The sequence below is a fragment of the Xenopus tropicalis genome, chromosome 3 (assembly GCF_000004195.4).
Source record: "Xenopus tropicalis strain Nigerian chromosome 3, UCB_Xtro_10.0, whole genome shotgun sequence".
Lineage (NCBI taxonomy): Eukaryota > Metazoa > Chordata > Amphibia > Anura > Pipidae > Xenopus > Xenopus tropicalis.
Window position 1 is genome coordinate 136,543,557 of NC_030679.2, and position 144,179 is coordinate 136,687,735.

At 43.5% G+C, this 144,179-nt stretch overlaps 1 protein-coding gene across 1 annotated transcript; it reads right to left on the minus strand.

Moving 5' to 3' along the window:
* Positions 1 to 38,355: 38,355 nt before the first annotated feature.
* On the minus strand, positions 38,356 to 95,626 carry LOC101733452 (cytokine receptor common subunit beta). Its single transcript, XM_012953012.3, has 15 exons — positions 94,585 to 95,626; positions 61,020 to 61,044; positions 58,268 to 58,393; positions 56,270 to 56,405; positions 55,242 to 55,384; positions 54,065 to 54,219; positions 49,889 to 50,036; positions 48,575 to 48,710; positions 46,781 to 46,935; positions 45,772 to 45,923; positions 43,785 to 43,986; positions 41,539 to 41,629; positions 40,368 to 40,443; positions 39,581 to 39,654; positions 38,356 to 38,898 (listed from the first exon to the last, which is right to left on the minus strand). Exons 3-15 carry the CDS (start codon positions 58,344 to 58,346, stop codon positions 38,559 to 38,561), a joined length of 1,887 nt encoding a protein of 628 aa, XP_012808466.1. The 5' UTR covers positions 58,347 to 58,393; positions 61,020 to 61,044; positions 94,585 to 95,626; the 3' UTR covers positions 38,356 to 38,558.
* Between the last annotated feature and the right edge of the window lie 48,553 nt (positions 95,627 to 144,179).

Below are 144,179 nucleotides of genomic sequence, written 5' to 3' on the forward strand. Positions count from 1 at the left end.
GCAGCTGTTGGATACAAGGTTCATGTCTGGCTGTCAGCGGCAAGGTTATTTTTATATAACCAAAGGCCCGTTACCGTCTGTGAAACTTGAATAATTCACCGGCTCTCTTAGCCGACGGAACAGATGTTCCTAATGTCATTTATTTTAGCCTAACAATGTGGAAATACAGTTCACTAATAATGACTGTACCCTTCTTGTTGTGTTCGGAACGGGGTTTCGGAGCAGGTAGCCACGAGGCCACAGAACAGATGTTTCTAATGGAATGTATTTACCTTAAAGGGAATGTTCACCTTTAGACAATAGTAGAATAGAATGTAGAATTCTTTATTATTTAATTTGTTTTGTTTTGAAGCTACAGACCAGGATTAGCACTGCTAAAACTCTCTCTTCTCTGCTCTCTCCTCTGTCTTTGGAAGGGATCGCCAACACCAACTTCCATTCTGCCCAAACAGGAAGCTGTCGCTGAACTGGTTACTGGGCATCTTGCCAGCCAATGGTATCAATGATATGTAAATGAAGCAGGTATGGGGAGGAATCCCCATAGAACCAGTTTTTTTATTTGGCAGTCAAGTCCTGGGAAATGCGTAAAGAGAGAGCAGAGAGCAGATCGGTGAGAGTTTTAGTTAGGAATGCACCTAATCCCGGTTTCGGTTCGGGATTACGTAGTAAGTTAGGTTGAAAAAAGACATACATCCATCACGTTCAACCTTAATGCCTATATATAACCTGCCTAACTGCTAGTTGATCCAGAGGAAGGCGAAAACCCCATCTGAAGCCTCAGAATCCCAGCGTTTTTCTGTAGTTGGGAATCTGATCAGCTATTATCCTGGCTTCTGCTTTAAAACCCAGTGGGTGAGCTTTAGCCTATAGGATAAACCCATGCAAATGGGATTTTTCTAAGAGCCTTAAAGGAACAGTAACACTAAAAAATAAAAATGTTTTAAAATAATTAAAATATAATGTACTGTTGCCCTGCACTGGTAAAAGTTGCGTGTTTGCTTCAGAAAGACTACTATAGTTAATAGAAATAGCTGCTGTGTAGCCATGGGGGCAGCCATTTAAATTGAAAAAAGGAGAAAAGGCACAGGTTACATAAGAAGATAACAGATAACTGTGTAGAATACAACGGGAATCTGCTACTTATCTGTTATCTGCTTAGTAACCTGTGCCTTTTCTCCTTTTTTCAATTTAAATGGCTGCCCCCATGGCTACACAGCAGGGTATTTATATAAACTGTAGTAGTGTTTATGAAGCAAACACACAACTTTTACCAGTGCAGAGCAATAGTATATAATATATTAATTATTTTTATACACTTTCATTTTTTGGTGTTACTGTTCCTTTAAGGAATTTGTTCCCAGAATCCCTCTTGACTTATTTGCATACGTATGAGGCGGTCTCCTCAACCCTTTTGACCTATTTGTGTATCCCCACTCCTGGCTCTCCCTAAGCTGATCAGAAAACCCTGTGCTACACTGATGAGCCCCAAGAAGGGCAAAACCGGTTTGTAGTTGGGAATCTGATCAGCTATTATCCTGGCTTCTGCTTTAAACCCAGTGGGTGAGCTTAAGCCTATAGGATAAACCCATGTAAATAGGATTTTTCTAAGAGCCTTGAGGAATTTGTTCCCAGAATCCCTCTTGACTTATTTGCATACGTATGAGGCGGTCTCCTCAACCCATTTGACCTATTGGCGTTTTTTTAAGGATTCGGTTTTGGCCGGATCTGCTTTTAACCCCTTCCGAATCCTGCTGGGTGGGTTCGGAGGTTCGGCCGAACCCAAAAAAGTGGGTTGGGTGCATCCCTAGTTTCAGTAGTGCTGATCCTGCTCTGTAGTTTCAAAACTCAACATTTTAAATAATAAAGATGACTTACAAAAATGTTTTTCTGACGGGGGCTGTTAAAATTCCGACTATTGTCTGGAGATGAATGAACATCCCCTTTAACTGTATGAAATTGCAAAGTAATAATAGAATTACATCTTTATTGCTATGGTATGTTGCTTATTTGATGAATAAATCTTTCTCATTCATTCTGCCTATTTTTTTGACCTGTCACTTGACAAAACTCTTCCTTCTACATGTAACTGATCTTTTCCCAGTTCTCCCTAGGGCTCAGCAGCTTGATGGCTTGTAAGGCCTAGAGAGAACAGGTGAGCCCTAGAGAGAACAACTGGGAAACATTCTAACTGCACTAGACTTGTACTAGGCCAATTAAAGAGAACCTGACAGCTCCCCAGCCTTTCAGTGCCTGGAGGGATGCTTCTGGCCTTCATGCCACCTGAGATAGAGTAGACCCAATGAGTTGGCAAAGGCTTTAATGATATTGTGAAGGTCTTCTTCAACCAAATAGTGAATAGTGATGGCACTGAACTTGCTGTTGTCCTTGAACCAGTTGAGTTGAAGACAATGCTTTCCTTTTGATATATAGGGATGTAGCGAACTTCAAAAAAAAAGTTCGCGAACGCGTTCGCGAACTTACGCCAAAAAGCGCGAATATTCACGAACTTTGCGAACCCCATAGACTTCAATGGGAAGGCGAACTTTAAAACCTAGAAAAGCCATTTCTGGCCAGAAAACTGATTTTAAAGTTGTTTAAAGGGTGCCACAACCTGGACAGTGGCATGCAGGAGGGGGATCAAGGGCAAAAATTTCTCTGAAAAATACTTTGTTGACACAGCGTTGCGTAAAATCACAAAGGCAGCTGGCAGACCTAGCGGAAATACGCGGCGTTTTTTGCTATTTCGCGCTATTACCACCATGGAAACTCGATTTGCTGAAAAACGCCATGTGTGGCTTGCGCGGCGTTTTTAGGCCGAGAAAAAACGCAGCGGAAAAACGCCACGCAAATCCAAATTGCGAACATACGCAAAAAGTTCGCGAACACCCGATGTTCGCGCGAATTAGTTCACCGGCGAACAGTTCGCTACATCTCTGTTGATATACAGCTGGGATACACTGTGCCATATCTTGGGCAATGAAGTATAGGGTGGTATCAATAAAAAAGCAAATATGATGGGGGCAAATTCTTTGATGCCGTGACTATTTATTTTGACACCACAACTATTCTTTGATACCGTGACTATTTATTTTGACGCCGCGACTATTCTTTGACGCTGTGACTATTTATTTTGACACCGCAACTATTCTTTGATGACGTGACTATTTATTTTGACACCGCAACTATTCTTTGATGCCGTGACTATTTATTTTGACGCTGCGACTATTCTTTGACGCTGTGACTATTTATTTTGACACCGCAACTATTCTTTGATGACGTGACTATTTATTTTGACACCGCAACTATTCTTTGATGCCGTGACTATTTATTTTGACGCTGCGACTATTCTTTGACGCTGTGACTATTTATTTTGACACCGCAACTATTCTTTGATGCCGTGACTATTTATTTTGACGCCGCGACTATTCTTTGATGCCGTGACTATTTATTTTGACACCGCAACTATTCTTTGATGCCGTGACTATTTATTTTGACACCGCAACTATTCTTTGATGCCGTGACTATTTATTTTGACGCTGCGACTATTCTTTGACGCTGTGACTATTTATTTTGACACCGCAACTATTCTTTGATGCCGTGACTATTTATTTTGACGCCGCGACTATTCTTTGATGCCGTGACTATTTATTTTGACACCGCAACTATTCTTTGATGCCGTGACTATTTATTTTGACACCGCAACTATTCTTTGATGCCGTGACTATTTATTTTGACGCCGCGACTATTCTTTGACTCTGTGACTATTTATTTTGACGCCGCGACTATTCTTTGATGCCGTGACTATTTATTTTGACACCGCAACTATTCTTTGATGGTGTGACTATTTATTTTGACGCCGCGACTATTCTTTGATGCTGTGACTATTTATTTTGATGCCGCGACTATTCTTTGACGCCGCGACTATTCTTTTGAATATTCTTTTTCCACGGCAAATTCTTTCATCCATTTTACGAAACAATCCGCCAATGGCGAAACAAGGAAATTCGCCACGAATCTATGCTATATATCACTAGTTACCCATAGCAACCATTCAAACCTTTGCCATATTTTTCTAATGTATAGTAGCCTAACCATAAAGTAGTACTGCTTGGTTGCTATTAGCATTAGCAGGTAGTAAACCAGGGCCACTGAATAATATGTCGAATATTTTGTTGTGTGGTTGTGGGTTTTTTTTCACGATTTATATATTTTTGCACAAAAATGTGATTTTTTTTTTTTTGGAAAAAGGGTTAAATTGATAAAAGTCTTCAACATCACCAAATAAATAAGGATTGTGTGATAGCTGAAAGTATCAGTGTTCTCACTTCAAATGACTATGAATTATATATTATTATATGAAATTTACCTAAAAAATGTCGATTCTTAAATTTAATAATTCAGTTGCTATGTAGGAATTCTAGATCTATGTTTAATAGTTTTTTTTAATATTTATATCAGTATTTTTCTGTTCCAGTATGAAGATTTTTTTTCTTGCACTGTCCTTGTTGAACATATATTCCTCCCGTTAGAAGCTCTCCGGGTTTTAGTTGCTCATTTTTCTTAATTCGAATTTTCAAGATTTTTATTTGAAAGATAAATCTCAAAAATTTATTTCAGAAAAAATTAGATTGCTATGATTTCCTGGAATAGAAAAGAACACTATTTTTAATTTTAATACAAATGTTCCTTAGATGTCCAAGCTTTTCCCACATACATCCATTGCTTTTGGGGGGCCACTATGTGCCTCTAGTGATGGGCGAAATGTTTCACCAGGCATGGATTCGCGATGAATTTTCACGTTTCGCCATTGGCGGATTGTTTCGTGAAACGGATGAAAAAATTTGCGCGTCAAAATAAATAGTCATGCGTCAAAAGAATAGTCGCGGCGTCAAAATAAATAGTCGTGCATGAAAAGAATAGTCGCGCCGTCAAAATAAATGGTCATGGGCGTCAAAGAATAGTCACGGTGTCAAAATTAATAGTCGCGCGTCAAAAGAATAGTAGCGGCGTCAAAATAAATGGTCATGGGCGTCAAAGAATAGTCACGGTGTCAAAATTAAAAGTCGCGCATCAAAAGAATAGTAGCTGCGTCAAAATAAATAGTCACGGCATCAAAATAAATAGTCACGGGCATCAAAGAATAGTCGCAGCGTCAAAATTAATAGTCATGGGCGTCAAAGAATAGTCACGGTGTCAAAATTAATAGTCGCGCGTCAAAAGAATAGTAGCGGCGTCAAAATAAATAGTCACGGCGTCAAAATAAATAGTCATGGGCGTCAAAATAAATAGTCACAGGCGTCAAAGAATAGTCGCGGCGTCAAAACAATAGTCGCTGCTTTAAAATAAATAGTCGCATATCAAAAGAATAGTTGCGGGTGGCAAAATGTATTTTACGTGCAACATTTTTGCCGCTTCGCAAATTTTGTGCCGTTTCACGAATCGCAAATTTTTCGGCGAAGCGAAACGGGACAGATTCTCTCATCACTATGTGCCTCCTTTTTGGACGACATAAAATTGGCTTTAGTTTATTTTACCCAAATTCCTGTTGCTTTATGTAACGTCTAATATATTTTTTTCTGAGCAAATTGTTGTAATGCCAGTGTGCTAATCGCTATACAAAAGCATTTCCTTAGGAGGTTATGGTGGCAAATTCACTTGATATTTTCAAGGAAGGGTTAGGTGAATTAAGAGGTTAAGGCCGACTCAAAAGAATATTGTAGTAACACAGAGAAAAGATTTACTTTCCTGTTACTACATTATTCTTTTGAGTTAGCCTTAACCTCCTAATGCATCTAACCTTTTGTTGAAAATATCAACTGAATCGGCCATTATAACCTCCTTTAGGAAGTGCAATGTACTACAAGTCAACTATCAGTGAATAAAATAGGCCAGAGCATTTAATGAGATATTTGCTTTTGGCATTTACACTTCATTGGAGCATTAAATATTCACAGCTTCTGATGGCTATGGGTAATACAATGGAAAGAGAAAAGGAAGCTTAATCACCCCTCCAAAAGACTCCAAGAGATGTATGTGAGTGCTTACTTTCGTTACTTTTCGAGAATTTTAATATTTAAATAGGGATCACAATCTCAGACAAGCAATTATAGGTCGGTAAGTCTGACATCTGTTGTGGAGTCAATTAATGGTTTTTGTTAGAATATTGCATTCAATATAATGTTTTTTTTATGAGGTGTATAGGACCACGGACAGAGGGGTTGCAGTAGTTGTGTTTTACTTACATTTTTACAAAGCATTTTATACAGTGCCAGGTGGAGTATTACTTTTAATAATAAAGCCTGTTGCCCTTGGTAATGTTATTTGCACATGGATAGAAAACACAGAGGGGTGGTAGTTGATAGCACTCCCTTTACTTGGAGTAGTGGGGTCCTGCAGGGTTCTGTATTGGCTCTATAAGCTTAATCACCCCTCCAAAAGGCTCCAAGAGACATATGTGAGTGCTTACTTTTGTTGAAGGAATATGCCTTTGTGGCTAATTGTTAAATAAGGGGGAGAAAACACACCCAAAACTTTGGCAGTGCTGGATTATGTACAACTGCTTTCACAGAGAATTTTAATATTTAAAATAGGGATCACAATCTCAGACAAGCAATTATAGGCCTGTAAGTCTGACATCTGTTGTGGAGTCAATTAAAGGTTTTTGTTAAAAGATTGCATTCGATATAATGTTTTTTATTTGTTTTTTATGATGAGGTATATAGGACCACGAACAGAGGGGTTGCAGTAGTTGTGCTCTACTTGCATTTTTACAAAGCATTTTATACAGTGCCAGATGGAGTATTACTTTTTATAATAAAGCCTGTTGCCCTTGGTAATGTTATTTGCACATGGATAGAAAACACAGAGGGGTGGTAGTTGATAGCACTTCCTTTACTTTGAATAGTGGAGTCCTGCAGGGTTCTGTATTGGGTCCGCTTTTAATTAACTAGTTCATTCATGACTTTGGGGGGGGATAGTAAGTAATTAGTGTTTGCAGATGACTAGTGATGAGCGAATCTGTCCTATTTCACTTTGCCAAAAAATTTGGGAATCTTGCAAAAAATTTGGGAAACGGGCAAAATCGCAAAATGGCAAAAATGGTGCATGTCAAAAGAATGATGCGCACACAAAAAAAAAAACGCTGTGCGTTATTTTATTTACGCGCTCAACAATTTTTTTTACACAGAAGTAAATTGTCTGCAATGTTTACCGTGGCATATTTTGTTGCCCATTTCGCAAAACAATCCGCCAATCACAAATGCGGTCAAATTAATTCCATCCAAGATGTGGAATTCTTGATCCTGCTGCAGGATCTGCACAAACTGGTAAACTGCAAAACACTGCAAAAATATTCTGCACTCCATGCATTATGGCATCTGTGGCTACCAGGGTCTTTTTTTTTTTGCCCTCCCAAGCATATTCATTACAGCATTTAATATTATTCCTTAGTAATCTGTTAAAAACTGGAAGACTTGGCAGGAGCTTGTGGATAATAATTTGGCAGTAGAAAGCAAGGCCAGTCAGTAGCTGGACAACAAGGTACTGAGCTGTATTAAAAGGGGTGTAGATTGGCAGGAGGAGGGGGTCATTCTTCCCCTTTAGGAAGCACTGGAAAGTCCCCATCTAGAAAATACCATGCAGTTTTGGTTTCCAAGAAGGTATAATCATGAAACAAACTTCAAATAAGGGCAACCTACTGAAAAAGGGAATGGAAGGTCTTAGTTATGAGGAAAGATTGGTATAGGTTACAATAGAGAAGGGGAGATATAATAACTATGTATAAATATATAAGGGGATCATATAATAACCTTTCTAATGTTTTATTTACCAGTAGGGCCTTCCAAATGACTCAAGGGCACCCACTCCATTTTGAAGAAGGGAGGTTCCATCTTAATATTGGGAAAGGGTTTGTTACAGTGAGAGCTGGGAAGTTGTGGGTTTCCCTCCCATTACTGTAGATAGCTTCAAGAAAGGGTTAATAATTATTGAAATTAAATGATCGTACAAATTGATCCAGGGGTGATCTAATTGCTCTCAGGGTCAGGGAGGGAATTTATTCTCTGTGAAGCAAATTGGAGAGGCTTCAGGTGGAGTTTTTGCCTTCCTCTGGGTCAACTGGAAGTTTCATGGATTTTTACAAACAGGCTGAACTTGATGGATATGTATCTTTTTTCAGCCCCACTTACTCTTACTTTGTAACAGGAGATAGTATCTTGGCCACTAAGAATGAAGCTTGATGCTAATGTTATTAATAAGGAAGAAACATAAAAACCAAGGAGTCTAATGGTGAACTACAGGTAACTAATGCAAGCATGTTCCTGTTATTATACCAAGCCAAATGTTTAAGAATGACTGCTGCCCATCTGATTTTGCATCACGTAGAAAAAAAACTCACAAAACTGGAGCCAGATAAGCTTGAGTGTGAGGGATGAGTGTAACACGTGATCTTCCTGGATTAAGCCATCATTTGGAAACTAAAATACTGTTACAGAATGACCCATAAAGGAGAAGGAAAGCTACTGATGCAGTTCCTTCCCAATAGCCAGAACAGGGTGAGCTAGAATACTATATTTATTCTGTAGAATGCTTTACCATACCTGAGTAAGCCGACCTAGATGCTCCCTATGTTTAAGAAAGCAGCTGCCATTTTAGCTTGATCTGACTTCACTTCCTGCCTGCATCATTGTGCTCTGGGCTCAGATTACAGCAGAGAGGGAGGGGGAAGAGGGAGAAGGAAGGGGGAGAGAGGAGCAAACTGAGCATGCTCAAGCCCAAGCCCTGGAGGTCTGAGCTGAGAGAAAGAAGTCTGATACCAGAGAGCATGTAAACAGACTAGAAAAAAAGAAAACTCAAAGCAATGTTTCTGTGAGTGCTTATGGCTGTATTTTCACAGACCTTTCTCATAAAACTTACTTATTTTTAACCTTTCCTTCTCCTTTTCAAAAAACCTTAATTTGCTCCTGATCAGAGTCAGTTGGGGTTAATAGACATAACAATGAGAAGCCCCCTGATTTTGACCATGTCCAATGATAGGCTTTCGGGCCACTGTTGCAGTTGAAGGTTCCAGCATCCTAGTTACGTCTGTCAAGTGAATACTACATTTCCCAAGCGCGGCATCCAGGAGAGTCTATTGCCTGCTAATTGGAGAACGCTTGTACCTTCACATTGTTCCACGGCAAGCAATTGCCAAACACCCAGGGCAGTGAACCAAAGCAGACATCAGAGTAATTAAAGTTATATATAAAAAGGCTGTGCCAGGTTCCCACTGTGCTCAGGCTGCTGAGCTTGTAGAACTGAAAGCTCTGGAAATCCTGTCACAATTAAAAGCTCTCTTATGGCCCCGGCTAATGCGGAGGGAGGGATTGCCTATCCGCTACTATAGGCAGCAGAAAACAAACACACTACAAAGCGGCTGAAAAGCTTCATTAAGAGGAAAAAATGTTCCACAAACAGTACATGGCTTTCTCTGATTTCTCTGAAATCACATGATCTATGAATCACCAATCACCTGCCAGTCAGTTGTGTCTATAGACCTCCTGTGCCTGTAGTCCTATAAAGTCCTTCTGAACTGAGAGAACCTCTGAACCTGGATGCTATAACATCCTAGTATGGGCTCACTAAAGGGGGGCAATTCATTCAGTATTAACGTTTAGGGTGAAGACACACTGAGCTACTGGTAGCAGCTACTTGTAGTGGCTACTAAAATAGACAATGCTGATCATTTACTGATAACTGTCTCTATGGGGCTGATTTACTAAGACACAAATTCGAATCCGAATTGGACAAATTCCGATTGGAAAACGAACATTTTGCGACTTTTTCGTATTTTTTGCGATTTTTTCGTAGCCGTTACGACTTTTCGTAAATTGTCACGACTTTTTCGTAACCATTACGATTTGCGCGAAAAGTTGCAACTTTTTCGTAACCGTTACGATTTGCTTGTATCTTGTCGCGACTTTTTCGTACTGAGCGCTCGTAAGCGGCGGGCGAAACTTTCAGACTTAGCATGATTTTGGAAGCCTCCCATAGGACTCAATGGCACTCTGCAGCTCCAACCTGGCCCAAGGAAAGTCTCCCATAGGGCTCAATGGCATTCTGCAGCTCCAACCCGGCCCAAGGAAAGTCTCCCATAGGGCTCAATGGCACTCTGCAGCTCCAACCGGCCCAAGGAAAGTCTCCCATAGGGCTCAATGGCACTCTGCAGCTCCAACCCGGCCCAAGGAAAGTCTCCCTTAGGGCTCAATGGCATTCTGCAGCTTCAACCTGGCCCAAGGAAAGTCTCCCATAGGGCTCAATGGCACTCTGCAGCTCCAACCCGGCCCAAGGAAAGCCTCCCATAGGGCTCAATGGCACTCTGCAGCTCCAACCCGGCCCAAGGAAAGTCTCCCATAGGGCTCAATGGCACTCTGCAGCTCCAACCCGGCCCAAGGAAAGTCTCCCATAGGGCTCAATGGCACTCTGCAGCTCCAACCTGGCCCAAGGAAAGTCTCCCATAGGGCTCAATGGCACTCTGCAGCTCCAACCCGGCCCAAGGAAAGTCTCCCATAGGGCTCAATGGCACTCTGCAGCTCCAACCCGGCCCAAGGAAAGTCTCCCATAATGCTCAATGGCACTCTGCAGCTCCAACCCGGCCCAAGGAAAGTCTCCCATAGGGCTCAATGGCACTCTGCAGCTCCAACCTGGCCCAAGGAAAGTCTCCCATAGGGCTCAATGGCACTCTGCAGCTCCAACCTGGCCCAAGGAAAGCCTCCCATAGGGCTCAATGGCACTCTGCAGCTCCATCCTGGCCCAAGGAAAGTCTCCCATAGGGCTCAATGGCACTCGGCAGCTCCAACCCGGCCCAAGGAAAGTCTCCCATAGGGCTCAATGGCACTCTGCAGCTCCAACCCGGCCCAAGGAAAGCCTCCCATAGGGCTCAATGGCACTCGGCAGCTCCAACCCGGCCCAAGGAAAGTCTCCCATAGGGCTCAATGGCACTCGGCAGCTCCAACCCGGCCCAAGGAAAGTCTCCCATAGGGCTCAATGGCACTCTGCAGCTCCAACCCGGCCCAAGGAAAGTCTCCCATAGGGCTCAATGGCACTCGGCAGCTCCAACCCGGCCCAAGGAAAGTCTCCCATAGGGCTCAATGGCACTCGGCAGCTCCAACCCGGCCCAAGGAAAGTCTCCCATAGGGCTCAATGGCACTCTGCAGCTCCAACCCGGCCCAAGGAAAGTCTCCCATAGGGCTCAATGGCACTCGGCAGCTCCAACCCGGCCCAAGGAAAGTCTCCCATAGGGCTCAATGGCACTCGGCAGCTCCAACCCGGCCCAAGGAAAGTCTCCCATAGGGCTCAATGGCACTCTGCAGCTCCAACCCGGCCCAAGGAAAGTCTCCCATAGGGCTCAATGGCACTCTGCAGCTCCAACCCGGCCCAAGGAAAGTCTCCCATAGGGCTCAATGGCACTCTGCAGCTCAAACCCGGCCCAAGGAAAGTCTCCCATAGGGCTCAATGGCACTCTGCAGCTCCAACCCGGCCCAAGGAAAGCCTCCCATAGGGCTCAATGGCACTCGGCAGCTCCAACCCGGCCCAAGGAAAGTCTCCCATAGGGCTCAATGGCACTCTGCAGCTCCAACCCGGCCCAAGGAAAGTCTCCCATAGGGCTCAATGGCACTCTGCAGCTCCAACCCGGCCCAAGGAAAGTCTCCCATAGGGCTCAATGGCACTCTGCAGCTCAAACCCGGCCCAAGGAAAGTCTCCCATAGGGCTCAATGGCACTCTGCAGCTCAAACCCGGCCCAAGGAAAGTCTCCCAGAGGGCTCAATGGCACTCTGCAGCTCCAACCCGGCCCAAGGAAAGTCTCCCATAGGGCTCAATGGCACTCGGCAGCTCCAACCCGGCCCAAGGAAAGTCTCCCATAGGGCTCAATGGCACTCTGCAGCTCCAACCCGGCCCAAGGAAAGTCTCCCATAGGGCTCAATGGCACTCTGCGGCTCCAACCTGGCCCAAGAAAAGTCACGATACTGAATCTTGAATGAATCCGAAACTTTCTTACTCGGCGCAAAAGCTGCGAAAAGGTCGTGACAATTCGCGCAAGTCGTAACGCTACGAAAAAGTCGCAACATTTTGCGAAACATTCTGAATGGCTACGAAAAAGTTGCGACAATTTTCCGAAAAATCGCAAAATACCGATCATTACGAAAAAACCGCAATCGGACGCATTCGGCCCATTCGTGGGTTAGTAAATGTGCCCCTATGTGTGTTTTAGTAGAGGCAATTCTCAGTATTGGCAGGGGATTTTCTCACATTTAGTAGCCGTGACAAGTAGCTGCTACTAAGTGGCTCCGTGTGTCTTCACCCACAAAGGGTGATCTGATCATCATTCTCTGAAACGCTATGGAAGGGGCCAGATATTGGAATCTGAGGTGCAGAATCTAAGAGGGGAACTGGCAGCACTGAGGGCAGCTGCAAACATGGGGGAGAACAGGAGGCTCACTGAGCAACCACTGGCAGGGGCCGGTGTAGTGGGGGGTGGAGAAGGGACAGTGGGGGTTAATGAGGGAGACAAATTTGTAACAGTTAAGAGGGGAAGTAGGGGACACAAGGGTAGGGGGGCTGGTTCACAGCTTGTACAATCCAACAGATTTGCCGCTTTAGGTGAAGATGCTGGGGAAGACAGCTCTGAGCTGGCATGTATGGAGCGGGCTGACTCTCAGAGCACCCTGGGAGCCGGCACCTCTAATACAGGTGGGGGGAATAGTGCTAGGAAGGGAAGGCAGGCTATAGTTGTAGGGGATTCAATTATTAGAAAGGTGGATAGGGTAATTTGTCGCAAAGACCCTACATGCCGAACTGTGTGTTGCTTGCCTGGTGCTAGGGTTCGGCATGTGGTGGAACGAGTGGACAGATTGTTGGGAGGGGCTGGGGAAGACCCGGCGGTCTTGGTACACATAGGTACCAATGACAAAGTTAGAGGAGGGGGGGAAGTCCTCAAGAACGATTTTAAAAAGCTAGGTGCGAAGTTGAGGGCGAGGACTTCCAAGGTAATTTTCTCAGAGATATTACCTGTGCCACGAGCAACATTAAGAAGGCAGCGGGAGCTTAGGGAGATTAATGCGTGGCTGAGAGATTGGTGTAGGGAGGAGGGCTTTGGGTTTCTCCAGAACTGGGCTGATTTCTCAGTCGGCTACAGGCTCTTTGCCAGGGATGGGCTGCACCTCAATGATGATGGGGCAGCTGCTTTGGGGGAAAAGATGGCTAGAGGGTTGGAGGAGATTTTAAACTAGGAGTGGGGGGGGAGGGTGCAGAGGGAAATTCTGTGGTAGACAGGATAGATGAGGTAGTGGGCATAGTAAGGGAAAATGGGGGAGGAGACTTGCTTCGGGATACTGATAATGGCAGGGAGGCCCATAAGTTGTTTACACGTCATTCTCACGCCGGAACCAGTATTAAATGTATGTTTACCAATGCAAGGAGTCTGACTGGTAAAATGGGAGAGCTGGAGGTACTGGCGTTGGAGCGGAAATATGATGTGATTGGAGTTGCTGAAACTTGGTTGAATGAGTCTCATGACTGGGCAGTTAATATTGGGGGGTATACATTGTTTCGGAGGGACAGGGGCAATAGAAAAGGAGGAGGAGTGTGTCTGTTCATTAAGCAGGAATTAAAAGCAAATATTAGAGAGGAAGTGATGGGGTTAACAGAGGGAGCTGAATCCTTATGGGTTGAGCTTCTCACAGATAGTAAGGAATCTACCAAACTAATTGTAGGGGTATGCTATAGACCCCCTAATGTAAGCGAAGAGGAGGAGGCCCAGCTCCTGTTGCAAATAGAAAAGGCTGCTAGTTTGGGGCAAGTGATAATAATGGGGGATTTTAATTACCCTGATATTGACTGGGGCAATAGTACTGCCAGGACAGTAAATGGGAACAAGTTTATAAACTTGCTGCATGACAACTTTATGTCACAAGTTGTTGAGGAGCCAACCAGGAACCATGCTATACTAGATCTAGTGATCTCTAATGACCCAGAACGTATAGCAAATGTGCAAGTGGTTGAACCCCTGGGTAATAGTGACCATAATGTTATTTCATTTAATGTTTGGTGCAGGAAACAAATTTACACGGGGGCAACAAAGACACTGAATTTTAGGAAGGCAAATTTTAGCTCCTTAAGGGCAGCGCTTCAGGGCATAGATTGGGGCATTATGTTTTCTGATAAAAATACAGAGCAGAAATGGTTGTCATTTAAAATGATATTAAATCATTACTGTTCTCAATTCATTCCATTAATAAGAAAAAGTAGAAGTGTTAAGAATCACCCTATGTGGCTTAACTCTGAGGTAAAGAAGTTAATAGGGAGAAAAAGGAAAGCTTTTAAGAAATATAAGTCAGAGGGGACAGTAGCTGCGTTTAATGATTATAAACACTATAACAAGTGTGTAAAACAGCAATCCGGAAGGCAAAGATAGAAAATGAGGAGCGCATCGCGGCCGAGGCCAAGACTAACCCCAAAAAGTTTTTTAAGTATATTAATAGTAAAAAGATGCAGGTTGAGGGTGTGGCCCCATTGAGTTATAATAACAATATGGTTACAGCGGATACAGAAAAGGCAGATGTGCTTAACCAGTTCTTTTCTTCTGTGTATACAGTAGAGGAGCCAGTGGGCCAAGTCCCACCCAATAGCTGCACTGTTGCCTCAGCTCCAACTACACAGTGGTTGGCACAGGATATGGTGCTTAAAGGGTTACACACGATAAATGTAAACAAGGCACCGGGGCCAGATGGAATACACCCTCGGGTACTGAGAGAGCTAGGGGCAGAATTGCAGTGGCCCTTGTTTCTGATATTCTCAGACTCGCTTTCATCAGGTATGGTACCTAGGGATTGGAAGAAGGCGAATGTCATTCCCATATTTAAAAAGGGAGTAAGATCTCAGCCTGGCAATTATAGGCCTGTAAGTTTGACATCCGTGGTGGGCAAGTTATTTGAAGGCTTGTTAAGGGATCACATTCAAAATTATGTAGTGGAGAATGCCATTATGAGCAGTAATCAGCATGGCTTTATGAAGGACAGGTCAGGTCAGACCAATTTAATTGCTTTTTATGATGAGGTAAGTAAGAAGCTGGACAGTGGGGGGGCAGTAGATATCATCTATTTGGATTTTGCCAAAGCATTTGATACCGTTCCCCACAAACGACTGCTTTCTAAGCTAAGGTCTATTGGTCTTAGTGAAGTCGTTTGCACATGGATAGAAAACTGGCTACAGGATCGGGTACAGAGGGTGGTTGTTAATGGCACATTCTCTACTTGGAGTAAGGTTCTCAGTGGGGTCCCTCAGGGTTCTGTACTGGGTCCACTTTTGTTTAATTTGTTCATAAATGACTTAGGGGAGGGTATTATGAGTAATGTATCAGTGTTTGCAGATGACACAAAACTCTGCAGACCAGTCAATTCTATCCAGGATGTGACATCCCTGCAGCAGGATCTTGACCAACTGGCAATCTGGGCAGCTAAGTGGCAGATGAGATTTAATGTGGATAAATGTAAGGTCATGCACCTGGGATGTAAAAACATGCAAGCCCCGTATACCCTTAATGGGACTGCACTAGGCAAATCCCTAATGGAGAAGGACCTTGGAGTCCTTGTAGATAATAAACTTGGCTGTAGCAAGCAATGCCAGGCAGCAGCTGCAAGGGCAAACAAGGTTTTGAGCTGTATTAAAAGGGGTATAGATTCACGGGAGGAGGGGGTTATTCTTCCCCTTTACAGAGCGCAGGTAAGGCCCCATCTAGAATATGCTGTTCAGTTTTGGTCTCCAGTGCTCAAACGGGACATTACTGAGTTAGAGAGGGTCCAGAGAAGGGCAACTAAGCTGGTAAAGGGTATGGAAAGTCTCAGTTATGAAGAAAGACTGGCCAAGTTGGGTCTGTTTACACTGGAGAAGAGGCGCTTAAGAGGTGACATGATAACTATGTATAAATATATAAAGGGATCATATAATAACCTTTCTAATGTTTTATTTACCAGTAGGTCCTTCCAACGGACACGAGGGCACCCACTCCGTTTAGAAGAAGGGAGGTTCCATTTAAACATTCGGAAAGGATTTTTTACAGTGAGAGCTGTGAGGTTCTGGAATTCCCTCCCCGAATCAGTCGTGCTGGCTGATACATTATATAACTTTAAGAAGGGGCTGGATGGATTCTTAGCAAGTGAGGGAATACAGGGTTATGGGAGATAGCTCTTAGTACTAGTTGATCCAGGGACTGGTCCGATTGCCATCTTGGAGTCAGGAAGGAATTTTTTCCCCTCTGTGGCAAATTAGAGAGGCTTCAGATGGGGTTTTTTTGCCTTCCTCTGGATCAACTAGTAGTTAGGCAGGTTATATATAGGCATTATGGTTGAACTTGATGGACGTATGTCTTTTTTCAACCCAACTTACTATGTTACTATGTTACTATGATATCTTTTACAACCTGGAGACCTGGACTTAGAATAGACTTGCTTTTGTTTTTTTAGGGTGTCTTATCCATCCCAATATGGGGGCTTAAATCCTGGGTAGAGCGGAAGATCTTTTGGTCTCCGCCTCTGTACTTTGTGGCCAAGGAACAATATACTGTACTTGGGGAACCAATGGTATTGACAGGTTTGTTGTAGGGATGCACCGACCCCCGCTTTTTGGGTTCGGATGAACCCCTGATCCCACCCCAAAGGATTCTGCCGAATCCATAATTGAATCCGAATTTTTCCCCCCTACCATTTAACCCTTCAGAATGCTCGCTTGGGACCGTGGATTTGGCCGAAACTGGATCCTTCAAAAAAAGGCTGGATTTGGCCCGAATCCCGAACCGAATCCGGGATTCGGCGGCACATCCCTAGTTTGTTGCCAACAGAAAATAAACAAGGGTCTATACGGGCCCTTTATAAATGTATTTTCTGTTTTTATTCATAAGTGTTAAATATTTTGCATAGTTTTATAACTAGGCCGCGGCGCGCTTCTCTTTCCCATGTAGATAAAAGGAGCTCAGTTTGGTGCCTCTGCTGGAAAGAAAAAAGTTGCCTTCAATGCGCTTAAATTGATTTTTAAAGGGCCCTTGAGAGTTTTTGTAGTGGATGCTTTGCCGACGTCAAAAGAAAATGTCTTTCACTAGTGAGGAATTGAAGATGAAATCCTCCATTATCACAAAGTGTTATGGGTACCGTTCCTGCAATAAGAGCGTGTCGTTTATTCCAATATTACATTTATCAGCCTTGGTGGTTTTTTTGTGCCGGTTCCCAAATTCACAGACTGAAAAGTTTCACATCAACAGAGAAAGAGGTGTAAATGAACCTACAGATAGATACACGCCCCCTTCTTCAGTCTGACAGTCAGACGTGGCAGATATTGATGCAGTTTGGCAGAAGTCAATCTGTCCTTTATATATATATATGTATGGTGTAGCATATATAAGTTTTGTATTGAATAGCACTGAGACCAAAAATGACCAATGAAATCTAGGCATAAGGCCGAAAGAAAGGTAAAAACTCAGTAAGCTTTATCAGAAAGGTCTGTGTACTGTAAATACAACCATAAGCACTCACAGAAACGCTGCACTGAGTTCTCTGTCAAAAGATTTCTTGTGTCTGTAATTCACGTGCCAGAGACATGCAGCTCTCTCCTCTCTCCCCTCTCCTGCTCCCCCCTCCCTCAAGAATGCTAAGAACTCACCCCCCCCCCTTAGGAATGTGGATCTGAGCCAATCATCAGGAAGCTTCCGCATAGTCTTACTAACTGAGCATGTACACCGATCTTGTTTTGGTGCAGGAGAGAGGCATTATGGGAACTTTCTTTACACAGCTCAGCATTTTTTCTTCCTGTTTGGCTTCTGATCATCTGAACGGGAGAAATATGGGGAGACTTAAGGGCACTATTGAGAGAACTGAAGGTATGCCTGCAGCTTGGGATTAACTCTTTATTAGCCTTTCCTTCTCCTTTAATGAAAGACTAGAGCCTTGGCCGGACATCGTACATTTTGACCATATTCAGAACTTTCTGGAAGGCTGGTTTACAGATAAGGGATCCCATACTTGTCGCTTGATTCTTAATTACAATGATCCTGTTTTTCAGCCTTGAAGGGAGCGCAAACTAAATTACAAGTGAAGGATGAGAAAGGGACCATGCCTTTTGCATTCAAGTTGGTTGATGGCTCTACAAAACCCAAACCAGTTCAGATTGTCTGGGTAGAAGGATGGTCTGTCTAAGCTGCCAAGGGGCCCTACATGGAACAACCCTTCACTTGTTTTGAAAAGAAACACCCCTATATCTGGCTATAATGCTACATGTACGGTCGGTTCAAAACTCTGTGGGGCTCAACTGAGCTCAAACCTTCAGAGCAGGGTACAACAAACCTACAAGCACACAAAAAGAGAGGGGATTGATTAATGCACATTCCCTGGTCCCCTGTTTCATAAGTAAATTGTCTATGCTAGTGCATGTATTTACAAAAAACAGGGGTTTTTAGTTACAAAATTATGATCATAAGATTGGTAAGCCCCCATACCACGTCAAGGTAAACCCCGTATGGCGGTCCTATCCTTTTTCAAAGGCTGGCACTCCCGTGCACTGTTAAACCCCACAAAAACCCCGCACACCAGAAAAAACTTCCCCAGGGAAGTATTTATAATTAAAAAAAAACATTTTATTCATTTGAACATGATACAGAAAAAAGTATCAAACTTTAAACATTGTATATCCATCAAAAAGCAAATAAATACATACCCCCAGTGTAATAACTGAAAAACAAGATATGAAGGCAGATACTCTGGATGAGAGAATACCCCAACCCTAGCACCTGGATACTTTATACTTTATTGTTTTTTTGTATATATAATTTTTTTTGGCAAGGATATTCTAGCCAGGAGTGCCCTCCATTTCTCTAAATTATATACTCCCACGCACTGTTGCCATTCTGGACCTGGGGGCTGGTTTGAGTCAGAGGGCTTAGTCACTCCCAAGCCTTCAGCTTTTATAGAGAGAGATCGCCAAGACCACTGCATTGGTTCTACAGTCCCCGGAGAAGACTGCCCATTAACCAACACCCATTTTTTTAAAGGCATGACCACCATTAAAGGGACGGGTGTGGGGGTGCTGCACCCAAATGGAAGTTTGGCCATTCTTCCTGCAGAATAACTCTGCTAAAATACCCCTCTTTTTTGTAAATACATGCACTAGTATAGATAATTTACTTATGAAACAGAGGACCAGGGAATGTGCATTGATTAATCCCCCTCTCTTTTTGTAAGCTTGTAGTTAATTTGGCCAGATCATGTATTTGTATACTCTATTTAGCCTTGGAGTGCTCCCACAACCCCCTTCTGTACAACATACCTAGCATTTCTAATTGTTGGAGTCCCCTGTGTGACACATGACCTATCCAGAAGGCCACACTGTGTTGTGTATTGGTGCTAGGTGGCACAGGGGGCATAACAAAGTACAGTTTACGCCATACGTGCCATGCCTGGGAGCAGCCAAGTAACATTTGTATTATTCTGTACTGTGTTTTAGGGGCCAAACAGCGCAGAGGAAGTCCTTCCATGGGTGAACCACCTGTCCCCTCTGGCTTTGTGTATTGTAGGTAAGCTAGAAGCAGAGCTTCCATTGGTGATTTGTGTTCCTCGCAGTCTTGTTACCAAGCTGACTGTAGGTTGTTCCCAGTAATACTCCTTATCCCCCCAGATTGTAATTATACCATTAGGGTGAAATTAGCAGTCATTTAATTACATTTCATTATTATATTCCCCTTCTTAGGTAGTATTGATGTTTATCTGCTTTTTCCACTATAATAATGCTGTTTCCCAATGTGTAGCATCTCTTTATAGACCATCAGTCCTATTGATCCGGGTGTAGGGACGGGCAGGCTTCATTGAAGCCCATTAGGGATGGAGAGCCGAGGAGACCAAACAGGTGCTCTTTAAGAGACCATTAAACTTGGTTCTTCTTGTCTCGTGAATCTATATCGGATGCTTCGCTTTGGGACTTCCGTGTTCTTTTCTATTCTTCCAGTTAATCTTCGGCTGAAGAAGAAGCGTTTATCTGAGCTGCATTTATTTATCATCGAGAGTGTGGAATACATTGATGCATCTTTAATTTTTCATTATCTATTGATCATCTGGTATCCAGTTTTTTCATTATTCATCATACATAAATCATGTGATCTGCTATATTGATTCGCCCGCCAAAGATTTATGGGCAGTGATTATTGCGCTCCTTTTATTTACAGATGTAATACGTTTAATGCCTATTTTTGATTATATTCCCATTCACATTTGATTAAATTCCATCAACCTTATATCATTACTCGTTTCCTGATTAGGACTAACACAAACATTATATTTTACATTATTTATGCGTTCTGCTTGTGGCCCTTTTTTCCAATATTTGAATTCTTGCTTTATATTAATGAGATTGCCCTCCACGTTTTATGACTTAGATATAGGAATGAAATATTTCACTCTTAAATTACGATTGTTATCATTTATTTATAACAAGGTGCGCGTGCCCCACGGTTATGGAGAACTGGTAGAAAGGAGAACACGTGGTGGCGTAGATAAAACGTGATGGTTTTGGTGGCCTATAAATGATGATGTTCTACATACTCTTAAGGGAAATTGTTCTTTAGATTTATTCATAGTTACATAGTTACATAGTTACATAGTTACATAGTTACATAGGGTTGAAAAAAGACCAGTGTCCATCAAGTTCAACCCATCCAACTAAACCCAGCACACCTAACCCACACCTACCAATCTATACACTCACATACATAAACTATAAATACAACCACTAGTACTAACTGTAGATATTAGTATCACAATAGCCTTGGATATTCTGATTGTTCAAGAACCCATCCAGGCCCCTCTTATAGGCATTAACAGAATCTGCCATTACCCCATCTCTAGGAAGGGCATTCCCCAACCTCACTGCCCTCAGTTCAGTTGGCCATTTGTCTTCTGAGAGACATTACAGTCCAATATCATTGGCCCTTGTGGTGCTACAGTTCCTTGGTGGTACCTCTTCCAGCTCGTTAACTTTGGTGGCAGTGGCTCTTTTGCTTTTGTTTCCATGTTTGCATTTTGATTTACAAAACAAGAACATTAAACATATGAAAGGAAAGAAGAGAGTTGGCTTACATCAATTTTTCACGTGCACAATTAAAGAAAGGCAGTAAATGTGCACTACGGGGGGTATTATAGGTCGGGGATGCAAGTAGGAGGCATAATGGTCAGTTGTCTTCAACCATGGGGAGGAAGGCCGGCCTACTCTGGGTCAGTTGCTGTTTTGGATGGGGCTAGGCATGGGCCACATATGGCTAGGAATTTGTCTGGGCACCCTCTGGCTAGATATACCCAGTGTCAGACTGGGACCCCAGGGAAAACCTTAGACTATAGGCCCACTCTGCAAACTATTTTGCCTCCTTTCCTTGCCCAACCTCTTTATTCTCTTAATCTCTTTTATTTACGTTCTAGCATCTATTCTTCCATCTATTTCTCCTCTTTCTTTCCATTCAAAAATAGCCACACCACACTGACCACACTGCATTGATTTCAGAAACTTGGCATGACTGTCACAATCTCCCTGAGGAGACGCCATGGAGTACCAGGAAGGTGGGAGCCTGAACACTGGGTAACCCGGAGTGTGACCATCACAGAACTGGTGTCAGAGGCCATGATGATAATGAAAAACTTTAATACTAGTGACGTAACAGTGCACACAATGGAAATTCACACTGCATATATAACACGGCAGGCAGAGGCGGAATCCAAAACAGGCAAAAGGTCAGGGCAAGAGGCAGTCAAGTGAAGTCAAGGACAGGCCAAGGTCAAAACCGGGAAATCAAGGCAGAACTAGGAAGGGCTCAGGAACAAGGCAGAAGGCAGGATCAGGACACGGAACTGGAGCTTGGAACCAGCGAGAACAAGAATAGACACACGAGAAACAATTAATGACCAAGCAAGGGGCAATGGTCAGGGAAAGGCTTATAAAGGGTGAAGATTAGGAGATGGGAAACACATGAGGTTAATGAGGTGGGCGGAGGAAACAGAGCAGACAGAAAGTAGCAGACAGATAAGAGGAGAATCAGACAACCCAAAATGCCTCCAGTGGCTACAGAGGAAAATGCATGCCGCCAGGAACACCCCAAGTGGTGTTCAAATCCTGGCTGATCCTGACAATGGCACAACAGTGCCCCTTCCTCCAAGGGGGGCCTCAGGACCCTTACTGCCAGGCTTTCAATGAAATTTTTTGTGAAACTCCTGCACCAAGCAGTGAGCATGACGATCACAATTGTTGACCCAAGTTCTTCAGGTTCTCCAGGATCAAAATCTTTCCAGTGGACAAGGTATTGTAGGGATCCTCTGATGCATCTGAAATCAAGAATCTTCTTAATTTCATATTCTTGTTGTTCATTCTTGTTGGATGAGTTATCGAGCAGAGAAGAACTGATTAGAGACTGCAGGCTTGACAATGGACACATGAAAAACTTTTGGTCTCAATTATGGCGAAGGCGAAAGGCCCCAACTTAGAAATCTGACTTAGATGTTTTTAGTAGACAACCAGACCAGATCACCAACAGAGTATTGTTGGGATGAGCTGCTTTTCCTATCAGCAAAAGTTTATTTGAGACAAAGGGGTGTCGCAGAGATTGATGTGGTTCGACAGTCCAAAAAACTCACCTATGTAATTACATGTATTTCTATGTAAAATTTTGTATTTCAAACCAAATGGACCCCCAAAAGTTGTTGAGCTCTAGAGTGCTTCCACCAATAGTTATTAGTTTCTCAGATCACTTCTGACCTTTACAAAACAAGCAGTTTTCATGGGTTTTTTTGCACTTTTTTCCAACCACAATCGCCCCAAAGTTGTATTAGTTCTTGATGAAACTGACCCTAGTTTTCAGTAATAAATCATTTTTATGATGAGCCAAACTGTACCACTTTGCTTAGTTGAAAAATTTTCAAAATGCAGCTACCACATGACTTTTTTGACGCATTCAATTTTTTTCTATGTACCTTTTTGCACCACAACTTTTTCCTCACTCGAACGCCAAATTTTTGCAGCAGTTTCGCCAAGAAAAAATCTCTGAAGCAAAATGCAGAATTTCACAGTGAATCTATGCCTGGCAAAAAAATTTGCTCCTATCTGTCCCATTTCGCCTCACCAGAAAATTCACAAAACTGTAAAAAAAATTCACAAAATGGCAAAAACTTGTTTGATGTGCATGGCAATTTTTTTTTTTGACAATTTTTTTCCGCATAAAATTTTAGTGAGAAAATCTATCAATGACAAAACACAGAAATTTGCCGCAAATCTGCCAAAAAATTTTGCTCATCACTAATCACTATCGTCTAAGTGTGCGGGTGTTTAAGCTGCTGTATTGTAATGAGTGTAACCTAAGCTGTACCACTTATACTCAATTTTATGGCATCCATTGTTGTACAGGTATAGGAATCCGAATCACATAAAGGCCATTTTCCATAGGAGCAAATAATTCTAATTTTTAATAATGATTCCCTTTTCTCTGTAATAATAAAACAGTACCTGTACTTGATCCCAACTAAGATATAATTACCCCTTATTGGGGCAGAACAGCCCTATTGGGTTTATTTCATGGTTAAATGATTCCCTTTTCTCTGTAATAATAAAACAGTACCTGTACTTGATCCCAACTAAGATATAATTACCCCTTATTGGGGGCAGAACAGCCCTATTGGGTTTATTTAATGGTTAAATGATTCCCTTTTCTCTGTAATAATAAAACAGTACCTGTACTTGATCCCAACTAAGATATAATTACCCCTTATTGGGGGCAGAACAGCCCTATTGGGTTTATTTAATGGTTAAATGATTCCCTTTTCTCTGTAATAATAAAACAGTACCTGTACTTGATCCCAACTAAGATATAATTACCCCTTATTGGGGGCAGAACAGCCCTATTGGGTTTATTTAATGGTTAAATGATTCCCTTTTCTCTGTAATAATAAAACAGTACCTGTACTTGATCCCAACTAAGATATAATTACCCCTTATTGGGGGCAGAACAGCCCTATTGGGTTTATTTCATGGTTAAATGATTCCCTTTTCTCTGTAATAATAAAACAGTACCTGTACTTGATCCCAACTAAGATATAATTACCCCTTATTGGGGCAGAACAGCCCTATTGGGTTTATTTAATGGTTAAATGATTCCCTTTTCTCTGTAATAATAAAACAGTACCTGTACTTGATCCCAACTAAGATATAATTACCCCTTATTGGGGGGCAGAACAGCCCTATTGGGTTTATTTAACATTCATATGATTTTTTAGTTGACTTAAGGTATGGAGATCTAAATTACGGATTATCTGGAAAACCCCAGGTCCCGAGCATTCTGGATAACAGGTTCCATACCTGTACTAAGGAAATACCTTTGAACTGTTTAATATATCTTTATATTTTTTAGATCACTGAAGTATTGAGAGTTACAGTTCTGCCTCCTAAAGCCTTTCCTTTGCCACCTTGCAAGGTTCCAACGGAGAAAGGGAGTTGTAAATGTAACTGTGTTCTGCCCTGAGAGCAGCTGGAATAGGGTATTACTGCAAGAACCGCTTGCACCTGTTTACTGTATCCCTATAAGCAGCAGCAGCAACTATCATTTCCATTTTTTATCCTTTGCCAATTCCAGCACATTGAGCCTATTATTTGAGAGCTTCATGATTTACCCTTGCGAGGCTGGGTTGTAGCTGTAGAATAGAGACGGACAAGGCAGGACCGGTGGGGGGGGGGGGGGGGGGCAGCAGTAAATAGCGGAATAAAGCAATAACAAAACATAAGTAGGATACAGAATCTGCAGATGCCAAAGAAAATGTCATCTATCTTACTCTGAATAAAGCAGCTGTTGAGGGAAATCTCATTTAGTTTTGTTATAAAATATATTTCTTTTTTTTTTTTCTTTGTCATATTGAATCAGGAATAGTATTAAAATGGAAGTATCATAGAGAATACAAGAATTGTTTGCACAGTATGCCATGTTCATGTCTAAGGTGGGCAAACTAGATGTGGGAGATCCCCAACCTTTCTTACTCGTGAGCCACAGTCAAATATAAAAAGACTTGGGGAGCAACACAAGCACCAAAAAAGTTCAAATAAGGGCCAAATAAGGGCTGTGATTGGCTATTAGGGGCCTCTATGCACCCTATCAGCTTACAGGAGGCTTTATTTGGTAGGAAATCATGTTTTTATTCACCCAAAACTTGCCCCCAAGTCAGGAATTCAAAAATAACTGCTTTGGGGTTGGGGATCACTGGTCTATGGCACCTTACAGCAGCCCCTCTGGCATTTGCCTGAACCCACAGATTGCTAGTCCGGGCCTGATTTTCAGTACCCAGAGGCCCAAACAGCCCCCCATAGGCCCAATAAATAGTGAGTGTCTATGGCACCTTACAGCAGCCCCTCTGGCATTTGCCTGAACCCACAGATTTCCAGTCTGGGCCTGATTTTCAGTACACAGAGGCCCAAACAGCCCCCCCATAGGCCCAATAAATAGTGAGTGTCTATGGCACCTTACAGCAGCCCCTCTGGCATTTGCCTGAACCCACAGATTGCCAGTCTGGGCCTGATTTTCAGTACACAGAGGCCCAAACAGCCCCCCATAGGCCCAATAAATAGTGAGTGACTATGGCACCTTACAGCAGCCCCTCTGGCATTTGCCTGAACCCACAGATTTCCAGTCTGGGCCTGATTTTCAGTACACAGAGGCCCAAACAGCCCCCCCATAGGCCCAATAAATAGTGAGTGTCTATGGCACCTTACAGCAGCCCCTCTGGCATTTGCCTGAACCCACAGATTGCCAGTCCGGGCCTGATTTTCAGTACACAGAGGCCCAAACAGCCCCCCATAGGCCCAATAAATAGTGAGTGTCTATGGCACCTTACAGCAGCCCCTCTGGCATTTGCCTAAACCCACAGATTGCCAGTCCGGGCCTGGTCAGGAGGAAAGGGAGAGAAAAGATGGGGTCTGGGTCAGTGCTACATACTGAGCTCCTTTTTTATTAGACTTCTCACCTATGTAATAAAAGACACTACGTTTGCCTAGGAGCAGTAACCCATAGCAACCATCAATCAGCAATCAGCAGGAAGCATTTACTGGTCACCAGTTCAAAAGCGAACATCTTATTGTTTGCTATGGGTTACTGCTCCTGGGCAGATTTAGTGCATTTGATTACATGGGGGTATGGCTCCGGCACAGATGCACAGGAAAAAAATAGGGAATGACTCCTTAGGATGCTGCTTAGTGATGAGTGAATTTTTTCGCCAGGCATAGATTTGCAGTGAATTTCCGCATTTCACCATTGGCGAATTGTTTCGCAAAACTTCAAAAAAAGTCACGGTTGCGTAAAAAAAAGTTGCTGTTGCGCAAGAAAAAGAGCGCGGTCATGTCGCAATGGGCGTGATCGCGTCAAAAAGGACACGGTCACGTCAAAATAGGCGTGAGCGGCAAAAAAAGGCGCAGGCTACAAAAAAATTGCGCAACAAACACGTTTCACAAATTTTTCGCCAGTTCGCAAATTTTGCTGTCATTTTGCTAATTTTTAGGCAAAGGGAAATGGGACAGATTCGCTCATCACTACTGCTGTTATTAACTAGTGTGGGACATGAGGGCTCATTTACTATTGGACAGAGGAAGTGGCATCATGCACCGCCCCTGTGATGTCACAGCCCACCCACTGACATTGTGTCTCTGCCCCCCCACCTGGATCATCAGCCACAGAAAGCTGGCAACTCTAAATGAAGCCACATTACAAATTGAAGAGTAACATCATTGCTGCCAAAAGGGACATCATTTCCAATGGAAGTGACATCATTTCCGCCAAAAGGGACATCATTTCCAATGGAAGTGACATCATTTCCAATGGAAGTGACATCATTTCCACCAAAAGGGACATCATTTCCAATGGAAGTGACATCATTTCCAATGGAAGTGACATCATTTCCAATGGAAGTGACATCATTTCCAATGGAAGTGACATCATTTCCGCCAAAAGGGACATCATTTCCAATGGAAGTGACATCATTTCCACCAAAAGGGACATCATTTCCAATGGAAGTGACATCATTTCCAATGGAAGTGACATCATTTCCAATGGAAGTGACATCATTTCCAATGGAAGTGACATCATTTCCGCCAAAAGGGATGTCATTTCCAATGGAAGCGACATAATTTCGACCAAAAGGGACATCATTTCCAATGGAAGTGACATAATTTCTGCCAAAAGGGACATCATTTCCAATGGAAGTGACATCATTTCCAATGGAAGTGACATCATTTCCAATGGAAGTGACATCATTTCCAATGGAAGTGACATCATTTCCAATGGAAGTGACATCATTTCCGCCAAAAGGGACATCATTTCCAATAGAAGTGACATCATTTCCGCCAAAAGGGACATCATTTCCAATGGAAGTGACATCATTTCCGCCAAAAGGGACGTCATTTCCAATGGAAGCGACATAATTTCCACCAAAAGGGACATCATTTCTAATGGAAGTGACATCATTTCTGCCAAAAGGGACATCATTTCCAATGGAAGTGACATAATTTCCAATGGAAGTGACATAATTTCCAATGGAAGTGACATCATTTCCAATGGAAGTGACATCATTTCCAATGGAAGTGACATCATTTCCGCCAAAAGGGACGTCATTTCCAATGGAAGCGACATCATTTCCAACAAAAGGGACATCATTTCTAATGGAAGTGACATCATTTCTGCCAAAAGGGACATAATTTCCAATGGAAGTGACATCATTTCCAATGGAAGTGACATAATTTCCAATGGAAGTGACATAATTTCCAATGGAAGTGACATCATTTCCAATGGAAGTGACATCATTTCCAATGGAAGTGACATCATTTCCAATGGAAGTGACATCATTTCCGCCAAAAGGGACATCATTTCCAATAGAAGTGACATCATTTCCGCCAAAAGGGACATCATTTCCAATGGAAGTGACATCATTTCCACCAAAAGGGACGTCATTTCCAATGGAAGCGTCATAATTTCCACCAAAAGGGACAACATCATTTCTAATGGAAGTGACATCATTTCTGCCAAAAGGGACATCATTTCCAATGGAAGTGACATAATTTCCAATGGAAGTGACATCATTTCCAATGGAAGTGACATCATTTCCAATGGAAGTGACATCATTTCCGCCAAAAGGGACGTCATTTCCAATGGAAGTGACATCATTTCCACCAAAAGTGACATCATTTCCGCCAAAAGGGACATCATTTCCAGTGGAAATTACATCGTTTCCGTCAAAAGGGACATCATTTCCAATGGAAGTGACATCATTTCCGCCAAAAGGGACATCATTTCCAGTGAAAGCGACATCATTTACGCCAAAAGAGACATCATTTCCAGTGAGAGCGACATCATTTCCGCCAAAAGGGACATCATTTCCAGTGGAAGTGACATCATTTCCGCCAAAAGGGACATCATTTCCAATGGGTGACATCATTTCCGCCAAAAGGGACATCATTTTCAGTGGAAGCGACATCATTTCCTCCAAAAGGGACATCATTTCCAATGGAAGCGACATCATTTCCGCCAAAAGGGACATCATTTCCAGTGGAAGCGACATCATTTCCGCCAAAAAGGGACATCATTTCCAGTGGAAGTGACATCATTTCCGACAAAAGGGACATAATTTCCAGTGGAAGTTACATCATTTCTGCCAAAAGGGACATCATTTCCGCCAAAAGGGACATCATTTCCAGTGGAAGCGACATCATTTCCGCCAAAAGGGACATCATTTCCAGTGGAAGCGACATCATTTCCGCCAAAAGGGACATCATTTCCAGTGGAAGCGACATCATTTCCGCCAAAAGGGACATCATTTCCAATGGAAGTGACATCATTTCCGGCGGAAGTGTGGGCGTGTTTAGGGTGGTGCCGGACCTAAATACATCCCTGGCGGCTGCCAATGTGCCATTCACAGTCAGGCGCAAACCCAAAGGTGGACATAGCGTGACCCCGATTTAGTAGTGATTTTGTTGTGACTGATCAGTATATAAAGAATATAGAATATAGCCAAGGACAAGAGGGATTCTGGGAGTTGTAGTTCCATACCCGGAGGGTTGCAGCTTGTTTGTTCCTTTGAAAATTCCATGATGCTCGTTACAGAATACATTGCATTTTGTTACCCATCGCCGGGATTAAACTTGGGAAGCACAGAATCCGATATTCTGAAACGTTCCCACAGTCCGGTCCTTCATCTCTTGCCGAGCCAGACTCCCCTCATTGTTATTCACAGCCTGTAGCCTGGTATTTGAGAGCTGAATTTTCCCATCACTCAATTTTACTAGGATTGTCTGCTTCTGAAATGCCAGCTATCCACTTTCCCCCCCCCCCCCCATAAGTAATCTGTAGAAAAATCCGATTTTGACAACATTCATGCCCATTCGTTACCTGGAGATTAAAAAAAAAAGGGGGAGAGTTTGTACCAATAAGTTATTGTAGCTACAAATACACAGCGCGTCCCAGCGCAATTAAATCTGACGGGTCCGGGGGCAGAACGTGTTCAGGTACGCCGTGTAATCTGAATGGCGGGTAAAGCAATGCAATAGCAATGCTCTGTTTAACGCTAAAGGTGCCTTTTCTCTGTTTATTTAATAAAAGCCGATGTAAAAACAATGTATTATTGAACAAAAATGTTAAGTCCAACATCAGATGTCTCTAAATAGGCAGGAAGTGCTAAGAAATGCATTTTGAAAAGGGGTGGGGCTCACTGAAAAGTGGTTTCTGCCCACTTTCCAACTAGCTCCACCCCTTCTAATCAGCATTTCATGCCTAAACAGAGATAAATGGTTTTGCATATTTGGTTTAGGTGCCCGGCTATGTGCACAGTGGGTGTGTATAGAGGGGGTGCTCTAGAACTCCAACAGGGTTTATTTATAAAAACACCCACATGTTTGGGTGCTCTCAAATGGAGGCAACTGAGCGCACAGCTTGACACCCTTCTGCGCTTCCAAATGGTTCTTAATGTATCAGCTGCCCCTTCTGATGATTGGTGTAAAACTGCACATGATGATACTGGAAAGAACCTGGAGCTACTGCCACCTTGGACCTGGCAGCAGGAGAACCAGGGTTCCCACGGTGGGTTGCGTAAATAGACACGCCAGACTGGTAACCAGCGAATCAAATGTAAACTCAGATGCAGTTATGGTAGGATTATAAAGAAAATGTAAACCATGGAATTAACACCTGCCTTGAGGAGATGTTAGTTCCAAGATACTCGAATGATACCAAGTTTGCCCAGGAGCAGTAACTGGTAGCAACCAATTAGCAGGAAGCATTTACTGGTCACTTATTGTTTGCTAGGGGTTACAGCTCCTGGGCAAATCATATTGCACCCCCTCGCAACTGGCTAGCACCTAGTGAATTGCAACAGACTAAAGGTCCCCATACACTGGCAGATCTGCTCGCTTGGCGATGTCGCCAAACGAGCGGATCTTCTCCCGATATCCCCCACCTACGGGTGGGCGATATCGGGAGAATCCAGGGTAATTCGATCGTTTGGTCAATGATGGGCACATGTAAAATTGGTCCAGGGACCGCATCAATGAGCCAATGCGGTCCCTGACGAGATTTTCTAACCTGCCCGATCGAGGTCTGGCCGATTTCAGGCCAGATATCGGTCGGGCAGGCCTGTCGGGAGTGCCCATACACAAATTTAGGGGCGGCATGCCGTCCAGCCACAATGAAATTTTGCTCCCATATGGAGCAATGGGGGTCAGCCAAACAGAAACGCGTCCTCCCCTTACTGCTTCATATGTGAGTTGTGGGGAGGGAGGAGGAGGTGGGCTGGTGCCGAAAGGGGACGGCCTCGGGGCGGCCTAACTTCAAATCCATCCCTGTGCTCCACACCATGCCCACCGGTACGGCAAAAGGCATGAACACATTGACCAAGAAAAAAATCAGCTGAGGCACTGGCCAAGGTCACCGGCAATCAGACCTCTCTCTGGATGGTTTCTGGTGTTAAAACATTAATTGTTTGAATACAGATCGCTATAATAAGCAATATCTGAGGTAGACGCAATCAAATAGATGTATTTAATGTGCAGTGTGTCCCTGTATATCTTTTGTCTCCTTTTCAATTTACCTTTCAAGTGTATTGTTGAATTTCTATGCTCTATAAATGGCAGTTGACATGATAAGTCTGTGCTTCTGTGGTCTTGGACTCCATCTCTCTCCAGTGCAATAAACAATTACAGAGCTGTTAAGCCTCATAGTTATAGCACTTCAGTGTCTCGGCTACAGGAGGGTTCAAGGTGTGCATAGCACTCTCCACTTCCAAGTGTTTATAATAAATATAACATAATAAATCACACAAAGTGCCGAGGGCTGGATGTGCTTAGAGCTTCCCTTGTAGAACACTATTCATGTCAGGGAGAACAGGGGACAATGAAGCAATGTATTACCAGGAGAAGAGTTAAGAGTTATACATGGTGGGATCAAGGTCACCCAATGAGTGAATCTCTGCCTGATTTGGCCACCCAATGGTCATACAGTACCGAGGGAGTATAGTTTTCCTTTAAAGGGATTCTGTCACAGGACATAAAAGATGAGTGTGTTAAGTTCCCACAAGAATCTATGGAAGGTTCAGTCTCGTAACCAGGTCTTTGTTTTATTTCCTCAACAGTCTGCATACAACTAATAGGCCCCACTCTGGGTCAGCGTACAAAGAAGTCCAGACTCCAGGCTTAATCTCACCCTATAGCAGAACACTGCCGAAATGGCCGCCCACCATCCACTTCCTTTTCCATTTATCCCCTTTTGGTTTCAACCAACTGTATTGCCATATATTCCTGTGGGAAATCCTTTTCCACAGGTCACCCGTAGGGGTTTTTGCCACCTACTGACCAAACTAATTATAACTTAACTATCAGCATTGAAATAAATTATATTTCACCTCCTTAGGGCTCGTACAGATGAGCCCCATAATAAAGAATGGGATGTGTTTCTTCTGCTCATCTGCAGGGTTGGGGTGTGCGAGGCCCACGGGGCTGCTACGCAAGGGGCCACCGCTACCCACTCCCTCTGGGGCCCCCGCCACCCACTCACACACAGCCAGCCCCTTTCCTCGGGGGAGGGCAATGGGGGAGAGATGGGGAGGGCAGGCAGGGATCGGGTCTGGGTCGGCATGGCCCACGAAGATTGGGGCCCACCAGGTTTTTTTCCGGTGTCCTGCCAGACCGCTGTAACTCTGCTCTCTAACCCTAGTCTTTTCAATCCAAGTTCCCAATTCATACAATACTTTGCTTGATTCATTAAAGGCATGTTAATCAGCTTTCCTATATATATATATTTACAAGCAGTGTGTGTCAGTTCCAAATGCAGCGCATAATAACAAGGGCAGAGTATTACAGGCATCAAGAGACCAAATAAAAATTCCTTCGTAGGCATTCGGGATAATGAGTGTGGGAAAGATGCATGCAAAGAGCCGAACGTGATATACGAATATGAATCTCCAAGTGGATATACCATGGGGGACGTCTAGAACAACAGAATAAAAATAACCCGGCTCTAAAGAGACATTTTACTTGGATAAAGAGAATAATAAATGCTTTGCTTTGATTTTTTGATGTGTATATAGTAAAATATGGTTCAGATTTTCATGCTACTTTGTCCACTGGAGAGTATGGCATATACGGTTCAATATTCAGAATATACAGACACAACCCAGGCAAATTGCTTATTCTGGGCTTATACAGGGTTTGGTTCCCTACTGATAATTATAACTGTGTATATAGACACATATAAAGTGTTAGTTTTCCCACTGCCTGGGAAGTCCCGTTTCTGTTACCTATGACCTTTTATAGGGCATACTCATAGATAGGCCGATGTTCCACCGAGGAGTAGTAGTGGGGTGTTAGTTCTGCAAGGAGACCACAGCCTGGAAAGGTATTTAGATCAGTGTTACCCCTGTGAGGCTTTCACTGGAGAAGATGCATTACATAAATTCTTCATGTTGAACTGAAGAAGTTGCTCAGATGAGTAGTGAAATGTCTTCAATGATTACTTAACAAGTCCAGTTGCTTTAGATTTACTTATACTAGATATTACATAAAGGTGCACCTGAATGGTGAGACTAACCTGTTATAGCGTATGGGTGTTTAAGCTCAGGTTAATCTCACTCTAAAATTGAGATGACGTTTGCCCTCTCCTTTCTGCTATAACAGTCTTTACTGTCTACTCCTTTTAGAAGGTTTCCACTCAGATTCGGAATTGTGGGCAGGCTACAAAGGCCCAGGCATAGGCTGGTGAAAATTGGGGGGCGACATGCCGCATCTCCACTGGAGACTGGGTGGAAGATTTTGACAGCTGTTTGAATCTCCCTTCCACCTAGTCCCCAGTGGAAGCGATCATTAGCGACATAGAGGGGTTATGAGTGGCCGGGAGGGGGTGTGGGAGAAGATTGAATGCAAGTGACTGGCCTAGGGGAAGTGATCGACTGACCAGCACTGGGTGAGAGGGACTAAATGGGAAGGAGGGGCGCGAACAAAGGGCCTAGGAGCGCAAAATCCAACCCTGTGTCTGCTCAATGTTGGAACATTGTTGTTGGGATTTGTTTACATTCAGGCCCAAGATAATTAATGAGGTTGGGCAGTGATGTTAGGGATCAGGCCTGAAGTGCAGCCAGTGTCCAATGTATCCCACAATTATTGTGTTAAGTTTGGGGCTCTGTGCAGGCTGGATATCCAATCCCACTCTCAGCTCAGCAAAGCCATTGTGTATGAGTCGTAGTTTGTACACAAGGTTATTATCCTGTTAAGGAGGAACCTTCCCCAGGCAGTGGCCACAGAGAATAAAGGACAGAAGTGTCAAGAATGTCAATGGATAATGTAGCAGGACCTGTGTAGGCAAATGTGGCTATGGTTTGAATAGACCAGTGATCCCCAACCAGTGGCTCCTGAGCAACATGTTGCTCCCCAACCCCTTGGATGTTGCTCTCAGTGCCCCCAAAGCAGGTAGTTATTTTTAAGTTCCTGACTTGGGGGCAAGTTTTGGTTGAATAAAAACAAGATTTACTACCAAATAAAGCCTCCTGTAAGATGATAGTGTGCATAGAGGCCCCTAATAGCCAATCTTAGCCCTTATTTGGCACCTCCATGAACTTTTATGATGCTTATGGAAGAGCACTGGTGGCCTTAGTGCTCTTCCGTAGATGCTTGTGTTGCTCTCCAAGTCTTTTTACATTTGACTGTGGCTCTCGAGTAAGAAAGGTTGGGGACCCCTGGAATAGACTATTCCAGTCATTAGGAAGGGGTCGTTACATACTCTGTATACTAATAAAGCAAGGCTGGTGTCATGGACTTTACTGGATCTTACAGTGAAGCAGGGATATACAGTAAATCTGCAAATATGCCATTCAGAACCCTTAAACACTAAGCTTATGGATTTCTTAAAAACGGACTATTATTAATGAGGAAGTGTTACATCTCTCGCCTAAAAGGTGCAACCAATTAGAGGCTATATCCATTTCTCCAGAACCCGCTCGACAATCAATATTTTGCTCTGTATAAGATCAAGCAATAATAATCTAAAAATCCTCCTTTATTAAATTCTCACAGTTGAAAGATCAATAAGAGGGAAGATATCATATTCACTCAGACAGCTAGAAAGCAAGACATCATTGTAGCATTCGGCCAGTGGTTAGTCCAAATATAGCCTGAGAGCGAAGATGCCAATAGTCCTGTAAGAGATATATTTGGCCTTTTCACAACACATTCCCCAGTGCTGAGAGGACACTAGTACATTGGATGTGTCCAAGTCTGTTGTTTAGAAAATTTTATATAACAAATGCCATTTATCACCCTGTACATTGAAACAAATTCATCTAGAACAGCACTTTTCCACCTTATGAGGGTCATACTTTGATGATTATAGAAGTATTGACTGAACTGGGGGACATTACAATCCCTTGGAACTCTACATTTGGTTTGAAGGACTTCAGGTGGATAGCCCTGAAATAGAAGGATTAGGAGAAAGAGAGTCTGATGAGGGTTCTTGGCCATTAGGCTGGTAGAACTTCAGTTGGATAGCCCTGATATAGAAGGATTAGGAGAAAGAGAGTCTGATGAGGGTTCTTGGCCATTAGGCTGGTAGAATTTCAGTTGGATAGCCCTGATATAGAAGGATTAGGAGAAAGAGAGTCTGATGAGGGTTCTTGGCCATTAGGCTTGTAGAACTTCAGTTGAATAGCCCTGATATAGAAGGATTAGGAGAAAGAGAGTCTGATGGGGATTCTTGGCCATCAGGCTTGTAGAACTTCAGTTGAATAGCCCTGATATAGAAGGATTAAGAGAAAGAGAGTCTGATGAGGGTTCTTGGCCATTAGGCTGGTAGAACTTCAGTTGGATAGCCCTGATATAGAAGGATTAGGAGAAAGAGAGTCTGATGAGGGTTCTTGGCCATTAGGCTTGTAGAACTTCAGTTGAATAGCCCTGATATAGAAGGATTAGGAGAAAGAGAGTCTGATGGGGATTCTTGGCCATCAGGCTTGTAGAACTTCAGTTGGATAGCCCTGATATAGAAGGATTAGGAGAAAGAGAGTCTGATGAGGGTTCTTGGCCATTAGGCTGGTAGAACTTCAGTTGGATAGCCCTGATATAGAAGGATTAGGAGAAAGAGAGTCTGATGAGGGTTCTTGGCCATTAGGCTTGTAGAACTTCAGTTGAATAGCCCTGATATAGAAGGATTAGGAGAAAGAGAGTCTGATGGGGATTCTTGGCCATCAGGCTTGTAGAACTTCAGTTGGATAGCCCTGATATAGAAAGAATAGGAAAAAGAGAGTCTGATGAGGTTCTTGGCCATTAGGCTGGTAGAACTTCAGTTGGATAGCCCTGATATAGAAGGATTAGGAGAAACAGAGTCTGATGAGGGTTCTTGGCCATTAGGCTGGTAGAATTTCAGTTGGATAGCCCTGATATAGAAGGATTAGGAGAAAGAGAGTCTGATGAGGGTTCTTGGCCATTAGGCTGGTAGAACTTCAGTTGGATAGCCCTGATATAGAAGGATTAGGAGAAAGAGAGTCTGATGAGGGTTCTTGGCCATTAGGCTTGTAGAACTTCAGTTGAATAGCCCTGATATAGAAGGATTAGGAGAAAGAGAGTCTGATGGGGATTCTTGGCCATCAGGCTTGTAGAACTTCAGTTGGATAGCCCTGATATAGAAAGAATAGGAAAAAGAGAGTCTGATGAGGTTCTTGGCCATTAGAACTTCAGTTGGATAGCCCTGATATAGAAGGATTAGGAGAAAGAGATGAGGGTTTTTGGACATTAGGCTTGCAAAACAACTTTTTATGTGAGAGCAAGCTTTCAATGAGCAATGCTCCAAACAGGCATGTAAGTAGTGCAAAAGGTTACATTATGTGCTATAGGCTTAATTTAGCATGAAACACGTAAGGCTAAATATGTTGTGCACAAATAAAAGTCTGCTTTGGATTTTTGCACACCTGTTTGGAGGACTGCTCATTGATTGCTTGCTTGCTCTTACACAAACAGATGTTCCATGGTATCTCTCTCTGCACAGGTTTCTCCTATAAAATTGTGCTTAGTATAGGACACTGATTCCCAACCAGTGGCTCGGGGGCAACATGTTGCTCCCCAACCCCTTGGGTGTTGCTCTCAGTGCCCCCAAACCAGGGAGTTATTTTTAAATTCCTGACTTGGGGGCAAGTTTTGGTTGAATAAAAACAAGATTTCCTACCAAATAAAGCCCATGTAAGCTGATAGGGTGCATAGAGGCCCCTAATAGCCAATCACAGCCCTTATTTGGCTCCTCCATGAATTTTTATGGTGCTTGTGCTGCTTTCCAAGTATTTTTACATTTGACTGTGGCTCAAGAGTAAGAAAGGTTGGGGACCCCTGGTATAGGGGAATACAATTGTTAATATACTGGAGATTAAGGGTATCTGTACAGGTGCAGAATACTGAATACCTAGAGTTTCCTGTTACAAGTAGTGATGGGCGAAAAGTTTCACCAGGCATGGATTCGCGGCGAATTTCCGCGTTTCGCCATTGGCGGATTGTTTCGCGAAACGGATGAAAAATTTCGCCGCGGAAAAATTCGCCGCACGTCCAAAAATTGTCGGCGGCGTCAAAAAAGAATAGTCGCGGGCGACAAAATAATAGCCACGGGCGACGAAACAATAGCGTGCGACAAAATAATAGCCGCGGGCGGCGAAACAAAAGCCGCGCGACAAAACAAGAGCCGCGCGACGAAACAAGAGCCGCGGGCGACGAAACAAGAGCCGCGGGCGACGAAACAATAGCCGTGCGACAAAATAATAGCTGCGGGCGACGAAATAATAGCCGCGCGACAAAACAATAGCCGCGGGCGACGAAACAAGAGCCGCGCGACGAAACAAGAGCCGCGGGCGACAAAACAATAGCCGCGGGCGATGAAACAAGAGCCGCGCGACGAAACAAGAGCCGCGCGACAAAACAAGAGCCGCGGGAGACGAAACAATAGCCGCGCGACAAAACAATAGCCGCGGGAGACGAAACAATAGCCGCGCGACAAAATAATAGCCGCGGGCGACAATTTTTTTTGTCGCACGACATTTTCGCGGATCTTTTCAAAGATTCGCGAATTTTTCGGCGAAGCGAAACGGAACAGATTCGCTCATCACTAGTTACAAGGCAATTTCGATTTTCTATACCCCGCAGAAATCTAATCGTTCCCCCTCTTCTAGCAGGACAAACCCCAGTTGACATCTTAAAAGGGGATTATTTATTATAATGCTGTAGGCCTATAGGAGGTACAAGGAAAGCTGTATCCTGCCATTCTAGGAACAATGGAGACAGGTCTAAGTTAACAGCTTCACAGAAGCAATTGCAAACAAAGCAAAAAGGGAATAATGCTACATAAATATTAATTATCTTGCTAGAGCAGTGGTGCCCAACCAGTGGCTCTCAGTGCCCCCAAAGGAGGTAGTTATTGTTGAATTCCTGACTTGGGGGCAAGTTTGGTTGAATAAAAACAAGATTTCCTACCAAATAAAGCCCCCTGTAAGCTGATAGGGTGCATAGAGGCCCCTAATAGCCAATCTTAGCCCTTATTTGGCTCCTCCATGAACTTTTATGGTGCTTGTGTTGCTCCCCAAGTCTTTTTACATTTGACTGTGGCTCACAAGTAAGAAAGGTCGGGAACCCTGACCTAGAGCAACATTTCACATCTTAGAGTACATCTCACATTGTACAATGTTTATGGCTCAGTTCAAGTCCTTAACATGCCAAGGAGAACCAAGGTGTAAATAGGAGGAATATCTTTCCAATTGTGAAGGTGTAAAAATATTACCAAAATTACTTTTTAATAATACATCGAAGCAAAAGTCAGCTGATACCCCAGTGTAAGTTCCCTGCTGCAATGTGATATGTAGACCATTTTGGTTAGTATCACAATCCAAACAGGAGACCAGGCATGGCAGGAATGGATTGTTCTTGCAAAGCGTTTGTCCATCACATGCTTCAATTCACTGGGTCAAACTCCTTCGAAATCAAGAACAGAAAAGATACGGACCATCAAATGCAATGGGTGCAAACTGACTTTGTTGGCTCGTATCATTACATTCAGATGGTGCAAAGTCTTCTTCTGAATAGGCTTCAGATGGTGCAAAGTCTTCTTTTGAATAGGCTTCACTTTGTGATTCACAAACCAGCTCTTCAAATGGCTGATATCCCGATTCTATAATGAGAGTTGTCTCGTTAACATCATATGCTTCATCTTCATCTGGAACCTCAGGAGGAGTCCAGTAGATGAGATTGTGGTGACTTTGTTCACTTGAGGTTGAGAGGCGCTTCTCTTCCTTGGGAATCATATCGATGGTGTTAGGGTCACTGATCATGAAGAGTCACATGAAAAGCAGAAAAAAATGTCAACTGATGGTCGAGGCAGCAACAGTGTCCAAATGAACAGTAAAACAGACTACATTTTATTCTTGCCTTCAACAGGACCTCTCTATTCACCTGATCCAAATACCTTAAACTACCTCTGTTCAACATATAGTGGGCTGATTATTTTTTATACATTTTCTTAGACGACCAGATTATATTAAAATTATGTCATAGAAGGAAGTCTATAGAAGGTTGAACAACCAGTGTCGGACTGGCCCACCAGGATACCAGGAGAACTCCCGGTGGGCCCAGGTGTCAGTGGATCAGGTGTCTCTTGCTTCTGACTATTTGCCCAATTGTAAAGTCATTCTCTATTTTTGTATGGGAAAAAGAGATGGAAGGATGGAGAAAAGAGACTTGGATAATGAAGAAGTTGAAGGAGGAGAAGTTGAGTGAGGAGAGGATGTATAATAGTTTAGAAAGTCGGACTATGGTCCAAAGTTTTCTGGTGGGCCACTGGCATCTCAGTCCGACACTGTGCACAACCCTGGCTATCCCACCAACATCCTCCACCACCATCAGTACAGATGCTATTCTCTCCATATATACTGCTGCTACTAGGTTCACTCATACTAAAGGTTTATCGGTTTTACAAAGTTTTTTTACATGGGAACGGTATGCTCACTTAATTCTGCAGCTGTCTGCCAGCTCCTCGTAGGCGTGGTACTCGGTACAGTTTAAATATGATTGGGACTTCTTCTGTAAAGTAAACAGGTCAACAATTAATGATGTCCTTGATATAAACTTATTCTCAGGTCAGGAATATTATTATTTTAATTAGCCCTCCTAATGCCCCACCCCCACCCGGCCCCTGAACAAGGTGTCTTGGACCCAGCATTATTTATTGCTTCCAGTTTAGTAAGCTTTTATATAAGTAGATGGTGGTTTTTGTTTGCAAACAACTAGGCAGGTTATTTGATAGTCCTTGTTCACGGGGTCCCTGTCCCCAACTTCTCTAGAGTATAGGATGGGTACTCTAGGGTAATAAGGCTTTACTGGGGCCTAGTTCTGATCCCAGGCTCAGTGGACCTTCACCTGAGACAGAGAGGCAGCCAAAGAGGAAGCCACACCCTCCTGCTAAACATTAAATGAGTTAGCAAGAGGTGTGGTCAACCCAAATAACCAATAAGGCATAGGATAAGGGTGAACTATATACATGGGACTTTTCCCAGTAACAGTAGAAATAAGGATTCAAAGCCATTGGGGCAGATTAACCCTATGGATCCCTACATGTCAATGCTGTTTACATAAAGAATAATACACCACAATACCAAAGTGACCACATAGTAGCATTAGTTCACATAAAGAGGGACTAATGATCCAACTCACTGGACATTTTGCATGTATGTAACTCTTTATCCTAAATGATGACTGTAAGGTCCTTTTATCCCGGTGTTCATTTATAGACTTACACTTTTCTGCTGAAATTGAAGAATAAGGTTGCTCTTGCTGGGGTCTGGAAGCATCTCTTCCCATTTCTTCTTATACCTGTAAATATAACTGGGTTGTATCATAATGTACCAGGCTACTTAAAGTCACAGACCAACACTACAGGTTCTGTAATGTCCTATAATGGCCATAGCCACCAGTAGTTTCACCAAAGGAATGAACAGGCGTTGATCCACCAATCAGTACACTTGGAACTGGTCACTAGAAATGGCTGTTTTATCTGCTGTCTCTCACTTAGCTCTATTTATAGTTGGCTCGTAGGTGGAGAGATGCACAATCAAACGGGCAAAGTGAAAATTATAAAAATTAGAGGGTTCTTCTTCAATACAAGAGTGAGAGGTCTGGAATATATTGAAATGAGAAGGTCTAGCTATTTGAAAGGACCAATTAATGTCAACCAATGAAAATGGTGACCTCCAAAAGCCTGATTCTTGGGACTTTTCTTCTTATTAAGCATTTTTATGAAGTTATTCACCAAATTCCTATATTTTTAAGGGAGCTCATGGTGGAGAATGGTGGCCTAGATCTGTCTTTACAGACACAGACGCCCCTATGATGGTAAGACTGCCTCTGGAAACACACGTTTTTCAATCATGTGGTTAGTTGAATAATTTACTAATGTTATGTGAACTCCAGGGACCCAGGGCCTGAAGACTTCTGCCTCCGAATGCCAAAATGAAGAACCATTTTATCAGCCCTATACACAGTATATTACCTTAGTAAGTGACAGTGGGTGACAGATAGAAGTAGGTTATCTAGGTGTGCAGCAGAGGCTCCACTGAGAATAAAGAATAGGGCCCCTACTCTGGCAGTCGGGGCCACAGTAGCAGGGTCCTTGTAAGCCCTTGTTGGATGGACCCCTTTGTATGCCTTATCTTAGGCCAGAGAGCTGCCAAGCCCACAGGACTCCTACTAGAAAAGGAAGCTCGGGTAGCTGTAGGGAGGCATTGTGTGCTCTGAATTCCTGTACTATTTAATAATAAATAGATATTGTGAACAACTGTAATAAAGCTTCAAGGTGAATAATATCTGTAGCTGAGACTGCGTGGGCCTTCGGCTTATTCCATAATGAGTGTTTCAATACAAACCTCCCCTTGCCTGTAATGGCGGGTAGGGTCCATGCCGTACACTCACCTTCTCATGTATTTATATCCACAAAGGCTACAGACGATGAGGATGATGATGCATATAGGGATCATTACGTACAGAAGCATGTGGTTCGGAACTAGAAACAAGAACCAGCGTGACATAAATTAGTGAGGCATATTGAGTAAAGAAATACAGATATCACATATAACATTATTGCTATTAGCTGAACTGATGTAACAATGCCAGGAGGCCCTTCCTTGGTTTTCTTCATATATTCATGTCTCTTATATGTGATGGTAGAATTTTCTAAACATCTTGGTTATGTGCCTTCTCAAATCAAACCGAGAAGGTTTATCAGGGTTCTAGAACAAGACCCTTTGCCATGAGGTATCGGGTTAATTTAGCAAATTGTTGTAGGATCACTGTATGGGACCAACTACCCGCTGTAGGACACCTTGGTAATGTTCTTCATCATGTTTGGTGATGTGTTTCTTACCAGTAATGGGACCTAACTGGCTGTTAGATGATTGTGTTTAATGAATCATCTCCATCTAGACCACACATCATGAATCTTTCAAATGTAAAGGGGAAATCTGGCTTCCGAACCAAAATTAGTTAAAAAGCCCCTCACAACAGAAACCCCTAATATCCCTATCACTGTAACCTGTTCCTTCAAAAAGTCTGAATAAAAAACATTTTTATATGCTGAAATCCAGCTGCAAAACAGTTCTTCTCTTTCTGCATCATTTGAAATCCTGGCAGGGGAGGAGGGACTAAAACACTGATGTTATAAATTGTAACAACTTCTCCACAGCTTACATTCAGCATGCAGGAACTGCTTAACCCACAATGCATTGCACTGGGATGTTCCTTGACATCACTGTGCAGGGAATTGTGGGATTGGGAGGATGCAGGCTGAAGGCATGCTGAGGACATTCGACTACTGTTACTTTTTATTTGAGTCCCAAAGTAGTCAGATCAGCAGGGGAACAGGGGGCGGGGCTTAGGGAACTGTTCCAAAACCATATTATTACATTAAAAACAATGAAAAGGTTGAATATTTTTTAACTGATGTCTTTTGCACAGTTGCCTAAAAATGATGTTTACTTTTAAAAAAGCTTAAGATGTGTTTGGGTGGAGTTCCCCTTTACGAGAACCTGGTATTTGCATCATATCCACAAACATGTACCATTTTAATATCACCCACACTCTGTCTAATGTGGCGGATGATTTGGCAGTTAGAGAGACAGTTGAAATAGGGCACAGGTCTACTCAACAGGTAAGCTCTGTAGAAAACAATGGTTTTAGTTTTTACACAATAGACATGCCCGTTTATAGCCCTCTACAGAGCGTTGCCAAAACATAGTTTATTTTAGGTGCAGGACGTAGAACTACAAACATAAAATGTACAAAAATAAGTGGTTTTTTTTCCATTTGATGGTGTTATGGCTCCTTTAATGAGCTGTTTTTCCTAACTAGCTCTTGGAATATAATAGACTGTTATGTGCTTGGTGGATATTACTGATCTGTTCATCTGTCATGCACACTGAGAACTATGCAAATGGAATAGCACTTTCCCTGGCAGGATAGAGGGATTAGAGTTTAAGTGGAATTAAAAGAAATAATTTGTTTTTATCTTCAGTGTTTAGTGCAATTTATTCTCCGTCGCTCGCGCTTGACCCTTTTCTAACAGAGTTTTGCTGGTAAGAGCAATGCCATATTTTCCCTGCATCTTGCTCATTAGTGCTGGGATCAGAGCGGCGCCGACGCACCGGGGATAGTACGGCACAATCTCATTTTACAGATTTAGAAGGGCAATAAAATCTTCCCCTTGGAAACCATGCTGTATAAGTGGTGGTTGCCAAACTGTGGGGCTCAGCCTGAAGGCCAGTTGGGTTGAGAATTGGGGGCCATGCCTATTTGTTTTTCTAGACTCATCTGAAAGCCCAGTGTTAAGGTCAGTTAGGGTAAGATTTGGGTAATCTGATGACTGATACACCCTCACAGGGTCGGACTGGGGCTTCTGGGCCCCGACCCTTGCTGGCGCTCCCTCTGCCTGACCGTTCCTCCCCTTACGAGTTAAATTTACATGCTCAGAGGAGAATGTCGGGTAGGGGAACCTTTGGGGGATTAGGGGGGCAGTTTAGGGGACCCGGCCGGCGGGGGCACCTGCAGGGCCCCTGGAGCGGGAGCCCCGGTGGGCCCTGCACCCCTCAGTCCGACCCTGCACCCTCATTTTCCTACTAGTGATGTGGAGGTCAACCTGAAACCCAGTAGACAGTCAGCAATACCTGCTTTGGTTTTCCATGTTTGGCTTTTGCTCCACTCACTCCAAGGTCCACACGGGCAATCCTTTTCCGACTCCTTGATGATCATACGGACCTTTATGTTGTATGTGCTTAAGGGTTCGAGTTCCTTACCAAGGCGAAGCCCCAGAACCCTGTCTTCATTGTTGGATTTGTTTTGTAGCTCATACTGGCAGTCAGGAAATGTCTGGTGGCAGAAATATGAACAGGACGGGGTCAAGTAATTCACTAAAGGAGCAGCAATGTTACCTTGAGTTTATTTTGTCAATGTGAGGTAAGTGTCTATAGCACAGCAAAGTGCCCTGTTACTTTTTAGTCCTTCTGGCCATCAGGCCTCAAAATAGTCCCTGGCAGAACACAGAGGCCCAAACAGCCCCCCATAGGCCCAATAAATAGTGAGTGTCTATGGCACCTTACAGCAGCCCCTCTGGCATTTGCCTGAACCCACAGATTGCCAGTCCGGGCCTGATTTTCAGTACACAGAGGCCCAAACAGCCCCCAATAGGCCCAATAAATAGTGAGTGTCTATGGCACCTTACAGCAGCCCCTCTGGCATTTGCCTGAACCCACAGATTGCCAGTCCAGGCCTGATTTTCAGTACACAGAGGCCCAAACAGCTCCCCCATAGGCCCAATAAATAGTGAGTGTCTATGGCACCTTACAGCAGCCCCTCTGGCATTTGCCTGAACCCACAGATTGCCAGTCCAGGCCTGATTTTCAGTACACAGAGGCCCAAACAGCCCCCCCATAGGCCCAATAAATAGTGAGTGTCTATGGCACCTTACAGCAGCCCCTCTGGCATTTGCCTGAACCCACAGATTGCCAGTCCAGGCCTGATTTTCAGTACACAGAGGCCCAAACAGCCCCCCCATAGGCCCAATAAATAGTGAGTGTCTATGGCACCTTACAGCAGCCCCTCTGGCATTTGCCTGAACCCACAGATTGCCAGTCCGGGCCTGATTTTCAGTACACAGAGGCCCAAACAGCCCCCCCAGCAGCCCAATAAATAGTGAGTGTCTATGGCACCTTACAGCAGCCCCTCTGGCATTTGCCTGAACCCACAGATTGCCAGTCCAGAGCTGTTGGCCATTTAAGGTGCCACAAAGCTTGTTTTTGTTGCAATGCCCAGTAATAACCAGTAGATGGAACCATAGCTAACAGCTAGAAGCTGCCTCTGCCTCTATAGAATAACTAACTTTGCTCATAAAAACCAGGAAGTAGAACTGGTAGTTCCAAACAAAACACAGGTGCAGCCAGATTTACTGTATATAATTTATCCCATCTGAGGCCTACTTCAGATGGGATTATTAAAAAAAACTGGCCCTTTCATTTTAACCCCCACACTGATTTTACTGTGGTACATGTATGGGATCCATTATCCAGAAAGTTCCAAATTACAGAAAGGCCATCTCCCATAGACTACATTATAAGCATATAATTCTAATTTTTAAAAAGGATTCCCTTTTCTCTGTAATAATAAAACAATACCTTGTACTTGATCCCAACTAAGATATAATTACCCCTTATTGAAGGCAGAACAGCCCTATTGGGTTTATTTCATGGTTAAATGATTCCCTTTTCTCTGTAATAATAAAACAGTACCTGTAGTTGATCCCAACTAAGATATAATTACCCCTTATTGGGGGCAGAACAGCCCTATTGGGTTTATTTAATGGTTAAATGATTCCCTTTTCTCTGTAATAATAAAACAGTACCTGTACTTGATCCCAACTAAGATATAATTACCCCTTATTGGGGCAGAACAGCCCTATTGGGTTTATTCAAGCAAGACCTGCCCTCAGCCACATTTGCACAATTACCCCCATTTGTAATAAAAGGCACTAAGTTTGCCCAGAAGCAGAAACCCATAGCAACCAGTAAGATGTTTGCTTTGAAACAGGTGAGTATGTAAGGGACCCAATCTGGTGAGTTGGAAAGTTGGGCAGAGAGATAATTGCACAGAAGCACTGACCACATTTTTGGGATGTTGACCTTCTCTCCAGTAGCAGATCTGAAAGTGGGATTTTAAGGTATGCTCTATTGTCTCTGTGCTCCATCTGACTTGGTACAGCTGCCCTTGGTCTTTTTCCTGAACGTTTATGTTAATGGGGGGTCCATAAAGAACTGAAACAGGAAAACCGGTTTAGTTACCTTATCCACAGTGCTGAGACAGCAGCCCCTTGGCAGAGCTAAATTAAAGGACATGTAAACCTCCCACACAAAATGCAATCAGTGAACAGCCTCTTTGAAATCTTGCCACTCCAGGTGTTCAGAGGTTAATAGTAGGGTTCCTTCTCCCCCTCTAATCAGGGTCGGACTGGGCCGGAAAATATCCGGTGGGCCCCAGCGGCCCAGACCCGACCCTATTGCCGCTTCATCTGCCCTCCGATGTCCTCCCCTGACGCGTTTCACATACACGTGTTCAGGGGAGGACGTCGGACAGGGGCCCCTGCGGGGGGAAGGGGGGGTTAGGGGTGCGCTGCGGGGGATGCAACCGGAGGAGGCACCTTGGGGGGTACGGGGGGGGCCCCGGCGGGCCCTGCACCCCCCAGTCCGACCCTGCCTCTAATCCTTTTGGCCTCCTCCCTTAGGAATTGACCTTTGGCTCTTGGCTCTCTGAGCATGCTCATTTCTTCTCAACTCAAATTACTAAACACGCCCTCCAGTCTAGCAGCCAATAAATAGATGGCACTGCTGGTTTCCATAGAAACTCTGCTCTAGCTGTGCACTCTGCTGGAGAAACATGTTTTTTCTCCTAACCTTCTCTCCTGAGCTCAGCTTAACCATTACAGGGCACAATCCAAACAGGACTTTCTATCAAAGTAATTATGCCTGTGTAAGCCTGGTTTGGTTTGGGTGGGGGAGATATATATATACATATATATACATGGTAGGAAAGTGTAGGGTTTACATGTCCTTTAAGGCAATCACAGGTTCAAAATAAACCAGATTTTGGCAAAGATGAAATCATAGATACCAACCGTTATCACGCGCTAATATAGGTTTTTTTTCTTCTCCTGGTTTTACACTTATTTGCCAACTGGTTGCATTTAAATTGCCCATCTTAAAGCTGCAGCGACATGAAATGTACGGAACATTGGGGACCTCTGCCTGGCACGTGGGCTGACATTCTTCCCTGTCAAACACAGAAGTTAGTCACCATTTTCAAAGGATAATTTACTGTGCATAAAGGGGATAGGGGATGTCAACACTCTTTCCCCCCCACATGTAATAAAAGGCCCAGGAGCAGTAACCCATAGCGACCAATAAGATGTTTGCTTTTAAACAGGTGACCAGTAAATGCTACCTGCTGACTGGTTGCTATGGGTTACTGCTCCAGGGCAAAGTTGGTGCACTTTATTACATAATCCCCATAATGCTCAATCTCACATTACTCAGTTATTGCTGAACTACAAATTATCAAAGATTAAAGCTTGCGGGGGTTTGTAAAGCTTTTCCCCATCTCTACAGGGCCGACGGCCTCATTAAAATGCAAATGAATCTTCCAATGAGAATGGCACCTGATCTGCCTCCATGTTCTTTATTCCTGCAACTCAAGCTGGATGCTTTAAACACAGTTTCCCAATATGATAAAAAATAAAAGCAGCATGTCCTTCCTCCTGATGTCTGATTACAGTGCAATCATCTCCATATGTTAGATAATAGCAAGATGGCTGCAATCATCTCCATATGTTAGATAATAGCAAGATGGCTGACACAGTGATAGCAAACAGTATTCTTCTTGGGCAAATCTCCTGCATCTGTAATTGAGTTTTTGGGCATCATAAATCCTATTGGTGAATTCTATTGCATCTGTAACTAGGTTTTTTGGACATTTTCTTTAGAAAACTAGAAAGCCCAGTGGAAGACATTTATGGAGGGTTTAGTTTCCCTTTGATATCTACATAAAGATGCCTTTTTGAATGGATTATACATTTTGGCGTTGTCCCTGGTTTGCTTTTTCACCCACCCGTAGGTCAGTGTTTTCCCCAAACTGAGTAGTCTGACCCCCCTGAGTTCTTTGTACCCAACCCTACTTTGTACTTTGGTGAATCATTCTTCTACATGCCCCTTCATTATTCACAACATATCTCATTAGTAGTGATGAGCGAATCTGTTCCGTTTCGCTTCGCCGAAAAATTCGCGAATCTTTAAAAATATCCGCGAAACGGCGAAAAATTCACGAAACGGCGAAAATGTTGTGCGACAAAAAAAATTTGTCGCCTGCGGCTATTATTTTGTCACGCGGCTATTGTTTCGTCGCCCGCAGCTATTATTTTGTCGCGTGGCTATTATTTCGTCACCCGCGGCTATTGTTTCGTCGCCCGCGGCTATTATTTCGTCACGCGGCTATTGTTTCGTCGCACGACAATTGTTTCGTCGCGCGTGGCTATTATTTTGTCGCGCGCCTATTCTTTTGACGCCCTCGACAATTTTTTTTTACGCCAGCGACAATTTTTGGACGTGCAGCGAATTTTTCCGCGGCGAATTTTTTCATCCGTTTCGCGCAACAATCCACCAATGGCGAAACGCGGAAATTCGCGTGAATCCATGCCTGCCGAAACATTTCGCCCATCACTACTCATTAGAAATAAAAATAGTCTGTTATCTAAAGAAGATAAGTCTGCTATTTCTAATGAGATATGTTGTGACTAATGAAGGGGCATGTAGAAGAATGAATTACATCCTAATACAAGCCTGCCCTTTCGTGATGTTTATCCGAGTACAATGAGTTGCCAGAAACTATTGTACATCCCCTGTAGACCACAACATACTCATCAGACTTGTTGAGCTGCTTGTAGAATAGTTTGAAGGCCACCAAATCGGCTACTTCCACTCTCAACTCCCAGACACATAGTACTTGCCCAACTAAGTGCATGCAGCGCAGGTTTTGGGGTTTGGCTTCGTCTTCTGGGGAGAAAATAAAGAAGTTAAATGAATGTGTGTATTATTGATCCAAGCAGGCTTCATTTCCATACTTTGGCACTACTCCTTATTCACTATAAGGAAAGGGTCACACAGTTATTAGGCCATTAGCACTTATGGAAACTAACACATATTGTAGTGTCACCCACTGTGACCTACAGCCCTTACTGTATATTTGCCTATTTGTGTCTGTTAGTTACCCTCCCATATAGATTGTAAGCTCTACGGGGCAGGGACCTCCATCCTCTTGTGTCTTTGACGCTTATCTTATTGCAACTATATCTTTTGTTTATTTGTATTTATTGTTATACTTTGTATTTATCTATTATTATCTTAATAACACCCTGTTTGTATTAATATATTCTACTGTAAAGCGCTGCGTACATAAGTAGCGCTTTATAAATAAAGATATACATACATACATACATATACATACATACATTAGACATGGCCTATATGAAGAAACCTGCTCTGATAAGGAGCAAAGCTCAGCTTGGCAAATGTCTGTCCTGACTTAAAGTGGGCATGCATCCACCCATATAATAGTGTAAAACTGCTCTTTTCCAATTCTATATCAGTTTTAGTTTTCATGATGTTAGCAGTTGTTCACTGCTAATATAATGAATGTTTAACAAGTGCACCCCCTGATATTCTGTACATGAACAACAAAAGCTTAATTTACTTATGCAGGAAGGGTCTCCTGATGTTTCTCTGCTTATTACTATTACTTAGAATACAGCAATATACTCTTTTGAAGGATGTATAATTTCCAACATATATATATATATATATTTTTCCTTTAATATAAGTATATATTAACTCATTTTCTTACTCGTGAGCCACAGTCAAATGTAAAAAGACTTGGAGAGCAACACAAGCATCATAAAAGTTCATGGAGGAGCCAAATAAGGGCTGTGATTGGCTATTAGGGGCCTCTATGCACAATATCAGCTTACAGGGGCTTTATTTGGTAGGAAATCTTGTTTTTATTCAACCAAAACTTGCCCCCAAGTCAGGAATTCAAAAATAACTCCCTGGTTTGGGGGCACTGAGAGCAACATCCAAGGGGTTGGGGAGCAACATGTTGCCCTGAGCCACTGGTTGGGGATCACTGTTCTAAAGCATCACTGGAATTCCTGCCACCTCCTTGCATAGTTACTTACCCGCCTGTTTAGGTTCAAGCACAACCTCCGAGCTCCAGTTACTCCAATGGCCATTAATATATTTTACTCTCATTTTGGCAACATGTAATACTCCTGGCTCTGGTTTAAAAACACCCCATGAATCGATGCACTCGCCAACCGATGATTTCTATAATAACAAAAGAAATATATAAGAAGAGCATTATTTCTATCCATCGTCACAATCGACAAGTTCACATTGGCTTTTGCAGCTGCCAAGTGGCATTGAGCTCACTGTCGTTTAGAGAATGGCCTACTAATGTTCCAACGGCTTCAAAATAAACAATTTTACCATAATTAAAGATGAAAGAAAGATAAAGTCACTGTGGGCCAAGTTTTTAGGCTTTCCCCAGTGAATCTATTCATCTCCAACACTGGGGGGGAGCTCCTCTCCTCTTCGGATAGTTGCACCAATATTTATGTCCCAGAATTCACGCTGAGCTTTGATATCGCAAACTGGTGCATTTGTTAAAGAAGACGAACCATGCTCCGAGGTGGGAGGTAAGTGACCACAATCAGTAGGGTGCCCAATAATTTGTTACCCCCAATGATTTTTTTTTCTTCTTCTTTAATACAATTGATGTGGGGTCTGTCCAGAATTGCTGGGCGTGGCTAACCAGGGTAATAAGGGGTGTGGCTAATCAGGTGTGTCGGGTTTGGGTGGATTGCAGTAGCTCTTGGCATGCTTGAGTGGATTGGTGGTGGGGCAGGGCTAACCAAGGTAATAAGGGGTGTGGCTAATCAGGTGTGTCGGATTTATGATGGATTGCGGTAGCTCTTGGCATGCTTGAGTGGATTGATGGCGGGGATAACCAGGGTAATAAGGGGTGTGGCTAATCAGGTGTGTTGGGTTTGGGTGGATTGCAGTAGCTCTTGGCATGCTTGACTGGATTGGTGGCCTTGCCTAAATTGTATATATATATTTAATTTTAGATATTTTATTATTATTTATATTATATATTTACTTTTTAAATATATATATTTTTCTATGTATTGTATTTAATTGTACTTACTGTTACTGATCATTTTTTTTATATTTATTTTTAAATATTTTTTTGAAAGTTATAAACTGAAATGGTTATTTTACCCCATAAACAATGGTTTGTTACTACTTTATTTTTCCCTAATCAAATAGTAACACACTGGATTCAATTATATCATTCTTCATATTTTATATTCTCTGAATATCTGCATTTGTATTGTGTGTGGGTGTTGCCATATCAGTTATGCTGCAAATGGAAAATAAATAAATGATATATATATATATATATGAAACAGTGGGCCAAATGATTATATCAGTGTTTACCAAGCAATAACCTTTGAAAGGATAATCAGGCATCCGTTGCCTTTGTTTTCCGCTCAGTAAGGCAAGATATATAAAAGCATCACATCCCATAATGTTCCTCTTATTATTCTTGCTGTATGGGCGAAACAACTATACAGTATGTGATATCATTTGGGAGGGTGGTTTATCTAATGTAGCTTTTAGTTTTTAGATTTCCCAACATAATTACCCACAGAGTGAAGGCTGCTCCCTCTGCTCCCATTCCAAGTTATCTAACCTGTTCCTTGTAGCTTCACTCTATCTATTTATTTAGCAACAACGAATATATTCATTTATTTTCTACTTGTCACAGTGCTGTTTGTGCCCTTTGTGGTTTGGCAGAGAAGCCCTGATCTTTAACACTTCAGCCCAGCCAACCAGAATGTAGAGTGCAGCCGCAACTATGCCCCTCTATGGCTCCTTCCCCAACTGACTTGATTTTACAGTGCAACAGCATTGCCATGACATAGGCAGTATCATCTCCTTTATATCTACTCCTTAATAAACACTCTGCCATAGAACTCTTTTTGGTTGAAAATGGTGCAGCCAATTTAGTAACCATAGATTAACCATAATTTATTTAGCACACATAATAAACATTAGATTAGGACTTGTCCAACTGGACCCCCACAAATAGCTGCTGAAGACTTCTCTCCGCCCTATAGAGGCAACTCCTGTGCCCCTTAACTGTGCTCCCCTCCATCAGTACCCATAATAAAGGGAGGAGGGTGGGTGGTTGGGGACAGAAAAAGGTAAAATGGTGGTCTTTCCCCTCTATTTTAAACACTAAACTACATGAAGTATACCTGACTGTTCTGCCAACCTGACTGTCCCTTCTCAATCTGTCAGTTCTAATGCTAATGGACTACTGGAGCACAAATATGGCAGCCCCCTCATGGAGGAACATGGGGGATCAAAGAGGTAAAAATGGACAAATGCGTGTATGGCAAAATTATAAATAGGTTGCAAAGACTACTGAATTTGCTTCATTTACAAGAATTTATCTCTTTAGGTGTAAAGCACAACTGCCTCACCAACTTCACCCCAGTTCATTTGGGGGGATTGTACATTTTACCACTATAAAGAAAATGTATTTAACTGCATTTCCCAGGAGACTGACAGGAATAACTTGCTTCTTAGTGAACTTTCCAGCCACGGTGACCCCAGAATCTATGGCCGGCATGGTTGGAGGGGTGTTGGTGCAAAATGCCAATAACCTGGACAAGGTGCAGAAAGTGTCAGCTCCAAGCTAACCCGCGCCGTGGGATTGTAGGTTTAACCCTTTCTTCTCAAGTGCTGGAGGCTGAAAGCTGACGATCCCATGCACAATATTACTACAAATTATATTTTTTATTAAGATCTCAATTCCTGTCTGTTTAAATGTTTGCGTTCCCTATAATTAGATCCAGCGAAACCTTGTACCAACTTGCTTCCTCTGTTGGAAACGAGGAATGACATTTTAGTGTATTTAAAACCTAATTCCTCTTCCCTATCGACGAGTCCCCAAAGCCCAAATGATGTCTGGGTAATTAAAATGTTCGACAATTATATCTTTGCCAAGTTCTTTTTTTTTTTAAGCTGAGATGTATGCAGCCCCTTTCATCATTCATTTTTATTTCCTTTAGTACAAGAACATTGTATTCGCACAAGCACATAATAGCGCGAGTATGCAAACACCCATTTGTTTATTCCAATATCATTACCCGGGAAGGAACGCAAATGGGCATGTAGCAGACTGGCGGCAATGCTGCCACAAGGTACAATGTAATTGCTGTTCAATTTAGACATATTCTGTTATGCCCCCAGTCCATGGACAATGGAATACAACAAGTTTTTGATCTAAACTGATGTTTTTTTGTTCTCAAATTTTAATATGCATATAGTTTGCATTTAGCTTTGGATTATGCAACATCTTTTGTGGAGGATTCTGGTTTTTGCTAAATTGAAGCTTATGGATTGGGTGGTTACCTAGTATAGGGGATATAAAGGATCAACTTTCCCTGGAACTAGGGGTAGATAGAAAAGGAATGTGTTGTGGGTGCAACAATGGGGGGGGGGGTGCAAGGCTTCTGTTGCCTATCTCTAGTTCCTGGTCAGTGGCCTGTGGGTGGGGGTATTTCCTATTGGTCCATGTGTAGTTAACCAGTTTCTATGTAAAGGGGAGGGAACATGGGCTTGGCTTCTTTTTCGACTCCTCCATAGCAGGAGGTGGATCTACCAGAGGAACATTAGTGACTAGTTACATAGGGTTGAAAAAAGACCAGAGTCCATCAAGTTCAACCCATCCAAGTAAACCCAGCACACACAACCCACACCTACCAATCTATACACTCACATACATAAACTATATATACAACCCTAAGATAAACCCTCACTGAAGCTGTTGTACCATTATCCTGTTAATAAGAACCAGATTGAAAGACTAGTGTCCTGTCATAGTTCACCCCAGTGGGAGGTTTTCACTGAAAGGGAACTATATTACTATGGTGTTGATCCAGTTGGTGGGATTGGGTTATCTGGTACAGAAGAGCAAAGCTAAGTAGGGGAGTCATTTTAGTGTTATTTGGAGGGGGCAGGTGGCCATGTACAGGGGCCCAAATGGTTAAAACATCAGCCAGGGGCATTTAGTTCCTTCATTTGTATCCATTGTGGGCTACATGGAGGTGAGAATTGAAGACTTTGGTTATTGTAATTGGCTTCTCATCAACGTTCTATACAGTATATGGCAAACTCAATCTGGGAGTTCCTTGCCCATTAGGGGGTGATAGTATTTGTCAAACGTCAGGCCAATGGTCGGTTGTTTCATTACTTTCATTATGTTGTACAGATCTTACCTCCCAGGCTTCTGAGATCTTCTTGTGTCGGCTTTCGCACTGTGAAATGTTCTGTGTTTGATTTTCTAGAGCAGAATTTGCTTCTGACCAGAGAAGGAAATACCTGTCCTCACTGCTGTATATTATGGGTGCGGGATGCTCTAGGAGACCAGTGTCTGTGAACAGAAAGGATATCTTTAATGGAACCTCACAGATATTCCATTTTACGACTGTATATTTGCATTTTAATGGAATAGTCTGGTATATTGGTACAATCCTGCTATTGTTACATGGTGAGGGGACATCTCTAGCATGCTAAAGTGATATGCACTATATGAACATCTGGTGGACATCACTATAATGTGGTGCAATAGATACACAACCAGAGTTTTTACTAAGGCCACGGACCCACAAAGTGGTTCAGTCGCTCGCGATACATTTCTGCTATGGTGGGCGACTAACCGCCCCAAAAGGCCTTTCCACCGGCAACAATAGGAGCCGCCAGTAGAAAGGCCATCGCCTCGCTTTGTTATTCCGAAGTTGCGTGAAGTTTCCTTCAGCAGACTACTTCGGGTGACTTGGAAAAACCAAGGCGTTTTGAAGGGCTTTCCACCAACGACTCCTATTGTTGCTGTTGGAAAGGCATTTCTGAGCATTAGTCGGCCATGATATAGCAGAGATTTATCGCGGGAACCTAAAGGTACCCATACACGGGCCAATTCTAGCTGCCGATATAGGTCCCTTAGACCGATTCGGCAGCTAATCGGCCCGTTTATGGGCACTACCGACGGGCCTGCCCTGAAATCATGCAGATATTGATCGCCCCAGGTTAACAAAATCAACGAGCCGATGTGGTCTCCGAACCAACTTTGCCCATACCCGTCGTTATAATTCAATCAAATTAGCCTGGATTCTCCCGATATCGCCCACCCGTAGGTGGGGGATATCGGGAGAAGAGCCGCCCGCTTGGTGATGTCGCCAAGTGTGCGGATCTGAAGGTGTATGGGCACCTTAAGGCTCTCAACAGTTTTTTATGCAATTTCCCCCCAACTGTTTTTATATGTCCTATGAACATAGTTACAAAGAGTCCATCAAGGTCAACCCTTCCAAGTAACCCACAACTTGCTTGTGTGTTTAACAGTTAATATGATAGCGAAACGGGACAGGTTTGCTCATCACTAAGAGTGAATAATCTTACCTTTGTCTGTCAAATTAAGTTGTATTTCCAGACTGCGATCAGGTAATAACGCATACTCTTCGCATAACAGGTAATAAAAATAGCTCCTGGAAAAGTAGCATGTCCATGTGAGGTTGGTCTGTGTGGGGGACTGGCAGGGAGTGCTGCAGGTAAAAGGGACATTGTGTAAGTGCCAAGAATAGTTAGTGATCTTCTAGATATATAAAAAATGAGATTAACAAAGTTGTGCTTGTTTTTTTCACCAGTCTGGCAGTAAAAATTATACTCGATAACAATGTTATTAAGAGGAAGTTAACATAAAAATATAGGAGGGGCGGTATTTCCCCGAACGCAGGGCTGTGATTGGCTAGCTGCCTCCTATTCTGATTGTTAAAAGTATCATTGAGACACACACACATTGAAACACAGACAGGGACCAAGATGAACGGGAGACCAAAGGTTTTTGACTTACTGTATATACTCGAGTATAAGCCTAGTTTTTCAGCACCCAAAATGTGCTGAAAAAGTCTCCCTCGGCTTATACTCGAGTATGGGTCCCTCCATACTAACACCCTCTGTCCTTTATGTGCGAATTAGGCCACCCACAACCAGACCCTCCAGTGCCCTGTCCTGCTCCCAAATTCTTTTCATCTACCATCCTCACCTGTCCCATTCTGCAATAGACATTGCACTTTATAATCTTTATAAACTACATATAGTTTTGAAGGATTTTAACTCTTTGTATTTTAGCTTGGTTACTGATTGAGCTAAGGGGGGTAGTACTCTTAAGGTATCATTGTTGATACCATATTGTTTTTGTTGACCCTCTTCTCCACTTTCAGGACTAGTTTACTGTTTTTCTTTGAAATAAATATTTAAAAACACATATATATATATATATATATACCCCACTGATGCCTCATTTAATGTTATTTTATTGGTATTTATTTTGATTATTGAAACTTAGCAGTAGCGGCTGCATTTCCCACCCTATAGGCTTATACACGAGTCATTAAGTTTTTCCAGTTTACTTAGGTAAAATTAGGTACCTCGGCTTATATTCAGCTATACTCGAGTATAAAGTCACATTGAAAAGATGCGCGTAGGGTCGGTCGGCAGTCCAAGTACAGTTGACCAATGAGAAATAATTATTAAAACAATTTAAACTGTCCAGCACTTTGGAACCTGGGGGAAAGAAATTGCACAGTTACATTTATTAATGGACTCTAATGTGTCAGCATTGACCTGCTGTCATAAAGGGATGGACAAAAGATCAAATGCTTCACATGGGAAAATTAAAAGGGCAGGTCATTCTCTTGTTGAATAGGGATTTTACCTAACATGTTTTTTTTGGCCATTGTTTTAATTGCAAAAATAATTTTTTCATTATGTTGTTAGCTAAAATGGGCAAACATTGAGGTTGGAGCAACTCCATGTTTAGTCCTTGCGAGGCAGATAATTAAAATACCTGTATAAATCCCCCTCCCTCTTTGTTATGATGATTTTGTTAGTAGGAGACTAGTGATGAGCGAATTTTTTCGCCAGGCATGGATTCGCAGCGAATTTCCGCATTTAGTCATTGGCGAATTGTTTCGTGAATCGTCCATGAAAATTCGCAGCAGAAATATTTGCAACGCAGACATTTTTTTTTGCCGCGCGTCAAATTGGGTGTGCCCGCGTCAAAAATGAACGTGGTCACGTCAAAAAGCGTGGGCAACAAAAAAAATTATACTCAGGCGACAAAAAATAGACGCAAGCGACAAAAGAGACGTGGGCGACTAAAAAAATCGTGTAACTAATGTGTTTCTCGAATTTTTCGCCATTTCGTGAATTTTCTTGCTGCAAATTTTATGGCGAAGCAAACCGGGACAGATTCACTCATCACTACAGAAGACATTACGCAGTGGGATAATCTGGGCACTGGTAACCTAATTATCGACCTCGCAAGGACCAACCATGGAGTAGATTCAATGCCTGCTCCTGTTTCACTCAGGAATAATAATAATAATCATTTATTGTTAACTAAAATAGGCAAACATTGAGGTTGGAGCTACTCCATGTTTGGTCCTTGCGAGGCAGATAATTACCTGCATAAATCGCCCTCCCTCTTTGTTATGATGATTTTGTTAGCAGGAGACATTATGCAGTGGGATAATCTGTGCACTGGTAACCTAATTATCAACCTCGCAAGGACCAAACATGGAGTAGATTCAATGTCTGCTCCTGTTTCACTCAGGAATAATAATAATAATAATTTTTTGTTAGCTAAAATGGGCAAACATTGAGGTTGGAGCTACTCCATGTTTAGTGCTTGCGAGGCAGATAATTAGAAAACCTGTATAAACCCCCCTCCCTCTTTGTTATGATGATTTTGTTAGCAGGATTCATTACGCAGTGGGATAATCTGTGCACTGGTAAACTAATTATCAACCTCGCAAGGACCAAACATGGAGTAGATTCAATGTCTGCTCCTGTTTCACTCAGGAATAATAATAATAATTTTTGTTAGCTAAAATGGGCAAACATTGAGGTTGGAGCTACTCCATGTTTAGTCCTTGCGAGGCAGATAATTACAATACCTGTATAAATCCCCCTCCCTCTTTGTTATGATGATTTTGTTAGCAGGATTCATTACGCAGTGGGATAATCTGTGCACTGGTAACCTAATTATCGACCTCGCAAGGACAAACATGGAATAGATTCAATGTCTACTCACTCAGAAATAATAATAATAAAATAAAAATACAGTTATTACCCTGTAAGGATAGATTCTCAGTCTTCCCTAATGATACTAATACAATCTATCTTCCAATGGCCAAAACAAGGGATGGCATAGCAAATTGGTTTTCATACATAAGATGTTTCGGTACAGTTGGGTGCAAAGGAGGCTGCCCTTGGCCCAATGCATAGAGAATGTTACAAACTCAATAATGCACCACTGATGAGATGCAAGGAACATGTATTGACACAAGTAACTGTTACACACATTCTGAGTTTGTAAATGAGACCTACGTGAGAGACACACATTACTAAGAGAGCACCCACACCTTGAACCGGTATAACTGCAGAGAGGAGGAACGCGGCGGCACAACAGAGCATCACAAACATACGTTCCATGGTTTCCATCACTGTAGAACAGCAGCTCGTACATTACAGCCCCATCGGCACCGAAGCTTAAATGCATTAAGGAGAGAAGAAACATTAGAAATTGTTTGTAGTCAGTCACACAAAACCAGTAGATTTTGGCCAGAAAATTGTACAAAGTGGCCTTTAGACTTTATATATGTAGTGTAGGTGGCACCTGGGGACTAAATCTTTGGTAGGAGGGGAGGAGAGCACTGTTTATTCTCCACCTTCTTTTAAGATTTCAAGCCCCTTCTCCTTAGATGAGGCAACAGTTACATTAGTGTCCTTCATATACATTATAATGTCAACACTGTATAGTGGTCACTTCTCTCACCCAGGCATGTTTAAAGGAATACAGTCATGGGAAAACATGATTGTGCCTCAATCAAGTGACCTGTGCTCTGATAAACTTCAGTCACACTTTACTGCTGCGCTGCAAGTTGGAGTGATATCCCCCCCCCCTCCCAGGAGCTGATCAGCAGAACAATGGGAAGGGAGCAAGATAGCAGCTCCCAGTAGGTATCAGAATAGCACTCAATAGTAAGAAATCCAAGTCTGGCTTGGGACTCCTCCAGTTACATGGGAGTAGGAGAAACAATAGGTTAGCTGAAAGCAGTTCTAATGTGTAGCGCTGGCTTCTTCTGAAAGCTCAGACTCAGGCACACTTTACTGCTGCGCTGCAAGTTGGAGTGATATCCCCCCCCTCCCAGCAGCCGATCAGCAGAACAATGGGAAGGGAGCAAGATAGCAGCTCCCAGTAGGTATCAGAATAGCACTCAATAGTAAGAAATCCAAGTCCAGCTTGGGACTCCTCCAGTTACATGGGAGTAGGAGAAACAATAGGTTAGCTGAAAGCAGTTCTAATGTGTAGCGCTGGCTGAAAGCTCAGACTCAGGCACAAGGCACTGAGATGGCACCTACACACCAATATTACAGCTACAAATACATTTGGTGGTTCAAGAATAAAATGTTAAATGGCAGAGTGAATTATTTGCTATGCAAACAGTGTCATTTAAAAATAAAAAGTACCCCATGAAAATATCAGACATGGTGGCACCAGAATATAACAATGTAACAGAAAATGCACACACTTAATTAGTTGGGCCACACTTAATTGCCCATTGTCCTGAAGACAAGTGAGTAAATATGTTGTCTCCCAGGGCTTTTGGGCACAAACTGATAGTCCCAAAGGTCACTCTGTCAGAACTAGGGATGTAGCGAACATCGGCAAAAATGTTCGCGGACCCGTTCGCGGACTTTCGGCAAAACTCGCGAATATTCGCAAACTTTGCGAACCCCATAGACTTCAATGGGAAGGCGAACTTTAAAACCTAGAAAAGCCATTTCTGGCCAGAAAACTGATTTTAAAGTTGTTTAAAGGGTGCCACAACCTGGACAGTGGCATGCAGGAGGGGGATCAAGCAAAAATTTCTCTGAAAAATACTTTGTAAAAAAAACGCCAAAAAAAACGCAAAAAAAAACGCCAAAAAATAACGCCCAAAAAAATGCCAAAAAAAACGCCAAAAAATAAGGCAAAAAAAAAAACGCAAGCTATTCCTATGTATACGCAAAGGCGAAAAATCGAAGCGGAAAAACGCGGCGGAAAAAACCGAGGCGAAAAAACGCGGCGCAAAAAAAAAACGCGGCGAACCCAAAATGGCGAACATCACCAAAAGTTCGCGAATTTGCGGACTTGCGAACACCCGATGTTCGCGCGAATTAGTTCACCAGCGAACAGTTCGCTACATCTCTAGTCAGAACAAACATAAGCACGGATAGAAGCCTACAGATGGAGCACTGTCTGTAATTCAAGCAATTTGTCAGGAAATCACCATCAACATTTATCACTTTCTCTGCATTGCATGGGATACATTTCATTAAGTTGAAATTTAAGATACAAAACAACGCAACTCCAACAAGTGCGGCCATTCCAAAAAAGCGTTACCAAATGAATTAGAAGAAGGCAAATACTTCACTCCCCACCAGTTACCAATTCATCCTCACAAGTCCTAACAGTCCTGCCTGGACTCAATAGAGGTCACTCCCTGAATCAATATGGCCATCAAGACAATCAAACCATTTTTGCACTTTACCAATGAAGAATTAAGGCTCACAAAACACCTTGTCCTTCAGCCAGAGGAGAAGCACCTTAACCTGGGGGTTGCAGAGAAACACCGGTAACAGGCTGTTTCCATTGAATGTAGTTGCATGGATTGTGGTTCTTCTCCACCAGTGTTTGTATTTGCTACATGTGCCATAAGCGTAAAGAAGAAGGTATTTATTTTATCCCAAAAGAATCCATCTTACCTTGAGCCAGCCTAATCTATTGGATACACAGAAACACAGAATCTGTTTCTATTGGATAGCTGCAAATACATCTCTGAGACTGTTCTTAGTGATATCCTGAGAAATCATTTGGTATAATTATAACAAGTGTCTGTGCTGTATTTCATCAGAAGGATATCCTAGTATCGCAGATAGTTACCCAGCCTTTGCTTGTTACTATTACAGCTGTCTCAGCGAGACAAGGGAAGTAACCGAGTTAGTAAACTCTCAGCCCTACTTGTTGCATGTAAGATAGCTGCACTCACGGCAAAAAATTATTCACTTTGGTAATGTGAAACAGAGCCTGGAACTTAATAAAACATTATAATAGATACATAAAGTACTCACGGTGAGACAGGTCTTGATACGTCGCCTGTTGGGAAAAAAAAACAAAATATAAAGTGATTAGGATGCAGTCTAATATACACACGGTCGAGAGACCTCTGGTGGTGAGAAGGAAAATGATACAATGTGGGCTGAAAAGCAAATAAAGGAACAAGACACAGTTAATCCAAACTATAGACTAAAATCATAGGGCAAAACAATATGTCCTGTGAACCATAGAGTAGGCAACATGTAATGTTCTGAACTAAAACCTAAATAACTATATGACTAGAAATACATTTTTTTTTTTAATAAATTGATCTTACTGTACCAGCCCAGAGGATCAGCAGACCTACAATAATAATGTTCCAGGCCCTAACAGTTGTCCCCAGCAATTCCCTATCTTCTAATATTGTTTGGCAACCTTTGGGGTGTCATTGACTCTGCACATGCTCAGTGTGCTCTGGGCTACTGTTGAGAAGCTAAGCTTAGTCAAAACAATAACATCAAAACAATAACAGAAAGGGGGATTACATATGTCTTAGAATATAATGTCTCAGGGCTGAAAAGTAATACAGTTTGTAGTCTGTTCTGTCATGTAATGTGTTACTAAATTAATTACTAATCAGTCTTATATTAAGAATGTTATTCTTAATCTATATATATATATATATGTAGTTTATATACATATTATATAGTATATTGTGAGCTGATCCCTGTTCCGTTTCGCTTCGCCGAAAAATTCGCGAATCTTTCAAAAGATCCGCGAAACAGCGAAAATGTTGTGCGACAATAAAAATTGTCGCCCGTGGCTATTATTTTGTCACGCGGCTATTGTTTCGTCGCCCGCGGCTATTATTTTGTCACGCGGCTATTATTTCGTCGCCAGCGGCTATTATTTCGTCGCCCGCGGCTATTCTTTTGACGCCCGTGACTATTCTTTTTTGACGCCGGCGAAAATTTTTGGACGTGTGGCGAATTTTTCCGAGGCAACATTTTTCATCCGCTTCGCGAAACAATCCGCCAATGGAGAAACGTGGAAATTCGCCACGAATCCATGCCTGGCGAAACATTTCGCCCATCACTAGCTGTGAAGATGAAGGAGATGGGGAGATACATGAGGTATCATCAAAGTACCCTTCGCAGTGCATTTTATAGTAGGATCATTGATTCCATAGGATTATGTACACGTTGGGAAGTGAGTAAATGCTTAAAAAAATACCATAATTCTTCTTTTAGTTTATATTTTATGTACACTGGGGTTCATTTGGAGGGGATGAACTTGATGGACTTTTTAACCCAAACTTTGTAACCATCTCAGTGAAGGCCTTGGCTAGACTGGGAGACCATAAAAATCTCTTGGTAAGGATGCCACATCTAGCCCTCGATCCTTCAGTCCATATCTACATATTCCCCAAGTTGTCTAAAGCGTATGTATGATTTCTATTTGTACAGCCGTCAATGGCATAGAACAGTGCTGTCCAACTTCTGCGGTGCCGAGGGCCGGAATTTCTCTCGCATACATGGTGGAGGGCCGCTAATGGAAGACAGTTTTGGCCACTCCTCCATTTTAAACCACACCCACTTCAAACCACACCCATTTTGTCACAATGGTCGCTGCAGGGATATCAACCATCATTCATATGTTAAAGAATGATATTATGTCATATTAAGACACACCCTTAAATCGATATGCCGCCTCCTCCTCCCCTGTGGATAGCACAGCAACCCCCAGCATATAATTACACACCTTAGGGACCATTTAATGGCTATTTCCAACTGCTAACAAACTCCCAGACCAAACCCCTGCCAGGTTCACCTCCCACAGGCAGCATAGGGTAGGCAGAATATGGCACACACAGGCAGCATTCTGCCTGCCCTATGCTGCCTATGTGCCATACTCTGCCTACCCTATGCTGCCTATACACAGGCAGCATAGGCCAGGCAGTACATACAATGTCTGAGGTGTGAATAGGTGAACAATGTGAGTGATTACAGCCTGAGCCTGAGGTGTGAACACTGCAGGGGGTGAACAATGCAGAGATTAAAAGGTGTGAACAACACAGGGGATTACATTTTTAAACAATACGGAGGGTTTACAGCCTGAATCTGAGGTGATAACTATGCATGGGGCCAGTTAAGGTTAGTACTGATACCATTTAAAGCTTACACAAAGTTAAGCCATCAAAGCAGCCAGACAGGTGGGGGGGCCACACAGAGGGGGGTCGAGGGCCGCATGCGGCCCGCGGGCCGCCAGTTGGACAGCACTGGATAGAACATGGGATTATCAGATGGATGAGTATAATTCCATATTATTAGAGAGGAACTAATAAATATTAATCTGTAGTTATAGCAACAGTAGACGAGTTCTTAAGAAGTCACTAGGTTGGTTTCTAATTATTACTAAAAATAGAAGACCTTACCCTGGAAGAGAGTGTCTCTTTCTTGGCGTTTCATGTGTATAGAACTACGTGTTCAGTGCCCATAAAAGTAGGGGTGACAAAAACACCCCATAAAGCCGAGTCCTAAACAGTCACATTTGATTTTACAGAAGATTTTGATTTATAGAGTAATATAAATTTGCTGTCCAACCGGTTTACAGGAATGTCAGGCTGGCGTACGAATCTCAGTGATACCTGGAACAGCTGCTGAATTTCTCAAGAAATATGACATATAATAATATTTACCTTAAAGAGCAACTCATACAACCTTTTGAGTTTCAGCCAGGGCTCATCTGAGCATCGCCTGTTCATTTCCTATAATGTCAAGTGTCCTTCACTTCTCATCAAATCAAGAACCTAGCCGTCACTTCTGCCCATCTTTTCACTTCTACACAAATAAAATAAGTAGGAGATGGATATAATGCAATATTTTCTATACTACTCAGCTTTAGTCTGACTTCTTTTATCTCGTATCTAGTAATTACTGAACGCACAACGGTTTTGCGCCAGAGTTCATGTCCGGAAAAGTTGTAAATGAAATAGAAATCCTTTAGTATTTTTTTATTTTAGGTGAAAGTTAAGGCACCAGAGGGCACATAGAAATTACATTTTTAGGAGATTATCTCATGCTTGGCCAATGGGAAATGCTTCAAATTGCCCACACCACTTAGGTGGTGGGCATCTGTTGGATATAAATATAAATATATATGTGTATGATCCTCCATCCCATCCATGCATTCTCCACACGTATAAGCTCATATTACCTATGGCTAGACATTGTCACCATAGGGGTTACTGACAACATGGAAGGCAGGCAGGGTACAAAAAAAACATATTTTGCACTTTGCACTCTGCCTTCATGCTGGTATAGGTATCTGTGCTGAATGCAGAGACCTACAGCCCCCCCCCCCCTCCCCATGAATACAGAGGAAGTCTCTAAGAGATACAAATTGTTCCTTTAGGATCTGTGATTCCTACATGTAGGTGGTTGTCATCTTCAAGAACTAAATCCACACTACTACTCCTTGGTCCAATAAGGCTCCTCTAAGATGTCCTGTCTAACTTATTCCTTCTATGACAGAAACTGCTATCCACTGCCATTCCCTCATTCACAGGATCCCTGTTCCCCCGATTCTGTAAGGATGCTGATCTCCTTAGGGTCCAAAGATTGACACTGCACTCCATGCTCCCAGCACATCCCTGTAACTAGGTGGAGACCAAACATGAAGAGTCAAGCTCTCCCTACCATTAAAGAACCTATGGATGGCAACTAGTCACAGCATCCCTGGGTCAGTTGGAGAAACATCCTTCCTATAGGGCATATGTAAAATAACCAGGACTTCTTGAGCAGTATGGGACATTAACACCTTGGGAGCCCTACATTGGGATATTACACACATTCCACCATGGACCCATGATATTATTAAGCACCAGTGCTTACTTTATTAAGATAACAGATATTTTGCCCGTGTTTATATATTAATACAATAACTTTATGATAATATAAATAAGATGTATAACCATGCAACACTAGAAATGTGTATTGTGTATGAGAAGAGGAAGGAAGTTATGCTAATGTTTGTATACGGCTTGTACTTCTCTGTTCTTTGGATTGCGTTTCTAAAATAAATTCTGGATGTCAGCTTTTCCTCCCAAGCCCAACTACATCCTGTACTAATTCCTCTTATTTCATAAACGTTCTGTGCTATTTCTTTGAGCAAGCAGATACTTTGGGAGTGCTGTGTTTTTTTGTTTCTGCTAGCAGCTACTTCCCAGGGCTTGGAGCTTTGGAAGTAAAGCAACCCCAACTTTCCTTCAAAGGTTTCTTTGGTGTGGCCCTTTTCTTTCACATCCTAGACCTAGCACAACAGCAGGTTAAAACCTCAAGGATCAGGATAATAAACCCATATGCACAAGCCTAGTTTCTAGGTTTCTCTCTCCTGGAAATACAGAAGATGATGGGTCACATCTGGGGGCTCAAGTGGAATGAAATGAAAAAATCAGCCGCCCTTCTGTATAAGATTAAGCAAGAGTTCACGGTGGTCAACTTCACCAACATGGCTTCCCAAGTCTTTACTCATAGGTAGTGATGAGCGAATCTGTCCCGTTTCGCTTCGCCAAAAAATTCGCGAATCTTTCAAAAGATTAGCGAAATGGCGGAGAATTCGCGAAACGGCGAAAATGTCGCACGCCATTAAAAAATTGTCGCCCACGGCTATTATTTTGTCGCATGGCTATTATTTAGTCGCCCCCAGCTATTATTTTGTCCCGCGGCTATTATTTCGTCGCCCGCGGCAAATTTTTTCATCCGTTTCGCGAAACAATCCGCCAATGGCGAAACGCGGAAATTCGCCGCAAACCCATGCCTGGCGAAACATTTCGCCCATCACTACTCATAGGTTAAGAATCCTTGGTTTACAGTTACAGCACACATGCTCAAGAGTACATAGGTAACCAGATCGGATACAACAGACTAACAAGTCAAGTAGTAAAAGTTTGCATCAGTTTTAGTAACTCATAGAAACAAGAAAACACTGATGATCTTGTTTTACTGCACTGACTTATTTTATTTTAATAGCATTGATGTGATTTGCTGTTCTGGCTCGGACTCTCATTGGTCAGGGCCAGGACCTAGTGACTCAGACGTTCATTGACCAGGGCCAGGACCTACTTAAGAGTCTTGACAGTAAATACACAGGCATCTTAAGATATTGGGTTGTTTATCATATCATACGCAAGCCTGGAAAGACTTTTGGAGGGAAAGTGACTGTTTAGAAAGAGGCTGCTGTGAAGCACAAAGTAGATAAAAGAGACTGAGCAAAGCGGGGAGTAGATAGACTGCTGTGGGGAGAGACAACGATACAGAGAAAAGCTGCTGAAAATGTCAGGAACCCTGGATGAATCCAGTCAGGCGTGGCATTGGATACACTGTTTAATCTGTTTGTGTCTTGGGCCCATCACCTCTGCTACACCTTGGTCAACAGTGGTCATAGTCTGTCTAGGTTCTGCAGTCCAGTCAATGACTGATGTGAATTTGCATTACTTTAGTGATTCAAACCTTTGACTGACTCAAGCTCTTGGGGCTTCTAAACCTTTTGTACCACCTTTCCATGCATCTTTATACAACACACAGGAAAAACTTGATTTATCATAGCTGTCCCTGCTCTTCTCAGGTTTGTAAAGCCTCTCCTCCCTGGCACCCTTCCTAACTCAGTAACTCTCTCACAGCCCATAGACTTAAACCATATCTAACTAGGGATGCAATGAATCCCAGATTCGGTTTGGAATACGGCCGAATCCTGGCTTTTTTATAAGGATTTGGTTTCTGCCAAATCCGCGGTCCCGGTCGCATCCCTATATCAAACCAAATCTCACCCATTATTTGTAGACTGCAGAGAAAGTGGACATCAGCCAGCCCTATCATTCTTTATCCAAAAAAAAAAGAAAATGTGAATTAGGAAGAAAACTTGGTTGTTCGGGAATCAAGCTATAATTAAGCTACAATTAAATTTAAATTACTCTCTTTCACAATGACTATATTGCTGAGAGAGCATCCAGTAATAGCCATGAGTCATTTGTTAGAAGTCATTATATGAGTGATGTACGCTAAAATCGACTGGAGTTTAATCATCAGAATTGAGGATTGGAAAATAAAACAAATAGAGGGGTGCCAGCAGTGGGTTTGTAGACAACCTGACTTCCTCCAATACAGTTCCAACCCCTGTTTAAAGTACATGTATAATGCATCTTATATGACCACACCATTATTATCCTAGTGACGATGTCGTAGTACAATGAGGCACAGATATATCAAATGAGCCCCATCTGGCTAATGGTGAACTTTAACCTGGAGAAAGGGTGGGAGCTCACAAGTATTGTGAGGGTATCATAATGCTGGGGCTGAGGTTGGCCAAGTATTGTGAGGGTATCATAATGCTGGAGCTGAGGTTGGCCAAGTATTGTGAGGGTATCATAATGCTGGGGCTGAGGTTGGCAAAGTATTGTGAGGGTATCATAATGCTGGGGCTGAGGTTGGCCAAGTATTGTGAGGGTATCATAATGTTGGGGCTGAGGTTGGCCAAGTATTGTGAGGGTATCATAATGCTGGGGCTGAGGTTGGCCAAGTATTGTGAGGGTATCATAATGCTGAGGCTGAGGTTGGCCAAGTATTGTGAGGGTATCATAATGCTGGGGCTGAGGTTGGCCAAGTATTGTGAGGGTATCATAATGCTGGGGCTGAGGTTGGCCAAGTATTGTGAGGGTATCATAATGCTGGGGCTGAGGTTGGCCAAGTATTGTGAGGGTATCATAATGTTGGGGCTGAGGTTGGCCAAGTATTGTGAGGGTATCATAATGCTGGGGCTGAGGTTGGCCAAGTATTGTGAGGGTATCATAATGCTGAGGCTGAGGTTGGCCAAGTATTGTGAGGGTATCATAATGCTGGGGCTGAGGTTGGCCAAGTATTGTGAGGGTATCATAATGCTGGGGCTGAGGTTGGCCAAGTATTGTGAGGGTATCATAATGCTGGGGCTGAGGTTGGCCAAGTATTGTGAGGGTATCATAATGCTGGAGCTGAGGTTGGCCAAGTATTGTGAGGGTATCATAATGCTGGGGCTGTGGTTGTCACATAGGATTTAATGGCAGAAAGGAACCTGTTGGTCCATGTAGAGTGCCCAATAAATCATTCATTCTCGTTTTATCCCATGAGTGGGACTATGACATCCATTTCTCTTAGAATGTAGGGGGGATCCTTACCATTTCAAGCCTTGACCTACTAAATAATGTGGGGGTGCATCACAAAATGTCCTCTAAAGAGGTGTGTGTTTATGTTACCCTTCTGTCAGGGCTGGTAGAGAGGGCCTATGTGTCTTTAATATAGACTTTTATAGTTCTTTGCCTGTACTAATATTCTATTAATGCTACTTATGGGCCAATAGTCTAATAAACACATAAATATTACTCCCTTACTGACTATATTAGAACATTAGTCAGTGGCCAGTGATATGGAGCCTAATGACCACCTTAATATCACTCTTCCAATAACTGAATTGGAGCAATCTGTAACGGCCAACTAAGCCTACATTCTGTCGGATATAGTTAATTCACTATCAATACAAATACTCCATCAATAAGGGCAAATCGTTAGACATCAGCGCTGATGCACAACTGTTGTACGGAATTTGACTTTTAGACCCAGCTCTAGCAACCCCTCATAATGGGGCTAATCGCTCTATGATACAGCGATGATGATGATGGAACAGATAATATTGTGACGTGAGGTCAATGTATCTACAAACAGAGGGCTTATTAAGGCTGGCAGTCACCATTTGTAATATTGACCAGTCTGGCAAATATGTAATCTATATGCTTAATTCTCTTTGCTTATTTATCACGTATGTAACAGATGGCTTGTGCCTACAGACGCAGTCTTGGCGTTATCTAATTACACGCTAATTATAGTGTCACTCTGGCGTCTAGTTAATGCATAGACACATATTTGTATAGAAGTTGGAGCCTATTTATAAAGCTGTGTATTTGTCATAAGGGCTCAGGGTCATGAAGTGGAAGGCAGGGTGCGAAGATGACAAAATGGACTCTGCACTCTGTGTTATTGCATTAAAGGGAAACTATACCCTTAGAATGAAACTCAATCAACAGATAGTTCATTTCATATTAAGGCATCTGTTTTGTAAAACTGGTTTGTAAAAATTGTCTATAAGCCTATTACATAGTAACATAGTAAGTTAGGTTGAAAAAAGACATACGTTCAACCTTAATGCCTATATATAACCTGCCTCACTGCTAGTTTATTTATATTATATTATTGTTATTATATTATTTATTTCTAAGTATTTATTAGCAATTTATAAATGTATTATTAAATATACTTATTTCAGGAATCAATTATTTTCACATTATATTGATCATTCTTAATTAATTCAATAATAATATATTTAGAAGTATTATTTTTCCCCAGTGCAATCACTAATTTTCGCTGCCTTTATTTCACTTTCCAGGTGGCGATAAAAATTGCAAACAATTTTGTCTATATGTGGCGACAATTCTGGCGATAATCTTTAGTAAACCTTTGTGAGTCGGGTTGCCACCTCTCCCGGCTTTCTTAGCTGGGCAGGGGAGGTAGTGACGTCACGGGAGGTGGGGCTGTGATGTCACAGGGCGGAGCTATTATATGGCGATCACCGATTAGCTCATTGCTCTGTTATGGAGTGCAGTTTGGTTTTCCTAATTAACCAGGGCAGCCCTTCCGACAACTGTCCTGTCCGGGTCAAAACCGCACAGGTGGCAACCCTACTTTTGAGTGGTCTTATAAATTCTATTTTATATTTTAATGTGTAAGAATTGGTAGGCTGGCCAGTCACTAATTGATTGTAAAATTTGTGTTATATTGAGTAAACAGTATTTGAATTCTACACACATAATAGGGATTTCAGCAATATGAACAACTAAGTAAAAACATTGAGTTGAACTTTGCTTAAAAAACAAATCCCAATGGGTCACTCTCTCTATCCAGACTCTTGAATAGTCGAAGGGTTAAGGTCGGCAGCTACAATCGGCCCGTGTATTGGCAGAAACAAGGGGCCTGCCCGACCAATATCTGGCTTGAAATCGATCAGATATGGATTGGCTCATTAAAACATTCAGTCGGATCGGGGGCCCCATTGGCTCGTTGATGCGGTCCCCGAACCGACTGTCCCATTAACGCGAATATAATTTGAATTAGCCTACATGCTCCCCGATATCGCCCACCCGTAGGTGGGGATATCAGGTGAAGATCCGCTCGCTTGGCGCCAAGCGAACAAATCTTAACGTGTATGGGGACCTTTAGTCGGAGGAAAGCCGCTATATTGTATACAGCCTTAAACATAAAAGTTAAGTCCTATATATATGTAAAGTGCTGAGCAAATGAGAGATATAAGTGTAATTTTCATACAAGAAGCAGCTCAGTGGAGTTCGGGGGGGGGGGGGGTTATTTTAGAGAAAGCAGAATCATTGCACAAGGAGCCCTGCCTGGAGCTCTGTGTTGGGAGGCTCACAAGTAATAACAGAAAGGCGCTATTATACTGAAAGAGTATCGGAAGTTAAGAACTTATTTTCAAACTGTGGCAACTTTAGCTAAAGCGGTTATTAATGGTATGAGTGACAATACAAAGCCAGTGGTGCTCCCACGGGTTTCCTGCAGGGTCCGGTTGGTTTAATGTTGATTAGTGATATGAGATACACTCACCTAAAGGATTATTAGGAACACCTTACTAATACCCTTCTCTGACCTCTGGCATCAACAAGGCATTTTCGCCCACAGGACTGCCGCATACTGAGTAACATACACAGTAACTGAGCAGATTGTGAAATATATGCATTGAAGCAACTGCCATGTGATTGGTTGATTAGATAATTGCATTAATGAGAAATTGAACAGGTGTTCCTAATGAACCTTTAGGTGAGTGTATATTGAAGGAAAGGTCTGGCTTTTTCAAGATGACACAAAACAGGTCATTTACACAAGCATGGAGGGCACATAGTGATGCAATTCATTAAGGATCATGGGTTCAGCGGTTGCTAATTCTGATGAATGGAGCACAACGGTGCTTATTAATGATGTGGAGCAGCGACTCTACCCACCACTTTGTGCCCCAAGAGACCCAGTGTGGGAATTTCTAGTTTAATAGATTGTACTTCTATGGATAATAAGCAAGCAGTGGGGAAATCAAATGATAAAGTTATGAAAGGTTCAAAGACCCAAAGCAGAAGGGAACAGTGGTATAATAATAACGGAAGCAGATCCACCTCGGCTTCCTCTATACAGGGGGCACCAGAGGGGTAAGTGGTTGCCCCCAGATGTAAAATCAAGGGTAAGTCATGATTCATGGGCATGTTGAGTGATATTTGATTTTGAGGGGAGCCCAGATAATTTTTGTATAGTAGTTTGTATAGTTATTTCACTGGAATAAAACCAACTTTTGCTCCTAAAAGTTTAATTTTCCTCACTTTTTTTCACTTCCTTGAATCTAAATATGCTGATCAGAAAATCCTGCACTACACTGATAGCTGGGATCTGATCTAGAGTCCTGCACGGAACCAATTTTTGAAAACCGGAGCTGACCCGCGGCTCGCAACCGGGGGCCCCCAGAATAGAACGAGGAAGGAGTTGAGGGTACGGGGCCATGACAAGGATAGGAAAAAGGCCCAGGAAAGTGTTCGGAGCTAGGGAGTATGGGTAATGTTGTCCTGTGGGGGATTGGCTAAAGTGAGGAAAGAATGAGATAGGCGGGGAGGAGCATAGGGGAAGGTGGCCATTTTGCCTTAACAAGCTCCCACCCTCCCGAGGGTTCCAGAGCCAAAGGAGAAACAGGCGGAAGGTTAGGCCTGAGGCTAGGGATTGCAGCCATAGGTCGGTGGTAAATGGGGCAGTGGGGGTTAGAGAAAGGGGGGTTTTAACCTCAAGGAACTGATTGCGGTGGGGGCAGGTACAGCTTCCACAAAGCAGCCTTCAGCGGCTTATTGTTATTATGTTATCAAGAGATTAAGATATATTATTTAATTTCATTAATGTGTTATTGTTAAATGGGGCTGTGTGTAATAATGGCAAATTTTATACTGTTGCAAATAAACGGGCTGCGGCCTTTTCTATCCACAAAGGTTGTCGTGTGAGTGTATTGGGCAGGGGTAATAAAGGTAAAAGGGTAAGTGTAATGGGTTGATATAGAGGGCTACAAATTTGACGCTGCCCTTGTCATGCAAATCTGACCTGCAACATGCGTTTTTACCCACTTGGACCTGCCACCCAACCCGCAACTGCCTTATCCGCCACCCAATCTGTGACCCACTGACCACCATTGAACAGGAAGTGCTGTTGCTGCAAACCAGAAGTGACATCATCAGATGTGGGTGGTAGTAGAATTTTTTTTTTAAATAAATAATATAATATAAGATAAAAAATATAGATAAGACCCATGACCCGCAGACCTACATCTATACCTGCATTTGAAAATCATACTTGCAGGGTACTCACTTTTTTTGCAGGTACTCGACTATCTGCAGAACTCTAATGTGATCAGCTACTGCCCTGGTTGTACTATAAAACCCACTGGAAACCCTTTAGCCTATAGGACATCCAATGGAAATGGAAACTTTAGGAGCAAAAATGGGAATGTAAGTGAAGATTAGTGATGAGCGAAAATGTTGTGCGGCAAAAAAAATTGTCACCCACAGCTTTTATTTTGTCGCCCGCGGCTATTCTTTTGTCGCCCACGGCTATTATTTTGTCGCACGGCTATTATTTCGTCACCTGCGGCTATTATTTTGTCGCCTGCGGCTATTATTTTGTCGCCCGTGGCTATTATTTCATCGAACGAATATTATTTTGTCGCCCGCGGCTATTATTTAGTTGCACGGCTATTATTTAGTTGCCCGGCTATTCTTTTGACGCCCGCGACTATTCTTTTTTGACGCTGGTGACAATTTTTGGACATGCGGCAAATTTTTCCGCTGCAACTTTTTCAGCCGTTTTGCGAAACAATCCTCCAATGGCGAAACACAGAAATTCGCCGTGAATCCATGCCTGGTGAAACATTTCGCCCATCACTAGTGAAGATACTGAGAGATATAAATGAGAGAGCTAGGGGCAGAATTGCAGTGGCCCTTGTTTCTGATATTCTCAGACTCTCTTTCATCAGGTATGGTACCTAGGGATTGGAAGAAGGCGAATGTCATTCCCATATTTAAAAAGGGAGTAAGATCTCAGCCTGGCAATTATAGGCCTGTAAGTTTGACATTCGTGGTGGGCAAGTTATTTGAAGGCTTGTTAAGGGATCACATACAAAATTATGTAGTGGAGAATGGCATTATGAGCAGTAATCAGCATGGCTTTATGAAGGACAGGTCATGTCAGACCAATTTAATTGCTTTTTATGATGAGGTAAGTAAGAAGCTGGACAGTGGGGATGCAGTAGATATAATCTATTTGGATTTTGCGAAAGCATTTGATACCATTCCCCACAAACGACTGCTTTCTAAGCTAAGGTCTATTGGTCTTAGTGAAGCCGTTTGCACATGGATAGAAAACTGGCTACAGGATCGGGTACAGAGGGTGGTTGTTAATGGCACATTCTCTACTTGGAGTAAGGTTCTCAGTGGGGTCCCTCAGGGTTCTGTACTGGGTCCACTTTTGTTTAATTTGTTCATAAATGACTTAGGGGAGGGTATTATGAGTAATGTATCAGTGTTTGCAGATGACACAAAACTCTGCAGACCAGTCAATTCTATCCAGGATGTGACATCCCTGCAGCAGGATCTTGACCAACTGGCAATCTGGGCAGCTAAGTGGCAGATGAGATTTAATGTGGATAAATGTAAGGTCATGCACCTGGGATGTAAAAACATGCAAGCCCCGCATACCCTTAATGGGACTGCACTAGGCAAATCCATAATGGAGAAGGACCTTGGAGTCCTTGTAGATAATAAACTTGGCTGTAGCAAGCAATGCCAGGCAGCAGCTGCAAGGGCAAACAAGGTTTTGAGCTGTATTAAAAGGGGTATAGATTCACGGGAGGAGGGGGTTATTCTTCCCCTTTACAGAGCGCTGGTAAGGCCCCATCTAGAATATGCTGTTCAGTTTTGGTCTCCAGTGCTCAAACGGGACATTACTGAGTTAGAGAGGGTCCAGAGAAGGGCAACTAAGCTGGTAAAGGGTATGGAAAGTCTCAGTTATGAAGAAAGACTGGCCAAGTTGGGTCTGTTTACACTGGAGAAGAGGTGCTTAAGAGGTGACATGATAACTATGTATAAATATATAAAGGGATCATATAATAACCTTTCTAATGTTTTATTTACCAGTAGGTCCTTCCAACGGACACGAGGGCACCCACTCCGTTTAGAAGAAGGGAGGTTCCATTTTAACATTCGGAAAGGATTTTTTACAGTGAGAGCTGTGAGGTTGTGGAATTCCCTCCCCGAATCAGTCGTGCTGGCTGATACATTATATAACTTTAAGAAGGGGCTGGATGGATTCTTAGCAAGTGAGGGAATACAGGGTTATGGGAGATAGCTCTTAGTACAAGTGAGGGAATACAGGGGTAGGGGGGATAGCTCTCAGTACAAGTGAGGGAATACAGGGGTAGGGGGGATAGCTCTCAGTACAAGTGAGGGAATACAGGGGTAGGGGAGATAGCTCTCAGTACAAGTGAGGGAATACAGGGGTATGGGAGATAGCTCTCAGTACAAGTGAGGGAATACAGGGGTATGGGAGATAGCTCTTAGTACAAGTGAGGGAATACAGGGGTAGGGGGATAGCTCTCAGTACAAGTGAGGGAATACAGGGGTAGGGGGGATAGCTCTCAGTACAAGTGAGGGAATACAGGGGTAGGGGGGATAGCTCTCAGTACAAGTGAGGGAATACAGGGGTAGGGGGGATAGCTCTCAGTACAAGTGAGGGAATACAGGGGTATGGGAGATAGCTCTCAGTACAAGTGAGGGAATACAGGGGTAGGGGAGATAGCTCTCAGTACAAGTGAGGGAATACAGGGGTATGGGAGATAGCTCTCAGTACAAGTGAGGGAATACAGGGGTAGGGGGGATAGCTCTCAGTACAAGTGAGGGAATACAGGGGTAGGGGGGATAGCTCTCAGTACAAGTGAGGGAATACAGGGGTAGGGGGGATAGCTCTCAGTACAAGTGAGGGAATACAGGGGTAGGGGGGATAGCTCTCAGTACAAGTGAGGGAATACAGGGGTATGGGAGATAGCTCTCAGTACAAGTGAGGGAATACAGGGGTAGGGGGATAGCTCTCAGTACAAGTGAGGGAATACAGGGGTAGGGGGGATAGCTCTCAGTACAAGTGAGGGAATACAGGGGTATGGGAGATAGCTCTCAGTACAAGTGAGGGAATACAGGGGTATGGGAGATAGCTCTCAGTACAAGTGAGGGAATACAGGGGTAGGGGAGATAGCTCTCAGTACAAGTGAGGGAATACAGGGGTAGGGGGGATAGCTCTCAGTACAAGTGAGGGAATACAGGGGTAGGGGGGATAGCTCTCAGTACAAGTGAGGGAATACAGGGGTATGGGAGATAGCTCTCAGTACAAGTGAGGGAATACAGGGGTATGGGAGATAGCTCTCAGTACAAGTGAGGGAATACAGGGGTAGGGGAGATAGCTCTCAGTACAAGTGAGGGAATACAGGGGTAGGGGAGATAGCTCTCAGTACAAGTGAGGGAATACAGGGGTAGGGGAGATAGCTCTCAGTACAAGTGAGGGAATACAGGGGTAAGGGGGATAGCTCTCAGTACAAGTGAGGGAATACAGGGGTAGGGGGATAGCTCTCAGTACAAGTGAGGGAATACAGGGGTAGGGGGGATAGCTCTCAGTACAAGTGAGGGAATACAGGGGTAGGGGAGATAACTCTCAGTACAAGTGAGGGAATACAGGGGTAGGGGAGATAACTCTCAGTACAAGTGAGGGAATACAGGGGTAGGGGAGATAGCTCTCAGTACAAGTGAGGAATACAGGGGTAGGGGAGATAACTCTCAGTACAAGTGAGGGAATACAGGGGTAGGGGAGATAACTCTCAGTACAAGTGAGGGAATACAGGGGTAGGGGAGATAGCTCTCAGTACAAGTGAGGGAATACAGGGGTAGGGGAGATAGCTCTCAGTACAAGTGAGGGAATACAGGGGTAGGGAGATAGCTCTCAGTACAAGTGAGGGAATACAGGGGTAGGGGAGATAGCTCTCAGTACAAGTGAGGGAATACAGGGGTAGGGGAGATAGCTCTCAGTACAAGTGAGGGAATACAGGGGTAGGGGAGATAGCTCTCAGTACAAGTGAGGGAATACAGGGGTAGGGGAGATAGCTCTCAGTACAAGTGAGGGAATACAGGGGTAGGGGGGATAGCTCTCAGTACAAGTGAGGGAATACAGGGGTATGGGAGGTAGCTCTCAGTACAAGTGAGGGAATACAGGGGTAGGGGAGATAGCTCTCAGTACAAGTGAGGGAATACAGGGGTAGGGGAGATAGCTCTCAGTACAAGTGAGGGAATACAGGGGTAGGGGAGATAGCTCTCAGTACAAGTGAGGGAATACAGGGGTATGGGAGGTAGCTCTCAGTACAAGTGAGGGAATACAGGGGTAGGGGAGATAGCTCTCAGTACAAGTGAGGGAATACAGGGGTAGGGGAGATAGCTCTCAGTACAAGTGAGGGAATACAGGGATAGGGGAGATAGCTCTCAGTACAAGTGAGGGAATACAGGGGTATGGGGGATAGCTCTCAGTACAAGTGAGGGAATACAGGGGTAGGGGAGATAGCTCTCAGTACAAGTGAGGGAATACAGGGGTATGGGAGATAGCTCTCAGTACAAGTGAGGGAATACAGGGGTATGGGAGATAGCTCTCAGTACAAGTTAGGGAATACAGGGGTAGGGGAGATAGCTCTTAGTACAAGTTGATCCAGGGACTGGGCCGATTGCCATCTTGGAGTCAGGAAGGAATTTTTTCCCCTCTGTGGCAAATTAGAGAGGCTTCAGATGGGGTTTTTTGCCTTCCTCTGGATTAACTAGTAGTTAGGCAGGTTATATATAGGCATTATGGTTGAACTTGATGGATGTATGTCTTTTTTCAACCCAACTTACTATGTTACTATGTTACTAAATGGGGGGAAATGGGAGCCAAATGATGGTTTGGGTTCAGTGCTTCTAACACTATCAATTGGGTGCTAATTGAGATTCTATTAGATAATGGAGCCCAACTTGGAGCTGCTTCAGCTGTTCTGCTTTGTTGGGAATTAAACAAGGCACAAACTGCTGTGGTCAGAAACGATCAGCCGCTCGATCGGATTAATGTTCTCATGCCAGAGCTTTTGCAGAAGGCTGGGCTATTGCTATGAAGATAACTTGAATAAATCTTGAAATAATTACATTTTTAAGTCAAGGGATAAAGATTTGCTCCTCTCTGTTCCAGGCTTGTAAGCTCCGCTCGTGTAAGTCTTCCTCGCTGTGCCCGCACCAGTCACTTTAAATAACACCATGATTGTCACTAATGAACTTATTATTAGAATAATGCAGGCTGCGTGCTGACTAGGATACCATAAATGGATTTACATAAGCAGGGAAATGTTATGTATACTAGCACTTATACAAATCTATTACATGGAGTCGCCTGATGAAGTTCCATCTTGATGATGGCGCGGATATGGATAGAGATTGGATAGGTTTATGGTATACATATAGATTTATACATTAGTTATACTGATAGAACTCAAAGATAATCCAATTGTGAACAAAAACTAAACTATATCAGACTTTAGGTTTGTTTGGAATTTTATAATATGAAACACATTTATTGCACTGTTCTTATATGACTCTACGGTGGCCATTTGCAGACACCCCAGTACAAGAGCACCCCCTTAGGGCTCATCAGTGTCAGACTGGGGTGCCAAGGACCCACTAGAAAACCTTAGGTCCACTCTCCCCTTCTCTGTTCACTTATTTTTTTAGTCTCTTAATTGATTCTTTTATGCTATTATCTTTCATTAACTCTATTCATGGAGAATTCTATTCCGGTTCAATTTCCTTTGTGCAGTGCAGGATGCAAAGCTGAAGAAACATGGTGGACTGAGCACTTTGCTCCTGCCCTGCACATTGTAAATGGCTGCTTATATCTATTACAATGACTGAAATCTATTCCCAGATAAATGCGTCTGTATATATATAGACCTTGTTCTACTTGTTTTAATTCCCAGGAGACTAATTAAATAGGCTTTCTAGGCATGAATAGACTTGGACTTGCTGCCACGCCCATACAGAGCCCACTTTTTAATTTTATTTACTGTGATCTTGGGGTACTGCAAATGCTTCTTGTTCAGATCCATGGAATGTAAGTGTAAGAGGGTAAATGTGGCTGATGTAGCTGAGGAGGGGGATAAAGGATCTGTGCAATAGCACCGAAATGAGGTTTTACTTCCCCTTTAACCGGAGACAACACCTACTGGATATAACACATAAGGTGCTGCATCACCCGAGAGTTGAGAAATGAGCTGAAATTTTAGTTGATGAAGCATGTGTTCTCCCTGATCAGCAGGGACGGGCAGAGAATCTTTTCCCATAAGGCATATTTATTAGTACAAGGCATGGGTACAACCCGATGACTGACAGGTTTAAGAAGAGGTAAACAAAACAGGAGACTTCTTCCCAACAGACTGGAGTGTAGGACCTACAACTTATCTAATATCTGATATTATTTCAAAGGAAAGGAATAGGCTGTGGGCTGTAGGTACAGGTAATGAGCCTGTTATCCAGAATGCTCGGGACCTGGGGTTTTCCAGATAAGGGATCTTTCCGTAATTTCTATCTCCATAACTTAAGTTTGTTAAAAATAATTTAAATATTAAATAAACCCAATAGGGCTGTTCTGCCCCCAATAAGGGGTAATTATATCTTAGTTGGGATCAAGTACAGGTACTGTTTTATTATTACAGAGAAAAGGGAATCATTTAACCATTAAATAAACCCAATAGGGCTGTTCTGCCCCCAATAAGGGGTAATTATATCTTAGTTGGGATCAAGTACAGGTACTGTTTTATTATTACAGAGAAAAGGGAATCATTTAACCATTAAATAAACCCAATAGGGCTGTTCTGCCCCAATAAGGGGTAATTATATCTTAGTTGGGATCAAGTACAGGTACTGTTTTATTATTACAGAGAAAAGGGAATCATTTAACCATTAAATAAACCCAATAGGGCTGTTCTGCCCCCAATAAGGGGTAATTATATCTTAGTTGGGATCAAGTACAGGTACTGTTTTATTATTACAGAGAAAAGGGAATCATTTAACCATTAAATAAACCCAATAGGGCTGTTCTGCCCCCAATAAGGGGTAATTATATCTTAGTTGGGATCAAGTACAGGTACTGTTTTATTTTTACAGAGAAAAAGGAAACAATTTAAAAACAATCTGAATTATTTGATTGAAATGAATCTAAATAAACTATTTTCATAAAAATATACTTTTTTTAGTATGTGCCATTGGGTAATCCTAAATAGAAAACTGCCATTTTAAGTACTAGGATTCACATAGGATTCACAGTGCACACAAACAAGCCAAGGCACACATACATGCTAGGCCCCATCAGCCAATGAATGGAGTTCTGTCTTTTACACCCACACTACTTCCTGTTACAGTTAGAGCTGCATTATTTCCTGTCAGGTGATCTCTGAGGGGACACTCAGTAGTGATGTGCGGGTCTAGAAATTCTAAACCCGCACCCAACCCTAACCCACCCTCCTCCATTTATAGACCTGCGCCCGCCCCGCAATGATGTCACAAAAGGGGCAGGGCTTTCTGGGTGCACGCCTATATATATAGAGATGCTGAAAGAGTGCTGCCAGCAGTGTCAGGTTCCACTTGCAACCCACGTGTGATGTCGGCAGGTTAACCCACGGGCATTGGGCCGGCCCATGCATTACTAGCACACGGACCTTCACAAAATGGTGGCCCAAGGTATAAGATATAAACGACCAATATTTGATGATATATATATCTTCCATTTCCTGACGTATATATTCCAATTCGGTAAGTCTTTAATAGGCCACTTTATATGATATAAACTCAGAACTCCATGTTTGATAGGATATACTCCCAGCCCAGATGGGTCATTTTTTTTTGTAGATCGTCTTCTTTGTAAGATTTCTAATGTGGTTAATTTGGGGAAATAATCTATAATGAATGCTTTTGATGAGCACCATATAATATTATGACATGAAGAGCTCTTTTAAGTGCAAATAATTCAATTATCTCCCCTTCAGCAAAGGAAGCTGCAGTTCCATAATCAGCTGCCTTCTGGGGTACGTAAAGGGAACTGTGTGCATTTAAACTACACGCTTAACACTGACGGTTCAATATAATCAGTATAGAAATGTTAAATTGGCCTTTATCACTATATATATGGAATCTCCCGTGCCTGAGACATGGCTTTCATGATAAAATAATGAGGCTTCTCAACCAATGCTGAGAGAGTCAGAAAGGAAACTGTCAAATCCAAAGCAAAGGGCAATGTCACCTTTAGATTAAGTTTTTGGTACAGGTATGGGACCTGGTATCCAGAATGCTCAGGACCTGGGGTTTTCCAGATTAGGGGTCTTTCCATAATTTGGTTCTCCATAACTTAAGTCTGCTAAAAATCATTTAAATATTTAATAAACCCAATAGGGCTGTTCTGCCCCCAATAAGGGGTAATTATATCTTAGTTGGGATCAAGTACAGGTACTGTTTTATTATTACAGAGAAAAGGGAATCATTTAACCATGAAATAAACCCAATAGGGCTGTTCTGCCCCCAATAAGGATTAATTATATCTTAGTTGGGATCAATTACAGGTACTGTTTTATTATTACAGAGAAAAGGGAATCATTTAACCATTAAATAAACCCAATAGGGCTGTTCTGCCCCCAATAAGGATTAATTATATCTTAGTTGGGATCAAGTACAGGTACTGTTTTATTATTACAGAGAAAAGGGAATCATTTAACCATTAAATAAACCCAATAGGGCTGTTCTGCCCCCAATAAGGATTAATTATATCTTAGTTGGGATCAATTACAGGTACTGTTTTATTATTACAGAGAAAAGGGAATCATTTAACCATTAAATAAACCCAATAGGGCTGTTCTGCCCCCAATAAGGGGTAATTATAGGGCCAAACGATCGAATTACAACGGGCAATGGCAAAGTCGGTTCGGGGACAGCATCAACCAGCCGATGCGGTCCCCGATCCGACCAGATTTTCTAACCTGCCCGATCGAGATCTGCCTGATTTCAGGCCAGATCTCGGTCGGGCAGGTCTGTCGGGAGTGCCCATACATGGGCCGATTAGCTGCCGAATCGGTCCAAGGGACCGATATCGGCAGCTACTATCGGCCCGTGTATGGGGTCCTTTAGTTGGGATCAAGTACAGGTACTGTTTTATTATTACAGAGAAAAGGGAATCATTTCACCATTAAATAAACCCAATAGGGCTGTTCTGCCCCAATAAGGGGTAATTATATCTTAGTTGGGATCAAGTACAGGTACTGTTTTATTATTACAGAGAAAAGGGAATAATTTAACCATTAAATGAACCCAATAGGGCTGTTCTGCCCCAATAAGGGGTAATTATATCTTAGTTGGGATCAAGTACAGGTACTGTTTTATTATTACAGAGAAAAAGGAATCATTTAGTCTATGGGAGATGGACTTTCTGTAATTCGAAACTTGCTGGATAACAGGTTTCCGGATAAGGGATCCCATACACCTATAATTTTTGGTGTTACTGTTCCTTTAACTAAACTCTCATACACATATATTCTCATCCAGCTTTATTCCATTTCCTTAACCTTTTCCCTGCTTCCGTCTGTTTGTTCGCTAAATCTACCAAAAGAGAAAATGTTATGCGAGCCGGAATAAAATATGATTATTTATATACATTAACACATGTTCTGCAGCTCTCGTTTCCCCTTCACATGCAGCTGTAAAAGAGAAAATGGCATTTCATTATGGGAACAGTTAAAAAGTCCCATTAATATTTCATTACCAAAGTCTGCCATGCAAATTTATTCAGCCTCTGAAATATGAATTGGCGCTTAACATTTTTATGAAGTGCGCTTCCTCATTTGCAGTCTTAATATAGAGAAGATCATTCTAAGTTTCCTTTTTTTTTAATACTGACACATTACTTTTGTACTTTTTTTTTAATAAAACAGTACCTGTACTTGATCCCAACTAAGATATAATTACCCCTTATTGGGGGCAGAACAGCCCTATTGGGTTTATTTAATGGTTAAATGATTCCCTTTTCTCTGTAATAATAAAACAGTACCTGTACTTGATCCCAACTAAGATATAATTACCCCTTATTGGGGGCAGAACAGCCCTATTGGGTTTATTTAATGGTTAAATGATTCCCTTTTCTCTGTAATAATAAAACAGTACCTGTACTTGATCCCAACTAAGATATAATTACCCCTTATTGGGGCAGAACAGCCCTATTGGGTTTATTTAATGGTTAAATGATTCCCTTTTCTCTGTAATAATAAAACAGTACCTGTACTTGATCCCAACTAAGATATAATTACCCCTTATTGGGGCAGAACAGCCCTATTGGGTTTATTTCATGGTTAAATGATTCCCTTTTCTCTGTAATAATAAAACAGTACCTGTACTTGATCCCAACTAAGATATAATTACCCCTTATTGGGGGCAGAACAGCCCTATTGGGTTTATTTCATGGTTAAATGATTCCCTTTTCTCTGTAATAATAAAACAGTACCTGTACTTGATCCCAACTAAGATATAATTACCCCTTATTGGGGCAGAACAGCCCTATTGGGTTTAATTAATGTTTAAATGATTTTTAGTAGATTTAAGGTGCAGTGATCCAAATTACGGAGAGACCCTTTATCCAGAAAACCCCTTATCCTGAGCCTTCTGGGTTACAGGTCCCGTACCTGTATAAGCAGCGCTGCCTAGGGCAGTAGTTCTTGGCCATTTTTGCATCAAACTCTAATATTATTATGTCAAAATATAGGGCTCAATAATTAAAAATATCTCCACTAAAATTAGATATCCCCTTAACCATAAAAATGTTCAGCCTGGAGCAGATTGTATTGCATTAGGGACCCCTAGTCCTTCTCCCTAAAGTTTCTTTTGAGCCCTATATAAGAATTTTGGGTCCCCAGATGTTGTTTAAGTAGAACCCCCAGCATGTATCAGTTTTGATAATAGATAATACGTTAGTCCAGCAACATTCGGAACCAAGGTGTGGGGAGTCCAAGCCTCCTCCAATCAAGACAGATACATTTTAATACAACAATAGGATGGAGGTATTATACAAGAACTTCATACCGTAAGTATCTTGCATTCCTGGACAGTGGTGGTACTAACTTGGACCTATTATGCTATTTCAATCGCAATTCCCAAGGCTAGAGACCATTTCTGCTGTTGGCCTTTCTACTGTGACCTTGGACTTTGGGGACAGCCCTTTGTTCCCAGGGACATTTGGCATGTCTAGCATCAGGTCAGTAGGTGCAAGAGGGATGAAGGAAGCCAACGAGACTTGAGGTCAGAGCATTGACCTTCCCACCCTCCAAACGGCCAATCCCCCACTAAAATTCAGATCCCAAGGTTAAAGTCTCTCTGTACCTTCATGTTGGTTTTGTAAAGCAGTTACACTGCATCTTTGTGACTGATGGGACCCACTTCCTTCCTTCATATCTCTTTTTGTATCTCTTCATTGTTAAGAAGACAGAGCAGACTCCAAGGAATGGAGGTACCCTTTGTGGTTTGTTTGCCAGGCAAATCCCATGCAATACGATGGGTTCTCTTAAACTGATTGTCAGAGGTTCCCCATACCAAGCGCATATTCAGCTGGACAATAGGGGTTACTCCCCATAGGACCCAAACAACTACAGACATAAGGAAATAAGTTGCAGTCACTCACAGCAAGTAGAAGAAAACCCCTCTGTTCCCTCACCCCACCCTCGTGGCCATAGTGATCCAACTACTAAACACAAAATGGCGAAATGTGTCTTTTCTACTAGGCTCTAATTCACCACGTTGTTATGTTTCAGGCCCCTGTATAAACCAGCTCTGACTCTTACAGCTTTCTATGAATTATTAAACTGCATTTAGCCCCTCCGGACAGTCTTTCTCTCGCCTGTTGCCCTACAATTTATTGCTATAACCATATATGTGTATGAATTGCGACACACATTTCCCTTGTGGTTCTGCCAGAAATAAGATGCTAGGTTTTTTTTTTTAAATTAGGAGCTAATCAGAAGCGGGCAGGCAAGGGACTCATTGGTGGAAAGTACTGTGGGCAGGGGTGATACAACATGAAAGGGTTGGGGAGCAACACAAGCATGAAAAAGCTCCTGGGGTGCCAAATAAGGGTTATAAATGGCTATTCAGTAGCCCCAAAGCTAAAACAACTACCTGTTTGATCCTGCAAACACTTGGACAGTGGGCAAATATCCGGATTTGTCAGACACTGCAATTGGTCTTATGGAGAGAAAAATCTTGACGTGTATGGCCAGCTTTAGGGAGGGCCCCTCGGCATCAAGTTCTATGTGGTTATAATGTGGTGCCCACACACCAGAGACAGTGAATGAGGTCTCCATTTCAAATCACAGTGGTTAGAGACACATCCCGTATCTCAGCATTGAGCTGCATTGGCCTAAACTGTGCTCTAAGTGATTCCCCAAATCCCTTCGCAATCCTCACTAATTTAATCAGACCCTATGAAAGCCATTTGTAGGCAGTCATTTATTGTCCATCTTATATATCCAATTGGATTTGTTAGAACCTATTAGTATATTACAACATAATTTACTTTGTGTACTCTATATGTAGGGCTAGTAAATCTGGTTTACAGATCAACTCATCTGAACTGCCATCTTAGCCTAACTTTTGGTTATGGAACTGCTACCATTAACTTAAATACTTATAGAGTTAATGACATTCTAATAAATATTACTTGCCCTTTAGTTTGCATTGTAATGCACGGCTAGTTTGCAGGGGAAGCTGAGACTGGACAAATGGAAGAAAAACTGCCTATTTTTCACAGTCCCCGTGGCGACTCTTATCCCATAATGCGATTTCCTGAGCTTCCTTTGGTTCCACTCTGTCTGCTCTACTAGTTTAACAGTAATTCACATGCCATAATTCAGTTTCCTTTGTTTCCTTGGGTCCAGCTCTGCCTGCTACACTGCTTTATAGTTAATTTACATCCCATAATTCAGTTTGCCGAGTTTTCTCCGCCACTTTCTATACTATTTTGCTATTTCAGGTTCTTTAGTATTATTTCCCTGTTTCTTTTAGTTTAAATCTGTGATTTTAATGAGTGATCTTGCCTGCCAACCTGTTCAGTAACATATTGGGTCATTTACATCCACACGATCAGTTAAGAAAGAGCAATTTCCAGGGCAACCACCATGTTTTTTCACCCACAATGCATCATGCTTACCCTCATTTAGTTTAACATGACTTCAGTAGGCTGCTAAATGTAATACCCAGTGCTACATCTCTCACATTGCTTCTTCTGATCTTGCCCATTCCAACACCTTGTGTCTCAACCTCTTCTCCTAGATTGTAAGCTCTTTTGGGCAGGGCCTCTTCACCTCTTGTATCAGTTATTGGTTGCTTTCCTTTCTGTGGGCCCCTTACCGGTTGATGATATGGAGGCAGTGTGAAAGAGGTATTTTAATATTTCAATAACATATTGAAATATATCACCCAGTAGCCTCTCAAAACAACTCAACTCACAAGCTACTATTGGAGAAGGGAGAACTGGGCACCAAATACATTTTTATTCATTAAATGGTCTAATTGTTTTTTAAACCTTTTTACTTCCTTCTCCTTCTTAACATGAATGAATAAAGTCTTAACTGGGCCAACACACTCGCACATAGATTAATGCACTGGTTGAACAAAGCTGGGCAAACATGGGAGGTTGCCAAAGGAGCAGTGGTTGGTGGTCAAATAAGCAGATCTTTACCCAACTAGGTCATCTACTCGCTGGGCCAGATTGGGATGGTATGATTCTCAATCTATGGAGACCCATTAGGAAAGAACCCCATCCAAGGCGTGCCATGGTGGCCGGGCGCCCTAGGTAACCACTTTATACCCAACCCTGTCACTATGGTGACCAGCAGTGGCGTGGGTAAGAGATGGGGTAGTAGGAAGCAGAGGTAACTGCCTAGCCCCCACCTACCTACCTTCTACCTACCCATAGTTCCCAATACATTCCTCATTCAACAGATTTGCTGAGCTTTTCAATAGATATACAGGCTACCAGAAAGCCAACAAGCTGGATAAAGACTCAGCTGGCCCATGTATGGCACCACTTTATGGCACCACCTTAATCCCATTTAAGATTTAGGGGGTCATAAACTATGAAACTACATTTTACTATAGGGAGTTTCTGCAGAGACCTGTGGTTACCCCAAAGAATACAACTCTAACTCTGTATGGTGTATTCCCACCTAGGCAACCCCCTTGTACCCCAGTAACCTGCCCCCAAAGCTTCAAAGCGCAGCCATTCCCTGGGACAGAAGTGCTTTGTTGATGGGCAATAAGGGGCACACTCTTACATTTCTACCTGGGGGAAAAGTAAGATATCATTTACTAGCCTGCAATCAAATGTCTGATTGGTCTCTGTAAGTCACTAACCCGCCTGTCTGCTGTGAGCATTTTACTGCTGTTCCTATGGTGGACTTTATAAATATAACCTGTGTATTTTTTAATGCTATTACTTTGAAACAGGAGCTCAGAGAAGAGAAGAATTCCAAGCGATGAGAGATCAAGAAGTTATCCTTGTGTATGTTCTAATGTTCCCATTGGCACCAGGTTGGTACTGCAATACACACTCATACCCAAGGATAGATAGACTGAGCACTTGATACAAATAAGGATGGGGTGACCTCAGTGGCGAAACTAGCTATACAGCAGACCCCGCGGTCATGGAGGGCCCAGGCAACAGGAGGGCATGGACCTTAGGGTCTACTATATTACAGTCCCTCCTCCCCGCCCCTCTCCTACCGTTTATTTTGAAATACCGGCATAGTGCGTTGCGGGCCGGTAGGGGACCAGGACAGGAGGGGGGGGCAAGAGAGGAGGGACTGCTCGCGCCTGGCCCCTTAGAAGATTTGTTTGTAGGGGGGCCGGTGCAACCAATTCTGTACATACAAATTTGGCCCTGATTTAACTCAACATAAATCATGGATAAGTTCATATTCATCTTGCTAAATTCCTCCTAGAGCACGTAAAGCAATCAGTTCACCCCAAATTGTATCCAGGCTGATGGATCAGGTAGGGCCAATATTTGCTGCTTTGGGTCTCGGCGTGCTTCTACCACTCCGCCCACAGCCATTTTCATTAGAACAAAGACTACAAGAGAGTGTGACCCTATTGGCTTCGGGTCACATAGATAACCAAGTTGACCAGCAAGGCCCTATTTATGTATCTAAATCCAGTAAGGAGACAGCTATACTTGGCCATAAAGCATTCTAAGTCAGGCAAAGCAGGAAAGTATTCTGGTGTATTTTTTTGCTTATTCTTTTGCTCCACTGGTGGCCGATGGTCACTACTCAACATCAGCAGCTCAGAATTCAACAAGTGACTCTGAACATTACTGCCTGCACCATTCCCCACTGATTATCTCCTATGAAGCCGTCTTAAGGTTTCTATATGGTACAGGCCTTACCTGTCTGCCCGCATTGTTGCTCCACCCAGTCATACAGGGACATGGCCAGGACATGTTACTATCATACATCACATTTGTCAATTTAATTAAGCGGAGGAGCGTAACTGCCTCAGGGACATGTGCAGGGGAACATCATTGTATCTCAGTCATTATCTGATAAGCTTTCCAGCAGTACATCTATTATTCATATCTGTGTGTTTGCCCTGCGTCATCAGAGTTCATAGAGTTCATACAGGCACAATTATCACAGAACAGTACAGAGTAACATACGGCACTATAGGTATAAGCAGAAACAGTAAGTTGCCTCAGGGTTCATACACTGCCCAGTTGCAGTTGGTAAACCCTTTAACTAGGCCAATGGAAAAGGGACTGGACTGAAGGAACCACAGAGTAGAACACAGTAGGAGAAGAGGAGCACAAAAGCCATGCAGATGGGGGAACCTGAATTTATAAATACATACTGTACTTTCCCAACTTCTCCACTTCTTTGTGAAATCTAATGGGCTTTACAGCCCTTGTTATCTGCCAAAACGAATGTAGCAATGCAACAGTGTGTTGAACTTGACCTTTCCTATGGGTGATACAGATACTGATTCCCTGTAAATAATATAAAAGGTGCCCATCATTGCCAGCCATGGCTTCTGTAGACAAAGTGTAAGCAGGTTGCGGCCCGGAAGGTGCGACGCGAGAGGACCAGGATGGGGGCAGGAGAGAAGGGGCTGTTCGCGCCAGGCCCCCTTAGAAGATTTGTTTGTAGTTATGCCACTGGGTGACCTTTATTTCTGTACGTACAAATTTGGCCCGATTCAACTCAACATAAATAGGTTCATGGATAGGTTCATATTTGTCTTCCTCTCAGAGCAGGGGTCTATTACTGGAAACAGGAGCTCAGAGAAGAGAAGAAGAGAAGAATCCCAAGAGATGAGAGATCAAGAAGTTGATTTTAGCTTTGTGTGTGTTCTAATGTTCCCATTGGCGCCAGGTTGGTACGGCAATACACACTCATACCCAAGCATAGATAGATCGAGCACTTGATATAAATAAGGATGGGGTGACCTCAGTGGTGAAACTAGCTATACAGCAGACCCCAAGGTCGTGGGGGGCCCATGTGACAGGGGGGCCTGGAACTTAGGGTCTACTGTATTGCAGTCCCTCCTCCCCGCCCCTCTCCTACCTTTTATTATTAAATACTGGCATGGTGTGTTGCGGGCCAGTAGGGGACCAGGACAGGAGGGGGGGGCAGGAGAGGAGGGACTGCTCGCGCCTGGCCCCTTAGAAGATTTGTTTGTAGGGGGGCCGGTGCGACCAATTCTGTACATACAAATTTGGCCCTGATTTAACTCAGCATAAATCATGGATAGGTTCATATTCGTGTTGCTAAATTCCTCCTAGAGCATGTCAAGCATTCAGTTCACCCTAAATTGTATCCAGGCTGATGGGTCAGGTAGGGCCAATATTTGCTGCTTTGGGTCTTGGTGTGCTTTTCCACTCCGCCCACAACCATTTTCATTAGAATAAAGACTACAAGAGAGTGTGACCCTATTGGCTTTGGGTCACATAGATAACCAAGTTGACCAGCAAGGCCCTATTTATGTATCTAAATCCAGTAAGGAGACAGCTATACGTCAGGCTAATCAGGAAAGTATTCTGGTGTATTCCTTTTGCTGATTCTTTAGTAAAGCATTCACTCTAAATTGTATCCAGACTAATGGATCAGGTAGGGATCAGGTAGGGATCAGGTAGGGACAATATTTGCTGGGTCTCGGTGCACTTCTTCTACTCCACCTACAACCATTTTTTGTTAAAACAAAGACTACAGATACTGATCTCCTGTAAAGAATATAAAAGGTGCCCATCATTGTAAGTATAAGCAGGGTAGCCCTTTTGGGTATTTTCCCCATATATCCGATCCCTGCTCCTACCTTTAATTTGCCCCTATGTTTCATCCTACCCCCATAAACTATAGTAACCCATGGACCATATTTACTTTTTGTGGGGGGAGGGGGGGGAGCTTCCAGTAGAAGGCTTTCCATTGGTTTATATATCAATATTTATAAGGCGGTCTCCTTTGGGGAGAGCCAAGTCTCCCTAAACCTTCATTACTCTTCATCTATGTCTCAATATTTTATAAGACGATGGTGAAACCTTTTCAGTCTTTATCTTAAAGTTCCATGGACAGAAAATGGCAAAACTCTACAAAATTACAAAACTTCCCTTCTTTTAATGCACCCTTCCTGTACTCTCCTGTACTCTACATGTACTGTAGTTTCAAGGGGAACTAATGCCGACAGCCTTGTGAATGAACCCGACCTCCCCATCAGGTCTGTGTGACTGGCTCTCAAAGATGTCTCCTACGCTTCTCCTACGCTTCTCCTATGTCTCACCTATGCTTCTCCTACGCTTCTCCTATGCTTCTACGCTTCTCCTACGCTTCTCCTATGCTTCTCCTATGCTTCTCCTACGCTCCTCCTATGCTTCTCCTACGCTCCTCCTATGCTTCTCCTACACTTCTCCTACGCTTCTCCTATGCTTCTACGCTTCTCCTACGCTTCTCCTATGCTTCTCCTATGCTTCTCCTACGCTTCTCCTATGCTTCTCCTATGCTTCTACGCTTCTCCTACGCTTCTCCTACACTTCACCTATGCTTCTCCTATGCTTCTTCTACGCTTCACCTACGCTTCCTCCAGACACATTTCCTATCAAAATGAACTTCTATGTTTCTCTTCCCATTTCTTAAAAAAGATCCACTTTTCATGAAAATTATAATTAAAAAGGGGAAGGAAAGGCAAGCGTTGTTGAATCAGCGGGGAGTACACAGTTTTTAGGCAACCCCCGCCCCCCAGCAGCCTCTTCCCCTCTTGTATCAGCTTTGTACGTACATCTGTATGTTCAGTATATACACCCACTTATTGTACAGTGCTGCGGAATATGTTGTTGTTTTATAAATACATTAATAATAAGAAGAATATTAATAGATTTCTGTATAGCCAAAGACGATCATAAAAGTCAGGGGGTTATCTCAACTGTGCCCATTAATCTATTTAAAGGGGTAGTAGGTCCCCTTGTTTAGTGACTGAATGGGGCTTTTTGTCTATTGTTTTAACCATAAAAAAAAGCAATTGAAGTGACTCCATATTTCCAACTTTTCAGTTTAGCAGTTTAGTTTATAATTAATCCTTACTGGAGGCAAAAAGCCTATTGGGTTTATTCAATATTTAAATGATTTTTAGCAGACGGAAGGTATGGAGATCCAAATTATGGAAAGATCCCTCATCCGGAAAACCCCAGGTCCCAAGCATTCTGGATTCCAGGTCCCATAATTGTAGTAGTAATCAAAGATTAGCAGAAAGACCAGACCAACAAACAGAAGGGAGGAACACAGCAGGCGAAACAACATAGTCATCCCATATGTTGCTGGAACATCAGAAAAACTTTCAATAAACATCACATTCCTGTGTTATTCAAACCCAGCAACACCCTGAGACAAAAGCTGGTGCACCCTAAAGACCCTGCACCCAAGCACATGAAAAGTAATGTGGTCTATACTGTCCAGTGTAGTGAAGAGTGCTCTGACTTATACATTGGGGAGACAAAACAACCTCTCTGTAAGAGAATGGCCAGACATAGGCGGGCAAACTCCTCAGGACAAGACTCAGCAGTCTATCTACACCTCAAGGAAAAAGGTCACTCTTTTGAGGACAGTAACGTGCATATTTTGGGCCGAGAGGACAGACGGTTTGAAAAAGGGGTGAAAGAGGCCATTTAGGCCAGCCTGAAAAAACCATCCCTGAACAGAGGAGGGGGCTGCGACACCACTTGTCATCAACATACAATGCCGCTTTGACATCCTTACCCCGGCGGTTTCACAACAGTTCACACTTCTAGTATGTACTTTGAAGGATTAAAACCTCAATAAGAATCATGGTACCATTGTGACTGGATCACACTTTCTTACACCTGTCAGTTTCAGCCAACACCTAACTGAATAAGTTCAATGGAACTGTGACTGTACTACCATCAAGGTTTTAAATACCGGGGAAGTCCCTACCAGTCATTTAAACTGAAGAAGCCACTCAGATGAGGGGTGAAACGTTTTCAAGAAAAACTCAGAAAAGTCCAGTTGTTTTAGACTTAATTTCTACTAGATAGCATTTACACAGAAAACTTTCCCTCTACCCACAAACAAGAGGTTCATGCATTAGGCCCAAGCATTCATACAAGCCCGTGAGTTTGTTGTTAGAGCCAAAAGACAAAACTTATTACATTTTATATTTAATATTACAAGAGTAAACAGTGCATATAAAAAGAAAATACAAAAAGAGACATACACATACTAAACAGTAAATAAGAGGGAATAAAACACAGAGAAACCCTATGTACGTTACCAAGTAATTCCTTTATGTCCCCCTGAGGCAAGAGTTGGAAACCTGGGCACACACCCCAACAGAATTGGAACCTCAGGTATGAGCTGTAGTTACTGGGTCTGTGGCCCTTTTATCCCCTGTTAGGCCCCTCCCTCATTACCATATGCATGAGGGGGGAGTGCCCAGGAACTTGTCACATGACCCCCTGTAGAGAGCTGCAATTCTCAGGCCAGTTTCTGTCATATAATATTGTGATGAAAATATGGGCTTGCTGTAATCCATATGTGGGAGATCAGAATGCTACCATACATGAGGGGTGTCTCCTGTTCCAGCCCCCCCCCCCAGAATCTATCCCTCCTAACTGGTAGGTATAGGCTGTCCCTGTTTGGTATCATTGGGAAGCATGTGACCTCCTCATAACCAATATGTGATTTATGAGGATGTGAACCCTAAAGCAAAGGAGATATGGATCCCTTTTTATGATCCATATTTTTCTCATAGCTGCTCCCCCCTGCAGTTCTTAGGTCCATAGCCCACTTTCTTTCATCAACAGATCAAAAAAACCAATTGCTTCAGTTTCACTGCCCAAATGGTCTGGCTCCAAATTGTCTTCTAACCCAGACAAGTCACCTTCCCACAGTCCCTTGTGGCATATTTAATTAGGGGTCTCTTGTGGACCCAAAGCCAAATGTTGCCAGGTACTGTTTTATTATTACAGAGAAAAGGGAATCATTTAACCATTAAATAAACCCAATAGGGCTGTTCTGCCCCAATAAGGGGTAATTATATCTTAGTTGGGATCAAGTACAGGTACTGTTTTATTATTACAGAGAAAAGGGAATCATTTAACCATTAAATAAACCCAATAGGGCTGTTTTGCCCTCAATAAGGGGTAATTATATCTTAGTTGGGATCAAGTACAGGCACTGTTTTATTATTACAGAGAAAAGGAAATCATTTAACCATTACATAAACCCAATAGGGCTGTTCTGCCCCCAATAAGGGGTAATTATATCCTAGTTGGGATCAAGTACAGGTACTGTTTTATTATTACAGAGAAAAGGAAATCATTTAACCATTAAATAAACCCAATAGGGCTGTTCTGCCCCCAATAAGGGGTAATTATATCTTAGTTGGGATCAAGTACAGGTACTGTTTTATTATTACAGAGAAAAGGAAATCATTTAACCATTAAATAAACCCAATAGGGCTGTTCTGCCCCAATAAGGGGTAATTATATCTTAGTTGGGATCAAGTACAGGTACTGTTTTATTATTACAGAGAAAAGGGAATCATTTAACCATTAAATAAACCCAATAGGGCTGTTCTGCCCCCAATAAGGGGTAATTATATCTTAGTTGGGATCAAGTACAGGTACTGTTTTATTATTACAGAGAAAAGGAAATCATTTAACCATGAAATAAACCCAATAGGGCTGTTCTGCCCCAATAAGGGGTAATTATATCTTAGTTGGGATCAAGTACAGGTACTGTTTTATTATTACAGAGAAAAAGGACACAATTAAACATTTTTTTAAAATTTTAATTAAAAAGGAGTCTATGGGAGAAGGCCTTTCTTTAATTTGGAACTTTCTGGATAACAGATTCCATGCCTGTATTAGTAGTATTTATTAAAATCATATCTACGTGTATGAATTAATTATTAATGAAGAAATAAAATAAAATAGAAATAATTGCTTTTCCGAACTCTCTTCCCTGAATAACTGATTTTAACAGATCAGACATGAGAAGACCTTTGGGGGTTAACTGTATCTGGAGAGGGCTGTTTCCACTTGAACTTTCACTTTTTTGTGTGTAATTATGTAATTTGATTAGCATTCACTGTTGATGACACCTGATTAAATCTGACCTTTTTCCCCATCTCTGTCTCTCTACAATGTAGGATGTAAATTGCACAGAAGTGCAATTTTGGTCCAATCTTTGTATTTTTTCAGCCCTGATTTTTTTGTTGGCCTGAATTTAGAACTCTACCATTCACTGGGGGGGGGGGGGGGAGAAGGTCAAACAAAATGACTTAAAAATACGGATGAAAATTGCAACAATTTTCCTGCTTCTAAATTAGACTGATTAGCTGCCCGGTGTGAATAAGCTTTCAGCCAATTGTATCCCAAATTTGTCCCATAATCAGCGTGTAATAAGCCCCGTCCTATTAACTGCCTTAGTGACATGGCACAGGTGTGCGTATCCGCGTGACAGGCCACGGATCCCCAAGCTTATTTACTTGTGAGCCACACTCAGATGTAAAAAGTGTTGGGGAGCCACACAAGCATGAAAAGGGTCCTTTGGGGGCCAAATAAGGGCTGTGATTGGCTACAGTATTTGGTAGCCCCATGTGGGCTGCTGGCCTGCAGGAGTCTCTGCTTGGGGTAAAACTGTGTCTTTGTGCTTCTAACCAAAGCAGGAATGAAATGGGCACCTACTTGGGGGCCACTGGGAGCAAGATCAAAGGGGGTGAGGAGCAACATGTTACCCACGAGGAACTGGTTGGGGATCCCTGGTATAGGCTATAAATAAAATCCTTACCTTTACAGATCTGTCAGTCCCTGGGCAAAGGGATCAGTCTCTGCCATGCTTTTCCAATCCCATTCTGGACACACAGTGCAGTCGAGGAGGCACCAATATATCCAATCCCAGGGGCAGTCGAGGAGGCACCAATATATCCAATCCCGGGGGCAGTCGAGGAGGCACCAATATATCCAATCCCAGGGGCAGTCGAGGAGGCACCAATATATCCAATCCCGGGGGCAGTTGAGGAGGCACCAATATATCCAATCCCGGGGGCAGTCGAGGAGGCACCAATATATCCAATCCCGGGGGCAGTCGAGGAGGCACCAATATATCCAATCCCGGGGGCAGTTGAGGAGGCACTAATATATCCAATCCCAGGGGCAGTTGAGGAGGGACTAATATATTCAGTCCCGGGGCAGTTGAGGAGGCACCAATATATCCAATCCCGGGGGCAGTCGAGGAGGCACCAATATATTCAGTCCTGGGGCAGTTAAGGAGGCACCAATAAATTCAGTCCTGGGGCAGTTGAGGAGGCACTTATATATCCAATCCCGGAGCAGTTGAGGAGGCACTAATATATTCAGTCCTGGGGCAGTTAAGGAGGCACCAATATATTCAGTCCCGGGGCAGTTAAGGAGGCACCAATATATTCAGTCACGGGGCAGTTAAGGAGGCACCAATATATTCAGTCCCGGGGCAGTTAAGGAGGCACCAATATATTCAGTCCCGGGGCAGTTAAGGAGGCACCAATATATTTAGTCCTGGGGGCAGTTGAGGAGGCACTAATATATCCAATCCTGGGGCAGTTGAGGAGGCACTAATATATCCAATCCCGGGGGCAGTTGAGGAGGCACTAATATATCCAATCCCGGGGCAGTTAAGGAGGCACCAATATATCCAATCCCGGGGCAGTTAAGGAGGCACCAATATATCCAATCCCGTGGCAGTTGTAGATAAGGAACATCTCCCTTATTATCTAATAGGTTTTCAAACAGCAGAAACAAGTTGTAGTCATCAAACTGCTGTGACGGGAACTTGCTAAAGGAAACCTAAGCTCCGCCCATATCCCGTTTCATACTGATAACAAATATTATGATGGTTTGTGGCAAAGGAGTACAAGAGCTCCCAGCGGGTATTGGCCTGACTCACATCTGCAGACAATAAATAATTATTTAAATAATTTGTCATTATTCATCCTACATGTTTATTGTAAAACTTCAATAAAATGTTTTAAAAGAGACAATAAATAATAATCCGCGCTGATTTCTATTCAGTATTGGTTTAAATACTTACAGGCACCCCCTCCCAAAAGCTGTGCTTTTTGTTATTTGATTTTTTTTTTGCATTATAAAATTCTGTAATTGCTATTAATGTAGGTTGAAATTGTATGTTGTTTTATTATGCACAATACTGTTTTGGGGCGGAGTTCCCCTTTAATTAATAATGTGTACTTTATCTAGTCTTTTGTCTATTATCTTATCTATTAGTCTTTTGCTAAGTAGCTATTATCAATAGCTTAGGGAGGAGCTGTGATCTTATATAATAAATAATAAAGCTTACAGGTATGGGACTCTATAACAATATTATCCTCCCTTATTTATATAGCACTGATACATTCTGCAGCCCTTTACAGAGATTACACATAATTTACATTACTGTACCAGTAGAGCTTACAATCTAAATCCCTATCACATTCACTAGTAGAGATGTAGCGAACTGTTCGCCGGCGAACTAATTTGTGCGAACATCGGGTGTTCGCAAGTTCGGAAATTCAGGAACTTTTCGCAATGTTCTCAATTTGCCCGCGTTTTTTTTTCCGCTGCGTTTTTTCGCTGCGTTTTTTCTCTGCCTAAAAACGCCGCACAAGCCACACATGGCGTTTTTCAGCCTAGTACTGGTGTAAGCAAATCCCGTTTCCATGGTGCTAATAGTGCGAAATAGCAAAAAACGCAGCGTATTTCCGCTAGGTCTGCCAGCTGCCTTTGCGGTTTTGCGCAACGCTGTGTCAACAAAGTATTTTTCAGAGAAATTTTTGCCCTTGATCCCCCTCCTGCATGCCCCTGTCCAGGTCGTGGCACCCTTTAAACAACTTTAAAATCAGTTTTCTGGCCAGAAATGGCTTTTCTAGGTTTTAAAGTTCGCCTTCCCATTGAAATCTATGGGGTTCACAAAATTCGCAAATGTTCAAACTTTTTGACGTAAGTTCGCGAACGGGTTCGCGAACTTTTTTTTTGAGGTTCGCTACATCCCTATTCACTAGTATCAGTTCTACCAGAAGCTAATGGACCTGCCTATATGTATATGGAGTGTGGGAGAAGTCAGAGAACCCCGAGGAAACGCATTTATAAATGGGGAGAATTGATCTAGAACCTTCCCCAGTTTATATGACGGCAAGGATAGCCACTGGACCACAGGCCCTAGTTTGCTTAAAGAAAAACTATACCCCTAGAATGAATACTTAACCAACAGACAATATATTTTTATAGAGACCTTCATTGTTTGGGGGTATAGTTTACTTTTAAATCAACAGTTCTTTATTTCTGACGAATTGGCTGCTCTTCCATAACAACACAGTGGCCTTAGGAACAGGGTTACATGGAGCAAATCTTCCCTTTCTACATAGAAAATGCGGGCGGAGGAAAGCAGATCTGCTGTCATGCACTCCTTGCTGTAGTTCCATTGGCAGGCATGGCGTCTGCCTGTGTGGAGCTATAGAGAGCGAATTTATTGGAAGGGGGAACACAAATGTATGTATTTTCGCACTGATATCTGATCGGTGTAGCTGAGCAGCTATTGGCGGATGATCCCCTCTGTGTGCCCCTGGCCTAAAGGGGAACTAAAGAAATAATCACTTGGAAAATGTTAGGCACTCCCCAGTGATTATTATCACTTACCTAACACCCAGGATCCTCTTCTGCTTTTTCCATCCTCTCCTTGTTCTGGTCAGGTGTGTATGCGCAGTAGAGTGAAAATCAAACGCCGAAAATTTTACTGTACTGCACATTTGCCTGCCCAGGACCAAGAAAAGAAGAGAAAGAAAACTGCATCAACTAAGCTCCTGCAATGCCCCTCAGAACCCACAGAACCCCTCAGTGACTTCTAATATCCTTATCATTTACAGTAGGGGGTACATTATCCCTTATAATACATGAGTGATACTCAGAGTTCCCTGTATAACTCAGCCTGCAGCCTTGTGCCTTTATATGGGCACAGAACCCCTCAGTGACTTCTAATATCCTTATCATTTACAGTAGGGGGTACATTATCCCTTATAATACATGAGTGATACTCAGAGTTCCCTGTATAACTCAGCCTGCAGCCTTGTGCCTTTATATGGGCACAGAACCCCTCAGTGACTGCTAATATCCTTATCATTTACAGTAGGGGGTACATTATCCCTTATAATACATGAGTGATACTCAGAGTTCCCTGTATAACTCAGCCTGCAGCCTTGTGCCTTTATATGGGCACAGAACCCCTCAGTGACTGCTAATATCCTTTTATTTTGAATCGGTTTTGGTTATTTATTAACAGTTTCACCATTAATATCTAACAATATAAACAGAACAGGTTGGGTGGTGTGATACACACAGTCGTACAGTGCTCATTGGTTTCATTATCAGGAATAGACTGAAGCATGGTGGAAGCAATTCCGGACATCAGATTGAGCAAATTAACTTAGGATGTAATTGAGCCTGAAAATTGCATTTTTGCTGCGAACGAACAAAACTCATTGCAAAATGGCACCGTCACAATCACAGGGAACTTACTGTGCTTTCATTGTACACTTGCATCATACAAGCAGATTTCCTGGCAGTGTCAAACTTCCCGAAATGACCCAAAGAAACGAACGCAAGTGTCAGCTGGGACCCTTCACTGCAATCCGTGTTGTTAAATACAAATAGCTCTGCTTGCCCTATAGGCTATTGGCCCTCAGACAGAGCAAAGTGGCTATAATGTCATCAATGCCTCTCCCCAAGCTGAGCCTCAGGGTCACAATTGAACTCCCTTATTAACTACAGGATTGTGTTTGGTGCTGGGAAATAGCCATGCTGGCATTTGGTATCTGTCCGCGCACTTCAGCATCTTTATTGTGTTTGATTTGTGCACCCTGGTTTGGTTTCATAGTCCTTCGGGCTTGACCCCAGGCCAAGACTAAAGCCGGCCATACACGGGCAGATCCGCTCGCTTGGCGACATCTACCTACGGGTGGCGATATCGGGGAGGCATGTAGGTGAATTCGATCGTTTGGCCCTGGAGCCAAACGATCGAATTCTGCATGCGGCAATGGGGCAGTCGGTTTGGGGACTGCATCAACGAGCCGATGCGGCCCCCGATCCGACAGGATTTTCTAACCTGGCCAGATATCGGTCGGCCAGTCCACTCGTTTCTGCTCCTACACGGGCCGATAAGCTGCCGAGTCGGTCCAAGGGACCGATATCGGCAGCTTCTATTGGCCCGTGTATGGGGACCTTAACGCGGACTCTGCCAAGGCAAAGGGGAGTCCAATGACCTGGGGGGGCTCACCCTAGCTTCGGAGAAGGTGGTTCTACCCGCCCATGCTGATCGTTGGCAGATGCCTTGGACACATGAACACTGGAGCCCATGCCTTGGGGTAGCACTCACTAGCAATGATTCAATATCATCTCTCTCTCTCTACAGGCTTTGGAGGACTTTTGTATGTGTTTTTTCAAAAGCAGAGAAATGAGGCCGGCATTCCCCTAGTATTAAATGGCAATCGTCAATCATATGAAAAAACTAGCTCTGGGGCTAAATAAAACCTAAATGCCATCTAAAATGCTCTAGTGCACACCATGTAGAATTGGCTTTAAGGTGGCTGAAGAAGTGTCTGGCAGGACAATGCATAGAGAGCCAGCTAGGCTACTCCTGGGCAAGAGAACCTCCATCCCATCAAGAATAATATAGCAGCGTATCATGTAGAATTAAAAAATCCTTGATTTGGTACATTCTTACAATAAATAGCATCTTCAGGAATAGCCTCAAATATACCACAATGCAACCCACTGCCTTATGGGACATTAGTTAGCTCATAGACAAGTTTTTCTCTTGGTTTGCTTCTCGCTAACCAATATCTTCTTTCTCGCACACACTGCAGAAGTGAATGGTAAAAGCCTAAAGTTTTAAAAAAAAACTATACCCCCAGAATAAATACTTAACCAAAAGATTTTATGTATATGTATGTATATTTTTATTAAAATTATTTATTTAGATGGAGCAGGGCTTTACATATGAGCTTGTTTATATTATTTTAATATATATTTTTACAGAGACCTGAGGTTTGCAGGCCTCACCACATACAGACGTAGCCTCGCTCATGACTCTTCATCTTGTACATTGTCAGTGAATTATAGTTTCTTTGTGAATATGAGACTGCAAGCAATGTTTTCCAGCCAAATAGGATCCTGGAGTTATAAGTAGCCAAAGAAATGGAGAATTTCAAGGAATTAATGGCTTTACATAAGCAATGGGCAACCTCCTAGTCCTAAAGAATGACATTTAGATTTGTGGATAGTTTAAATTTTTTCTGCTCTGTGCTCCCCCCCACCACCCACCTTGGCCCCCTCTGATGCAAAAAATCTAAGCACGTATGGGCGAGGGGGTAACACTAGTGGCTGGAACACCCCTGGGAACAAAGTACGTGGAGGAATCCCATGCAAGCCTAGGGAAACATGCAAACTCCATAAGGAGCCCCGGTTGGACCCAACCCTACAGGGGCCAGCGGGGCTTCTGTCACTTTCTCATCTTTCAAAGACCCCTTGCATTTTCTAAATTGTAATTTAGAGAATCCACAGGCACACCCAACCTCTCCATGTAGTTATATTCCAGTTAGTGCTGCCCCCTGCCCGATTTTGACCCAGACAGCACGGTTTTAGGAAGGGCTGTCAGGGTCAAAACTGCCTGCCTGGTATTTCAAATTAGGAAAACCAGGCAGGACTTGCTGAGTTTGCCCCATCGACCCAACCCCTCCCACCCCGTGATGTCACTATCCTTCCCCTCCCTACCCCTGTGATGTCATTACCCCCCCCCCCTGCCTGGAGTAAGGAGCTGAGAATGGCACCAACCCTAATAACAGTGTCTATTACTGAGTGGAATTGGCACCCACCTAGAATACTCATAGAAAACTCAGAACCGGCACATGAAATGCTCTGATCCCCTGTGTTTATTGTGGCAAACAGGCTGCTCACAAAGCTTCAAAATAATAAAGAGAATAAGGTTGCACCTTCCACTTGGATATATCTCAAGTCTAATTATATTCCCCCATAAAGGGATCTCAAATCAAGTGAGGATGGAAGGAGAATGTGCATCAGGAGTAACAGACCAAAATATACACAAAGCTTCCAAGGTAACCTACATTACGTGTGCAGTAATGACCAGGCACAAAGGCCAATACTGGCTACACGACTATCTCTCTCTATTCACTGCTAGTTCTTTGCTAAAGAGAGGAGAAGAAGCAATCCTGAAATATAAGATGAAAAGAGATTGTGCTAACAAAATGAGGAGACAAAGTCCAGGGAATAAACAAGTCAAAATGTGTGGAAACACAATAACATTCTATACACTTATGGATCAATAGGTGAAAGCAGAATGGAAGGAGGGATGAAAGAGGCAGAGTGAGATAAAGAGCGTAGAGGACCTTGAGCCGCGCATAAAAAGCAGAATAAAAGGGAAAGCGCAGCACAAACCGGAGAGTGATGCTATGGAGAGGCAGTAAGGAGGGGCAATAAAACAAAGATATGGGGCGAAAATGTATTGATCATCATCAAAATGCTGCAATTGTATATAAAAATATAACGAGTAATAAAAGGCACAGGCGTACAACACGGGGGTTTGATGGCCGCGCATTCATTTGATTAAATGGAGGAGCCCATTAGACGAATAAAAAGTCCTGTGTGTTTTATACTCGTGTTTACAAAGCAAGGCAGGGAAATAGATTAAAGTGAGGCATTTACTGCTGCGCGCCCGCCGGAGCCGGGGAAGCACCATTATTTACTGGCCGAGCGTCTGGGGTCCTTTAACACAACGCATGTAGCGCGCTCTTTATATCACTTTTAGCCTTTCAAGGCTGGGCCTTCCAGTCAGGCCAAGGGGCTTATAATAAACATGAAGAAGTGACCTTATTTATAAGCCTGGTTAACCTGCCATGGATTTCCCTATCATAAAGATAATATGAGAAGGGAGAGTTGGGCATAAGCAGTGATTCTCTAAGGCCCGGAGAGTGTAGATGTAAAATAAAAACTTCTTGGCCATCATCTTCTGCTTCTTTCTTCTTCTATTCAATCTTCCATCATGCAGTTTTCAGCCAACAGAAGCAAAGGCCTGGGCTATCAAGTAAGCAATTATAATTAATGGGCAGATAATGACTTTCTATGGCATCTTACAGCAGCCCCAGAATCTACAGATTGCCAGACTGGGGCTGCCCTATATGCTAGTACAGGTATCGGACCCCTTATCCTGAAACCCATTATCCAGAAAGTTCTGAATTACGGAAAGGCCATCTCCCATAGACTCCATTTTAATCAAATAATTCCCATTTTTAAAAATGATTCCCTTTTCTCTGTAATAATAAAACAGTACCTGCACTTGATCCCAACTAAGATATAATTACCCCTTATTGGGGGCAGAACAGCCCTATTGGGTTTATTTAATGGTTAAATGATTCCCTTTTCTCTGTAATAATAAAACAGTACCTGTACTTGATCCCAACTAAGATATAATTACCCCTTATTGGGGGCAGAACAGCCCTATTGGGTTTATTTAATGGTTAAATATAGTAACATAGTAACATAGTAAGTTGGGTTGAAAAAAGACATACGTCCATCAAGTTCAACCATAATGCCTATACCTAACCTGCCTAACTACAAGTTGATCCAGAGGAAGGCAAAAAACCCCATCTGAAACCTCTCTAATTTGCCTCAGAGGGGAAAAAATTCCTTCCTGACTCCAAGATGGCAATCGGACCAGTCCCTGGATCAACTTGTACTAAGAGCTATCTCCCCTACCCCTGTATTCCCTCACTTGTACTGAGAGCTATCTCCCATACCCCTGTATTCCCTCACTTGTACTGAGAGCTATCTCCCATAACCGTGTATTCCCTCACTTGCTAAGAATCCATCCAGCCCCTTCTTAAAGCTATATAATGTATCAGCCAGTACAACTGATTCGGGGAGGGAATTCCACAACTTCACAGCTCTCACTGTAAAAAATCCTTTCCGAATATTTAAATGGAACCTCCCTTCTTCTAAACGGAGTGGGTGCCCTCGTGTCCGTTGGAAGGCCCTACTGGTAAATAAAACATTAGAGAGGTTATTATATGATCCCCTTATATATTTATACATAGTTATCATGTCACCTCTTAAGCGCCTCTTCTCCAGTGTAAACAGACCCAACTTGGCCAGTCTTTCTTCATAACTGAGACTTTCCATACCCTTTACCAGCTTAGTTGCCCTTCTCTGGACCCTCTCTAACTCAATAATGTCCCGTTTGAGCACTGGAGACCAAAACTGAACAGCATATTCTAGATGGGGCCTTACCAGTGCTCTGTAAAGGGGAAGAATAACCCCCTCCTCCCGTGAATCTATACCCCTTTTAATACAGCTCAAAACCTTGTTTGCCCTTGCAGCTGCTGCCTGGCATTGCTTGCTACAGCCAAGTTTATTATCTACAAGAACTCCAAGGTCCTTCTCCATTATGGATTTGCCTAGTGCAGTCCCATTAAGGGTATACGGGGCTTGCATATTTTTACATCCCAGGTGCATGACCTTACATTTATCCACATTAAATCTCATCTGCCACTTAGCTGCCCAGATTGCCAGTTGGTCAAGATCCTGCTGCAGGGATGTCACATCCTGGATAGAATTGACTGGTCTGCAGAGTTTTGTGTCATCTGCAAACACTGATACATTACTCATAATACCCTCCCCTAAGTCATTTATGAACAAATTAAACAAAAGTGGACCCAGTACAGAACCCTGAGGGACCCCACTGAGAACCTTACTCCAAGTAGAGAACGTACCATTAACAACCCCCCTCTGTACCCGATCCTGTAGCCAGTTTTCTATCCATGTGCAAACGACTTCACTAAGACCAATAGACCTTAGCTTAGAAAGCAGTCGTTTGTGGGGAACGGTATCAAATGCTTTGGCAAAATCCAAATAGATTATATCTACTGCCCCCCCACTGTCCAGCTTCTTACTTACCTCATCATAAAAAGCAATTAAATTGGTCTGACATGACCTGTCCTTCATAAAGCCATGCTGATTACTGCTCATAATGGCATTCTCCACTACATAATTTTGAATGTGATCCCTTAACAAGCCTTCAAATAACTTGCCCACCACGGATGTCAAACTTACAGGCCTATAATTGCCAGGCTGAGATCTTACTCCCTTTTTAAATATGGGAGTGACATTCGCCTTCTTCCAATCCCTAGGTACCATACCTGATGAAAGAGAGTCTGAGAATATCAGAAACAAGGGCCACTGCAATTCTGCCCCTAGCTCTCTCAGTACCCGAGGGTGTATTCCATCTGGCCCCGGTGCCTTGTTTACATTTATCGTGTGTAACCCTTTAAGCACCATATCCTGTGCCAACCACTGTGTAGTTGGAGCTGAGGCAACAGTGCAGCTATTGGGTGGGACTTGGCCCACTGGCTCCTCTACTGTATAAATGATTCCCTTTTCTCTGTAATAATAAAACAGTACCTGTACTTGATCCCAACTAAGATATAATTACCCCTTATTGGGGGCAGAACAGCCCTATTGGGTTTATTTCATGGTTAAATGATTCCCTTTTCTCTGTAATAATAAAACAGTACCTGTACTTGATCCCAACTAAGATATAATTACCCCTTATTGGGGGCAGAACAGACCTATTGGGTTTATTTCATGGTTAAATGATTCCCTTTTCTCTGTAATAATAAAACAGTACCTGTACTTGATCCCAACTAAGATATAATTACCCCTTATTGGGGGCAGAACAGACCTATTGGGTTTATTTCATGGTTAAATGATTCCCTTTTCTCTGTAATAATAAAACAGTACCTGTACTTGATCCCAACTAAGATATAATTACCCCTTATTGGGGGCAGAACAGACCTATTGGGTTTATTTAATGGTTAAATGATTCCCTTTTCTCTGTAATAATAAATCAGTACCTGTACTTGATCCCAACTAAGATATAATTACCCCTTATTGGGGCAGAACAGCCCTATAGGGTTTATTTAATGGTTAAATGATTCCCTTTTCTCTCTAATAATAAAACAGTAATTTGTACTTGATCCCAACTAAGATATAATTACCCCTTATTGGGGCAGAACAGCCCTATTGGGTTTATTTAATGGTTAAATGATTCCCTTTTCTCTGTAATAATAAAACAGTACCTGTACTTGATCCCAACTAAGATATAATTATTCCTTATTGGGGGCAAAACAAGCCTATTGGGTTTATTCAATATTTAAATGATTTTTAGCAGACTTAAATTATGGAGATCCAAATTACAGAAAGATCCCTTATCTGGAATACCCCAGGTCCCAAGCATTCTGGATAACAGCTCCCATACCTGTATTGGAAGATGGTGATACTTTTCCTATTCCTAATGACAGTATGGCTTTATTTATCATCTTTAATTGACATTTTCATCATCATATTCATCATATTCCTCTCTCGAACGCAAGTGATTTCCAAATGAGGTTTCGGAGCCGTCTGTGGGAATCACGGTTTCATCCCAAACCTTAATGAAAAACAGAGATTCCATGTGAAAACATTGGCAAGGGAAACTGCCATGGACTGGATTTCTCCAGAAATGACTTTACAAGGTACGTGTTCCGATGGGAAAGACAGTTTGCCAAGTCCACATTCTGTGAATTCCAATGATTTGTCAGTGACTGAAGATTTTATAAAATGTCCAGACAACCAATAAAAATTTTGGGATTCATCAAAGGGTCATAGATTTCCTTCTCTTCTGTGATATTTGCCATCTCCTATACTAGTGATTGATGGATTTTTTCAGTTAAGGTGGTTCAGCCTTTGGCCATCCACCGCTTTATCTCATAATAAGGTTACAGGTTTAGGGAAAAAATGGTGTATCAGCCATATGGTCATTTCTCTCCCCCCCCCCAGTTGAAGTGGTTCAGCCCTTGGTCATCCACCCGCCCTACTGTCATACTAAGGTTACAGGTTTACAGGTGTATCAGCCATTTGGCTATAGTTCCAAGAATATTTCACCCCAAATCTCATTCTTCCTCACCTTCAGACTGAGCACCACTGCTCCACTCTATGGGGCCCAGTCCCATAGTTTGCAAACCACTATAGGACTGCTTTCCCCCCCGTTAAGGTGGTTCAGCCTTTGGTCATCCACCCGCCCTTATTTCATAATAAAGTTACTGGCTCGGGACACCACTGGTGTATCAGCCATATTGCTATTTGGCCATAGTTCCAAGAATATTTGACCCTCAAGTCTTATCATAACCAGCCTTCAAACTAAGCTCCTAAGCCACTGCTCCATCCCTCTATGGTGGGGCCAATTCCATAGTTTACAAACCACTACCTGTTATGATAGAACCAAAGACATCTGGGACATCACATCCTTGCTGTTGATTGGCTGGTATATCCATGAAACTGAGGTTTGATCAAGGGGCACTGGAGAGGAAAGATAGAGAAGCACCAGTGGAACATAGCCTTATATGTTTCATTTTCTGACATCTTTGAGTAACTATTTATATGTAAAGGTCTTTAATGTTTTCTAAGAGAACCCCTGATATTTTCTTCATTTTAGATATCTATAGCGTCTATCATTGTCTTTAAACATGGCTGACTCCTGTATGGAATTTACAAACCTCTGATACCGTCAAAGTCAAAAGCATCAAAACAACAGGCTCGCTGGCATGAATAAAAGAAATATATTAATATATATGTAAGTGTGTTGATCTTTGAGCTGTTGAAGCTCTGCAGCATGTCTTTGAAGGGGCCACCAGAGAGTTTGTCAGTCCAAGGCCACAGTCCAAGGGTTGGTTAATGAAGCCCATTGTCTGTTTTGGCAAAGGACTTGGATCTTTGATCGTGTAAATAAGACTTGTCTGTGATCTTCGTTGTTCAAAGCACCAGCTGTTCTTTTGGCGACAGAGATCAGTCAATGGACTAATTGCAATAACCGTAAAGATCAGATACAAGCGCTGCTAAACTCCATCCCGTATCTGAAAGCCTGCCTGACTATGTTTATCGGAGGATGAAAAGGGAACCAGAGTTTATTTCCCAGATATTAATTTTATTGGAGAGCTTTGATCCTTGCAGGGACTAAACATATAAAGATGTGTTTGTATTACTAAAGGCGAATGGGGAACAAAACTGCAAAATAAAAATGGTGGAAAAAAATTCTGCCCCCCTCCATGTTCAGCTCTAGGGAGAGCTGTCTTGTAATGGATCCTTGGTGCAAGTTGGGGTGAGCTACAGGCCTGAAGGTGGACATGTGTGAGATGGACATGACCCTACCTTCTTTGGTAAATGAGCCCCTAGGTTTGTATTAAATAGCATCAGAGTGTATATTATAAAGCAAAAACACCCAAGCAATATTCATTATGGACAGATACTAGTGCATGTATATGATCCCTTATCTAGAAACCTGATATCCAGAAAGCTCCTAATTATAGCAAGGACGTCTCCAATAGAACCCACATTAAAGGGGAACTCTGCACAAAGACAACCTTTTTACTTTTTTTACTTTTTGGAAAGTAAACAGAATTCCAGGCAACTTTGCAAAAAACATCAATTAAAGAATATGCAGCCTTTTCATGATTTTTATGTTATGATGTAATAATATGGTTTGGAACAGTTCCCTAAGCCCCGCCCCTGTTCTCCTGCTGATCTGGCTGACCACTTTGAGACTAAAAAAAAAAGTCCTCACCCTGCCTTCATTCTGCATCCTACAATCCCCTGCACGTCAATAAGGAAAGAAACATCACAGTGCAATGCATTGTAGATCATGTAGTAGGTGTCTGGGGAGAAGTTGTTACAATTTGTAACTTCAGTGTTTTAGTCTCTCCTCCCCTGCCAGGATTTCTAATGATGCAGAAAGAGAAGAACAGTTTTGCAGCTGGATTTCAGCATATAAAGATGGTATTTTTTCATACTTTCCCAGTGTGCTGCTTCCCAGCATTCCTGAACAATAGCAGTGTGTGGCAGATAGATAAGAAGTTCTAAAACCTCTACTGAGAGACTATGGGAGCTAAGTTGTTTCAGGTCTACAACCCACAGCAACTGATTTCACCCAATGCTATTATGTTCTCCTCCGTCTATCCTGGACGTTAGCCATTCTCTGGCTCAGGCTTTGGAGGCTACATATTCTTTCTGCTAAACTTTCCTCTGTGGGCAGTGACTTCCATGCTGGTATGAATCAATAGACGGCCGAGGTGAGCAAAGAGCAGGCAGCGATCCCCAGCAAACAGGCAATGGACAACAGCAGAGCTGCACTGGCAGCCACCCAACTCCACTAGCGCTGGATGTTTGCCATGGCTGTATATTACAAGTAATTCAATTAGGCCTGGAAAGGGTCATCTTGACAAATATTTGCTGAGATAGTGGACTTTGTAAAACTGAATGTAGTAGAGTTTTAGGAACTACAGGCAGTGAAGTGTTATTAGCTGAGATAGGCCAACGTTAGAAATGGGCAAATGCTCAGCAACATTTCTATATCAACAGATGAGAAGACCTTGGACCACCTTGATGTTACGCCCTTAGTGGTGATCTTTTTCTACCCTACATCCCCCCAAAAACACATATGGGATTTATTAATCTCCATAGTTTGACTATAAACACTAATGAATAGTGAGGAGCCGCTACCCAAACGTACAGTACAGTATAGTAGACTATAGAATGGCCATGCCATCTTTCTATTTAGGCAGTTGCCCCCCTTCTGCTATCTTTGCCTGTTCATAACTCCTGCTGCCCCTCCCTGCTTTCTATGGCTGGTAACACGTTCCTTGCCTTTGTTTTGCAGCACTTCATCTCCCAATGCAAAGCCCTTCGTTAGATTTGACTCTGTGATGGCCTCCGTATCCATGGCAACTGCATTCACTTTGCTGAGCTAAGCCTTTGCTGCAACGCCAGTCTTTTATTTGCTTATAAACACTTTAATCTCTATCTCTTGCTCCATATGGGCAATATTTTATAGACCAATGAGAGATGGAACCACACAAATAATATTAATCTTACAAAAAAAGTCAAGTTACCCTTCTTTGTTACGGATAAAAGTCTTTACACAAACAAAGTTGCAAGTTAATAGAAAAGTCACACTGTTAATGTAATTAGTTTACTGTGTCTGCCTGTAGGCTAGTTCCACCATTGCTATCAAAATGGAAGATAGGAGAACACACAGTTGTCACAGTTGTAGGCTTTAATAGAACATCTACTGAGTAATGGCAGCCCTACTACTTGTTACTGCCGGCATTTTAATTCCCAATTATCTATTTTACTACATATCAGTTGTCCTTGAACCTTACCTTCATCACTAGCAGAATGTGTGCATGCCACCATACCATCATCAAGGCAACTACCAAGTAGGGAGGTGCCATTATATAACACATATGACTAGAGCGCTGTACAATAAGTGGGTTTCATACATTGGACATACAGAGTAACATATAAAGCAATCAATAATCGATACAAGAGGTGAAGAGGGCCCTGCCCAAAAGAGCTTACAATCTACAAGGGAAATGTACACATTCACATAGAATCTGATGACCAATGAGCCAAATAAGAGGGAGGAAATACATATTGATTGCTCAAATAAATACACCTTTGACTATCCTTATGTTAGTACAATAAATGTTAAGATGCTGATGGCATCTCGAGCATCATTGAGATCACAGTCTCAGAAACCAACCATGGGTAGGGGTGCAATGCGATGGATCATTGCTAATGACAAGCGACGGGGGCAATGGCAAAGAAGGAGGACTAGGGGTAGGCAGAAGAGGCTCCTGCCTGACACCCACTAATCATTGTGCCCTAGGCAGCTGCCTCTTCTGCCTACCCTTAGTTCCGGCCCTGGATACAGATCTAGGTAGTAGAGTTTTAGGAACTACAGGCAGTGAAGAGTTATTTCCTGAGATGGGCCAACGTTAGAAATGGGCAAATGCTCAGCAACATTTCTATATCAACAGATGAGAAGACCTTGGACCACCTTGATGTTATACCCTTAGCGGTGATGTTTTTCTACCCTACATCCCCCCAAAAACACATATGGGATTTATTAATCTCCATAGTTTGACTATAAACACTAATGAATAGTGAGGAGCCGCTACCCAAACGTACAGTACAGTATAGTAGACTATAGAATGGCCATGCCATCTTTCTATTTAGGCAGTTGCCCCCCTTCTGCTATCTTTGTTGTTCATAACTCCTGCTGCCCCTCCCTGCTTTCTATGGCTGGTAACACTTTCCTTGCCTTTGTTTTGCAGCACTTCATCTCCCAATGCAAAGCTCCTCGTTAGATTTGACTCTGTGATGGCCTCCGTATCCATGGGGAACATTGCAGGTATACAAGACATTCAGCCATAGTTCCAAGAAAATATAGAAGGGAAAACAGGTTTTCATCCCAAATCTTACCTTAATTGGCCCCCTGCCACTGCTCCAGGCCCCTCTGTGGGGGGAGAGGGCTACAGTTTGACCTATAACAATATTTCTAGAACAGTGATCCTCAACCAGTGACTTGTGAACAAGATGTTGCTCATCAACCCCTTTGACGTTGCTCCCAGTGGCCTCAGAGAAGGTGCCCAATTTTAAATTTCTGGCTTGAAGGCAAGTTTTGGAAGCATGAAGACCACGTTCATGAAAACCTATAGTCTGCCAGTCCACTGGGGCTACCAAATAACCAACCACGGCCTTATTGGTCACCTTGTAGGAATTTTTTCATGCTTGTGTTGCGCTGCAATTTTTTTTTATTTAAATGTTGCGCACAGGTAAAAAAAAGGTTGGGGAACCCTGTTCTAATAAGATCTGAAACCGGTGATCCAAGAGTCTGCATTCCTTAAACCCTGGGACACAGGAAAGACTTGCATTGGGGTGGGGGCTGATCTAGGAACTATTTTAATGGATCCCAGGTCTACTTATTAATGGCAGCTTTCAATATACAACTGCATTGGTCCAGAAGATGTAAATGGGTTATTAGACCTTTTACTTCTCTTACTACATCTTGTGCCTTATGTACAGTATATCTCTCTCTAGAGGAAGTAGCCATATTGAGCAGGGCAATTTCAGCAGTAGAGAAAGAAGTAGGGAAGGCAGGAAGCCAAGTAACTGCTCATGTTCTTAGAAGACTTGAAGAGAAATCCTGTGCTGTCAACATAGTAAGTTAGGTTAAAAAAAGACATACGTCCATCAAGTTCATTCTTAATGCCTATATATAACCTGCCTAACTGCTAGTTGATCCAGAGGAAGGCAAAAACCCCATCTGAAGCCTCTCTAATTTGGAAAAAAGTCCTTCCTGACTCAAAGATGCCAATTGGATCAGTCCCTGGATCAACTTGTACTGAGAGCTATCTCCTATAACCCTGTATTCCCTCACTTGTACTGAGAGCTATCTCCCCTACCCCTGTATTCCCTCACTTGTACTAAGAGCTATCTCCCCTACCCCTGTATTCCCTCACTAGTACTAAGAGCTATCTCCCCTACCCCTGTATTCCCTCACTTGTACTGAGAGCTATCTCCCCTACCCCTGTATTCCCTCACTTGTACTGAGAGCTATCTCCCCTACCCCTGTATTCCCTCACTTGTACTGAGAGCTATCTCCCCTACCCCTGTATTCCCTCACTTGTACTAAGAGCTATCTCCCCTACCCCTGTATTCCCTCACTAGTACTAAGAGCTATCTCCCCTACCCCTGTATTCCCTCACTTGTACTGAGAGCTATCCCCCCTACCCCTGTATTCCCTCACTTGTACTGAGAGCTATCTCCCCTACCCCTGTATTCCCTCACTTGTACTGAGAGCTATCTCCCCTACCCCTGTATTCCCTCACTTGTACTGAGAGCTATCTCCCCTACCCCTGTATTCCCTCACTTGTACTGAGAGCTATCTCCCCTACCCCTGTATTCCCTCACTAGTACTAAGAGCTATCTCCCCTACCCCTGTATTCCTTCACTTGTACTGAGAGCTATCTCCCCTACCCCTGTATTCCCTCACTTGTACTGAGAGCTATCCCCCCTACCCCTGTATTCCCTCACTTGTACTGAGAGCTATCTCCCATACCCCTGTATTCCCTCACTTGTACTGAGAGCTATCTCCCCTACCCCTGTATTCCCTCACTTGTACTGAGAGCTATCTCCCCTACCCCTGTATTCCCTCACTTGTACTGAGAGCTATCCCCCATACCCCTGTATTCCCTCACTTGTACTGAGAGCTATCCCCCCTACCCCTGTATTCCCTCACTTGTACTGAGAGCTATCTCCCCTACCCCTGTATTCCCTCACTTGTACTGAGAGAGCTATCTCCCCTACCCCTGTATTCCCTCACTTGTACTGAGAGCTATCTCCCCTACCCCTGTATTCCCTCACTTGTACTGAGAGCTATCCCCCCTACCCCTGTATTCCCTCACTTGTACTGAGAGCTATCTCCCATAACCCTGTATTCCCTCACTTGTACTGAGAGCTATCTCCCATACCCCTGTATTCCCTCACTTGTACTGAGAGCTATCCCCCCTACCCCTGTATTCCCTCACTTGTACTGAGAGCTATCTCCCATAGCCCTGTATTCCCTCACTTGTACTAAGAGCTATCTCCCATACCCCTGTATTCCCTCACTTGTACTGAGAGCTATCTCCCATAGCCCTGTATTCCCTCACTTGTACTGAGAGCTATCCCCCCTACCCCTGTATTCCCTCACTTGTACTGAGAGCTATCTCCCCTACCCCTGTATTCCCTCACTTGTACTGAGAGCTATCTCCCCTACCCCTGTATTCCCTCACTTGTACTGAGAGCCATCTCCCATAGCCCTGTATTCCCTCACTTGTACTGAGAGCTATCTCCCCTACCCCTGTATTCCCTCACTTGTACTGAGAGCTATCTCCCCTACCCCTGTATTCCCTCACTTGTACTGAGAGCTATCTCCCATAGCCCTGTATTCCCTCACTTGTACTGAGAGCTATCTCCCCTACCCCTGTATTCCCTCACTTGTACTGAGAGCTATCTCCCATAGCCCTGTATTCCCTCACTCGTACTAAGAGCTATCTCCCATACCCCTGTATTCCCTCACTTGTACTGAGAGCTATCTCCCATAGCCCTGTATTCCCTCACTTGTACTGAGAGCTATCCCCCCTACCCCTGTATTCCCTCACTTGTACTGAGAGCTATCTCCCCTACCCCTGTATTCCCTCACTTGTACTGAGAGCTATCTCCCCTACCCCTGTATTCTCTCACTTGTACTGAGAGCTATCTCCCCTACCCCTGTATTCCCTCACTTGTACTGAGAGCTATCCCCCCTACCCCTGTATTCCCTCACTTGTACTGAGAGCTATCTCCCCTACCCCTGTATTCCCTCACTTGTACTGAGAGCTATCTCCCCTACCCCTGTATTCTCTCACTTGTACTGAGAGCTCTATCTCCCATACCCCTGTATTCCCTCACTTGTACTGAGAGCTATCTCCCCTACCCCTGTATTCCCTCACTTGTACTGAGAGCTATCTCCCCTACCCCTGTATTCTCTCACTTGTACTGAGAGCTATCTCCCCTACCCCTGTATTCCCTCACTTGTACTGAGAGCTATCCCCCCTACCCCTGTATTCCCTCACTTGTACTGAGAGCTATCCCCCTACCCCTGTATTCCCTCACTTGTACTGAGAGCTATCCCCCATACCCCTGTATTCCCTCACTTGTACTGAGAGCTATCTCCCCTACCCCTGTATTCCCTCACTTGTACTAAGAGCTATCTCCCATACCCCTGTATTCCCTCACTTGTACTGAGAGCTATCTCCCATAGCCCTGTATTCCCTCACTTGTACTGAGAGCTATCCCCCTACCCCTGTATTCCCTCACTTGTACTGAGAGCTATCTCCCCTACCCCTGTATTCCCTCACTTGTACTGAGAGCTATCTCCCCTACCCCTGTATTCCCTCACTTGTACTGAGAGCTATCTCCCCTACCCCTGTATTCCCTCACTTGTACTAAGAGCTATCTCCCATACCCCTGTATTCCCTCACTTGTACTGAGAGCTATCTCCCATAGCCCTGTATTCCCTCACTTGTACTGAGAGCTATCCCCCCTACCCCTGTATTCCCTCACTTGTACTGAGAGCTATCTCCCCTACCCCTGTATTCCCTCACTTGTACTGAGAGCTATCCCCCCTACCCCTGTATTCCCTCACTTGTACTGAGAGCTATCCCCCTACCCCTGTATTCCCTCACTTGTACTGAGAGCTATCCCCCCTACCCCTGTATTCCCTCACTTGTACTGAGAGCTATCTCCCCTACCCCTGTATTCCCTCACTTGTACTGAGAGCTATCTCCCCTACCCCTGTATTCCCTCACTTGTACTGAGAGCTATCCCCCCTACCCCTGTATTCCCTCACTTGTACTGAGAGCTATCTCCCTACCCCTGTATTCCCTCACTTGTACTGAGAGCTATCTCCCCTACCCCTGTATTCCCTCACTTGTACTGAGAGCTATCTCCCCTACCCCTGTATTCCCTCACTTGTACTGAGAGCTATCCCCCCTACCCCTGTATTCCCTCACTTGTACTGAGAGCTATCTCCCCTACCCCTGTATTCCCTCACTTGTACTGAGAGCTATCTCCCCTACCCCTGTATTCCCTCACTTGTACTGAGAGCTATCTCCCATACCCCTGTATTCCCTCACTTGCTAAAAATCCATCCAACCCCTACTTGTACCTATATAATGTATCAGCCAGCACGACTGATTCGGGGAGGGAATCCCACAGCCTCACAGCTCTCACTGTAACAAACCCTTTCCGAATATTTAAATGGAACCTCCCTTCTTCTAAACGGAGTGGGTCAAGTAGTACCTAAGTGTAGCCCACTTTATAATTAAATGTGGCACTACCTGCTGATCTTTCACTATACTTGGCGCTTTCAGAGATCCTGAGCCCCGCTTACTTTGGGGAACAGCTGTTACTTTATACTTTGGCGTGCCTCCACCCAGAACAGGGATAGAATGAACTATAACTCCCCTCCTGGGACCTAATACTGTACTGCAGTGTGAGGACTCCCAACACTCCTGGCACCTTGCCCCCTCCCTGGGGTAGTTGCTTACCAGGCAGGTGGATCCTCCAGATATGCAGAGACAGGACACTGGATGGATGTTTAACCAGTGGAACTTATTTATTGTACAGATGTATTAGACAGGCAGGTTGCATACAGGAGCAATGAGGCAGTCAGGGTATACTCCCTCTTCCTTAAGAGACCCTCTCTCCACGAGATATTAGCAGTACTACACGCCAGATGATTCCCTTTAGGGGTTCCCTCCGGTACTTCTCGCCAGAAGCCCCTCTCTAGGGCACTTCCCGGTACTCCCGCCAAGCGGACACCCCCTCAGCAGACCTCACCCCGGTACTTCCACTTAGATACCCCTGGATTAGGCTAATCTCCTATACTTAGCACTTATACCCTGACTCCAGCTATGAGTGCTGGTGGATCTTAATCCATTAAACCTCCTGTCGGGGCCACGCTGCCCAACTAGATAACCTGTCTCCCACTCCTAGAGTGGTCTATAACAAATCTCTAACTGTCTAATGCTAACCTGTGGTATACCTCTTATCCAAGAGGGGTCCCAGGCTGAAAGACCTGAAGGCACATGGCTGCACAGCCTTATATACTGTGTGCACCCTGTGGCCTAACTATTGAACTGCAGGGAAGCTAAATCCCAGTTAACCCTTATAGTGCCAAACCACCCAAGGTGTCCCACTACTAAAGTGTTACCCTCCCTGGGGCCTATCCTGGGGGCAACCAACCTAGGGGACCCAAATTTTGGGGAACCCTACATTCTCCCCCCACAAGAAAAATGTCACCTCCCGGCTGACATACCTTTAACCAAAACATTTACATTTTACCCACACATTACTTATACCAAAATCACTTCTTCCACGGTCCCTCACGATGTCTGCGCAGAAACCTGTATACCTAGGGAAGGAAACAGTAAATACAATTTTACCTTTCCCACCACCCTCAAAGTCTTGGTATAAGTCCCAGAGAGTCTTTGTCCCTGTAAGGAACTTTACACATACTCAGAAATGCACAGGACAATTATCTCTCAATAAACAAAAACTTTTATTAAACTGCTCCTTTACTACTCCCTCCTCCTCCTTGAGGGAGTCCTTACCCCCGGGTGATCACCACCTCCTGGGGTCTTCCACCAACGGGTGGGGATGCTTTAAACTGGGCAGCTCCAGCCGGCAGCTGCAATACCCTCCTGGGTCAGAACTTGATGGGGCATCTTCCCCCCCCCAACTGAAGAGTAACTCCCCTCCTTGGGGAAAGTGGCAGGCAGTCCAGGCCCCCCACTTAACAGAAATTAAGCACCATTCACCTGTGAGAGTCCCCCTCACACCATGTAAGTGAACCGCTGCTTCACATCCTCATATGGAGTGTAATAACGGGGATGGGGCTTCTCCACGGTGCGGCCATTCTCCAGCGTATCCTCTGTGCTGAAAAACCTGGGCTGAGGATTATGTTTGCCACAACTTTGCACCGCGTGCTTTAAGATGGTGCGGCCCCACCACCACTCCTTCTCCCTGGATCTTACATACCTCCAGGCCTGCCTGCGCTTAGCCCGGTCAGGACTGGCTAGGATGTTGGGGGGCATTTTTTCTTTCTTTTGAATTTCAGCCACCACCCACTCTTCCATCATATGCTCCATCCGCTCATACACCCACAATGGGGCATAGGGCATATAATACCCCCAAAGCATATGTACCCGGAAATTTATAACTCTTTGGATCCGGGAGACTGACTTAAATATGGCTGGGTCTGCTTGTCCGGGCAGCACCCAAAACTGTCTCTCCTCCTCTGGGCTGATTTTGGGGGGAGCTATAAAGCTGGATGGGGAGGCAAACATAGGCCTCATGCCCCCTGCGGCCTCCTCCCCGGATTCATCACCCCCTGGGGTGTATTCACTCGAAGAGTATACCCCTTCTCTGTGATGAGTAGTAGGTGCTCTCTCTACAGTGGTATCCCGAAGGGACTGCAGGTATGATGGCGGGGCTAGGACCTCATCCAGTCCTGTTTCTGATGGTACTGGCGATGGGGGCCCCATGTACTCTTCCCACTCCTGGTCCCTGACACCTTGATATTTCCCCCTCCTGGGTCCCCGCCGGTTCTTCCGGTCCCTGGGAAAGGTGGCCCGGGTGGCATCCCCCCCAGCAATGAGATCTGGCCTGACCCCCGAGTCACTCAGGGTCCCCCGGTTACTCACCACCTCGGCCGCAGCTTCCACCGCCCGCGCAGTATCTTGTTGAGCGCAGACGGGAGCGCAGGCCCCTTCCAGGTCAGTCTCTCTTTCAAGAGGGTCCTCCTCCAGGTCAGGGTGTGCGGTCGCCTCCGGTGGTTCTAGGGCCCCCTCCTCCTCCTCTCTGAGGGATAAGTCGTCACAGGCGTCGACTAAGGCTTCTACCTCTATCTCTTGGGTGCCTCTGGGCCCAGCCCCAAATGGTCCACTCCAATAGGACCTCTCACAGGTTGAGCAATTAGCCCCTGGGTGCTTCATGGAGCCGAAGGACTCCATCTCGCATCCGCCGCAAAGGGGCACCATCCAGCGCAGAGACTCATCTACTTCCATTTCGGCAAAGCTGCCGGACCAGATATACCGCCGCCCGGTGTCGCGCAGTTTCACCGCTGTTCGTCTCTGCGCCCCTGCTATAGTTGGGGATTCTTGCCCTGGCAGTAGCGGTTTGCTGAGGTTAGGCATCGCTGGTGTCGCAGTTGTTTGTCAGAGCTCCACACACTAGCTTAACCAAACTCACTCTGGCAACTTTCCAAAATGGCCGCGGTGACGTCACCGCCCAAGTCGCGCCCACTTTACTTTGGCGCACTTTTTCTGCCACACGGTTGGCTAAACACTCTAGGGGGCGGCCCCCGAAATCAGGAATGTTCTGCCACTTCCCCCTCCTGGGAATTTCCCGGGTCTGTCTGGCGCCACAGTCCTGCAATCTGATTGGCCCAAAGCAACTCCTCTGCTCTTTTGGCGCCAATTATCCCTCCCTGGATACAGATTCAGGGTGCCCAAAATTTAATCCAGACGGAGGTCAGGCTTTCCACTTCAGACTAGGCCCAAATGCTGTTATGGCCCTTCTGCACTGTTCCTGCTGTTCTTTTGCTGCTGTTTCGAAATCTCAGCAGTGCCTCCAAATGTAGCCCACTTTATAATTAAATGTGGCACTACCTGCTGATCTTTCACTATACTTGGCGCTTTCAGAGATCCTGAGCCCCGCTTACTTTGGGGAACAGCTGTTACTTTATACTTTGGCGTGCCTCCACCCAGAACAGGGATAGAATGAACTATAACTCCCCTCCTGGGACCTAATACTGTACTGCAGTGTGGGGACTCCCAACACTCCTGGCACCTTGCCCCCTCCCTGGGGTAGTTGCTTACCAGGCAGGTGGATCCTCCAGATATGCAGAGACAGGACACTGGATGGATGTTTAACCAGTGGAACTTATTTATTGTACAGATGTATTAGACAGGCAGGTTGCATACAGGAGCAATGAGGCAGTCAGGGTATACTCCCTCTTCCTTAAGAGACCCTCTCTCCACGAGATATTAGCAGTACTACACGCCAGATGATTCCCTTTAGGGGTTCCCTCCGGTACTTCTCGCCAGAAGCCCCTCTCTAGGGCACTTCCCGGTACTCCCGCCAAGCGGACACCCCCTCAGCAGACCTCACCCCGGTACTTCCACTTAGATACCCCTGGATTAGGCTAATCTCCTATACTTAGCACTTATACCCTGACTCCAGCTATGAGTGCTGGTGGATCTTAATCCATTAAACCTCCTGTCGGGGCCACGCTGCCCAACTAGATAACCTGTCTCCCACTCCTAGAGTGGTCTATAACAAATCTCTAACTGTCTAATGCTAACCTGTGGTATACCTCTTATCCAAGAGGGGTCCCAGGCTGAAAGACCTGAAGGCACATGGCTGCACAGCCTTATATACTGTGTGCACCCTGTGGCCTAACTATTGAACTGCAGGGAAGCTAAATCCCAGTTAACCCTTATAGTGCCAAACCACCCAAGGTGTCCCACTACTAAAGTGTTACCCTCCCTGGGGCCTATCCTGGGGGCAACCAACCTAGGGGACCCAAATTTTGGGGAACCCTACATAAGTATTGGGATTTCTATATAATTGGTGACCATATTCTTAATATAAACTTTGCTGTTATTTCAACAGACTACTTTAAACAGATTACTTGACTCTTTATTAGTTATTAGGCACTTGAAATAAAACCCTTTGCTCTGGGCAGAATGCTCACTGCTGCAGTACAGGTTTTCCTGTTCATCCTACACTATAGCACTGCCTGTGCCGTGGAGCTTACGCACATCAGAATTCTACCTGCATGGATGGCTGTCAGAGCCTGCAAGGAGTCTGTTGAGGGCAAGAGGTGGAAGACGAATGTGTTTCAATCTGCCAAATGAATTGTCACAATCCCATAGGGAAAGAGCAGAACCATAGACAAGCTGGCAAATAAGAAGAACGAGAGTTTATCTGGGGATGTATAACAATGTATGTGTGATATCGGTCATCCGCAATGTATCCCTGAGCTCCGAGCCAGAGAACTGAAGGTATTCAGGGGACAGAGAGGATGATCTGATTTAGTTCTACACTAAGAAAAGAGAAAATGAAGAAAACAGATAGAGACAAGGGGAGTGAAAGGGAAAATTAAAGATTGGTCTATGGATGGTATAAAATGAAGGGCTGCGAGGCAGGGAAATGAGCAAATCAACTCTTCCCATTATAAACTAAGTTGGAGTGATAAAGGCTGTAACTGTCACGCTGAAATAAGCAAATCTTTTCACTTCTTAGACTGGAGGTCAATTTGCATTGATTTTCTCCTTGAATTAGCTCTTAAGGGGATTGTTTATATGCCCAGATCTGCTTGTAATGTATACTTATGGTTCCCATAAACCAGAGCTGTCAGGGAGGGTCGCAACTAAATGTCTCATTCTCCAGATAAAATTTGCACGGCACTTTCTTGCCATGTCATAGATCCGCCCAGCCATACTCATTTATGGGGAGCCCCTTCACTCGAATGCTACTCTTTGTTGCTGCTCTGCACAGCTGAGGGTGGTGCAAGAGGGTCACGGATACAGGGCGTTTGGCCTATGGGTGGCGTGAGTGTGGAATGGGGATTATCTTTCCTTAGAGAAAACTTCCATGGGTCAGCTACAAGAACAGTGTCGGACTGGCCCACCAGGATATCAGGAAAACTCAGTGGGCCCTCCTGCTCCTGACCATTTGGCCTAATTCATGGTCATTCCCTATTTCTTAATGGTAAGAAAGAGAAGATGGAAGAATAGATGCTAGCATGTAAATAAAAGAGACTTGGAGAATAAAGATGTTGGGTGAGGAAAGGAGGAAAAATAGTTTGGAAAGTGGGCCTAGTGTCTAAGGTTTTCTGGTGGGTCCCTGGGGTCCCAGTCTGACACTGTGCAAGAACATGAAGAGATGTTGCTCCTCTTCACCTCCTACTCTTCTAAGTGGAACAAGTGAAAGGTGGCCATGCACATGTATGTCTCCTTGATATCTGTCTATTTCCACCGATGACGGCTGCAAAGCTGGTGTAGAAGCCTGTAAAAATTTAAGGAGTGATTCAAATCTTTCTAAATTGATATGTTATTCATATTGTCGTTAATTGCATCATCTCTTGCTTGGGCAAAGCCGATTTAATACATGAGGGAAAAGGCATTTACTGTGGGTCCGCCATCAGCCATCTTATGTGCTATAGCTTTTGGGTGAACCATCACACAGAAACTCTTTATTTTCATCAGTTTGACGAGCTGTAATTGGTTATCAGTAGAGAACTTCCTTGGTTCTTCCGAGCAGATTAAAAGCAGTTAAGGGGGAAATGATAAAGAAGTTTTCAAGGGATTCTGTCATGATTTTTATGGGGTACTTTTTATTTCTAAATGACACTGTTACACAGCAAATAATTCCCTCTGCCATTTAAAATGTTATTCTTGAACCAACAAATGTATTTGTAGCTGTAATATTGGTGTGTAGGCGCCATCTCAGTGCATTGTGCCTGAGTCTGAGCTTTCAGCCAGCGCTACACATTAGAACTGCTTTCAGCTAACCTATTGTTTCTCCTACTCCCATGTAACTGGAGGAGTCCCAAGCCGGACTTGGATTTCTTACTATTGAGTGCTATTCTGATACCTACTGGGAGCTGCTATCTTGCTCCCTTCCCATTGTTCTGCTGATCGGCTGCTGGGGGGGGATATCACTCCAACTTGCAGCGCAGCAGTAAAGTGTGCCTGAGTCTGAGCTTTCAGCCAGCGCTACACATTAGAACTGCTTTCAGCTAACCTATTGTTTCTCCTACTCCCATGTAACTGGAGGAGTCCCAAGCCGGACTTGGATTTCTTACTATTGAGTGCTATTCTGATACCTACTGGGAGCTGCTATCTTGCTCCCTTCCCATTGTTCTGCTGATCGGCTGCTGGGGGGGGATATCACTCCAACTTGCAGCGCAGCAGTAAAGTGTGCCTGAGTCTGAGCTTTCAGCCAGCGCTACACATTAGAACTGCTTTCAGCTAACCTATTGTTTCTCCTACTCCCATGTAACTGGAGGAGTCCCAAGCCGGACTTGGATTTCTTACTATTGAGTGCTATTCTGATACCTACTGGGAACTGCTGTCTTGCTCCCTTCCCATTGTTCTGCTGATCGGCTGCTGGGAGGGGATATCACTCCAACTTGCAGCGCAGCAGTAAAGTGTGACTGAAGTTTATCAGAGCACAGGTAACATGGCTGTGGCACCCTGGGAAATGTAGAATATGGCTAGCCCCATAAAAAATCTGTTTACAATGCAGGATTCTGCTGGAGAAGCTCTATTAACTGATGGGTTTTGAAAAAAAAACATGTTTTCCCATGACAGTATTCCTGTAAGTTACTTATAAATGCAATTGCTATTTAAAGCTCTGTTTGCCTTTCCATGTCTATTCTATGCACTACTGCTTCTGACCCTTGAAACAATGCAGCCGATGGTTATTGGAGTCTTGGCCGGGGAAAAGATGTCTTCTGTACCATCATTTCAAGAGTCTCATCCCCAGAGCAGAAAGGGGCATGCAATTATCTATAATTACATTTAAAAAAAAAAAATCCAAACCATTAAAAAATGTTGACTTACTGTATAATGGAAAGTTGCTTCATTAGCAAAGAAACAATATGTGTGGGTGGTGTTCTTCTTTAATAAAATTAGATATTCCCCCCAGTATTTTTAATAATATATTATGTATAATATGTAATAAACTCCTTCTTATCTGTAATGATGTTATCCTGGGTAGGGGGGGGGGAATTGTTTATGAGGAGCTCATTATTTTTAAGCAAGCTTTTGACTATAGGAAAAGAGTTCAGGTAAGAAAAGTAAAAGCAAAACAATTATTGGTAAGAGAAGAAAACATGAATTGCTCCGTTTTGCTCCTGCCAAACATTGTTTTATATTGACCTTTAAATCAAGAACAAATCCCGGCCGTAACCACTGTTAGAAACCTTTAGAATCATTGAGTCCGAGCCCCAAAACAAAGGAGCCATAAGAGCAGCTCTTGCTGACAAACACATAATGAAACCCAGAAACAATGCTAATATTAGCACAGAGGTTTCTATGGCTTCATTCTGAGCTATTCAATAGGAAGTGGTGATGGTTACCTAGAAATTAGCCGCCAGTGAGAGATCAAGTCACCCTCTTCGCAGTAATCTAAAGGGAAGTCATCAGGCTAGTAAGCTCTTTGGCTCTTGACAATTAAACATTGAATAGAAAATGATGGATTTCAGCAAAAAAAACACTCAACTGTGCATTTCAACAATTGCCCCTGGATGGTGGGAGCTCAGGGGGAGACAATCCTGGCAGTGAATCTGCTTTTCCTTCTGAATATAACAGCAGATTGTAAGCTCTTTTGGGCAGGGCTCTCGTCACCTCTTGTATCGGTTATTGATTGCTTTATATGTTACTCTGTATGTCCAATGTATGAAAGCCACTTATTGTACAGCGCTGCGGGATATGTTGGCGCTTTATAAATAAATGTTAATAATAATAAAAATATTTTGACTCCCTTATGGTGGCTGGTATGTCCTAAGGGAAGAGGACAGGGACTACTGGACTAAGGGGGGCCAGGGTTGGAATGGGCTGGTGGGACACTGAGAAAAAAACCTGGTGGGAACCAGGTCTTGTGGGCCCTGCTGTCCCAGAACCAATCCCTGCTGGGAGCTCTGGGACGCGCCTAAGTATGCACACTCAGGGGAGGGGGTTGGGTGGGTGGCGGGACCCAGAGGTGTGTGGGGACCACGGCAGGGGTCCCTTGGGGGGATGCGGGGCCCTGCAATGGAAGCCCCGGTGGGTTCTGCACTTCCCCAGTCCGACCCTGAAGGCCCCTTATAAAGTGCAGGTAGGGTTGATCAGCCAGACAGGCTTGATTACGAGCAGCTATTCTTATTTCATGCCTGATTTCAAAACTAAATCCAAAACACAGGATCTGATTCAGTCTGATTCGGTCTTACCACCAATGCCCTAGAGAAACTACCACGTGGGCCCACCCCTGGGGCATGCAGAACGGGCTTTGGGAATGCCAAAGAGCACTGTTAAATGTGTTATTGTTAATGAGGTTAATGAGGTTAGTGAGTGGGGCAGTGGGAGACCTAGCACCAGGCCTGTAGATTTCTGCCAATGCCCCAGTGATCCTATTTGTGCCAAGCTTTCCACTCAGTTTGATTGTAATTGATTATAATCACTAACTTGGGGCCCCAGGCAGGCATTCCCCCTCTCTAAAAACTGCAACAGGCCAGATATTTTCCTTTCCATCTTATTGTATTGCCTCAGGGATCCCTTGCACATCCTTGGTTGGTGTATGTGCGGGGTTCACTGGTACTGCCCATGCCCTGGGCCACAATGATACAAAGGATACCTGGAAAAATGCCAGTAGTTTTACCTACCAGAACTGTATAACAAGACTCAGAGATAAGGTTGTTTAGCAGAAACGGTTGCTTTATTGTAAGCCAAAAATAAGTCTTGGGAAACATTCAGCCACACAGAATAACGTATTACAGAAGGCGTCAAATGTGGCTTTACCAGTAACAGCTTTTATAACAATTACAAATGATGTGAGATGCACAAAGTCACTAGTAAAAAACCTATAGGTTAATGCTAACCCACCCAAAGAATCCCATTGGCCAAATCCAGTCCATCCATGAAGTTCTGCATAGACAGCATTTACATCAACTACTAAAACTGCAGGGCAGAGATAGGGGGAATGAAGCTAAGTCATCTTTTTGTTCCTTGGTCTTTTGCCTATACAAGGAATGCTTTATGTATCTGTATTATTTATTGTATTTTTATTAAGTATCCCAATATATCTTACCTGCCTTAGACTGTCTTTCAGGTGACACCTATGGGGGTCTTAAGTCAGTCTGGACTGATAGAAGAGGGGCTGCTCTAAAATGCCATAAACAGTTACCACTTATTATACTGGTGTAGGCCCTATGGAGCATTGTATACAGTGTCGGACTGGCCCACTAGGATACCAGGAAAACTTCTGATGGGCCAAGGTGCCAGGGGGCCCTCCTGCTTCTGACCATTTGGCCTGCTTCATGCTCATTCCCTATTTCTGAACTGGAACAAAGAGGAGAAATAGATGGAAGAATAGATGCTAGCATGTAAATAAAAGAGACTAGGAGAATAAAGTCGTTGGACGAGGAAAGGAGGAAAAATAGTTTGGAGAGCGGGCCTAGGGTGTAAGGTTTCCTGGTGGGCCCCTGGGGTCCCAGTCCGACACTGATTGTATACTTATAATACCAAGGCCTAAATTAAATTCCAATCCGGACCTGGACTCAAGTGTCCCTTCAGAACTTACCCATCATTAGTGAGTGTCTCCATCAAAAATCAAACAAGATGACAGTGGGATGAGCTAAAGTACCCAGGTCAGGGCATTTTTTCGAGACAAGGAGTGCCTACCTGGGGTCCAAAGTTAGACTTTCGACTTGAGGTGGTTAACATAATATTCCCCCCCATGAACATGGGAACAATTTTTATTTTGTATTAATGTAACTTATTTACTTACACTGTTGTGCAGTGACTATAAATTTGAAATGTGCCTCTCTGGCTTCACAACTGACAGTATATTAATAAGAATAAACATACATATACATACTGGGCCGAGCAGATGGTACGTTCTGGCCAAAAATCCAAATTCTCTCACCACTTATTGTTTCCCGGCTACCTATCCCATATTGAGGAAAGGATACAGCAGCAAGAAACACATCCTACTTTTCCAGGCAACCCAGCCAACTCCACAAATACAATATACAATCTCGCCAGTCTTTTTCATATGCCAGGCATGTCTGCAGAGCCAATGAGTCCTTGATCTGCTTTCTAGTCTAGGCGCCACAATCTGCCAGAACCGGTTACTCTCTATTCCTAATATGTCTCTCTTTTAATTGGCTGTTTCTATTCAGAGTTTCTCAGCCACAGTATAGGTTGCCCTTCATATTGTATATTCATTGTATCAGAGGATTTTAATGCTAGAAGATTAAGCAGCGAAGCAGCTGTTAATTGCCCTTAGCACCTTCAGATTTTGACTAATAGAGTGTTCACTGGCATCTACACAACCAAGAGGTTCTTTAGAAACTCGGTTGGCCTTGTCTTTGACATTCACTACACAACAGCAGACCTCATAGATGGGATAGAACAGATGACAGTGTAGGGGTTAATCTCCCATAGTGCTCAGTAAGTGTTAGCTCTGTAACCTATCGGCTGTTGTAGGGAGGTTTCCCAATTGGGGTGTAGAGATAGATTCCCGCCCTTGGTTTATATAAGGGGAGGAAGCAATTGGCTCATCCTCTATGGGCTTTACCTAGTACCAGGGGTGGTGACTGGAACATAAGTCGCCAGTATCAAACCTTAAGCCTCAAGGTGACCAACACTTTAAAGAATAGGAATAGGGACCATGTGAATGGGGTAAAAGTAGTGGAAGTCAACTCTGCCATAGGAGACTGTGAGATAGACATGTCGGCTTAGATGGAGCAACTTCCTTTCCATAGAGGAGTCATCGTGTGACATTAAAAGTGCAAGGACCACAGCTGAGAAGGGATTCAGGCTATTTTTCATGCCACTGGGGGTGATCCATTACCCTGTAATGCATTATCCTGTAATTTACCGGTGATACTGTTCCTTTACATCCTCACAAGCTCCTATGTGTATTGGTGCATTGGTCCTCTGCTTAACCTTCGCTATACCAAGTTGTTACGCCGCAGGAAGACAGGCTAGTTCTTTAATGGCCACTGCTGGGGAAACAAGAAGTGAAAACAAAATGAAGAACTTACTTATAGGAAAACAAACAAATTTGGGGTTTCCTGTATTAAAATTCATTTTCGGCTATCTTTTCAGCATTTCAGAGGGGATTGCACACATTTTCTATGTTCCGCTGGTTCCCAGCAGCTCACAAGTAAAAAGGGTTGGGGTTCCCTGCTTTAATGTACATTGGAAAGTTGCTAAAAATTATATTTACTTTTATTATGCGAACAAAAGAGTTTTCAGGTAGCGTTCCCCTTTGATATGTGCTGCTTAGATTAACAAGTGCAGATGCTCCAGTTTACATGAATAGACAGAAATGTTCAGGGGAAGGAGCCTCACTGTGTAGAGAAGTGACCCCCCCCCCCCCCAGCCAGTGGCTCAGGGGTAACATGTTGCTCACCACCCCCTTTGATGTTGCTCCCAGTGGCTTTAAAGCAGGTCTTCATTCTGGAACTCTGAGGCAAGTTTTAGAGGCATAAAGACCTTGGGTTCTACCAAACAGAAAATACAAAACCAAAAATAAAGGCACAAAATGACCAGAAGTAAACCAAACACTCACCGAGTAGAAGTGTTGGGCCAAGTGCACCAACCCCAGACCCTCAGCATAGGGTACATAAAGCAACAACCACCATGGGCATATATGCTTATAACTAGTGATGAGCGAATCTGTTCCGTTTCGCTTCGCCGAAAAATGTGCGAATCTTTCAAAAGATCAGCAAAATGTCGAAAATGTTGTGCGGCAAAAAAAATTGTCGCCCGCGGCTATTATTTTGTCGCATGGCTATTCTTTTGTCACCTGCGGCTATTATTTTGTCGCATGGCTATTCTTTTGTCGCCCGCGGCTATTATTTTGTCGCCTGTGGCTATTATTTTGTTGCACTGCTATTCTTTTGTTGCCTGCGGCTATTATTTCGTCGCCCACGGCTATTATTTTGTCACATGGCTATTCTTTTGTCACCCGCGGCTATTATTTCGTCATGTGGCTATTCTTTTGACGCCCACGACTATTCTTTTTTGATGCCGGCGACAATTTTTGGACGTACGGCAAATATTTCCGCTGCAAATTTTTTCATCCATTTTGCGAAACAATCCGCCAATGGCGAAAGTGAAAGTTCACTGCGAATCCATGCCTGGCGAAACATTTCGCCCATCACTACTTATAACTACCATAACAGCAGACCCAGTGTGGCCAGAGGAGAGGGGAACCCAGCGCACAGTGTCTGCTGTATGATTCCAACTCTGATCTTCTTGAGCCTCTCTTGTCTTCCTTTCCAAAAGCTACATAGCACCTATGCATGAACAGGGGGGTTATGACGGGGGTGCAGGTCATTGCAGGTGGAGGGGGAGACCATTATGCCACTGGCATGAATTATACAGCAAAAGGAAATAATAGGGAAGAGTATAACCAAAGCCCAAAAGGGTTGAGGACACAATCTAGGAGAGAAGGTCACTGCCCTGGTCACATAATGTTTGCTCTCCTACTTGCCTGATTGTCCTACTCATATGTCTTTTTCTAAATGTATACAGGGGGCAGTAAAGCAAAAAGTAAAGTAAGACAAAAAGAAAGGAGAAAAATAATTATATTGCAGCACAAAAGGGGCCCCTATTGTTACATCACTGGGGGGAGGACAGAGGGAGTTGAACACAAGTTATGGATAAATGGAAATCAGACAGAGGGTTAAAAAAGGGAGAAAACAATTTAAAAAATGGGTGGTGGGTTCTGCAAAGAGGGAAATTATTTGTAAGAGGCAAAGGATGATTTGGATCGTCGGAGATGGCAGGGAGTGACAATGGCAGAAGTGAGCTGGGAAATGCAGAAGAGAGTAAATATAAGAAAGGGAATTAGAGGCTTGCGAGCCGACAGTCAGACAGCACACCTGCAGACCCGCAGACGCGTAATAGAGTCGGTGGATGGCATTTATCATACGGAATGTATCCCTGGACATTTCACACTGGGAAATGAGAATGTATGGAGAGCTGCAGGCACTGACGTGATTTACATTTACTGGGACTGAGCAAGAGCCGGGCGGGAGGGGAGGTCTGAGAGGGAGACTTGCCGAGGACATGAGGGGAGCAGAGTGATGGAGGGTTTACAGAGAAAGAGAGAGACAGTGGATAAAAGAGAAATTTGGAGGTTTGGGAGGGGAGGTCCAAGGGAGAATAAAAAACAAGAGAAAGATCCCCTAAGATGTTTTCCTTTTTTATCTGCTAATAAGAATGTAAACAACCAACGACAAAACACAGGAAAATAATCCTAATATTTATTTCCAGCTATTAGATTTGCCAATAGGATTCCATTTTATAACTCAAGCCTGGGCTGCATGGATATAGAGACACAAATGGGTTTGATCTAGTGGAAATATCTCGTAGATCAGCCATACATGAATAGATCAACAATTGGATTATATGAAGACCCATCAGGAGTGGATCATATCCACAGCTCTATGTGGTCCATCAAACTGGCCAATCAAGAGTGGCTGTCAATATCAGTCTATGTGTGGCAGCTTTAGACATACTGGCATTGCCAAAGTAGACCCAACTGATTCTTCTATGATCTATAAAGTATATGGGTCATATTAATAAGGACCCCCATAGCAATATATTACTGGACAATAACAGGGATGGAACATTATGGAGCAGAGAGATCTATGAATAGAGATAGCAGACCGGGCTGCAGGGGTAACCAAGACTATAGAGTGTTCTACAACAGATCACTTTCCCCACCATACAAAGGCAGTACATTTATTTTTGTAGACCTTTTCTTCAATATTTTGGATTGTTGTCGACAGTTCTCAAACTGCCACCGACCCTAGCCCTTACAGCACTCTTATTGGCCCCTGTGGATCATGCCGTCTGGGGTGGGGTGTAGAGCATAATGCTTGCAGGCAGAGCCCTGTCCTTATATCCTGCCATATGGGGGGCTGTAAGTACAGAAGCCCCTCTGCCTTCTGCTTTTTATATGTTCCCCTGACAAAGACTACCCCCTCTTTTTGAATGGGGGTTGAAACGCGTTGGGTTTTTTGATATGTAAAATAAAGTTTGTAATTTTTATATCATTTGGATGTGCCCTGCTCCTCTCTTATGTTTTGGATTTTTTGGGTGTATCTCACCGGGGACCCCTGCAGTGAGCACCCACCACATTGAATTAATTTTGCAGGTGTGCAGCACTACATATTAGAATTATTTTCTGGGAACATTAGACACAAGAGCAGGGTATGCCTCCCTGCCGCCCCCTGTCTACCCCTCATGAGAATACAACGCTGGGAGTGGCCACAGGTCTCGGTGTTCTGACTACCTGACTGCTGAAATGATCCAAGATTTATTTATCTCCCCTGGGCTTGGCTGAAATATATACAGCCAATCAGAGTAAAGAACTCCCTCCCCCTGGTGTATAGAGGGTTAGCAGGATATCCCGGATATTCTGTGGGGGTTCATGGAATGGGTCCATACCTCAGCCTGGTGACTACTTAGGGGGTTGTTGGTCAACCTACTCACCTCAAGTGTCTGTCCCTTTAAATGCAAGATAATGGGATAACAGAGCAGAAAGGAACTCTGGGACATGAAGCATGTTGTTATAAATACAGGATGACAGAGCGACAGACAACAGACTACCGAGTCCCATCTCACCATTAAAAGTGTTAACAGCTTTGTTATTCCTAACTAACTCCCTCTGGTACCCCCTTCATTTCATATGCAGCCGCGCAATTACCAAAGTTAAATTTAATTATCTTGGGCCAAATAAGAATCATCTCCTTGCTCTTTGCATAATAAATGGATTTAACCCTTTCGAGCAGGAAAGCTACGTGACTCCAGAGCCCAGAGACGCTTTGCTCCCCCCCACAGCCGAGCAGTCAGTGACAGAATCTGGATTGAAAAAAGAGGGGACTTGAATAATTTAGGAGCTCTCTGATTTTTATTCACAGAGAGACGTAATGGAGGAGCCTGCTCTCGCTCAGCGTGAAGGCATTTCACAATGGGAAACATTAAAACTGTTTTATTGTTGTTGCACAAACTACTGAGTCAATTTAAACAGAAATTCCAGTTAAGGGTGGCTTCCCCATTTGCACTGCAGCCGCCATAAGACCGTTATTTCTCCATATAGCAGATTTATTCACTAACCACCCAACCAAACTTACCGGAAGTGAGAGGTCAGCAGCCTTTGGGTTCCAGTTGGTTTTCTAGAGTGCAAGTTAATGCTATTTGCTACTTGAATTTTTGGCTTTACTAAGTCTAAAGCATTTGCTTGGAACAAGTCCCAGGACCTAAACGTTCATACAAGCTGGGTGCACAAGTGCCAGTGTCAAGGTCAAGGCCTCCTCCGAGCTCATATTAATGTTAATAGTTCCAACAATATCTAGGGCCGGGAATAAATGTTTGCACTAAATTTCACTCTAACTCTCACTCTTGTGCCTTATCTAGGGGGTAAAAGCAAGTACTCTCCTCAAATCTAAAGTGGCCTTCAGGGTGGGCCTCCAAAACCATAGCTCAGGATCAGCCCCACAGTATTGCTGCTGCCCTAAGAAGCTGAATGTTCCATCATAAATACTTAAGTGACAATAATAATTCATCAAATGGACCCCATCAACCATAGGGGACTCTCCCAATCTATCATTGCAAATCACTTTGCTGATATTCCATGTCCATACTATTCATAACTACCAAAGCCAACAGCAGTTCAGGTCTTTGGCACATATCTTGGAAAGAGTCATATTGGGAAAGGGTTTGTTACTGTGAGAGCTGTGAAGTTGTGGAATTCCCTCCCTGAATCAGTCGTAATGGCTGATACATTAGATAGGTACAAGAAGGGGTTGGATGGATTTTTAGGAATGCAGGGTTATAGAAGATAGGCACCCAGGGACTGGTCCGATTGCCATCTTGGGGTCAGGAAGGACTTTTTTCCCCTTTCTCTGGATCAGCTAGCAGTTAGGCATCTTATATATAGGAATAAAAGGTTGAACTTGATGGACTTATGTCTTTTTTAACCTCCTAACTTACTATGTTACTATGTATATCCATAAAAATATAGCAGTAACCATGACTTTTGTATAATGAACCTACATCTTCTTCACATTCTCAAGCTATACAGAGTGAGATTTCTGCTCTAGTGATGCAGCCCCATCTTGTCCCTCGAAAAGGTAAGCATCAGGTACAAGGGAGGTAGGGTTGTCACCTGCCTGGTTTTGACCCAGACAACCCTGAGGGCTGTCCTGATCGAATCTCCCTACCTGATTTTTTAAATTAGGGAAACCGGGCAGGACCCTGCACCTGATGTCACTGACCACACCCCCTACATCACCCATCCCACCCCATGATATCACCACCCCACTTCCCACCCAAGTTTTTTACACTCCGAAGGTGGCAACCCTAGAGGGGGGCAACATCTGAAAAGCCGCCTCAGGGCAGCCAAGGGGCCAGAAACGCCCCTGCTTCCCAGCCTACCCATAGTTCTGGCCCCATGGGGAACAGTAAAAACGGAAGGTTGAAAGACAGAAGAACAGAGAAGGAGGAACAATGACGTTGGCAAATAGAGTAAACTACTACTACAGTAGGGAAGGGAAAATAACCTGATGGACAGAATGAACAAACAACTAGAGAGAACAGAAACGAGAAGAAGAAAGCCAAAGGCACAGCTAGGAACCCCCACCAACCCAGTCTGACGCTCATTTCTGACCTCATTTACAGTGTGAGAGTCACAATTATATAACTTAATACACCAAAGCAGAACAGTCGCTCACGCCTGGTTGCCTTTATCACTATAGGCCCATCCCAACATGTCCTCCAGTCACCTCTGCATTTAATCCCGGCTGTTGGTACATGTAACCTCTCCCCCTCTCCCTTCCCACACTTACTAACAGCTCTAAGATTGTATCAGTTTAAAGCCTTTTGCAAATAAATAAGGTTTAACCGCGCAGAATGATTAATCACTTTTGCAATCATTTTCGAGGAGTCCGAGCCATAAAATTAATTAAGGCTGCAAACAACAAGCCGTCCAGATGGTTCCTCGCTGCAAATGTCTATCACGAAATAAGTAATGGATTTAAAAATTACTTTTTATTTGGCAAATCAGAGGGAAAGAGCGCAATATCGTCCTTGGTAGTGAAATAAATTGGTTTAAAATGCGTTTCTTGCGTTGGTTACAGAGAAACATATGAACTTTAGATGGAAGTATTGACAGAATGATTTTAGAATAAATATCAGCCCCAAACTGAGAGCGGAACCAAGTGCTGGGTTTGTACAAGTCCCGGGCTGCACAATATGGCTGCGCGCAGCTTCATCTTTCCCAACATTAGCCTTTTGTTTCTCATCCGAAATGCAATTTCTAAAAAAGCTTTGCCCTCCATTTCTCTGAAAAGGGCGTAACTGCCTCTTATTGAGAAAAAATGAACTTCTGCAAATAAGCGGTTAATGAGTAACAAAGTTGATGCCGTAATGTAGAAAATGTAATCATTACAAAAATAATTGGAAAAAGCCAGTTATCGTGTTAGCTTTTTCATTTCTTATTTATTAATTAGTATGTCTTAGTTATTCATTATTATTTCTCATTATCTCTTTTTTATTTATTAATCATAATTATTATTATAATAAAAATGTAGAAATGGCCTCACTGCATTTGCTCTATATTTTCTTAACATGGACACATTTTTGGGGGGTACAGGTACAGGATCTATCAGCCAGAATGTTTGGGACCTGGGGTTTTCCAGATTAGGGACTAACTTTATGTTATACATACCTTAATGGGCTTATTGATTAAAAATCCGGCAATAGCAAAACACAGAAATTCGCTGCGAATCCATGCCTGGCGAAACATTTTGCCCATCACTAGCAGGGAAACCTAATCACATAAGGGGGGCAAAATCTAAAACACAGGCTAAGTGGCCGGCTGAATTTTTTATTAAGATACTTAGTTATTGAGTGAGGAAAATGGGAACTGATTGCGCTGGACGCAGCACCAGATTTCTTATCCGCGCACCCGAGGGCAACCCCAATCAACCCCACAGCATGCCACCCCTAAATTTTTGCCGCCCTAGACTTGGGCCTGGATTCGGCCCGCGGGCCTTGCATATGTGCTCTAAAGTATAATCAGTTACACAAAATCACCACTTCTCCAGAGAATCCTCTCTTAGCCTCACACACACAGAGCACTTCCTACCCAGAAGCCTCCAGTGCCACTATCATGTGGAAATGCACTAGCAGAGTGTCATCAGTCACTGAGGGGGGGCTCCTATCTCAATAAAGCCTCCCCCCCTCTCTAAGCTGTCTCACCACAGTTCCCACTAATCTACTCCTGAATAATCCCTGACTGGCACACACACTCATACAGGGTCCTACCCCAAATCACTAACTCCTCGTCGGGGCACAGGCCGCCCTTACTGACTAGCACAGCTATCTTACACCTCTGAGGTGGACCTGGAACTGAACTCCTAACTAATCTAGTTCTAGAAGGGTGCAGCTCCCATCTGGTCTGGCTCTGCAGTCTGTCTTGTCTAATTGTTTTCAGGCCAAAGAGTAAATTTGTGCTTCTTGCATCTCATATGGGCTCCTGTTGGGAAATTCTCCTACATTCAGCTGTAGTTTAGCATTGCCCCCAAATTTCAAAGTTTGTTAATCGGTAAATAAAAATGGATTTCCATCGAGTTTTATAGATTCACATAGGTTTCTTTTCCTCAGGATTCCTGCACTGGCAGACTCCCATTTCTCCAATTCCAGCACAAAGCCTTAAGGTGCCCATACACCAAGCGAGTGGATCTTCTCCCGATATCCCCCACCTATGGTTGGGCGATATCGGGAGAATCCAGGTTATGTGATCGAATTATAACGACGGGTATAGTCGGTCTGGGGACCACATCAATGAGCCGATGCATTCCCCGATCTGACTAGATTTTTTTACCTGCCCGATCGAGATGTGGCCGATTTCAGGCCAGATATCCAGGCCCGGATTTGTGGCGAGGCCACAAAGGCCCGGGCCTAGGGCAGCAGAAACTTAGGGGCGGCATGCCGCCCCACCGCACAAAAATTCTGACATTTTGCTCCCATACGGAGCGCTGGGGACTTCTCCCCAGCGCTCCTTATGGGAGTTTAAATATCCGCGCATGCGCGCTTGTGTCGGTGCGGCTCGAGGGGAGGTGGTTTGTTCGCGCATGCGCAGGGGATAATAGGGGGCGGCCTAGGGGCGCCCGGATTTGAATTAGCTGCCAAATCGGTCTAAGGGACTGATATCAGCAACTAGAATCGGCCCGTGTATGGGGACCTTTATAACTGTTAGCTTCATTTTCACCTTTCTTTTATAAGGGATATTAACACTAAACAATCATTGTAGGGAGATTTTTCATTTACACTTTATTAATGAAATTATTATACCATTTAAGCACAACTGTAGAACTGACATTTTCACACCGTGTTCAGTTGAAGAACATAATTACTGTGCATTTTGCTGTTTAATAAGCTCTCACACAGGCGATTACATGGCATTTATTCCTAGCCAGGAGTGACAGGGAGCCATGGATAATGGGCGGACATGCTGTACCTATCCAGCAGGCAATGTTTGGCCCAGCCCTCCTCGCAAGGCAGTTAGTGAGCGCAATGTCAACTGTCTGAGAGGAAATTGTTTTCCTGATTCCCTCCTGCCACCGGACTGCCAAATGTCTGTCTTCCTCGTGCCAGTTGCCTAGCAGCTAATCTATGGTCTTCAATGGAAGCGCAGCTGAGTCACTCTGCAAATAGAGCCCCAAGGACCCGTGGCCGTTTCCCTCTAAAAGGGGAAAGTAAGTGGCCCTCTGGCCAGGAATTGTTGATACAGATGGCAATGAGGACTGTGCTTTGCCTTAGGAGATCGAGTAGCAATGCCAAGGGGTAAAATGAAACAATTCTGAAGCAATTTCTACACGGCCTGACTTATCCGCAAGCTCAGAGGCGCACCAACAGCGACAGTTACAATAACACAGATGTTACACTTTATTTAAGGGACCCCCACCCATATATATATGGTCACACACGTACCGGAACACACACACAGTCACACACTGTTCCATACTCCATCATGCTCATTATCTGTATTAAAATGCAATTGCTCATCCCTATGCTTCTGGGAAGGATTAGCACTGAATGTTGGAACATTGTTTGGGGGATTTGTTTCCATTCAGCGGCAAGATAATTAGTTAAGTTGGGATTGATATTGGGGATCTGGCCTGACCGGCAGTCAGCATTCTACTTTATCTCTTCAGATGTTCCGTTGGGTTGAGACCAGGACCATGTGCAGAACAGTCAAGCCCTCCCCTCTTACTTTTTTTCTTGGATCTACTTGTTAGTGATGAGTGAATTTTTTCACCAGCGAAATTCCGCATTTTGCAAAACCGTGGCCACTTAGATTGTAAGCTCTACGGGGCAGGGACCTCCTTCCTACTGTGTCTCATACCTCATGGCACTTATATATATATTTATTGTATTTATTTATTATATCACTGTTCCTCCCTGTGTGTAATTTTGTATTCTGTAAGACTGTACAGCGCTGCGTACCCTTGTGGCGCTTTATAAATAAAGTTATACATACATACAGACATACAAAAATTTGCCCATTGACTTGCATTTGGAGTGAGAAAAACTGCCATTGACAAAAAAAGTTGGCAAGACAAAAAAGTTTCCCAGACAAAAAAAGTCAGCAAGAAAAATCTCGCCAAGACAAAAAGTCCCCACAAAAAAAACCCGCCCCTTAAAGGAGACATATTGGATAAATGGGAAAACCCCTAATATTGTAGGCAATTATGAATAATATACGGTGCTGGTTTCCCTTTGGGCTAAACATTAACCCTATCTGTAACAATGGCCCCTTTATTGGAGCTCCCTATAGATCCTATCACATCTCTGTTGGTTTGTGAAATGAAGAGTGGGCGTGTCCTAACGGCCCCTGCCAGAAGCACAGTAGAAGAGGGAGAGCCAATCACAGCCCTGCACTCACACAAGCACAGACAGGCTTCAGTTCCCTATCAGGGCAGCCTAGCTGCTGATTGGTTCCTATCCTACAGTGCAGGGTACGGAGGGCCGCCGGCTCCCCAGCTCATCCAGAGAATTCAGCCAGCAGGAAGTGGAACAGATGGGCGGGGCTAGTGGGGTTTTTTGGGGGAATTTCTCGATAAATCAGTCAGAAACATAACTTTTTAAAGCACAATCCTTCTATATCTAGAGGAGTATAATTCACTGGTACATTCATAATTTTTATAGGATATGTCTCCTTTAACTGTAATGCATTTGGAATAAAAAAAAAAAAAAGTTGGGCATAAAAAAATGTCACGCGACGAAATTTGTTGCACATAAAAAAAGTTGACTGTTGACTCCAATGTGTTTCACAACAGTTAAAGCAACCTCAAGACAAGAAAACCTTTCAGCATGTTCTATAAACGTTGCAGATGTCATATTCCCAATACTAGGCAAGGTGTTACCAAATCATGGTGCATATGGTATCATGGGAGTATCAGTACCGAGTAACATAAACCAACTATAACACAGTTGAACATCATTGTATCAGAGTGAAAAAAAGCATAGTGGGACAATTGTAGGCCACAGTATCAGTATGGCAAGCTTAAATCTTACCAACAAAGGCATCACTGATCATAACCCAGTCATAGTGACAACTATGAACTATGAAAGTGAAATTGGGAAAATTTAGTAATTACTACTTTTCTACTATACTTTTCTTCCCTTGCAGTTACTCTCCCTTACAAATCAGGGCCTGAATACTTTGCACAGAAGGACATTTTTGGATAAGCAGAACCAAGCACATTGTATCAGTTCATTATACCATCGCACAAGAGCCCTTCATACATTATTGCCCTTCTGCAGCTGAAATAAGAAAATATTGACATATTTATTCCAAAAACAAAGTATTAAAATGCAATTGCTCATCTCTATGCTTCTGGGAAGGATTAGCACTGAATGTTGGAACATTGTTTTGGGGATTTGTTTCCATTCAGCTACAAGAGAATCAGTTAGGTTGGGACTGGTATTGGGGATCTGGCCTGAACGGCAGTCAGCAGTCTAGTTTATCCCTTCAGATGTTCCGTTGGGTTGAGACCAGGACCATGTGCAGAACAGTCAAGTCCTTCCACTTCTATCTGAGCCAACCCATTCCGTGTAGATCCCTCCATGTGCATAAAGGCATTATCATGCTGAAATGTTGAAAAAAAAAACGGCCTCAGCAATAGTAGAAAGCACCCCCAGAAGACTATTGGAACTTGTTAGCAATCCAATAGAAGACATGGTTTTAAAAAAGGTTCAACATATTTTGGTAAAAATGTTGTTCTAATAGTTATGACCACACAGTGGTGCATCTATAGAGGAAGCAGACCCGCAGTTGCAGGGGGGCCCGGACTGCTTTCTCTTTAGTGAAAAATTCCCCACCTCCACAGCTGCTTTCCTACCTGCGGCCAGGGAGGGGGATACCGCGGGTGTGAGACTACAGCAATGGACAGGTAGTGAGTCCAAGGAGAGCTTGAGTGGGCAAACTACAGCCCACAGGCCACGTCTGGCCTTTTTAATCCGGCCCGCCGACTCCTGATTGGTTGCAGTACGCACAGGCGCAACCGTATAAAACTGTTCTGATGCAGCGGGGAGCCGGGTAACAGACGTTACTGAAGGATGGAGAAAGCAGGCCAAAGCAGGAGGTCGCTGGAGGATGGAGCTGGGGGGAGCTGCAGGAAGTTGTAGGTCGCTGGGGGGGGGAGATGGAGGATGCTGGGGCAGAGCTGGTGGTAGGATGTTGAGGAGGATGCTGGGGGGAACTGGAGGATGCTGTGGGGGAGCTGCAGGATGCTGGGGAGTAGAGCTGGAGGATGCTGGGTGGGATGCTGAGGGGGGGAGCTGGAGGATGCTGGGCAGAGCTGGAGGATGTTGGGGAGGATGCTGAGGTGGGGAGCTGCAGGATGCTGGGGAGTGGAGCTGGAGGATGCTGGGGAGTAAAGCTGGAGGATGCTGGGTGGGATGCTGGGGGGGGGGAGCTGAGAGGCCCCATGATTTCTGATAGTGGCCCTGGGCATAACACTGGCCCGGCCCATCTGTAAGTCAATGTGGCCCCTGAGCCAAAAAGTTTGGCCACCCCTAAAGTAGAGAGAGGTGTGCGCTGGGCCCTTCCAAACATTATTTTGCAGGGGGGGCTTGGTGCACCCTAGTTACACCACTGTGACCCTATAAACAAATGTACATTACACTTAGAGCCTGGGGCAGGACGATTGAGTGAAAATACATTCTGGTGGTTCTAAGGACAGTACGTATGGTCTCATTCTCCAAACTATCTCATCCTCTCTTCCCTTACCTTCTTTGTTCTCCTAGTATCTTTCTCAGAGGACACAAATTACAAACTGAAAAACCGGTGCAAGTGAATGAAAAAGGCAGCAAAATCTAAGTTCAGCAACCATAGAAACCACCATGTATACTTGGGAAACGTCAAGAGTTGGAGTCGTATAACTGTGTAAACACAACGAGTCAAGATCAAAGGCAGATTACATTACAGATGTTGTAAGCAAAGTTCAGAAACAAAATGAGCAACTGATATAGAGATAGTGATTGGGTCATGTCCGGTATTAGATGGAAACAGTAACCAAGGGATTCATTAGAAGAATATGTAGCAAGCACAGAAATGAAGCTAGACTAGAAAAGGAAAATGGGACTAACAAGCCAGTGCCCGGTAGTGTCCAACTCCAATCTGCTGCACAATCATCTAGTTAGGCAGCTTATCTGCCCGTGTATGGGGACCCCCGTCTGGCCTCCTTGTCCGATATCTGGCCGAAAATTGGGCAGGTGTCCATCGATTTTCCTCGCTCTGATGGCTCCTATACCAGTCATTGTAATTCAATTGTTTGGGCCTAGGGCAACCCCACCAAAGAGCAGCTTGCAACATGTATGGCCACCTTAAGGGCAGGGTCGGACTGGGCTGCCGGGACACCGGGAAAAATCCCGGTGGGCTCCGGCCCTAGTAGGTCCCGGCTCCCCCTACCTGACCTCACCTCCCCTGACGTGTTATATTTACGCGTGCTCAGGGGAGGATGTTGGGTAGGGGACCCTGCGGGGGGGGGGTTAGGGGACGCGGCCAGGGGGTCACCTGCAGGGTCCCTGGGGCAGGAACCCCGGTGGGCCCTGCACCCCCTGTCCAACCCTGCTTAAGTGTACCGCCCCTTCTCGCTTCACAAGTTGTGGCCAAATAGTACTCTTTGCATACAAGTCATGAGAGGACCACATCCAATGTAGCCCATTTCCATCTGTTTTTTTCACCATTTATAATGGATATCTTTTAGAGTTCTTTTTATTACGCAGAATTCAACGATAAGTTATAACAAAATTGAATACAATAATGGAATGAGTTACAGAATAAAAAGAGAACCCCCGTAAGAGCTTGTGTTGTCATTTTGTTCCTATGCACTTGCACAATGAATTGTTATCTTGCCAGAAAGAGAATTTGATTGGCAAAGGAATTCTCTCGGTATGTATCATAACGTATAATATATATAAATACTGTAAGAAATAAAAATGACAATGAAGATATTTATGTTTCACAGTCAGTAGGTTAATTGCAACTGCAAAATGAAACATTTAGATTTATGAGCCTACCTTTTATCTTTTCAAACCTCATGATAAGTAATTGCACATCATGGCAGGCGCAATACTAGACACTTTAGAACACTAATTGACTGATCTAATCTAGATTATACCCTTTACCTTGGGCCAAGATGAGTCTATCAGCTCTTCATTTAGGTGTCAGCGCCATGTTGTAAGACGCAGAATAAGATGATGTACAAAACTGTATAGGACCAATGGGTCATTTCCCAGAGTCCTCTGGCAATAAGGGGGCTGATGGTTATTGCTGCTGGTTGGCGGCTGCTATAGCAATTAGGGTTTTAAATGTTTGCAGTTAGGTAAAAAAAAGACAAGTCTCCCAGGAGCTGGAGCTGAACACCATCAGAACTGGGAAACTAAAGAGAGAGATAGAGAATAGATATTCGAGAATTAGAGAATCCCTAGGGGAACTGTTTATAGACTAAGAGCGTGACTGTGCATGTACAGAGATGCCGACGTGGAGCCGTGGCGGAGCTGACAATCAAGTCAGGGGCCCATATGGCAGGTTGGATGCCTTTAGCAGAGGTGAGGGAGGCGGCGGGGATGATTAGTGCAATAGTCAGAGCTGGCTGGGTGTTTCATTAAGTATTGCACCTGAGCTACAGAAACATAATACAAATGCACAAATGGATTCTTACATTCATAGTATAATAGCACTGAGTAAAATATTTGAGGTTTATAAGAGGCTGGCACCCCAAAAGTCCACTGCAGAGCTATGCACAGTACAGGAGAATATCTTGGCTAATGAGCAAATGTAGGGGCTGTTCCTGATTAATTAGGCTTAGCACAGACATATCCCTATATAGCCATAGTATTCAGGTATTTCAGTGTACAAGCCAAGAACATACTTAGAGGGTTGTTTATACTTATATTTATTAAAAGGGAGGCCCAGACAGGCAGTACTTGGATTCTGGCAAATGCCAGAGGGGCTGCTGTAAGATGCCATAGACCTATTTTGAATTCCAGTCTGGCCCTGGTACAGAGGATACCTATGCTGTATAGCCTAACAGCAAACAGAAGGGATTATTTTGCCAATGATATAGCAAAAAGCCGCTTCTGGTAACTTAAAGAGCTGATTTTCTGTTTTTTAAACAAGAAATACGGCTCTGCCAGTGCAGAGAGTGCAACTGCGCTCTGCACTAGTGATGCAGCCCTGCCAGATCCCGCCCAGTGCAAGAGAAGGTAAGTGCTGGGGGCAAGGAGCTGCCTCAGGGGCCAGAAATGCCACTATTTGTAAGTAGAGTCTATTATTACCATAGAGCTACTAACTATATTGTGGGTGAAAAGGGAGCTTATGGCCAGCCTGACAATAGTGGCCTAAAGTTATAAGTAAGCCTTTTATTCTAAAATACCATGAAATTACTCTAAACTGCCCCAGAATAACATACCTTTCTTCTTGCATGTAGATTTATTTTGTTTCTCTACAAGCAGCTGAACTGCAGCTGTTTTAGCTACTTCCTTGTCTAGTGTACAGCACCACCCACATGCTTTCTGAGCAATTATTTTCACTCCAACTATGAAAACTTCAAAGAGGTGTCTACTGGGCACACTCGCTGCCTCTGCTCCAATTAAAATCAATCAGACATGCGCAGTAGGCTTTTAGGTCATCAGCCAAAGAGAGAAGGATGGCTCACAAAGGAAAAGGGGGTGGAACTTCACGCTAGACAAGGAAGTCAGTAAAAGAGCTGCAATTCAGCTGCTTGTAATAGAAAAACAAAATAAATCTGGGTGCAGGGAGAGAGTTTTGTTATTCTGGGGGCTGTACAGAGTCATTATAAAGATTAAAAAAAGCTTTACTTGTTCTTAAAGCCGTGCCCTACTTTGCACTGGTTTGGGCCCTAACAAGTGGGGTAACCATCACAGTGTGTATAGGAACTCTTCCTGAGATATCGGAACTCCATTGTGGCAGGGAAGTGGTATTGTTGTCTGTATCCATGTTGGCAGCATTATTCCATTATTATTACATAGCAGTAATCAGCACCCTACTGTGCAGATAAATTGCCAGTCTTGATTCTCTTTTAAAGCTACAGAAATACTGGATGTCACTTGTGGGGAATACACAAGATCTATATTCCTGTTCAACAATCAATTTTTCTACCCTTCAAGTTTAATGGGTTTTGTAAAACCTTTCTGTCGCAGAAGAGCTCCTTAATGAGACTACTCACAAAATCCCAGGCCTCGGCAAGAGGGGACCTTAATGCAGAAATAGTTTTCCCAAGGACCCTGTTTCAGTGGCAACCAGTAAAGCAGCAGGTAACGTCTGCACACTCCCGATCAATAGGCCCAGCGCTATTAGTTTTGGTTAGAGTCTTTCTCCGTATACAACGAGTGAAAGCCTATCTAGGGTTGTCTCTCAGCTGGTATTTAACTGACCTAGCTGGCAAATCGCCAGTTAGGGCTGGTGCTGGAATTACAAATTTATCGGCATTTATATAAAAGGGTGGCAACTCTATATGTAATCCCTCCCTTCCTCGACTCTCTCCATGGCAGATCTGCCCCTTTTATATAGAGTACAGCCTTTGGCCCGCCCATTATACCCATCCACCTGCCCATTTTCCCACCCCATCTGCCCATTTCCTGGTGGAAATACCCTTGCCTTCCAATACCTCTCCCTCAGATGGTTCAATCCCTGGATCCTTCTTTTCTCCCAGAAGTGCACTGGGGCCCCCAGCCAATCGGATTTCTCTCCAGTTTGTTACCGGGCTGGATGATGTCACAGACAGAAAAACAGGGGAAAGTTCTCTGATCCCCTACAGGTATGTTGTACACCAGGGGTCCCCAACCTTTCTTACTCAGGAGCCACAGTCAAATGTAAAAAGACTTGGAGAGCAACACAAGCACCATAAAAGTTCATGGAGGAGCCAAATAAGGGCTGTGATTGGCTATTAGGCAGCCTCTATGCTTACAGGGGCTTTATTTGGTAGGAAATCTTGTTTTTATTCAACCAAAACTTGCCCCCAAGTCAGGAATTCAAAGATAACTACCTGGTTTGGGGGCACTGAGAGCAACACCCAAGGGGTTGGGGAGCGACATGTTGCCCCTGAGCCACTGGTTGGGGATCACTAGTATACACTGAAAAACACTTCTGTATTGACTCAACATTATGGTTGCCACACTGCCGGTATTTGACCGGCTTATCCAGTAAATCACCAACAGTGTGAGAGCCGGAATTACAAATTTACCTGCAATGTAATGTGGGTAAATTTGTAATAGCTTATAAATCCCTCCCTTCCCAGACCCTTTCTGCTGCCATATTCCCTCTTATAAGGATCATCCTGCCTATGCCCTACCCATTTCCCCACCCACTCTGCCCATTTCCCCACCCCCATGTGACATCATTTCCTATTCCCTCAACCCAAGACCAGTATTTAAGTACAAAAAAGATGGCAACCAATGTCAGACTGGGGTGCCAAGGGCCCACCAGAAAACCTTAGACCTTAGGCCCACTCTCCCCTTCTCTGTTCACTCACTTTCTTTAGTCTCTTAATTACTTCTTTTTACATACTATTATCTATCCTTTCCTCCATTTCTTCTGTTTCTTCTCATATAGAATTGCGTAACGGCCATGGTATAGGCATACAAGGCAAATGGTTAGGTGAGCAGGAGGGCCCACTGACACCCACTGGGGCCCACCGGGAGTTTTCCTGGTATCCTGGTGGGCCAGTCCGACACTGGTGGCAACCCTACTAAGCGCTATCTTTTCAAGCACACTCAATAACCGCCATTCACAAGAGCGGTAAGCTGCCAGTCAGTGCAGTGTCCCTTTCACTAGAGAAGGATTCTGGGTACTATTTCTCCTTTACCCAATAAGCTGTCCTAGTACAGCAGCTGTTGTGCCTATTGGGATATACCGCTTTACTAATAACATTGAATATTACGTGAGGTGACGTTCTGATCCAACCCAGGATCCCTCTTTAGCGATGAATATCTCATGGCGCTTTCTCTATTTAATTCTGGGAAGGAAGAGGTTGTAATTATTTTGTTGTTCCAAAGGTAATTAGATGCAATAGAGGGGAAAGGGGAAAGCGAGCAGTGTGTGAGATATTCCTGCTATGGTGGATGTATTTTCCGCTCGCTGCTTTTGTCTCTGGCCTTGGAGGAAAGTGATGGCTTGTATTTATATCTGCTGCTCATGGATAATCATTGTGTGTCACTAAGGAGATGAAATTGCATTCAAGTGACTTCAGTACAAGGGGGGAACCGCCCATATATCATCCCATGGTTATCCAGTGCGAGGTATTAGTATAAATGTGTTTATAGTTGTTACTGAGAAAATGGTGGTAAAATATTGGCGCCATCTTTTCCACGCAGTTATTAATGCGCCTGGGGTTGCACCTTCAATCATAAATGAGCTCTCAGGAAACTGCAGTATTAAAGGGGAACTTCGGCTTCCAAACCAAAAATTGGTAAAGAGCCCCACACAACACAGAAACCCCTAATATCCCTATCCCTGTTTTCTGTTCCTTCAAAAAGTCTGAATAAATACCATTTTTATATGCTG

What these genes read in the sequence shown, in the direction of transcription:
- LOC101733452 (XM_012953012.3), bottom strand. Translation starts at nt 58,346, where the DNA reads ATGGAAACCATGGAACGTATGTTTGTGATGCTCTGTTGTGCCGCCGCG. An exon ending in TGCAGTTATACCGGTTCAAG is followed by an intron (nt 56,406 to 58,267) that starts GTGTGGGTGCTC and finishes TCTTTCCCCCAG; the next exon opens with GTTCCAAAGTGCTGGACAGT. An exon ending in GCAGACAGCTGCAGAATTAA is followed by an intron (nt 38,899 to 39,580) that starts GTGAGCATACCG and finishes CTTCATGATCAG; the next exon opens with TGACCCTAACACCATCGATA.